The sequence below is a fragment of the Panicum virgatum genome, chromosome 1N (genome assembly GCF_016808335.1).
Source record: "Panicum virgatum strain AP13 chromosome 1N, P.virgatum_v5, whole genome shotgun sequence".
NCBI classification, from domain to species: domain Eukaryota; kingdom Viridiplantae; phylum Streptophyta; class Magnoliopsida; order Poales; family Poaceae; genus Panicum; species Panicum virgatum.
In genome coordinates this window covers 56716608-56838196 of record NC_053145.1, presented here as the reverse complement: position 1 = coordinate 56838196, position 121589 = coordinate 56716608, and the positions used below count along the sequence as shown (strand labels likewise).

General features: G+C 50.4%; 8 protein-coding genes and 1 long non-coding RNA gene across 16 annotated transcripts in view; 5 read left to right on the top strand and 4 right to left on the bottom strand.

The window, feature by feature from the left end:
• The first annotated feature begins 16483 nt into the window (after positions 1 to 16483).
• On the top strand, positions 16484 to 31237 carry LOC120656875 (ABC transporter B family member 2-like). The gene is made up of 10 exons (XM_039935074.1): positions 16484 to 17040; positions 17198 to 17252; positions 17354 to 17529; positions 27157 to 27357; positions 27460 to 27719; positions 27828 to 28754; positions 28841 to 29501; positions 29609 to 29856; positions 29940 to 30352; positions 30438 to 31237. Exons 1-10 carry the CDS (start codon positions 16774 to 16776, stop codon positions 31004 to 31006), a joined length of 3777 nt encoding a protein of 1258 aa, XP_039791008.1. The 5' UTR covers positions 16484 to 16773; the 3' UTR covers positions 31007 to 31237.
• A 4253-nt stretch (positions 31238 to 35490) lies between these two features.
• Positions 35491 to 38776, bottom strand: LOC120656874 (WEB family protein At3g02930, chloroplastic-like). The gene is made up of 3 exons (XM_039935073.1): positions 38303 to 38776; positions 37989 to 38187; positions 35491 to 37891 (listed from the first exon to the last, which is right to left on the bottom strand). The coding sequence occupies exons 1-3, from the start codon at positions 38320 to 38322 to the stop codon at positions 35837 to 35839; spliced, it is 2274 nt and encodes a 757-aa protein (XP_039791007.1). The 5' UTR covers positions 38323 to 38776; the 3' UTR covers positions 35491 to 35836.
• A 3781-nt stretch (positions 38777 to 42557) lies between these two features.
• Positions 42558 to 49670, bottom strand: LOC120656873. Of its 2 annotated transcripts, XR_005668029.1 has the most exons (4): positions 49390 to 49670; positions 43682 to 43839; positions 43290 to 43478; positions 42558 to 43165 (listed from the first exon to the last, which is right to left on the bottom strand). It is a non-coding gene; the product is annotated as an uncharacterized LOC120656873 (long non-coding RNA). The 2 variants fall into 2 exon arrangements; XR_005668028.1 differs by lacking the exon at positions 43682 to 43839 and having other exon boundaries at positions 49390 to 49620.
• A 71-nt stretch (positions 49671 to 49741) lies between these two features.
• Positions 49742 to 51925, top strand: LOC120656872 (SWI/SNF complex component SNF12 homolog). Its single transcript, XM_039935072.1, has 2 exons — positions 49742 to 51350; positions 51439 to 51925. The coding sequence occupies exons 1-2, from the start codon at positions 49825 to 49827 to the stop codon at positions 51515 to 51517; spliced, it is 1605 nt and encodes a 534-aa protein (XP_039791006.1). The 5' UTR covers positions 49742 to 49824; the 3' UTR covers positions 51518 to 51925.
• Positions 51926 to 52949: 1024 nt separating this feature from the next.
• Positions 52950 to 58649, bottom strand: LOC120656871 (ubiquitin carboxyl-terminal hydrolase 21-like). 2 transcript variants are annotated; one of them, XM_039935070.1, is made up of 15 exons: positions 58276 to 58649; positions 57607 to 57687; positions 57442 to 57501; positions 57279 to 57356; positions 57073 to 57171; positions 56545 to 56619; positions 56307 to 56381; positions 56134 to 56208; positions 55919 to 56045; positions 55714 to 55824; positions 55306 to 55478; positions 54897 to 55232; positions 54618 to 54737; positions 54033 to 54540; positions 52950 to 53722 (listed from the first exon to the last, which is right to left on the bottom strand). In XM_039935070.1, the coding sequence occupies exons 1-15, from the start codon at positions 58324 to 58326 to the stop codon at positions 53454 to 53456; spliced, it is 2238 nt and encodes a 745-aa protein (XP_039791004.1). In that variant the 5' UTR covers positions 58327 to 58649; the 3' UTR covers positions 52950 to 53453. The 2 variants fall into 2 exon arrangements, with proteins under 2 accessions (XP_039791004.1, XP_039791005.1); XM_039935071.1 differs by having other exon boundaries at positions 55925 to 56045; positions 58276 to 58648.
• A 7295-nt stretch (positions 58650 to 65944) lies between these two features.
• Positions 65945 to 95938, top strand: LOC120656869 (UDP-N-acetylglucosamine transferase subunit ALG14 homolog). 4 transcript variants are annotated; one of them, XM_039935067.1, is made up of 6 exons: positions 65945 to 66464; positions 67670 to 67806; positions 67939 to 68046; positions 68124 to 68183; positions 68389 to 68561; positions 95783 to 95938. In XM_039935067.1, the coding sequence occupies exons 1-6, from the start codon at positions 66305 to 66307 to the stop codon at positions 95799 to 95801; spliced, it is 657 nt and encodes a 218-aa protein (XP_039791001.1). In that variant the 5' UTR covers positions 65945 to 66304; the 3' UTR covers positions 95802 to 95938. The 4 variants fall into 4 exon arrangements, 3 of the variants coding, with proteins under 3 accessions (XP_039791001.1, XP_039790999.1, XP_039791000.1); XM_039935065.1 differs by having other exon boundaries at positions 65946 to 66464; positions 67897 to 68046; XM_039935066.1 differs by having other exon boundaries at positions 65947 to 66464; positions 67897 to 68046; positions 95798 to 95938.
• An 18-nt stretch (positions 95939 to 95956) lies between these two features.
• On the top strand, positions 95957 to 99112 carry LOC120656870 (chaperone protein DnaJ-like). Of its 2 annotated transcripts, XM_039935069.1 has the most exons (6): positions 95957 to 96260; positions 98107 to 98184; positions 98281 to 98356; positions 98469 to 98542; positions 98637 to 98707; positions 98828 to 99112. In XM_039935069.1, the coding sequence occupies exons 1-6, from the start codon at positions 96228 to 96230 to the stop codon at positions 98859 to 98861; spliced, it is 366 nt and encodes a 121-aa protein (XP_039791003.1). In that variant the 5' UTR covers positions 95957 to 96227; the 3' UTR covers positions 98862 to 99112. The 2 variants fall into 2 exon arrangements, 1 of the variants encoding a protein (XP_039791003.1); XR_005668027.1 differs by having other exon boundaries at positions 96011 to 96260; positions 98469 to 98707.
• A 4641-nt stretch (positions 99113 to 103753) lies between these two features.
• On the bottom strand, positions 103754 to 104878 carry LOC120656867. Its single transcript, XM_039935064.1, has one exon. It carries the CDS (start codon positions 104740 to 104742, stop codon positions 104122 to 104124), a length of 621 nt encoding a protein of 206 aa, XP_039790998.1. The 5' UTR covers positions 104743 to 104878; the 3' UTR covers positions 103754 to 104121.
• A 15240-nt stretch (positions 104879 to 120118) lies between these two features.
• LOC120656866 (protein RGF1 INDUCIBLE TRANSCRIPTION FACTOR 1-like) overlaps positions 120119 to 121589 on the top strand; it is a 1941-nt gene continuing 470 nt past the window's right edge. Inside the window, exons 1-5 of one of the 2 annotated variants that reach the window (XM_039935063.1) lie at positions 120129 to 120272; positions 120343 to 120373; positions 120481 to 120687; positions 121014 to 121229; positions 121324 to 121589. The exon at positions 121324 to 121589 is cut by the window's right edge and continues 470 nt beyond it. In XM_039935063.1, coding sequence (XP_039790997.1) covers positions 120371 to 120373; positions 120481 to 120687; positions 121014 to 121229; positions 121324 to 121589 — 692 coding nt within the window. In that variant the 5' untranslated portion in view covers positions 120129 to 120272; positions 120343 to 120370. Of the gene's footprint in view, positions 120374 to 120480; positions 120688 to 121013; positions 121230 to 121323 lie in introns of both variants that reach the window. The other variant, XM_039935062.1, reaches the window with a different exon arrangement.

Below are 121589 nucleotides of genomic sequence, written 5' to 3'. Positions count from 1 at the left end.
TCCCTGTACAGGAGTCATCGGCCGGCGGCGCATCGATCCGGATGGAAGGTGTGTCTTCTGGCCTTTTGGTTGGAGGTTATAGAGGCAGCTTCGGGTCTTGTGGTAGCCAGGAGAGTGGATCAGGCTTCGAGATCCCGTGGCGGCTTCTGTCGTCGACGGCGGGGTTGGATCCAAGGTCGCCGGAGCTTGGGATGCGTCCCCGGCCGACGGTGTTTCAGCGTTTGCTTCATCTCGTGCTTGAGTACGAGTGTCTTCTGCGGCTCTCTCAAAAGCCTTGCGGTGATGGAGCTTTGACCGACGTGCGGTGGTGGCATCTGCCGTCCGGCGATGGCCGGCGGCAATGAGGTCTGGAGGAATCGATCTGCACAGGGACCAAGGGCTGGCTTGATTTTAATTCGTTCTCTAGGGACCTTTGTGCTATTAGACAATTGTCCTCTGTATCTTTTTGGATGTATCTGTAAGCAGATGAGTATGTGTATGGTTCCTTAACCTTTAATACAGATATGTCTTGATAAAAAAAACCACTGAAAATTTTAATATCAAGGTCGGATCAGACTCCTGTACTCTCCCGCATCGTTGGCATGTTCATCACTTCATATGGCTTGCGTCCGGTATCGTCAGCCATTTCTCGTTGGCAATGGCCCCTCTTACTCCAGCTCAACTCTGCTGTAGACGGGGTAGCCAGCCATTGATGTTGTGACGCACAACTTGTGAGCCCCCCGATGCTGCTTCAGGCTTTCTCGCCCAAGCTTCTGTAGCTCAACCAATGGCTACGTGGTCAAGCGCCAGCCTATACCCTCGAGCGCCTGTTGCCCTGGAAATAGAGAGCAACCGTTATCCCAGAAGTCGGCGATTTGGCCGGAACCCGTCGCCGTCTCATCGCGTTTGGTTGGGAGCAGTTGTCGCGCCATGCATCACGGCGACCGAATGGTCCGGATCATGCAATAGTGGTCTTGTTTAGATGCGTAATTTTTTTATGTAAAATACTGTAGCACTTTTATTTGTATTTAGTAATTATTGTTCTACCATAGATTAACTAGACTCAAAAGATTCGTCTTGCAAATTATAGACAAACTGTGTAATTAGTTATTTTGTTTAATTATATTTAATACTTCATGCATGCGTTCAAAGATTTGATGTGACGAGAAATCTTATAAAATTTTGAAATTTTAAAGACATCTAAACAAGGGCGTAGTCGAAAACCAAACGTCCATCGAGGTAATCCTCTTGGCTGCCGTGACGTGAGGTCGGGCGCCAACCGTCGCAGGTGACCGCGCAGCCGACACTGCTGGAGAAAGGCACATCAGTGCCGGTCACAGTACGGCTTAGTGCCGGTCCATGTGGCCGGCACTAAATGGCCGGCACTAACATGACAGACGTTAGTGCCGGCTACTCTGACCGGCACTAACATGCGTATGTTAGTGCCGGTTCGTAATACCAGCCGGCACTAACGTGCCCGACCCCGCCCGAGTCCTAACAGCAAAGTTAGTGCCGGCTGGTATAACTAGCCGGCACTAAATATTTTTTCTTCTTTATGTTTCTTTTCTTTTCGTTTTTATACGTATGGCTATGCGTATTTCTACCGTATATGACTACATAGTCGTACTCTTTGCATTGCACAGTAATATTAAAACAACATATTACACTAATATTATATATATTTGTCATGTATGGAACACTTAGGAGTTCAAAGGTACATGAGATATTACAAATTATTAAGCACATCAACTATAGTAACGTATCAGCTTCCTCGTCGTCGGATCTTCTTGGGCGACGCTTATACGAAGATCGCCATGAAATTCGCCCTTGGGATTTATGACTTCATCGAGTAGAAATCCGCATATAGCTTCTTGAATTGCCCTAATCCGAGCGATTTCAATGAGTTCTTCTTTCATCCACCAACGCTGTCACATTTTTCGATAAAAAACATGAGAATAAAAAATAATGAATTAAAATAAAGAGCAGATGTGATTGTGCTCACGTACATTGAATGCCTCCACTGTTATTTGCCCTTTTTCACTTGCAAAAGAGTTGATCCACTCGCATACGTAGTATCCACATAAGTTGTTTCCTTGACCCTGTCTCCAACACTATGGACAAATGTGGGTTACGATATAGAATTTTTCTGATGTTTATTGCGAATGACATTAGTAGCTAGAGTATATTCATACCGGAAAATCAGTCACCCAATGAAGAGGCTCGATTTCATCTATGGGTAAGCCTATGTGTTTGTGGAGGTAGCGACTCCATGCAGTATTTATCACCTCGATGATATCTTGGTACTTTGATTTATCTTGCCTTAACGAGTCGTACACCAAGACCTTGTGCTCCTCAATCCGAATACAAAGCAATATCCAATGAAAGCTGTGCATATACATACGCATAACCAATTAATGTTGATTATAATAGTTATTAAATAGTATTATTAATACGAATGGATTGAAAAAAAGGCTAACAAAGAACGACTCATTGATGGTTGTATGGCAAGAGAATGAAGGGACACATGCTATTCTTACGCAACCCCCTATATATAACATTGACTATGTCTCCAGGATTTTGCGCTACCGATTTCTCGTGTATAATATCGGGGTCGAAGAAACCGACGTTATGGAAGTTCTTCTTTCGGCAAATTTGAATTTTTGACCTACGGGACACAAGAAAAACGGGGATCAGTCAACACACAAGGCTAAAATAATGAAACGAGAGACAATACTTACATGCACCATACACTCACGAGGGACTTGTGAAGGGCATCTTGATGGTATAAATCGTAAAGTGCTGAAAACTCGATATATAAATCATCTCCCCCCCCCTCGCCAGAAATGCTCATCTTTAATCCGAGCTGGGAACATCTCTAATTCATTAGCTTTAGATTGCACAGCATACCATTTGTGTAACTCGGCCATTCTCGTTGGTAGGAATGGTAGCAACTCTAGCCATATCAAAGGTTCACCAAGTACAAACTTTTTATTGCCGCGGGCATTTTGTAGGGCCTCCCCAAGCAATTGAGCCCTTGTTAGATCAGTTTGCAATATCATCCCAGCCATGGTCAACGAATCTCGTGATTCATCGGGACATTCTTCACGCGGCAATATCAATGGAGGGATTGATTGTTTGGACTGTTCTCCGAGCTGGGGAATGGTCTTTGTATTAATCCGCCGATTCTTGGGGTTGCTGTAGCACTTTCTGATCTGCCGATCATAATCCGACTCCCTTTCTTTCTCCTTAGTGGGATCTTTAATGAAGTGTTTAATGAAGTGTGCCTTTGCAACCGGATCTACTTCTGGCTTCTTGTTCGCAGCCTCCCTCAGTAGCTTGCGCTTCAGCAAAAAGGTTTGAAACGATTCTTCTTCCTCTTCCTCTTCTGGAGCCTTCTTTTTCTTCTTTCTTTGTTGATTATGAGATGGCTGGATCGAAGGTACCGTGTATGCCTTCTGTCGCTGACTCTGATTCTGTTGTGCGGCTGGTGATGATGCCGGAATTGGCTCGCTTTGTGCGGCTGGTGATGGCGGATCCATGCTGGGTCCCGTGCAGGCGGTGGAGAAGGTGGGCCAACACTAGGATTCCTGTCAGCTGGCGTTGGTGATCTTTGCCTTGAGCACCGAGCGGAATCTGTGTCTGCTTGCACCAATCTTATGTCGCGCTTTGGCCACGCGAAACATGTGTGTACGGCATATTGTAGTTCTGTTTCTTCAAGACTTATAGGGATCGGGAGGTCCATGTCTTCCCAGCGTTCTTCAGTAATTCGGTCAACAAAGACTCTGGCGAATCCTTCAGGAATCGGCTGGCAATGTATTGTCCCGCCCTCTTCTTGGACTTCCGCATAACCCTCAGCACAAACTTTGAGCTTTTTCCCATAAAGAACCAGAAGCTCACATTGGGTCCTAACGGTGATGTCGTCAATGGGGTCCCTCGGCCTGTCGGCACCCAAATTAGGGTGCTCCGTGGAAGCAACACTGCTACGATGCTGAGAAGTAGGGCTGATCTCCACATTGGCAGCTAGTTGGTCCGAGCGTTGCCCAACTGCTGCCTCAAGTGACATTATCCGGTTTTCTAGGCTATGGATCTTCTCTGCCACTACTGCCTTGCTTCTGCATCGGCTTCGGTATGTTTCGAGATCTCCGGAAAAGCCATATTTCCATGGAACTACGCCCACGCCTCGGGTCCGTCCAGTGTGTTCTGCATTCCCAAGAGCATAAGTCAGCTCGTCATTCTCTCTATTGGGCTGGAAGGTTCCTTCTTCGGTACGCCTCATTGCGTCCTTGAGTCTTTGGGCAGCCTCTCTTAGTATGTCGCTAGTCACAAACATTCCAGTGTCGGGGTCTAGTGTGCCTCCATGAGCATAGAAGTAATACCTTGCTCGTTTGGGCCAACTCAAGGTCTGCGGTACGATTCCTTTTACAATTAAATTATTTTCCATCTTTTCCCATTTCGGAATAGCAACCTTATAACCTCCAGGCCCAAGTCTATGGAAGTTTTTCTTTTTGCTAGCATTCACTTTGCCTTGAATCGAGGCTGCCATGCTGTCAGCACTGTGCTTGTAATTCACGAATTAATTCCACCACTCTCGTTGCTTCTTCCAGACTTTATCAAAATCTGGTGTGAGGCCCTTATTGACAAAGTTTGCCACCAATTTTTTCTTGAACGAGCCGAACTGAGTTGCCATCTTCTTAAATGCCCATCCCTTTACTTTGTCAGCTTTGCCTGGGGGAAAGTTGAAGTGCAACAATACCTCTTTCCATAACAAATCTTTCTCTGAATCTGACACGATATCTTCAGGTCGATCAGAGATTTTATTTCTCTTCCAAAGCTTGTACTTTATGGGGACGGATTCCCTAACAAGATATCCCAATTGATTTACAAATGTCGTCTTAATTTGACCAGGGGCTAGTGGCTCGCCGGTTGCTTCGTTGATCTCCGTGATGGTCGTACATCCTACCATCTTCTTCTTGGAGCCACGTTTCCGTTTAGGCTTCGTCGATCCTGATGTCTGAAAGAATCGCAAATTTATCAAGCGGGTTGCTAGCAACTAGTGGACGTCGCGGCAGGTATACGTAACCTGCATAACCCACAAGCAAGGGTTCCAGATCAAAAATTATCATGATATTAGGTAACTTATTGACTGAAACATTCATAAGAATTTTTAGCTGGAGCACGACTGCTTACACAAGGACTGAAATCATCAACAAAGCTAGCAACATAATACAAATAGTTCGCAACTGGGCCGCATGTGTCACAAACAATATCTTGCTCCTAAAATATATATTGAGAAAATGTTTATCCTGATGCCTGAAAGAATCACTAAACTTTTATACCTCGGCTTCCTCGACATTTTCTTCTTCCTCCCCACTAATATCTTGGTCCTCGTCGCCATGATAATGCAAGTTTAAAAATTGGCTGCCATCGTTCTCGTCCTCATCAAACTCTGGAGCTATGTACGCAGTACTATCACGAATGAGGTCGTGCATTAACTCGTCTTGGTTGTCCGTAGGATCCATTTCCACTACCTGAAACAATAAAAAAACAACAAGCCACATACTATATGAGGTTACAAAGCATCTATTAAATCAAAGGTTATCCTGTTTCTTCCTTATGATTCCTATATTCTGTAAATTCAGAAATGGAATGGAACTGGAAAGAGAAATTTGTACCAAGAATTGAACATAAACAGTACTAAATTCACTTTAAGCAAGACTATAATTGGATACGGAAAATTTCCCATATAGAGTTAAAGCAGCCATAGTATATGATGATTTATTGACCTAAAAATGCTTGTTTGATCTGATTAAAAAAATCATTTTCTAGGGATTTGAATAGAAGGCCATGCTGGGAAATATTTCCTCGAGAATTGTAGAGTAGCAAACTGAAATTGTGCTCTGTACCATAGTTTTCGCTATCTAGGATATGAGAGCTCGAAACAAAGATTACCCACTTAGAAAATGTGCAACCGCATTATCCAGGTATTGGATGAAGTAACACCAAGATATCTGAACTACCAAGGAATATGGAGCAATAGATTGATATATTGCTTGATGTTCTAATTCATGTGCTTGGTGAATATGAGGGGAGAAATGCAGGTAATAAAGGGTGGACTTATACAGGAAAAGGGACTAGCTGTAAATTATAAAAAACGAAAGACACATCAGTCACATATTTGGTATTTATGTTCCCAGAAGACAATTAAGCCATAGCAGTCCATATTTTTGTACTAATGTTCCAATGCATAAAAAAGACTACCAAATATGGAATTGTTATCGCCATAAATTAACAGGGTTAATTTATGGGCCGAAAGCAAGATGTGCTTAAAGCAGAAGATCAAGAAGACTTGTAAATCGGCTCCTGCGTGAGCATCTGGGCCACATGGGCCGTGTATCCTTAGATTTAGTTTAAGATTAGAGATAGAGTCCGATTGGGACAAGATTAGTTTAGATTGTTTCCCAAGTCTCCGGACTATAAATATGTATCCTTTGTTATTCGTAAAAGGAGCGTCATCACGACTCGCAAACAACAACTCTCGGCGCATCGCCACCCCTAATCCTAGGGTTTTCATCCAAGTAAGCGTCATGCTGCCCTGATCGCTTCTTGCGATCAGGGCAGTATTGTTCTTGCTTTTACCTTAGTATTACTCGTACTGAAGCGTTTTTGATGGCGAGTAGTACTAGTTATCTTGATGTTCGTAGCATGTCTTTTAGTAGATTCATCATGCTTTCGTTGCTTATCATCTACGAATATCACGTTGTCTCTGTGCAGTCACATTTCAATCTCATGCTAGTTCTTGTCGCATAGAATTAGTCACACAGAGGCAACACCCTGCTTCTTTTATATCTAGTAGATCTGATCTGTTCTGGTTTGCTCTTATCTTAAGAATTTGCGTAATATCTGCTAGGTTAGGCCTTGCAAACGGACTAGATGATCCGGTGGTGTAGTAGATGCTTTATCTTAGCTTTGATAGGGATTGTTCCGGGAATCGGCTCTTGCTAGTTCTTATGCCTCTGTTTTGGGTTACGGTTTAGTTATCTGTTACGTTCATTAGGCCTAGTCACGTGTAGGATGTTCCGATCTAGCAGTGAAGCTTTTACCATCGTGGATTAGATTAGTTAGATTTAATTGAAGCAGCTTTACAGTTATTTGCTTTATTTATCATATCTGGATACAATCAGATCCCATCTGACACCGGGACTCGATCGGCTCTACAAAGCCGATGCAAGAGTCATCCCGGGGAGCCGACCATGGCTCGGACTTACGTTTACACGTGTCTTTGTATGCAGGAAACTGTTCGGAGCACGTCTGCACCCTCCTGATCGGGTATAGGTCAGGTGGCACGCCCGGTTTTCCACAAAACCTCCGGGCGCGTGACGGAATTGCGGGCCGTCGACGAGGGAGCAGTGCCTGCCAGCGCCCCAGCAACCTCCCGGCTCTTCGTGTTGCCCGTCGCTGCTCGCCGGTGGGTTTCGACCGACAACAGGAATGTAACTGATTGTTTCAGCCCAAGTATTGTTTCATTGGAACCTAGAAGAACGGCACTGACAAAATGAAAGCTAGAGCAACCAAATCAAATATACGAATATACTCACTGGAGTTGCAGGAGCTTTTGCAGGAGTAGCGGTAGAAGGTCCACTTGACGATGCCTTAGCAAGACAATAAATCATTGGCAGTTCTTACTAAGGATGTGAAATGAAAAATGTTTAACACTAAGATATTAACGTTTTCCAATAATGCGACAATCGATGAGTCCTCTCCTCATAAAATTCACAGCACTCAATACAAAACTTTTCATCTTTCTGTTTTTCCTATCACATTGAAAGCAACCAATCCTCATTCAGGCAATTAGAGGTTGCATTTTATTTGAAATGCAGTCCATAACTTGAAAAATGTTGCCATCAAATTTCACATATCAGTGGTCAGAAGTTATTGCAGAGTAAATACGGAGAAACTGGAAAAGGCAAAAGATGAAATCCAACTCTGCATATGCTAAATCTGATGTTTCATTTTTGTAGAGTACAAATAATCTGGATCTACAGAATTGAGGGGATCAAATAATGTTCGCTTTCATTGAAACATGACACAATTTACATGGAAATCAAAAAAGAAACGTGTTACCATGTCCAATGTTTAGGTAAATGGGTGCACGTACAATTCTAAAGCACAAATCAGTAAATAAGACAACTGTCTACCTAAGTTGAGAATTTTCCCTTGGTATATGAGCAACTGGTTGTCGGCGGGGTAGACGCTCTGACCCTGAGTCGTCTCGATGATCCGCTTCACCCCAGCAACCTGCACAAGCAGAGCAGATCGAGCAGTGAGTAGGCTGCTGCAGGACTTTAGAGACGAACTCAAGCAACACAAATCAAGCGCCGGGGCATGCTGAATCAACCGCCAGACGCAGGAAACCGCGCCGCATTACAATCTATACTGCAGGATTACACAAACGACACACACCCCACGACGTGGAACCCAAACCTACACAGGGGAGGACGACGAGGCGCAGGGGAGGACCTCGAGGCGGCAGGGGCAGCCGGGCGGCCGGGCTACGCGGAACGGGCCGCGTGCGAGGACGTCGACAAGGTGCGCGGCAGCGGGGGCAGGGACAACGTGGTCGGGGCGGCGGGGGCAGCCGGACTGCGCGAAACGGGCCGCGCGCGAGGACGACGAGGCGCGCGGCGGCGGAGGCAGGGGTGGCGTGGTCGAGGGGTGGTGGGGGCAGCCGGGCGGCCGCGACGGTGGGGGATGACCTCGAGGGGCGGCTGCATGGACCGGGCGGCGAGGACGCCGAGGTGCGCGGCGGCGCGGGCGAGGAAGAAGGCGGCCAGGGAAGAAGGCGGCGGCGCACGCGGGCGGGTTGGGCGACGTCGATCTGAATTTGGCGAAGGGGGTAATTTGTTGGGCGGGGGATGGCTCGGTTAGTGCCGGCTAGCCTTACCATTTGGCACTAACGTGCCCTCATGACGTCAGATTGGCACGTTAGTGCCGGCTAGTAATCCTAGCCGGCACTAACTTTCGCACTTTAGTGCCGGCTAGGTTTACTAGCCGGCACTAACGTGTTCCATCTGGCGCGACCTGAAAAATGGCCACGCCAGTTCCCATTTACACTAAATTTTTAATATTCTTAAATTTATTCATAACAAACTTAATAATTAGAATAATATAACAAAAATTTATATCTTAACTTTTTAAGCTGAACAATAATTATAGTAATTATATCTACACAATAATAATAGCAATTGAAGTAAATTAACAAATATGCTACCATTATCAATTATGTGTAGCTTATAGGGTTTATGGTAGTATGCTTCTATTATTCGTAATAAATCAAAAAAAATTCAGTTTGATCCATGCAAAAATATTCAAAAGTCTTTTCAGTAATAGCCTATACAATGATGTAATCAATTCGCAAATTACTTGATTATTTGTTTGTAATTTAATGTTTCAACACTCCTAGTAATGCAAAATTAGTGAAAGTAAATAATATTTATATCATGCAAAAATATAATATTATCTGAAGATGATATTGTGTCCTAATTGGACGAATAGTATCGAGAATTGAGACAAATACGACGCGGTGCGTTACATTACATCACTTAATGAGAAAATACAATATATAATTTATATAAAAGTACTACTCATCATTATTATCTACTGGAACATTGATAATCTTTCTTTTGACGAAAGTGTCTTGGACGTGATCACGGCGTAAGTAAGGCGTGTCCTCTTTGGATAAGAGGATGCTGGCAACGTCAACTGAGAATGGAGGAAGGTCATCAATCTGGTCATAATCTTCCGAATTGTCCGAAATATTCTCGACTCCAATAACTTTTCTTTTTCCTGGAAGAACTATGTGCCGTTTCGGCTCATTTCCAGCCTTGTCTGCTTGAGACGTCTTATCCGACTTCTTCTTCGGTTTGCTCGACATGTCCTTCACATAGAACACTTGTGTCACATCCTTGGCTAGAACGAATAGTTCATCTTTATATCCAATCTTTTTAAAATCGACTATGGTCATCCCATACCGGTCCTTCGTTACGCCTCCTCCAGCCACCCATTCGCAACGAAACAGCGGGACAACTATGGGTCCATATTCAAGTTCCCATATCTCCTCTATGACACCATAGTAGTTGTTCTTTTCTCCATTACTGTTTACTATACACATACGGACACCACTATTTTGGTTGGTGCTTTTTTTATCTTGAGCTCTCGTGTAAAATGTATACCTATTGATTTCATACACTTGGTATTGCTGGACGGTTATTGATGGTCCCCTGGCCAGCCATTGAAGTTCTTGATCAACTATGTTGTTACCCAATAATTTTCGTCTGAACCAGCCGTCAAAAGTTTTTATATGTTGGCGTGTAATCCAAGCAAAATTCTTCTGTGGATTTTCGGACCGTATAATATTCATGTGCTCATCAATATATGGAGCCACCTTGGATGAATTCTGAAGAACCGTGAAGTTTGCTTGGCTGAATTCACTACAAGAGATGTTCATATTACATTTCTTTCCTAGTGTGCCTTTTCCCTTTAGTCGCCCCTCATGGTGTGACATGGGGAGCCCAATCGGATTGAGATCAGGAAGATAGTCAACGCAAAACTCAATGGCCTCCTCTGTTCCATAGCCCTTAGCAATGCATCCTTCTGGGCGAGAACATTTGCGCACGTACTTCTTCAATACGGCCATGAACCTCTCGAAAGGGAACATATTGTGTAGAAAAAGAGGATTTATATGTTGGCGTGTAATCCAAGCTGGTGTGTCATAATATTGAAGAAGGAAGGTGGGAAGACCATCTCGAAGCTGACAAGACATTCGACAATGTCTTTCTGCAGCTTTATTAGATTTTTTGGATTAATTGCTTTTAGCGAAATTTCATTCATGAACGCACAAAGCTTTACAACTGCCAATCTCACATTTTCTGATAGAACACCCCTCAGTATAACCGGAAGTAATTGTGTCATCAGGACGTGACAGTCATGTGACTTCAAGTTTTGGATTTTCTTCTCTTTCACATTTATTATGCCCTATATATTTGAGGAGTATCCAGACGGGACCTTGATACTGTTCAAGTAATCGAACATACTTTGCTTCTCCTCTTTGCTCAAATTATAGCTGGCAGGTTTTAAATAGTGGCATCCTTTGTCTCTCTTCTCGGATTGCAAGCCTTGTCGTCCAGCTAGCTGCTGCATGTCGCGCCTTGCTTCCAATGTGTCTTTTGACTTACCATACACTCCCAGGAAGCCTAGTAGGTTCACGCAAAGATTCTTCGACATATGCATCACATCAATTGCGTTGCGAACCTGTAAGACTTGCCAATAAGGTAGGTTCCACAATATAGACTTCTTCTTCCACATTGGAACATGTCCCTGGTCATCCTTGGGAACAGGTTGGCTACCGGGACCCTTTCCAAATACTACCTTCACATCCTTGATCATCGAGAACACACGCTTTCCATTACGGAATAGAGGCTTAGGACGAGTTTCGGGCTCTCCTTTGAAATGCTTCCCTTCGGTTCTTAGGGGGGTGATCGGTAGGAAGAAATCGACGATGGCCCATGTATACGCACTTCTTACAGTGTTTCAAATAAATGATATCGGTCTCATCATAACAGTGGGTGCAGGCCATGTATCCCATGTTCGACTATCCCGAAAGTTTTGCAAGTGCAGGCCAATCATTGATGCATACAAAAAAGCAAAGCTCGGAGGTTGAAGGACTCCTGTTTATACTCATCCCACACACGTACACCTTCTTCTTTCCAGAGTAGTAATAGATCATCCATCAAGGGTTGCAGGAACACATCAATGTCGTTGTCAGGTTCTTTTGGCCCTTCTATAACCACCGGCATCATGATGAACTTACGCTTCAGGCACAACCAAGGAGGAAGGTTGAACATACATAGTGTCACAGGCCATGTACTATGAGCGCTGCCAAACTCACCGTACGGATTCATTCCATCCGCACTTAGAGCAAATCTTATATTCCTTGGGTCGTTGTCAAATTGAGGATACTCTCGGTTAAGATTTCTCCACTGGGACCCATCTGCTGGGTGTCTGATCATGTGATCCTCCTTACGGTCTTCTTTGTGCCACCGCATCAACTTAGCATTATCCTTGTTTTTGAAAAAGCGCTTCAGGCGTGGTATTATAGGGAAGTACCACACCAACTTTGCGGGAACTCTCTTCTTTACCGGCTGCCCATCAACATCACTTGGATCATCTCGTCTGATCTTATACCGCAATGCGCTGCAAACAGGACAAGCTTCCAAGTTCTCGTATTCGCCGCGATACAGGATGCAGTCATTAGGACATGCGTGAATCTTCTGCACGTCCAATCCAAGAGGGCAAACCATCTTTTTAGCTTCATATGTTGTTGACGGCAGTTCATTATCCTCAGAAAGCATGTTCTTTACAATCTTTAATAGCTCACCAAATCCCTTATCGGTGACACCATTAGTTGCCTTCCATTTCAGCATCTCCAGCGTGGTACCCAACTTCTTCTGCTCCGGTTTGCAACTAGGGAACAACGGCCTTTTGTGATCCTCCAACATCTTCTCGAACTTTAATGCCTCCTTCACAGTTTCACTATCTTTCTGTGCATCAAGCAACGCCTGACCTAGCTCGTCAGGTGGCTCCTCTTGTGCAACATTTGCTTCACCCTCGTCCATTGGTTCATCTTGAAAGCCACCTCCTTCATGAACCCATGCCCAATCTGGAAGATTGTTATCACCATCGTTATCTTCTTCATTATCTTCCATCATAACTCCAACTTCGTCGTGCTTAGTCCAAATGCTATAGTTACTCATGAAACCATTCAAGGCCAGGTGATTCCATAGAGTATCTCTTTTTCGGAATTCCTTTTTATTTTCGCAAACACTGCATGGACAATACATTAAACCCTTTGGCGACCTATTTGCCATTGCCTCCTTGAGAAAAGAATCTAAACCCTGAATCCACGCCGAGGTGCTCCGGCTTCCGTGCATCCATTGCCGGTCCATCTGTACAAATTAAAAAAAAATCATGCTCATTATCCCTAAAAAGTAAAAACAGGTTACTATGAAGTAATTCAAAAAAAATGTAAATGTGTCATAGGCCACCTATCTAGTAAATTTAAACTAAATAGCAAAATAAATTGGCACAATAACATATACACATGTCACCATGAAATAATTCAAAAAAAGCATTCTAAATGTGTGATAGTCAAACTATATAGTAATCATTCTCTAAAAAGCAACAAAGCAATTCTACCTTGCTCAAATTAATGAACAAATTATTAAATCATGCTCATTTTCCCTCATCCTTAAAATCCTTAAAATTTTGCATAATAACATATACACATGTCCCCGTGAAATAATTAAAAAATTACTCTAAATGTGTCATAGTCAAACTATCTAGAAAACATTCTCTAAAAAGTAACAAATCGATTCTATTTTGCTCAAATTAATGAACAAATCGAAAAATTATGCTCATTTTTCCTCAACCTTAAAATCACTATTTTCTTTATCTAGAAAGCATGAAACAAATAATAAACACCGTGAAAGAAGAGTGGAAGAAGTTACTAACCTTTGATGCACTTGGATAGGTGAAATCCTCACAAATTTGGAGGAAAATGGGCAGCACCTCCCCTCTAACACGCCATGAGAGAGAGGAGGAGCTCGGCCAAATAAAATGGTCGGGCTGGGGAAAAAGGAGCGCCTGGTATATACGGGGCAAGTTAGTGCCGGCTGGTGGTTTTAGCCGGCACTAAGTGTGGACGTTTAGTGCCGGCTAGACCTACTAGCCGGCACTAACTTGCAAATGACCAAGTTAGTGCCGGCTAGAATTCCCAGCCGGCACTAACGTGTCTTTTGACCGTTGTGGCAGCCGTGCTAACCGTTGGGGGATGGCACGTTAGTGCCGGCCAGGGGCGGATACAGGAGGGGGCTAGGGGGGCTCAAGCCCCCCTAAGCTCCCCTAATTACACGTAAAACACTGTAGCAAGACCTCCAAATCACCATTAAATCTTCACACAAATCAACATCTCTATTGTTTCAGCCCCCCTTGCCTCCAATCCTGCATCCGCCACTGGTGCCGGCTGGGGTGTCTAGCCGGCACTAACGTGCCCGCCTTGTACTGTTTATGCACATTAGTGCCGGCTCTTAGTGGACCGGCACTAACGTGCTGGTACCAATATGACATTCTCCAGCAGTGCGACTGTGAAAGAAAGCGACCACGGCATGGGACAGGGATGCTACTGCGAACTCTACTCCGGATCATCTTCGTGACCCGCCACCAAGAATCCGCCTCCCAACCAAACATATATAAATATTACAAAAATCGCTAAGCATGCATCTAGCGCACGGTCTCCTCATCAAATGACTAATAGTATCCGGTTAAGTGGAGCTATAACCGCTTAATAGCTTCTATGATTGCACACGTGCGTAAATAGCTGCACAATATAATACATTCTCATTACTACCCTGTTCGGCAGGCTGGAGCTGGAGTTGTGTGAGAGAAAAACACTGTTGCCTGGCTGGTGACTGGAGGCTGGAGTTGTGTGAGAGGAAAATACTGTAGAGGCTGGAGGCTGTCCACCAGCCGAACGGGGTGAATGATTTATAATCTATAGTAGGCTATTTTAAACGGTTGTTTTCACATAACCTTATCCGGATAGCATGAGGTGGTAATGAGCATGATCCTAATACTCTTTTTATAATCCAACTTAGTTCTTTTTTAGTTTAAAATTGAATACGATGAAAGTCCGATCCTTTTAGAATTCGATCTTTAAATTATCTAAACTAAAAATTAAGATCATTTACCACCTTCTTACGTGGAGAGTGCTTTTGGTACTGCGATTCTTCTCCCTCGCACAGGCGCAAAGCGTGTTTGGAGAAAGTACAGCAAGAGGATCCGCGGCAACCAATCGCGACGCAAGCGAAGCATACCTGGCCGGAAACTGCACCTGCACGGCGCCACGCTCCCATCTTTTTGCAGTAAAGGATGCCGGCCTGTCGACATGAATCGCGCGTCGTGCGTGGCTTCTCTCCGGGGAAGTTGGGCGGCGCGTCGCCGGAGCCAGCGGGTCATCGTCGGCTAGCCCACCTCACCCAGTAACACCTGTCCCAGCGTGCGAGTAGTGACCTGCGTCATCAAGGTGCCTCACCAATCCCGTCCCCCAACTGCAATTTCCTGCCGCATTCAATTCCTCCCTGTCCTTTTCTTCTCCGTGACGTCCTCGACGTCCTCCATGGCCAGGAAACTTTGGTTTTGGTTCCGAGCTTGCTAGTAAATAGTGACATTTTGACTGCTAATTACAGTATCAAACAAAGTCAGTCTATAAAATCAACTTCAGAACTCTCGCGTTAGTGACCCTGAAAAATCTAATGAGGCATCTGACCGCGCGATTATAAGATAGTTACTGTAGCATCACTGTAGCAAATCATTAATTAATTACTATTATTAGATTCGTCACGAAAAGTTACACCTATCTCTAAAAAATTTTACAAATAGACTTCATTTGGTCTTATGCGGAGACTAAAAGAGGTGCGCTAGAATTCTGCGCGTGAACCAAACGAAGCCTTTAGCGACCTCTGCCCTTTGCTCCGCTGTCAAAATCAAACCGGCAGAAGGCCTTTTCCGGCGTTGCCCTGCTTGCGAACACAGTGCGTTGTATGCTACCGGTGTGGTGCTCGTGTGTACAATGCACTGGTATAGATTATTAAAGGCTTTTCGGTTCAGAACGCCCTTGTCTGCCTTCATAAACACTCAAGCTGAGGCTACACGTTTTGCTAATTCTACCCGTAATCTGAAGCTCAAGATGTAGGTTAGACCAACTGTACAGCTACTCCAACTCCAATCGTATAGGGGGATGAAACACGAGCACTTCCACGGGTACAGTAGCACAGTTGTGCACTGCACTGTGCATCCTTCATTGCGTAACTGTACATGTGCTTCCGGCCTTCTAGCTTCTTCAAGCAGGCCAAAATAATGTCAAAATGGTATGGGCTACTTCAGCTCTCAAGTGCCTACCATCCCTGACCAAGCTGAAATACAGACAAATAACTGCATGCGCACAAATTTCTGTCATTTTTGTTCTTACTTGGTTTATATTTAAGAAAAAAAATCAAAGGATGTACTACTCCAGTAAGCTCTCAAAAGTCTTACCTGTGCCCTCTACACTCAACAGAGAGCATCAACCAAAATTCAGACAAATCCACTTCACTTCTGCACCCATTTGTTGCCCTGCCCTGAGAGCAAGGTTAATAGTTCAGCTAGCCGCTGGTTGTAAGGATCTTTGCAGTCTGCCTCTCAGTCTACTCATATAGTAGTTAGCTCTTGTCTCTCTCACAATATTTGTTGGTTCTTATGTCGAAACTGACTACAAACTTGCAGCCTGCTTCTCCTCTATCCTTCACCTCAACATTTAGTTTTCTTACAGCCTGTTATAATATTTATTCACCCCAAGCATTACTATTCCCACAAGGCAGCAGCCAGCAGCCCAGTAGAGCCGTGGCCAGCTGACGCCCTGACCCTACCCGAGTCAAACCTATCGTCTCCTCCGATCGCCATTAACGAGTCGGTTGCTCTGCTCCACCTCCAGGCTGAAATGCTGGCAAGTTCACCGTTCCAGCAGCCTACCGCGGGCGAGCACGGCAGCTAAGCAGGCCAGCACGCACCAAACCAAGCCCCTTTCAAACTCTTTTAAAGCCCCACCAGCGGGCTCAGAGCCCCACCATCACTCCCGGACGCGTGGGCAGCGGCACCGGCACAGTGGGGGACCCCTCCACGCCGCGATCTCCGGCCTGGTCGAGCATGAGCTCGCCGGCGAATGGCGCCGCCCAGGAGGGCGGCGGCGGCGGCGGCGGGAAGAAGGAGGCGGAGGAGGTGGCCAGGGTGCCGTTCCTGAAGTTGTTCTCGTTCGCGGACCAGTGGGACTGCGTGCTGATGGCGGTGGGGTCGCTGGGCGCCTGCGCGCACGGCGCCTCCGTGCCCGTCTTCTTCATCTTCTTCGGCAAGCTCATCAACATCATCGGCATCGCCTACCTCTTCCCCACCACCGTCTCCGGCCGCGTCGCCAAGGTAATCAATTGCTCCTCCAGATGGCGCTGGCACGCGCATCTCCGGCCGTTCTGGAGATCTCAGTCTCAGCTCACACCACCTTGGCGTGCGTGCGCACTAGTTAGCTGGCAACAACGACGTGGGCTGATTTTTTTTTTGTTCTGTTTCGCGTGCACAGTACTCGCTGGACTTCGTCTACCTCGGCATCGTCATACTCTTCTCGTCGTGGACCGGTGCGTGAAACGAGCCACCCCGCTGCTCTGCTCCCATGGCAATGCGAGCACCACCAGGAAAGCAAGCAGCTAAAGATGACATGCGTCGTGTGGCGTTGCAGAGGTGGCGTGCTGGATGCACACCGGCGAGCGGCAGGCGGCGAAGATGCGGCTGGCCTACCTGCGCGCGATGCTGGACCAGGACATCGCCGTCTTCGACACCGAGGCGTCCACCGGCGAGGTCATCAACGCCATCACCAGCGACATCCTCGTCGTCCAGGACGCCATCTCCGAGAAGGTACGTACCAACCCTTGCCCTTACCTGCGCGCGTTGCCATTCTCGCCGCGGCGCGCGCCCCGCGGCCGACCGGCGCGCTCAGCTCAGGCGGGAGGCGGGATGGGGAAAGGACGAGAGGAATTAACGGCGGGGGCAGTCGGGCCCCCGGCGCGCTGATCTGATCGGGGCCGGGCCGGGCCGGCGCGGAGTTACTACGAGGGGGGTTGGTGAGGGGTATTCATGGCGTGCGGGGGGCAGGGCGAAGTACCGCGCCGATTCAGACCTGTTTACATGCGCTGTGTAAAATTTTTGAAAAAGATATTTTTTATATTTGAAATATTAAATATAGACTAATTACAAAATAAATTACAAACTCGTCTGTAAATCGCGAGATGAATTTAATGAGTCTAATTAATCCATCACTAGATGTTGTTTATTATAGCAATGCGTTTTTTATTTCGTCTAGATTTAATTCTTCATGCAGGTGTTGAAATTTTTTTTTGGAATTTTGAACTTTGCAACTAAACAAGAGATTATTAGGAGGAGAAGCGGCGGCTGCTTCTCGAGCTGTTCGAAATTGGGAGTGTTTAGTTAGTGAAAAATTTTGGTTCAAAAGTCACATTGATTGTTTGATCAGATGTTGGGAGGGTTTTTTTGGCACTAATTAAAAAACTAATTTCAGAATTCGCTTGAAAACCGCGAGACGAATTTTTTGAGGCTTTTGACCGTATCATTAGCACATATGGATTACTGTAGCACTTATGTCTAATCACGCACTAATTAGGCTCAAAAGTTCGTCTCATCGTGTACATCCAAACCGTACAATTAGTTTTGTTGTTTAACTATATTTAATATTTTATATATGTGTTCAAAAGGGAAACAAAAAATTTTGGTAACTAAACGGCCCAAGCCCGGTAGGTTTTACTGGCAGTTTAATTTAAATTCGAACCGGTGGTTTTCCTCACCCATGTGCCCGGTAGGTCGAGTGTATTTGTTATCAGAAAACAACAAATTAAAGTCTCTTCTTTTTTTGGAAAAAAAAGAACAAATTCTTCCATGGCTATGTTTTCCATTTTTAAGTAGCAAGTGAGCATTAATGACCGCATCTCATCTCAAGATTGACATAAAGCACAATCAATGGCTATTATCATGATGCACCGTCTGTTTAGATGGATCATCGTATTACGCACCTAGGTCTTGTTTAGTTGCAGGGTGTAAAGTTTTTTAAAGTGAATCTTTTTATATTTGAAGTACTAAATATAGACTAATCATAAAATTAATTACAGAACTCGTCTGTAAATCATGAGATGAATCTAATGAGCCTAATTAATCCGTCATTAGAGGTTGTTTACTGTAGCATTATAGTAATAATTTACGATCTAATTAGGTTCATTAGATTCGTCTCGCGATTTACAGGCAAACTGTGCAATGCATTTTTTATTTTGTCTAGATTTAAGTCTCCATGCAGGTGCTGGAATTTTTTTTTGGAATTTTGAATTATGCAACTAAACAAGAGCCTAGCCTTGTTCCACATTGTTCCCATACCATATATATGGCTCAAGGAGTGAAGGTCCATGTCCATCTATCCCAGCGCAGCTCATGCCGATCATGAACATGTAGACATGTAGTACGCTCTGACAGTACTCCATAACTCTTTTTTCCTTTGCGAAAGAATGGTGGCTGTGGCTGGTAGCTAGTGGTGATTTGTCGTGAGAGAAAAGTACTACTAGTTGGTTGGTGGCTGGTGCTGATTTTGTTATGTGGGGCCGCGTCTATGAACGTCGGCGCAAGAGATCTCAAGTGGCCGGTTAGGAGTTTGTCATCGGCTAAGGCTAGTATTTGGTAGTTTATCTCTTGGATTATATGCATTGTTAGTTGGGGCGCTAGGCATATATATATATATATATATATATATATATATATATATATATATATATATATATATATATATATATATATATAATGAAGAGACTCTGTGAGGCAATCAATGAATTAACGTCCCTCTCCTATCTCAACCAAGTCGTGCGAGCAGTAGGGTTCGACACTGCCCTCCTACATGTCCTATCGTTCATCACATCTGGTATCAGTTGGCTAGGTCCGATTCAATCACGCATTGTCTTTGAGTTGGATCCGAACTACGCTTCCTCCTCATATAATCCCACGCCGCTGCCAGATCCTTCCAAGCTACTTCCTCCAGAACCCTAATCCTCCAGCCGCCGCAAACCCTTAAACCCTCGCCGCCATGTCCGACGACGAGAAGCGGTAGGACGTCTCCGTCCAGTTGACGGAGGCGATCCTCAAGAAGCTTGATTGCCTCGATGTCTTGGATGCTCGCCTGACCGAGCTTGATCGACAGCAACGCCTCCATAGCGCGTCTCTCCAACGCATGGAGCAACGACACAAGCACGCTCCGCCAGATCCCCACCGCGATGGGCCTATGGGACAAGCTCGTTTCCACAAGCTTGACTTTCCCAAGTATGACGGCACCGGCGATCCAATGCCCTTCGTCAACAAGTGCGAGCACTACTTCCGTGGCCAACGCACCATGGAGGAGGAAAAGGTGTGGCTTGCTGCGTTGAACCTACACGACGCGGCACAACAATGGTACGCGCAAGTGGAGAAGGACGAGGGCACGCCCTCGTGGAACCGCTTCAAGGAGCTCCTGGATCTGCGCTTCAGCCCCCCTACGCTCTAACCTGCTGGGCGAGCTCGTCGCATGCCGCCTCATGTCCACGGTGGCCGACTACCAGGATCGCTTCCAGGAGTTGCTCGCGCGCGCCGGCCCACTGCCGGAGAACCAGAAGACACAGCTGTTCCTCGCCGGTCTGGGGGAACCTCTCAGCCTGGACGTCCAGATCCAGGGGCCCTAGTCGCTCGCCATGGCCATGAGCTTGGCCCGTTCCTTTGAGCGTCGCAACACCGCGGCGGCAGCTGCACATCAACCCCAGGCGCCCCTGCCCGCGCCCCCGCGCTCGCGCCCACCACTGCCACAGTCGCCTCTGCTCGCGTTGCCAGCGGCCATCACATCCGCGGCGACACCAACAACGCGGCCGCCAAAGCTCCTGGCGCAGTCGTCGTCCAACGCCACCACAGTGGTGGCCGGTCGCACCGTCCGCCGCCTGACTCTGCCGAAGATCGACGAACGGCGACGCCTCGGCCTCTGCTTCAATTGTGATGAACGGTATGTTCGCGGACACAACCGCTCGTGCAAGAAGCTCTTCCTCCTCGACGTCGACTATGACGACGCTGACGACACTGAGGACACCGAAGATCAGGACAAGGAGTGCGCACCAGGCACCGCGCTGCAGCTGCTGGTCCACGTCGGCTCGGCCACCCTCCGTGCGTTGGTCGACTCCGGAGCGTCGCATAATTTCATCAACTCGGATTCCACCGGCCTCTAGGTGACTCCGCGTGCGCTGCGGGTGATCGTGGCCAACGGTGACAAGGTGCCATGTGCAGGCGTACTTCGTCAAGCGGCGTTCCTCATCGACAACGAGCCCTTCACCGACAACATCTTCGTGCTCCCGCTGGGTGGCTACGACATGGTGCTGGGCACAACGTGGCTCGCCTCCCTGGGCACGCTCAGCATGGACTTTCGCACCCTGTCCATGGCGTTCCGGCGCGATGGTCGTCTAGTCCAGTGGCGCGGCGAGGCCGGACCCCAACGCCCATAGCTGCATGCCTGCACGCCGGAGTCACTCCTCGACGTCCTCCTTGCTGAATTTGACGATGTGTTCGCGGCACCAGTGGGTTTACCCCCAGAGCGCTCCAGGGATCACTGCATCTTGCTCAAACCCGACGCCCTCCCGGTGGCAGTACGTCCCTATCGCTACCCGGTGCTGCAAAAAGATGAACTTGAGTGCCAGTGCCGTGTCATGGAGGAGCAAGGACTCATCCGCCGCAACTCGTCACTGTTTTCCTCTCCGGTCCTCCTCGTCAAGAAGACCGACAACTCATGGCGCTTTTGCGTGGACTACCATGAGCTGAATGCCCAAACAGTGAAAGACAATTTCCCCATCCTGGTGGCGGATGAACTCTTCGACGAACTCTGTGGCGCATGCTTCTTCTCCAAGCTCGACCTCAGTTTCGGCTCTCATCAAGTGCGGATGCACCCGGATGATGTGCATAAGACGGTGTTCCGCACCTGTGAAGGACTCTATGAGTTCTTGGTGATGGCGTTCGGCTTAACGAATGCGCCAGCCACGTTCCAGGCGCTTATGAACGAGATACTCCGGCCCTTCCTCCGCTGCTTTGTTTTGGTTTTCTTCGACGACATCCTTGTCTACAACAACTCGTGGGCGGAACATCTACAACACCTGCGCCTCGTCCTTGACACGATGCACGCACACCGCCGCTTCGTCAAGCGCAGCAAGTGCGTGTTCGGCACTACGTCCGTCGCCTACCTGGGACACGTCGTCTCGGCAGAGGGCGTCGCCGTGGACATCGACAAGGTGCGCGCTATGCAGGACTGGCCGCAACCGCGCTCTACTCGCGCCCTGCGCAGTTTCCTCAGGCTCGTCGGGTACTACTGCAAGTTCATCAAGGACTTCGGTGCGGTGGCAGCGCTCCTCACGCGGCTCCTCCAGAAGAATGCGTTCGCCTGGTCTGCCGAGGCCACTGCGGCGTTCGACGCTCTCAAACGCGCACTCACATCCGCGCCGGTCCTGCAACTTCCGGACTTTGCCAAGCGTTCATCGTGGAATGCGATGCTTCGGGCTCGGGGTTCGGCGCGGTGCTCCATCAGGATGATGGCGCCATCGCGTTCTTCAGCCGCGCCATCGCTCCTCGCCATCAGGCACTAGCGGTTTATGAGCGCGAGATCATCGGGCTGGTGTTCGCCGTCCAACACTGGAGGCCCTATCTATGTGGACGTCCGTTCGTCGTCAAGACGGACCACGCTAGCCTCAAGTTCCTCCTCGACCAGCGACTCGCCACAATTCCACAACACCATTGAGTGAGTAAGCTCTTGGGCTTTGATTTCACTGTGCAGTACAAGCCTAGCCGCACCAACGTCGTCGCCGACGCACTGTCACACCGCGACGCGGACACGACGGTCAACAGCATCTCGGCGCCCTCCTTCGACCTCTTTGCTGAGTTCCGAGCAGCAAACTTGGCCGACCCAGCCTTGGTGGCTCTGACGGAGCAGATCGCGGCCGGTGAGCTACAAGCGCCGTGGAACGTCGTTGACGGCCTGGTCCTCTACAACAAGCGCATTTACGTGCCGCCATCATCCCCGCTCTTGCAAGTGGCTCTGGCGGCTGCGCACGACATCGGCCATAAGGGCGTCCAGCGCACTCTTCAGCGGTTTCGGCGCGACTTCCACACTCCGAATGCCCAGCGCGTCGTGCAGGAGCATGTTCGTGCTTGTCTTGTGTGCCAACGCAACAAGACTGAGCAGCTGCACCCCGCCGGTCTTCTATTGCCTCTGCCGGTTCCATCTACAGTTTGGACAGACGTGTCCGTGGACTTCATGGAGGGATTGCCAAAAGTCGGCGGCAAGTCGGTCATCATGACCGTCGTTGATCGCTTCTCGAAGTCGGCGCATTTCATTCCGCTCGGCCACCCCTACTCTGCTGAGACCGTAGCGCGTGCGTTCTTCGATGACATTGTGCGCCTTCATGGGGTTTCGGCGTCTATCGTCTCGGACCATGACCCGGTGTTCACGTCGGCGTTCTGGCAAGCTTTGTTCAGCACCACGGGCACCAAGCTTCAGATGAGCTCGGCGTTCCACCCTCAGTCCGATGGTCAGTCAGAGGTGGCGAACAAGATCATCGCCATGTATCTACGCTGCCTCACTGGCGATCGCCCCCGTCAGTGGCTTCGGTGGCTTCCATGGGCGGAGTACACCTACAATACCGCCTACAACACGGTTCTGGGTGATACACCATTCAGGGTGGTCTACGGCCATGATCCACCTTTCATGCGATCGTAAGATCCCGGCGAGCTCCGTGTACTGGCGGTGGCTCGGCCCTTGGCTGAACGGGACGAGTTCTTGGCGGATGTTCGCTTGCGCCTCGAGCAAGCGCAGAAGAAGATGAAGTCCCACTACGACAAGCGGCATTGTGACCTCTCCTTCGCTGTGGGTGATTGGGTGTGGTTGCGACTTCGCCATCGCATGGCTTCGGGCATCGTCGACACGACTAAGGGCAAACTGCGTCCCCGCTTCTTCGGGCCGTATCAAGTGGTGGCCGTCATCAACCCGGTCGCTGTTCGCCTTGTTCTTCCACCGAAAGCTCGCATCCACGATGTTGTTCACGTGGGTCTGCTCAAGCCGTTCAAAGGTGATCCGCCGGCGTCGCCTCCAGCTCTGCCTCCGCTTCATCACGGTGCAGTGGTTCTAGTGCCGGAACACGTTCTGCGTGCTCGGCTCTATCGTGGCGCCCGTCAGCTGCTGGTGCAATGGCAAGGTGCACCTCCGTCATCGGCTTCCTGGGAAGATCTTGAGGAGTTCCAGCAGCGCTATCCTACGTTCCAGCTCGAGGACGAGCTGTTGCACGAGGGGAGAGATGTCATGTGGGGCTGCGTCTATGAACGTCGGCGCAAGAGATATCAAGTGGCCGGTTAGGAGTTTGTCATCGGCTAAGGCTAGTATTTGGTAGTTTATCTCCTAGATTATAGGCATTGTTAGTTGGGGCGCTAGGCCTATATATATGTAATGAAGAGACTCTGTGAGGCAATCAATGAATTATCGTTCCTCTCCTATCTCAACCAAGCCGTGCGAGCAGTAGGGTTCGACCCTGCCCTCCTACGTGTCCTATCGTTCATCACAGATTTGGTGTAAGAGAAAAGCACTGCTGACTGGTTGACTAACAAGCTAGCCAGACCGAGTTCTAGCATGGGTTATACTTATCGCTTTCACAAGATTCTTGGTCCACCAAATTGATTTCTAATGTAGTACGGTACGGGCTTGTTTAGGTAAAACTGTTCTATATCGATTGGAGTGGAATGAACTATATATCAGTCTCTCTTGATGCATTTGTTGGATGAGAGGGGACTATCCTCTAGTAACAAGCAAGGCTCGAATTCAAGAAACATTGAGAAGGATAAATATGGACTTTTGGGAAAACAATGAAATATATTTAGTGTTGATGAGTGAGTTTAACACACTGTAGGTATTATAATACAGTTGATAAGGACAAATGAATTGTTTGGCGACAAAATGAAATATCTGTATTATTAGTGATGATGAGATAGTGCAGGAACCAAACTGCACCGTACCACAGAACATTTGACAAGGACAAATACGGATTAAAATAAAATATTAGGGTTGATGTGTGAGCCTAACAAACAAACTGTAGGTATGATAAAACACTTGACAAAGCCAAAATAACATGGTTTGTTTTTACAATGCCAGATATGTATTATTTCGGTGGAAATGAAATTTGGCAGCTTTTTGAAGGTTGAAAATGCATGTTTGCTCGCCCTGCTTTTAAAATCGGTAACGGTTCTCAGCAGTGGCAGTACGGACAGCTTCTAGAACCTCTCGGCGCCGGGGTTCACCAAACTGTCGGTAACCGGTCCGGTTTGACCGGTTCCAAACCGGCCTAAATTTAAAATTTAAATTTAAATTCAAAAAAATGAAAAATTCCTAAAAATACTTCAAGGTGCGACGAATCTAATTGTGTCAAATTTTCTCAAAATTTCGTTCACTTTGTATAGTTTGCGGGGATTGAAGTTAAATAAAAAACGTGCATACAAAAGTATACAAATACAATATAAAAGTAGTACAAAAGAGGGTTGGAGGGTTCATTTAGACTAAAATATGTTATACAAACATTTATTTAGTATACTTTGCGGGCATTTGAATTTAAACAAAAAATAAAAAAAATTGAATTTGACCGGTTACCAGTCAACCGATCGGTAAACCGGTCAAACCGGCCGGTATACCGGTACGAACCGGTTGAACTGCGCTATTTGAATTCAAATTTGAATTTGACCGGTTTCTACCGGTAATCGGTCAAACCGGTCCGATAAACCGGAATCGGAGTCCGGCAGTTACCGGAAACCGGTCGGATAATAAAACCCTGCTGGGCGCATGTCAAGGGTGGGGGCCTAGGCTCCTAGCAAGTCAGTCACACTTAATTTTTCACACGTGGAATCTGCCCCTACTGGTTACACTCACGACCAGAGGGGGGCCTTTTTTACGCGACCAGCAGCCCATAAATTCGGCGTACCCGGCCTGCCACCGTCAGATCTTGGTCGTACGACTTATTGGCAATGGGCCCTACTCGAGCGGTTAGTTTCTTTGCCGCACAGCTAAACTTTAATCCTATCGCATTAAAAAAGAATTTTACTGTTTAAAAATATGAAAAAAAATCTAATTATAAATTGTTGCGCAGATGGAGCTAACCCGCAAGATGAATCTAATGAATTATTTATCCTTATTATATTCATCTCGCAAATTAGCTCCAAGATTCTGCAATTAATTTTGTAATTAGATTTTATTTAATACTTGTAATAGTAAGATTCTCATTCAATATGATAATTAGGGCTAAATTCAGTAGAAATGAACACCCACCTCCGATTTACAGATGGGAGCCCCTACATTAGAAACCACTATGTGAACAGTAGTGCAATTCATGACACTAGCAGTCCATACCGTATAGTTTGTACACAAAATCAGTGCGCTGCACAAACTTCAGATAACCTTGTAGGCGTCACACCGCACACGTGCCCGGCCCTTCATTAGACTGACGCGCACTGTCCCATCCTAGCCGGTTAGGTGTCGATGTTCACGCATGTCACTCGCGATCCTCTTGGTTACTTGGTTCGATCTTGCGTGCCTCCCAGCGTTCACGCCCAAACCATGGCCTAGATGAAGCCTCGTATGATTCTTCAGCTCCCAACCTCTTCAATTCGCAAACCTTTCGTACTTTGACTGACACCTTTAACCTACATATCAATAATTCTGATTGACCGCACGTATCATTATGATATGGGTGTGAAATTCTAAACACACACGAATGGGGACACAAATTCTGAAATTTCTCCCTCTGATCTCGCTACTAGCTGCATCGTCAGTAATGGGCCGCCGCCCGATGTGGTTGGCGATCGCCAATCCGGGGCTTATTTCCCAAATGGCCGGGGGGGCAGCCTCGCTTTACCTGCCGGCAGGGGTCACGCTGCTCTCCGTCCAGATCTGTGCGGCTGCGTTCCTTGCTCGGGTACGCCCGCTCAAGTCAGCTGAGCAACTGAGTATAACTGGTGACAGCGATCGAGGTCTCCGTGTCTCCATGGGGGTTGGTTGCTCCAAATCGTAAAAGCTCTTCTGGTTCGTGCCAACTTTTTCATGCTTGGTAGATTTTTTTTTTTTTGAGATTTATTCATGCTTGGTACTACTCCAACAAAGGCAACCAACTGGTACGGCAATGGTTCATAACTTTCGAGTTGAAACTTGGAAATTGTTACAGCTGTTGCTGCTTCCTCAACAGGGCTCCATTTTGGCCCATAGTTAACTTCGATCCGGCCCACGTAACTTCAGCCCACTATTTCGGCTAGTCAGTCAAAGAACAAACGATTGCAGAGCACCGCCGCCACAGGATTCACGTCGGCGGCGCGAAACGCCGACGAGCTCACGCAACACGCATGGCGGTACCTGAGCTCACAAACTAACGGAAGGTGGCATGGCGCCTCCGCGGCTCGCTGCAGGTGGGCAACTTCATGCACTACATCAGCCGGTTCGTGGCCGGCTTCGCCATCGGCTTCTCGCAGGTGTGGCAGATCAGCCTCGTCACGCTCGCCATCGTCCCGCTCATCGCCATCGCCGGCGGCACCTACGCCTACGTCACCATCGGCCTCATGGCCCGCGTCCGCAAGTCCTACGTCAAGGCCGGCGAGATCGCCGAGGAGGTCGACCGCCTCCGATCGAATTCTCTCTTCATTTGCAACCGATTATATACGAACGCGCGCGCGTGCTGACGCCGCCGTGGGTTCGCGCGCGCGCCCTCGCAGGTGATCAGCAACGTGCGGACGGTGCAGGCGTTCGTCGGCGAGGAGAAGGCGGTGAGGTCCTACCGGGAGGCGCTGCTGACGACGTACAAGTACGGCAAGAGGGGCGGCCTCGCCAAGGGCCTCGGCCTCGGCTCCATGCACTCGGTGCTCTTCCTCTCCTGGGCGCTGCTCATCTGGTTCACCAGCATCGTCGTCCACAAGCGGATCTCCAATGGCGGCGAGTCCTTCACCACCATGCTCAACGTCGTCATCGCCGGCCTGTGAGTGCACAAATCTTATATCCATGTCCGTCATGGCGCCATGCCGGTCGACGTCGGCAAGCAATTCATTGAATTGGGAACTCGAATGCGCGTGCGAATGAATGGCAGGTCGCTCGGCCAGGCGGCGCCGAACATATCGACGTTCCTGCGGGCGAGGACGGCGGCGTACCCCATCTTCCAGATGATCGAGAGGAGCACCGTGAACAAGTCGAGCTCCAAGACCGGCCGCACGCTGCCGGCGGTCGACGGGCACATCCAGTTCCGCAACGTGCACTTCAGCTACCCGTCCCGGCCGGACGTCGTCATCCTCAACAGGTTCAGCCTGGACTTCCCGGCCGGCAAGATCGTCGCCCTCGTCGGCGGGAGCGGGTCCGGCAAGAGCACCGTGGTCTCGCTCATCGAGCGCTTCTACGAGCCACTGTCCGGCTCGATCCTGCTCGACGGGCACGACATCAGGGAGCTCGACGTCAAGTGGCTGCGACGGCAGGTCGGGCTGGTGAACCAGGAGCCGGCCCTGTTCGCGACGAGCATCCGGGAGAACATACTATACGGCAAGGAGGACGCCACCATGGACGAGATCGACCACGCGGCGAAGCTGTCGGAGGCCATAACGTTCATCAACCACCTCCCCGACCGGTACGAGACGCAGGTCGGCGAGCGCGGGATCCAGCTCTCCGGCGGGCAGAAGCAGCGCATCGCCATCTCGAGAGCGATTCTGAAGAACCCGTCGATACTGCTCCTCGACGAGGCGACCAGCGCGCTGGACGCCGAGTCCGAGAAGAGCGTCCAGGAGGCGCTGGACCGCGTCATGGTCGGCCGCACCACCGTGGTGATCGCGCACCGCCTGTCCACCATCCGGAACGCCGACACGATCGCCGTCGTGGACGGTGGCCGGATCGTCGAGACTGGCACGCACGAGCAGCTCATGGCGAACCCGCGCGGCGCGTACTCCTCGCTGATCCAGCTGCAGGAGGCTGCCCAGCTTCAGCAGAAGCCGTCTTTCTCTGACAGCGCAAGCATCACCAGGCCCGTAAGGTATCACTCCACTCGATCATCAAATGGTGAACACTGTTGTCCGGGAGTCAACATGATCTGATGAACTAAAACTTGTTTGCTTGTAGTTTGAAGTATTCAAGGGAGTTGTCCGGGAGGACGAGCATGGGTGCCAGCTTCCGTTCCGACAAGGACTCCATCAGCCGGTACGGCGCCGCCGAGGCGCACGAGGAAGCGCGCAAGGGGAAGCCCGTGTCCATGAGGAAGCTCTACTCCATGGTGCGGCCGGATTGGTTCTTCGGCGTGTCGGGCACCCTCAGCGCCTTCGCGGCGGGCTCCCAGATGCCGCTCTTCGCGCTGGGCGTCACGCAGGCGCTGGTGTCCTATTACATGGGGTGGGAGACCACCAAGCAGGAGGTCCGCAAGATCTCCGTGCTCTTCTGCTGCGGCGCCGTGCTGACGCTGGTGTTCCACGTCGTCGAGCACCTCAGCTTCGGCATCATGGGCGAGCGGCTCACGCTGCGGGTCCGGGAGAGGATGTTCTCGGCGATCCTGCGGAACGAGATCGGGTGGTTCGACGACACCAGCAACACCAGCGCCATGCTGTCGTCGCGGCTCGAGGCGGACGCCACGCTCGTGCGCACCATCGTCGTCGACCGCTCCACCATCCTGCTGCAGAACGTCGGCATGATCGTGACCTCGCTCATCATCGCCTTCATACTCAACTGGAGGATCACGCTGGTCGTGCTCGCAACCTACCCCCTCATGGTCAGCGGTCACATCAGTGAGGTGAACTAACACAGTAACACACTGTCTTCTCAGTAGCAAATTGACGAGTCGATCATTGATTTCTCCTCAAATTCACGATCTCCTGTGCTTCTTTTGTTCTGAAACAGAAAATGTTCATGAAAGGTTACGGCGGCAACCTCGGCAAGTCGTATCTGAAGGCCAACATGCTCGCCGCGGAGGCAGTGAGCAACATCCGGACGGTGGCAGCCTTCTGCTCGGAGGAGAAGGTGATAAAGCTCTACGCGGACGAGCTGAAGGAGCCATCGAAGAGGTCCTTCCGGCGAGGCCAGGGCGCCGGTCTGTTCTATGGAGTTTCTCAGTTCTTCCTCTTCTCTTCATACGCACTGGCGTTATGGTAACTGCCACTTCTTACGCAGACTGAATTCAATCTTTTTTACTTTTTAGTTGAAAAGTAAAATAAAATGTTACGAATTTCAGGTATGGTTCGCATCTGATGAGCAAGGAGCTGGCCACCTTCAAGTCCGTGATGAAGTCCTTCATGGTGCTCATAGTGACGGCGCTGGCCATGGGGGAGACGCTGGCGATGGCGCCGGACATCATCAAAGGCAACCAGATGGTGTCCTCGGTGTTCGATATCCTGGACCGCAAGACCGACGTCCAGATCGACGCAGGCGAGGACATCAAGAGGGTGGAGGGGCTAATCGAGCTGCGCGGCGTCGAGTTCCGGTACCCGTCGAGGTCCGACGTGACCGTGTTCAAGGGCCTCGACCTCCTGATGAAGGCCGGCAGGAGCATGGCGCTCGTCGGAATGAGCGGCTCCGGCAAGAGCACCGTGCTGTCGCTCATCCTCCGGTTCTACGACCCAGTCGCCGGAAGAATCTTGATCGACGGTACCTCTTGCTCAAAGACAATAGCTCCATTTTTTTCCAGAAAAATTCTTCTGCTAAGGCCACTGTACGTTGATCCAATTTGCAGGGAAGGACATCAGGAAGCTTAAGCTGAAGTCGCTGAGGAAGCACATCGGCCTGGTCCAGCAAGAGCCGGCGCTGTTCGCGACGACGATCTACGAGAACATCCTGTACGGCAAGGACGGGGCGACGGAGGCCGAGGTGATCGAGGCGGCGACGCTGGCGAACGCGCACTCGTTCATCAGCTCGCTGCCGGAGGGGTACCAGACCAAGGTCGGGGAGCGCGGCGTGCAGCTGTCCGGCGGGCAGAAGCAGCGCATCGCGATCGCGCGCGCCATCGTCAAGGACCCGGCCATCCTGCTCCTGGACGAGGCGACGAGCGCGCTGGACGTGGAGTCGGAGCGCGTCGTGCAGCAGGCGCTGGACCGGGTGATGAAGAACCGGACCACCGTGATGGTGGCGCACCGGCTGTCGACGATCAAGAACGCCGACGTCATCTCGGTGCTGCAGGACGGCAAGATCATCGAGCAGGGGGCACACCAGCAGCTGATCGAGAACAGGAACGGCGCCTACCACAAGCTCGTCAGCTTGCAGCAGCAGCAGCAGGAGGCGGTGCAGAGGCAGCAGAGCTCATGAGAAATTTGAATAAAATCGTGCGCCCGTGCTGTATCTTGACGTGGCTGTGTTTCTTGGTCTGCTGTAAGAGATTTGTGCTGGTGATCTTTTATCTGAAAACGAGTGTTCAGAATTACAGGATAAAGTATTGTCGATTTGTTATTCCTTTGTACTAGATTTGTATCTGACTCCATGATACACATGTACATATCCTTGCAATGTTATTCTGCCTCATGGATGCTTGATGCCTCATGTACATATGCTTGATGCTTGATGGACATAATACACATGCAAAAAAAAAAAAATAGACAATGTAGGGCATCATTTTCTTCCATGAGCGTGCCCGAACATAAAGCCCACCAAAACAAGAATACAGCTTCTTGCATACCGACACTTCGATTAGGTCTCGTAATACTTTGGTCTCATAATATACATTAGACTAATGAATGCACATTTTTTTTAACATTATGGTATCCAGGAAAGCATTAATTTAAGAAATGCAATTAAATTATAATATTGTGCAGGTGTCCCAAGCATTAATTCAACCATCGAAGTAGTACTCCTCTGCTCAGGTGCCAATTCATGTTGCAACCCCGACATGGCTTGGCATATCCTGCCTCCATTGCATTGCAGGTTGCAACCCTCGCTCAGAAACCACATAGAACACGTCAGGTCAGGTGTCAGGTGCGAGTGCGACGAAGACCGATCCTACGCAGCAGCCCTGACCCTGAGAGCCTGTCGCGCAAAACAGGAAGCGAGCCGCTCGTGACATGGGTGGATGGAATTCCAAAATCCAACCGGAAGCGCCCCCTTGTCCAGTTGGGGCGAAGAAAAAGAAATCCGCAGAGGACGGATGGGCCTCATGCCAGCATGTCATGGTCCAATACTGCATGGTCCACCCACGCCCGTTGCAGAGGTTGCTCTGTTTTGCTTGCTGCCGTACTGATGAGAATTGAGTGAGATGGTGAAGACCTTTGTCTTTGAACGATGAAATGGAGTTTCTCCCTGTGATGTGTGCTCAGCGCTGTCTCGTTTAGATCTGAAAAAAAACGTGGGACTTTGACGGATGTCGTGTAAGAACTGCAGATCATCATCCATCGAGGAATCCTCCTATTTCGAGCACATGACATTTGTGGCCTGCAACTATGGTTGGCCCCGGAGCACCGAAGAACTGCCTACCTGCGTGTACACGAAACGACTGAGCATGCGCGGGAGGTATCCCGTATCAGCATTTTCGTTGTGACACACCCAACCAACATGATAGCTGTGGCCTGTGGACCGAAGATCGTAACCAGCCGGCAGCATGAGCATACGCAAAGCGGTGGTTTAGGCCATCCCAGCACTGAAACACTCAACAACAGTCTGCCTTTCTTTGACAACTCGCCTTCTAAACCTCATCTTGGATGGCCTTTTACCAAGCACTTACTCCCTCTATCCTAAAATGTAGGTCATTCTAGGATTTTTTTTCCAACAAATTATGAAGATGGAGAGAAGACTCTCTTACCTCTAATTATTAAGCATTGAGAATCTATTTGAGTAATTAAATATATATTAATTAATGTACCATGCTCTTTCCATTCCACCTTCCCCACATGCACCTCCCCTATATGGAGGCATGCACGTCTTTCTATTAGAAAAAACCTAAAAACAATATACAATTAAGATGATTTAATTCACTCTCGACCTAAAATGTTTTACATTTGAGTACAAAGTTTGAACTCTAGAATGCCCTACATTTCAGTACGGGAGGAGTAGGCCACTAATCTAAGGACACGCTCAAGCTCCCAAGGCAAAAACACTTCGAGCTTTGGAGCCTGCCTCTAGGGAATCAGTATTTGTATTTGTACTAGGTGAGAGAAGAAAATGAGATTTGGCTCAGTTACCTAATAAAATGAAAATTCGACTAACCTATGACCATGTTGAATTACAAATAAAAAGAAACAGACTCATAAATTCAAAAATTCAAACAAAAAAACTAGGTAGTGGGGTACAAGGGTGGAGGGAAAGGGATCCGCTGCAGTTCGGCAGCCTGCAGTTGGGCCACTGACAGGTGGGCCTGCATGTGTGGGGCCCACGTGTCAGGGACACCACTGCAGGGCACTCAACTGCAGCGGATCTCGTTCCATGGTGGAGTACACATCCACAACTCCCACCTTGAGCTTTGAGATGAGAGTTTTCCCTTTTAAAACGTTATAAACTACAAATGTGTCGAATAAGACCTTAAGAAAATAAAATGTAAAAATAAAAAAAAACTGGCTAGACTACAAGGATGAGCTCCAGTTCAAGCCATCAAGGATTCAAGGGTTGATGTCAAGGTCTGGTCCACGATTTGACGTTGACGTGTCGGCTAGCTCCTGTCGAGTGAACTTTTTAGCTTCGTCACGAATAGCCCATCAGCACCTCCACCCTGTTTCAGCCCACGGAGGCCGAACAGAGTGCTTGAGCCCGTCAAAAATAGTAGTCGATCTCCACAAGAAGAACCAGTGGGCTGCTGCTTTAACGGGCCCCAAATCTTTATTTTGGAGCGGCCCACAAACTGTGGCACGTCCGCTACACATGGCCTGCACAGCCGAGAACCCGTTTCTGCAACAGAGAAACCCAATGGATAACCGCCGCCCACCGCGGCGCACGGCGGCCGCGCCTCGGCCTCGCCGTCCGCCGCGGAGACGGCAAGGAATCGCGGCGCGGATGTCTCCCCCGGTCAGGTGCCCCACGATCCCCACGCGGGTCGCCAAGTTTCTGCGCAGAACCACCATGCTGGTGGGCCGGGGCCGCATTCTCCTGCAGCGAGCGCCGTGCGGGGATTCCGTCGGAACGTGGAGCTGCCGTCCGTCCGGCGGCGCGCGCTCACCTGCTGCACCTGCACGGCCGGCCGCCCGCGCCGCACCTCGCGTCGGTGGCCGAGCCGAGCTGTCTCCGGGGGCCAGGCGGCCACTTGCCGCTTCCTTGCGGGGACGGCGATTCCGCTCCCAGGTCACGGCATGTGCGAGGAGGGTCCTCGCGTATCCTTCTGATCGAGCAGATGAGTATTGGAGCGGCCGCTTGGCCTGGCGAATTCTTTACTCCCTCACGTGCGTACGCGATGGCCATTCTTGGCTTCACGGCCTTGTCGTCCGTCGTTGCCACTTGCCAGGAGTACCTGTCCCTGTCCAGTGCTGATTCGCTGTCGCAGTTAGCGTCGGAGGAGTGATGTTCATGTACCTTTGCTAGCTACTATCACTGCACATTCAGCTGGAAGAACGTGATGGCCTGGCCTGGATTTCCTGGTAAGACCCAAAAGCATGTAACCCTATTTCTCGAGGCATTTTTAACAGTGACACAGATCTGCAATTTCTGGGGCCAATGCAGTGTTCTTGCCTCCCTGGCATTGACTACAGTCTCCAGGGGTGATCGAGTCTCTTTAGGGAGAGCGATCATGTCGCAACACACGTCGTGGGTAATGGGGACGACCAGGACGAGGATCAGATTGTTTTCTGAAGATGCGGGCCCTCCAAGAACCCTGATCCGAGACATACCACGCATGAGCGTTCAGAGCTGTCAGAGACCCACATGTTCGTGTTCCCACTGAAAATAAAACCCCACCCCGCACATGTTCCCACACTCTCGGCCGTGTTGCTCGCCCCCTGCATGTGCCAATCGCTATCTAGTTGGGCATGGCGACATTCAGACAGAGTTCTAATTTTCGAAGAAAATATATTCAGAGTTCTTGAGGCCAGATCAACTGGAATGAGTTCTTATTTTCGAAAAAAAAATGTATTCAGAGTCAGAGTTCTTGAGGCCCAGACCAACTGGAATTGAGAGGCCCAGAGACAGGAGTAAAACGGCGTGTGAATTTCATTGCATGATACTACTCAAGAGTCAAGACATGTGAGGCCCTTGACTGGCATTTATGCATATGCAGTGGATGCGGGATTGCCGGTTGTACTGACCTTCCATTCAGGAGGTCGGAGAGAGACGCGGGCGTAAGAGCAAGTTTAACAAGGTTTGTCTATAAGACCGTCCACCGTGGAGAGAGCAAATGAAGGAGTAAATGTACTGTTTGTCACTGTAGACGCACTGTAGACAGTAAATATGTGAGGGGGCGTGGGAAACGAGGAGGAGCAAATTTGCTCTTGCCGTTGTTGATAGCCTAAGCCAAGCCAAATCAGCTAGAGACTAGTCTAGAGCCTAACGTATACAATGACTAGTCTGTTCACTGTTTCTAACATCTATTTTTCTATTTATTATATACCCATGAGTCGGTTGTTAATTACTATTTTGCTGGTTTGGGAAGAGGGAGGACTGGTTGGTGGCGGGACCCAGCAGTACGATGGAGTCTTGGAGCACGTGTACAGCCCGGCGCCGAATGCAGCATGCAGCGACAAGCTCACCGTTCTCTCAACCACCTCGGCAAACATGACGAGGTGTCCGGCGATACGCACATTATTGTGCTTGCTCTAATAACTACAAGCTCAAGTACATTGGCGTCCACTATGCACAGACCTTCATACTGGACTCGGTCATCAGGAACAGCAACTCCATCTTGGTTCTGCTTCAGAAACTTTACACTCACAAATACTGTGAAGTATGCTGGAGAACAAATGAATGAAACCTCACATCCCTTTACATTAACATTACCCCAGAAGACCAAGAAATACATGAACTAGAGTATGAATGCTTCTCAAACATACACAATATGAGGAATTAGACAGAAAAAGGGAAGCAAATACAGCACCCTTCTGTTCTCTTCTGAGACTTCTTATACTATTATCTTTACTTCCAACTCTGCAGGACCAAAGTGAAAGTGAAGCTAGAGAAATAGTCATCCATAGCGTACATCGATATTTTTTCTTTGAGATGGCTCAGTTTGTTCTAATGCTGGCTTTTCTTCTTCAACAAACCACCAATTTTTTTCATCAAAGGCTTTTTGGGTTGCTGCTGCTTGATTGCCAGCTTCGTGTTGCTGTTTATCCTGGTATCTGTGGACAACCTGTGGCAGTCAGAGGCAGCATCTCCCCTGTTGGACTCCAGATCAAGTTCTGATTCACCATCTTTCTCCTTCTCGGTAGACAAGTCATAGTCGGTGACCTTGCTGTTCTCCCACATCTTAGCAACTACCACCACAGGATCATCTTCCTTGGTATTTGCCTTTTCATTCTCATCTTTCGGACCTGTGCCATTTAGCACTCTACCTTTTGCATTGCCAAGCATGGAAGATATCTCCTTGAGTTTCTCGGAGGCGGTTGATTCTTTGACCTGTAGCTCATCATTCTCCTGTTTTATGTTCTGCAGCTCATTCTCTTTGTCCAATAGCTTCTCTTTCCATCCCAGTGCTTCAGCTTTTGCTTCATCCTTGGCTCTGTTAGCTTCCTCCACCTGAGCTTCCAGCTCCTTCAGCCTCTCCTCCAATTCAGCATTTCTGTTCTCCCAGCCTCTCGCCGTTTCTGTTGCCTTATCCATCTCAACTCTCATTGCACTGATTTCTTCTTCAGACTTTTTGATGGAGCTCACAAAGCTGGCCTCCTTGGATTGCCAATCTTCAGATGTGTTCTTTGCTTCTGCTTCCATTCGCTCCACCGTTTTCTTCAAGCAGACTCTCTCGTAGTTTGCTTCATCAAGCATAACCTCGTAGTTCTCCCGGGTGTTCTTGAGATTCATGTTGAGCTCCTCTATCTGTGCTTTGGCATGCTCAATCTCTTCTTGTTTGTTGAGGTACCTTTCCCGTGCCTCTCTCGCTTCACCAGACATTTCATGCAATGCTGAAGCTAGATCTTCCATAGCCTTCTTAACTTTCTCATATTCATCTTTGCTAGCTTCTAGTTCCTGAGCCAGCTTCTCCTTCTCTTCACATATTGACTCAATTTGTGAACTTGCATTGTTCTCATTGTTGACAGCATCCATCTTCTCCTCTTCAAGTGCTTGGAGCTTCGACTGGAGCTCATTGATCTCTTCCCTCAATTCAATTGCTTCTTTCTCTGCAACATCAAGACGCTCATTTGACGCAATAATATCTTCATTCTGCCTAGCTACCTCATCTTCTAAGGCTTGCAGCTTGTTCTGAAGGTCAGAAAGTTCAGATTCTTTCTCAGCGAGCAAGGTGCTTGCTGCATCTAATTCTTTCATCACTGAATTCAAGGAATTGACCTTCAACATGTAAGACTGGTTGGCTGCCTCCAATTTAATTTCCAGTATTTCAGCCTTTTCTTTCCATTCATCAGCCAGCTCCTCTGCCTCGGTTGTGGCCTTTGTAGCATTGGCGACATCAACTCTAAGGTCTTCGATCACATCTCCTAATTCAGCTACCTTCTCTTCAGCATCCTTTGCTTTCTGGAGCTCAATCTTCAGTGCGGAGACCTCTGCCTCGAGCCTCATGATTCGCTCAGCACCTTCTTTCTCTTTGCTCTCCAGCTCAGTGTCAAGCAAATCTTTCAGGCGAGCAACCTCTGCATTGAGGAGCTCCACCTTGTGAGCATTCACTTCACTAAGCCGGGCCGCATCATCCACCTGGTTGAGCGCCAAGTTCTTGGCGTCGATCGCATCAGCCAGCTCATACCTCGCCTTCTCGAGCTGCCCCACGGTCGACCGCAGCGCAGCCGCATCAGACTCCTGCTGGCTCCGCATGCTCTCCAGCTTCCTCTGCAGCTCCTCCTCCTTCTGCATCGACTCGATGCTCGTCTGCTCCAGCTCGACTGCCCGAAACATCTCGGTCTCGGAGGCCTCCTCCGCCTTCTTCCGCGCGGCAAGCGCGACCATCAGGTTGGCATTGGCCTCGTCGGCCAGCCGTTTGGCGTCTTCTAGTTCCTCGAGGACCTTGCCTTTCTCCTTCTCCTTCTCCACCAGCTGCTCCTTGGCCTTCGCGAGCTCCTCCTGGACCGCGGCGAGCTGCGCCTGCAGCTCATGGGACAGCTTCACGGCGCTGCTTTGCTTCTGCAGCCATTCGAACGGAAATCACTCACAAGTCACAATCCAATACCTCAAAAGCATACCAAGATCACACGACACTGGAGAATCCAAGAACACGTACCTCGGCCGGGGGCGTGCTGAGCCGGTCGAAGACCTTGGGCGTGCGTCGGTCGCCCGACGGCGGCTTGTCCGCCGACCTGGGGGACCTGTCCGCTGTGCGCGGCGCTTGCGGCGGGGTGCCATTTGCCGGCTTGCTCGCCCTGCCTCCCTTGGGCGTCGGCGGCGTGACCTTGCCGCTCTTGCCTTCGGCCGCCGCAGATCTGCGTCCAAAGAGTCGAAATTTCTGCTCAGATCAAGAATCGAACAACGCAACCTACAAGGATCTGCAGCCAAAACAAAGAATTCTCTCGTGGAACCAGAGAGATCGATGCTTACTTCGGCCTGGCTCCCAGCATTTGCTACGGCTGCCTTGGCCGCTCTCTGTGACTCCAAACGGGATGGTGGGCAGCGTCGGCGCAAGGTTGGGAGGGAAGAAGCAGTCGGTGCGTCGGTGTTGGTCGCTGTGAGCAACAGCAGAGCACAGGGCGGCCGTGGTGGTAGGTAGGGGGAAGGGGAATAGAATCTGATCACCAGCATTGGCGTCATGAACAGCTAAGCCGGGGTACCCGCTAAGCCGGGTGTTTTATGGGGTGATTTCGTGCACGGATCTCACATACTATTTGGCTGGAGAGAGAGAGAGAGAGAGTGATTGAGGGGTGAAGTGTAAAAGCCAGGAGAAAAGGCAGGGCTTGGAGCCAGTTGAAGCCCTAAACTAATACCAGCACCAGTGCTTTATCAGAGAGAGAGAGAATAAGATCACACTGTGCGGCATGGTTAACGAGCACGCTTTGCTTGAGCTCGCAGCTGTTGCCCCCTCTAACTACCGCTGGCCGAGCGAGCAGACAGAGGGTGACCGCGGAAAAAGACACCACCTGCTGCTTGCTTCTTTTCCACTCTTTCTTTCTCCATCCCCTTGCTCGCTTTTACAGAGTTGTACGCCGGTGTCTCTTGTGAATTGGGAATAGCGGCAAGTGAAAAAGGCCAAAAGGGCCAGGTGATTTGATTTCACAAGAAAACCCCCAGCCTTTTGCCGTCCACTTCCAGGGCTGCCTGGTAACCATTTTTAGCTCCTGCTGCATCAAGGTTTCAGACTTCGGAGAACTGAACTTTTTTTTTGTCCCCTTAAAACCGATTCAAGTTTCAGGGCAACCATTTGTGATTCATCAGTATTTTTCCCCGTTGTGTTGTGAAGGAAGCCAGGCTTCAGCAGCAAGACCGCAGAAGCTTCCACGGCAGAGCGGAGCAGGTACTGTATTCGTTTTGAGTACTGTATTTAAGCATCGAACATGGCCGCATAAAACACTGTCGTTTTCATCTGGGCAACGTGCTCCGGCCATAACATGCGCCGGTGCCGTCCACCTCTGTCCCCCCGGGAACCAGCTCTGCACGCCGGACGAGCCCGGCATTCGTGGCTAATCCTGATTACTAGCACATTATTGCATTACTATAATCCATCGAATCATCCCAGAAACTGCATTAACTAGTTGCCACTTGCCCACGAGGACTCGGAGCCAGCCAGCCAGGAGGAGGGGGCAAGAGCTGGAGAAGAACGTGCCCGGGATGTAGAAGCGTAGGCCCGTATGGTATGGTATCGTGGTGAAAGCCCGAGGAGGGAGGAGGGTACGGTACCGGGGGCAGGGATGCTGTCCAGGCGACCAGATAAACCCCAAATGGTCAAGAGAAGACATGCGAGTCAAATGTCAATGTTGTCCTGGCGCGAGGTGAGTGTGTCGTCCTGGAGCCACGTTAACTACTCTTTGGGTTTGCTATTGGCGCCGACAGGAGTAGAATGTGGCCAGCGTGCACGCACTGGAGCACAGCAGCCCCGGAGGAGAAAAATAATGCCCCTACGAAAGAGCCGATACTGCTGCTCCATTATGGGGGTGTTTTTTATAGGACGGTACTCAATTATCTAATGAGTAGAAGGAAAAGGCTCGATAATCTTTTCAATGCCTGAATGGTACAGTACTGACAGATATCCGTGTTTTTACTGTACGTATAGCGTATGTGGTTCAGAAAGGGGCCGTTTAGTTGCCAAAATATTTTGGTCAAAAAATTTTCCCTCTCATTTTGGACACATACATGAAGTATTAAATGTAAGTAAACAACAAAACTAATTGCACAGTTTGGATGTGCACGACGAGACGAATCTTTTGAGCCTAATTAGTGCATAAATAACTATAAGTGCTACAGTAACTCACATGTGTAATGTGTTAATGATACGGTCAAAGATCTCAAAAGATTCGTCTTGCGGTTTCCAGGTGAGTTCTGAAATTAGTTTTTTAATTAGTGTCCGAAAAACCCTCTAGACATCTGGTCAAACAGTCGATTTGACATCCAAAAAATTTCATTTTGAAAACTAAATGGCCCCTAACAACTCTCTTTCTTGCCTCTGTTTTTTTTAAAAAAAGGTTTTCCAGTACTAATTTATTGATTTGACTGGACACGATTCAGGGCTTCTCAGCTCCTTTTGTCTTCTCAGGAAAAATGGAAATGTTTGATTTGATGTCAAACACTCAAACTGGCCTCCTGGTTGCATTGCTATGCCTGGATTCTGGAATCAGCAAACTAATCTGTTGGGGTGAAATTCCCCGTCGGTAGCAAAGAAAGCATGAGACCGAAACATGCCCTGCCATTTTTATATGCAAAAAGGAACCTTTTCTGAAGTCGACACTACATAAGGTATGTCCATAATTTCTCCTGCGATATTTTTTACAAAAAAAGATTTTTTTCTACAAATAGAACAATTAACTTCATTCCTTAGCTTTGAGTCATTCTAAATTGGTTGAATCTATCATATAATGAATTTTGCCTCTTGATTTCTCCTCATACTCCGTAGAGGATAGAGCTTGCTTTTGGGGCTCAACTTTTGTAGGGCAATCATTGACGTCATGACAAATAATTATGGAAACCGTCAAACAAAATATGTAAATTCTCAAAGTACTTCACTAAAGGTTATTATTTGATCTAGCAATCCACCAAAAATTGAGTTAATACTCAATTTGTGACACAAAACAGGTAAAATTCAGTTCATTATATATGGTGGTGGATTCAGCTAGCTGGATATAACTAGATACGGAAACAAAACAAGCCAAATTTGAACGATAAAGTCAAGTGAAAAAGGTAAATTATTCAAAGCAACAAAGTAGATTCCTTTAAAATATCCCCCGACGCACAATAGAAACCCAGCTGCCGTTTCACTATCGTAGACGGTCGCTGAGCTGAACGGACTCCTTTCCTCGTGGCCTCTATCGATGCGCTGCTGGTGGCTGCCGGCAGATGAGACGTCAATGTACGCGCAAATTCCTCTCACCGACGCAGAAAAAAATACGCCTCGAAAAGACGGCGGCACTACACTACAAAAGAGTCACCTTACTGCACCTAAAAAAAATACAGTTTAAAAAAAATACGTGCCTATCAATTCGCTAAGCACAAATGAGACCCTACAAAACTCTTTAAATCAACCAAAAATCAAATAAAAAGCATGCGGAGAAACCCAAGTGCGGGAACAAATTCACACACGCGCCAGTACAAACCTGCTGCTAGTCGCAGCGCTAAAATTCAGGACACGCATCTGCTCAAAAGAAAAAAGTTAGGGGCACTGATTACTGCGGCGGGCCCTACTGTACTGGGACATACGTACTGTACTACAATATTCCTCTCCGGATCAACATGATCCACGCCAACGCCATGAGCGACCGAGATCATCCATCGGCCTCGATCTCTTGTGCCCTCGTAAAGAAAAGAAAAAAAGCCCAGATCTCCCGTATCCGCGACCCAAACAGCCCCCGCCACCGGCGGGATCCTTTTGGTGGTTTTCTCCCGGCGCATGAACTGGATCTCATTTGGCAGGAGGAAGTTTCCAAGCCACGCACGGCCAGAGCCCAGCAGCCCATGGCGAATTATTTGGAGGCTGCCGCTACAGGCCGGACACGATCGGTGCCGGTGCCGGTGCCACTGACCGGTCGATCAAACGGCGCGACCCTCTCACTCCCAGTGGGCAGTCCCCACGCCGGTGGGCGGTGGTCACTGCTCTGTGCTCGCTCGTATGGAGTACATACAGGACGGAGCCAATCAAAGCACTACGTGAGACGCATCTCTTGGGCTTCTTGCTAAGATCATTCAATCCTTCCTTCAAAAAAAAAATTCTTAAATCCTTCATCACCAGTTGTAGCAGGTTTTCGGTAGGGCGCTGCCATGAGAACCAGGACGAACTGGGCCCGATACTTGAGCAAGTAGCCGCGCGCCCGCCCATGGCATGCGTGATGGTGCTCGTCAGGGGATTGAGCTCGCGTGATACATCTTCCGGTACTCCTCCCACCTGTGAACCCCCAGCTTCGCCTTGTTTAGGCTGACAGGGTCAGCCTCATCGTGCCGTCGCCATTTGGATGCCTCACCAGTCACCACCCACCCATTCACTCTTCCGAACACTTGTTCAGTTACTAGTTACTACCACCACCATTAAGCTACATTAGCTTTGAGCATAGGGCCCTCGGGAGTTGGAAGATATGGCAGTTTCAGAGATACCATACAAATGTCGACAACGTGACATGGTGCTCCAAGTCTGGAACTTCCAAATCAAAAGCCAAAATGAAAAGCCCGGAACTCAATTGTGAACTGTCAATGTGCTATACAATGTTCCTGATATCCCGTATCCTTGCCGACAGTAATGTATTTACAGGAACAGGAGCATCGCGTCACGCAAGCAAGAGATTAGTGATACTCAGAAGAATGAAGTTTTTCTCTTCCTGAATATTCACTCTCCTGTGCATCAGTTCAGAAAATAAAATGGAAGACTGACCCATCCCAGTTAAGTTCAACAGCAGATAGCCTAATAAGCCCATGCATCATCACCTTCGTTCTATCCATTAATCAATGTTTGCGTCCTCTTCATGACTTCCCAGCTTCCAACCTTGTGTATGTACAATACCTTCAGCTGTTTGCATATATGCATTCGCAGACAGAATGCTTGTAATTTGTTGCCCTGAATGTCAACTGATAGAGGGCCAGAGGGGAGAGTAGGTTGACTGAAGTGAGGCCAGAAACCCTGTCCAAGGAGCCTGGCCAGGAAGATGCTGTGACGAATAGTGGAGGTATCACAAACCACAGTGATGTGCTTGTGCGCCCCCTAGTAATAGCCACATTGATGTGCCTGCTGTTGCCCAGAAACCCTACGGCTCCCAGTGGATTCAAGCAAACCTATTATTGATGCGACGATACATATCGATCAGTAAAAGTTCGTTGCAGTTTCAAGGTGTTTGGAATGGAAAACCGAAATGATTTGTCATAGCATCGGCACAGCCACTGCGAATCATATTCTTACTTGTATGATGTTGGAACCAGAAAGAGCAGACATGCTACTATGCCCACCATTGATATGATCACTGCATTTGCCTCCCTCCCCTGAAAGCTATCTATGATTGAAATCTCAACAGCAGAAAGCTCTGGTATTCTCACAATTGCACTTGAGCAATGCAGGGTGACTGAACAGCAATTGCAGTTGGAGACACTCCTGCAACCAAGTTGAAAGGCGCTTGTCAGTTCAATAATCAAAGCATAAAAAAATCAGGGACAAGTGGGATCCGCTGATCGATACTGAACGGTAACTGATAATCCTTATGTATGATCAACAAGACTGAAACAAGGACTGCAAAGAAAAGCATGATAAAAGAATCGTATATTTTTCAAGCAAAGAAGTAAAAGAATTGTATTTACCAGTGTATAAGATTAAGAAATTGATGTGTGACTATATCTACTTCTCCTCATTATAAAATGGGCCTGTGCCAGCAGGATTTAAGTGCTCCGTGCAACTGATATTTAGGGCTCCATATGGCATCCGGGGTGTCAAGTAAGAGCAGTGTTATCCAAGTTGCCTGAAATCAACAAATCAGATCCAATTGAAAGGTCTGCATTCGTGATTCAGGACAACTAGCAACACAAAGTGCATTCATGAACATAAATCAAATCTGTCGGTACCCTGCAACTGGGGTACCCACTCCTACTGTGCCAAGACTCGCGTAGTTATCCGTAACTACGTCCTAAGGAGCTGAGCAGCCGGACCCCTGGGGTCCGACTCCATCTCACCGGACCAACGGTCCCGGACCCGCTTCCCGCTCGGGGACGGGTCCGGTGTCACCACGTGTCCTAGAGGTGGAAATACTCAGTACCTGTGGCCGCGGACCCGGACCCCCGCAGGTGGGTCCGGGACCTCCACGTGCCATCCGGACCCCCGCAGGTGGGTCCGGGACCTCCACGTGCCATCCGGACCCCCGCAGGTGGGTCCGGGACCTCCACGTGCCATCCGGACTCCCGCAGATGGGTCCTGGACCTCCACGTGCCTATCCGGACCCCCGTGAGCTCTCGGCTCAGCTAGCTGCTCGGGAGGGGTCCGGAGCCGCCACGTGTCACGCGGGCGCGGGCGTAAGCCTTCCGCTGGAAGCTCCCTCACCCACCCGCATTAAGTGCGAGTGGTTGAGGTGGGCTCTGCTGCCTCTGGGCACGGGGCAGCTTTTGCCAGTCCACACTATGGATCGCCAATTACCGACGCGGCTCGTCATTTACCAAGACAAGCATTAAAGACTCAGCGCCGTGCGCATGCGCGACGAGTCATGATGACCAGCTACTGACTGGAGCAACAGTGCACACCTGCTACAGTGGACTGAGTCAGTAGTTCGGCGCTTCATCATGACCTCGACGCGCGGCTGCAGAGGCTAGACTATACTCTGACAGGACAGCTCAAGACCATCCCTGGTCAGAAGCTACGCACGGAAGCCGACGACAAGATCTCCGGATCTGAGGCATTGAAGGCCAAAGTGTAGTTTATAATACATCGCCGGGTCCACATGTCGGGGCCCCGCTCAGTGTACGTGCTCCCCTTGGACATATAAAAGGGAGAGCACACCCGCTAGAACACAATCTCGAGACAATCTCGAGACGGATCCTCAGACTCTCTCAAGACTCAAGCTCTCGCACCTTCTCACTCTCGTGGGAAGGCAATACAACACACAGTGGACGTAGGGTATTACGCTCCGGCGGCCCGAACCACTCTAAATCCTGCTGTGTTCCTCGTGTTCTTGAGTGAGATCGATCTAAGACTAGCTACCCCCTGAGTACACACCCTCTGGGTTAGGGCGGGTGCCTTCCGCCACCCGGCCGTGGTTTGCAGCACCACGACATTTGGCGCGCCAGGTAGGGGGCTTCTAGCTGGTCGCAGTTCGTCTCTTGCCCATCTCCATGGCTCGGGTAATGTCGTGGTGCTGCAAACCACGGCCGGGTGGCGGAAGGCACCCGCTCTAGCCCAGAGGGTGTGTACTCAGGGGGTAGCTAGTCTTAGATCGATCTCACTCAAGAACACGAGGAACACAGCAGGATTTAGAGTGGTTCGGGCCGCCGGAGCGTAATACCCTACGTCCACTGTGTGTTGTATTGCCTTCCCACGAGAGTGAGAAGGTGCGAGAGCTTGAGTCTTGAGAGAGTCTGAGGATCCGTCTCGAGATTGTCTCGAGATTCAAGCTCTCGCACCTTCTCACTCTCGTGGGAAGGCAATACAATACACAGTGGACGTAGGGTATTACGCTCCGGCGGCCCGAACCACTCTAAATCCTGCTGTGTTCCCCGTGTTCTTGAGTTAGATCGATCTAAGACTAGCTACCCCCTGAGTACACACCCTCTGGGCTAGGGCGGGTGCCTTCCGCCACCCGGCCGTGGTTTGCAGCACCACGACATTTGGCGCGCCAGGTAGGGGGCTTCTAGCTGGTCGCAGTTCGTCTCTTGCCCATCTCCATGGCTCGGGTGGTTGAGCACTCCCACCACCACGACGACGGGGAGATGACGGAGGGTGTGGCGTCATCCGCGCCACACACCTCTCGCCTTCCTGCGTCAGGGGCAGCCGTGCCCGTGGAGCAGCCACCGTCGGCAGCGGCGCGCGCTGCACGTCGGCAAGAGTCAGGGCGCCCGTCAAGGGCCCCCTCACAAGCTGCGAGCGGCGGAGCGACAAATCCCAGCTCGCAGCATACCTCACTCATGAGAGGAAGCCCGCTCCGGCGGAAGGCCGACTCCGGTCGCACCAAGCCCGCTCCGGCGAAAAGCCCACTCCGGTCGCACTAAGCCGACTCTGGTGGCTCTCTCCGGCGGAAAGCCGACTCCGGTCGCACCCCCGACTCTACATCTCTGTAAGTCCTACCCTTAGAGGCCCAGCAAGGAATAAAATATTTTCTTTTGTAACTAGGTAGTACTTCCGTGTGGTCCAGTCCGGTGAGCCTCCCCCGTGGAGGGGTCCGGACCTTTGCGAACCAGGTTCAGGGAAGCGTATTCACCCTCCGGGGAGGTCCGGAGCCGTGTAGCCGCTTAGCCTGGTTCCGTACCCTAAGCCTGCATGCTCTACCTCCTTAGGGTGAGTACCGTAGTACCTAAGACTGGGGGCCCGGAGGTCCGGACAGCTCCGGCCTCATAAACCCGTGTTCTGGCTTACATCGCACATCTCATGTACATCTAGTTATAAAGGAAAAGTTTATTCTCAGTTCGCCTCTAAGGATGTTACATTCCAATTTCGATCTACGCATTCTGTTTGCGCTAACCCCCACGTGGCTTCTTACTCTTGTGCGGTGATTGTGGTCCGAATTGAGTTGGCTAGTTAGTGACTTAGCTCGAGACCCCTCATGGAAGAGAGGGGTTCGGACCCCTGGGAACCTGCAGGTTCAGGGAAGCGCACTCATTCTCCGGGGAGGTCCGGAGCCGTGTAGCCGCTTAGCCTGGTTCCGTACCCTAAGCCTGCACGCACCACCTCCTGAGAATGAGTGCCGTAGTACCTAGGACTGGGAACCTGGAGGTCCGGACTTTCTCTTAACCTAAAGGCCGGCCCTTGAGCTCCGTTCACTGAACCTAGCTGTCCATCTCAAAGGATTACAGCCAACATGATTTTGGACCCGTGGGCACGCTACTAAGCATCTACCTTGAGTCATGTGCAGGTGCAAACGTGATGATGCAGCAGGTGACCCAAAGGATGGACGATGCAGGGCAAGACCCTTGCGGCGCGCACCGCTGGGCGCCAGAAGCAGCCAAGTTGCTCACAGTAGTGGCCCCACCTGCGGGTTCGTTGCCTCTCCCGAGGCGGGCACGGGGGCCACTGTCGGTACCCTGCAACTGGGGTACACACTCCTACTGTGCCAAGACTTGCGTAGTTATCCGTAACTACGCCCTAAGGAGCTGAGCAGCCGGACCCCTGGGGTCCGACTCCATCTCACCGGACCAACGGTCCCGGACCCGCTTCCCGCTCGGGGACGGGTCCGGTGTCACCACGTGTCCTAGAGGTGGAAATACTCAGTACCTGTGGCCGCGGACCCGGACCCCCACAGGTGGGTCCGGGACCTCCACGTGCCATCCGGACTCCCGCAGATGGGTCCTGGACCTCCACGTGCCTATCCGGACCCCCGTGAGCTCTCGGCTCAGCTAGCTGCTCGGGAGGGGTCCGGAGCCGCCACGTGTCACGCGGGCGCGGGCGCAAGCCTTCCGCTGGAAGCTCCCTCACCCACCCGCATTAAGTGCGAGTGGTTGAGGTGGGCTCTGCTGCCTCTGGGCACGGGGCAGCTTTTGTCAGTCCACACTATGGATCGCCAATTACCGACGCGGCTCGTCATTTACCAAGACAAGCAAGCATTAAAGACTCAGCGCCGTGCGCATGCGCGACGAGTCATGATGACCAGCTACTGACTGGAGCAACAGTGCACACCGCTACAGTGGACTGAGTCAGTAGTTCGGCGCTTCATCATGACCTCGACGCGCGGCTGCAGAGGCTAGACTCTACTCTGACATGACAGCTCAAGACCATCCCTGGTCAGAAGCTACGCACGGAAGCCGACGACAAGATCTCCGGATCTGAGGCATTGAAGGCCAAAGTGTAGTTTATAATACATCGCCGGGTCCACATGTCGGGGCCCCGCTCAGTGTACGTGCTCCCCTTGGACATATAAAAGGGAGAGCACACCCGCTAGAACACAATCTCGAGACAATCTCGAGACGGATCCTCAGACTCTCTCAAGACTCAAGCTCTCGCACCTTTCTCACTCTCGTGGGAAGGCAATACAACACACAGTGGACGTAGGGTATTACGCTCCGGCGGCCCGAACCACTCTAAATCCTACTGTGTTCCTCGTGTTCTTGAGTGAGATCGATCTAAGATTAGCTACCCCCTGAGTACACACCCTCTGGGCTAGGGCGGGTGCCTTCCGCCACCCGGCCGTGGTTTGCAGCACCACGACAAAATCCTAAAGAAAATGTTCAAATAAATAGGCAGAACAACATTAAGAAGGCACCTTGTGTTTGGTCACAGAAGCTGCTAGGATCTAATCATCCAACTGTTTCTGTCATACATAAAATTCCATGTAACCAATTAACTTCAACATCTAAATATGATATATAACTAAATGTTCTTGGAAATTCAACGCAAAATTGAACCCTAATATGTGCCCACGCCTATCCTCACTATAACAACATGAGCTAAATAATCGGCACCCAGTGCTCCTGCCTAGTTTTCCAAAAAAAAGCAGGATTGGCAGAGACTATATTGAGAGCTTATACTCCCTCCGTTCACTTTTGATAGCTATATTTCATCTTGACACAATGACCAAGGAAAATAACTTTACTTATCATATAATAAATACAACACGGACTTTTTTGTTGGTCCTCCAATGCTTTAACTGGAAACTCCTCGTTACTAGTGCTATTTATTACCACAGCCCATGACATTAGCAAATATAGCTATCATTTGTGAACATTTGAGTTTTTAAAATATAGCTATAAAAAATGAATAGAGGGAGTAATATCCAACAAGAGGTTATATCTTCATAATTTTAGTGCGTTCTTCGTTGGGATTTTCATATAATTGCAAAGCAGCTTGGACCAAAAGTAAAACAAACTGTCTAAGATCTGTGAACAGGTGTAACCATGTAAGAACTAATAGACAGAGCCATCAGGGTACAAATGACTCCATCCAGTCACATGTGTCATTTCGAACAGCTACACAGTCCACGACAAATTGTGAAGCAATCACAGTCTATCTTGTACTAATAATGGTTTTCACCCCACTCAGTATGGCTTTTGCGTACTTGACAATGAGTTGCAAACAATTGAACTGTGGCCTATGAGCCTATTGCCTTGGATTAGGGCGGGTGGGTTGCAGATCCATGGCCATGGGTCTGGATAACCAAAGGGAGACGCCCTGGACTTCACAGGTGACTCCACGGCCGCAGTAGCACTACCGCAGCACCCGCACGTGTCCTCGAGGTCTGGCACCTCATCAAGTGAAGCAGGTTCACAAGCTGTAGGTTGGAAATCCATGTCGCCCGCACACTTATTAATGGAGTAACGTGGACAGTGAGAAGAAGCACGATCGAGAAATCAAGGGTGAAAGAGAACCCAATTCGTACCAAAACGAAGTAAATAACTTGGGTTTTAGCTGTGCAGTGCACGCCCTGGTTGGTACGGCGGTCGCTGACTCGCTGATGCTCGTCGCCGTCGTTCCAAGAGGAGAGGAGTCAAGGAATTGGAAGGGAAAAGGACCTCGAATGGGAAGGCGAACAAATCTTAGGGATGTGGTTGTGAATATGACATCGACCAGGACTTACTTCATAATACTGCACTTTAACTAGGGGGTTTTCTAAACATTTGCAAAGGTGGATGCTCCTGCACAGATCCTGTCCGTCCAGTACCGATCCGACGGCTGTGGTTCGCTCATGGCATGTCATCGCCTAAAATGTGCTGTAACACTGGATATGCAAGGGTCTCCAAACCCTAGCTCCCTCAATCCCCCACCGGCCCACCCCGACCGAGATCCGATCTCGCTTGCCGCCGCCGCCGCCACCATGGCCTCCGGCGGCAACCCCAACTCGAGCGGCGCCCCGCCTCAGCCCCGCCCGCCGCATCCCCAGCAGCAGCAGCCGCCGGGTGGCTCCCCGGCGACGCCCATGACCCACCTCCGCCCACCCTCCCTCGCCGGCTCCCCGTTCCAGGGCGTCTTCCACACGCCGCCCCACAACCCTGCCTTCCAGATCCACATGGGCGCCTCCTCGCCCCAGACTCCGCTCATGGCGGCCGCCGCTGCCGTCGCGGCGCAATCGGCCAAGCGTCCCCCGCAGAAGCCCCTCGTGCGGCCCCCGGCTCCCGGGTCTACCTCGGCCGCCGCGGCGGCTTCGGCAGCTGCCGCGTACAAGGCTGCGGCGGCGGCGGCGGCCGTGGCGAACTCCGGAGGCGTCGACCTTACCCCTGCCGCGCGACGAAATAAGAAACGCAAGCTCCCGGAGAAGCAGCTCCCAGACCGCGTCGCCGCGCTGTTCCCGGAGTCCGCGCTCTACACGCAGCTGCTCGAGTTCGAGGCTCGCGTGGACGCTGCGCTGGCGCGGAAGAAGGTGGACATCCAGGAGGCGCTCAAGACGCCGCCCTCGCTCCAGCGTACGCTCCGCATCTACGTCTTCAACACCTTCGCCAACCAGGGCCCACGCACCATCCCGCCGCCAAAGAACGCCGATCCGCCCACCTGGTCGCTCAAGATCATTGGCCGCGTGCTTGAGGATGGCGCCGAGCTGGACCCTGCCAGCGTGGTGCCCAAGCACAACCCGGTGTACCCGAAGTTCTCCCAGTTCTTCAAGAGGGTGACCATTGCGCTGGACCCACAGCTGTACCCTGAAAATCCATTGATCATTTGGGAAAATGCTCGTTCTGCCGCCCATCAGGAAGGGTTCGAGGTGAAGAGGAAAGGGGATAAGGAGTTCGTTGCGAACATCCGCCTGGAGATGAACTACAACCCTGAGAAGTTTAAGCTGTCACAGCCGCTGATGGAGGTGCTTGGGGTTGAGGTGGACACTCGCGCGCGGGTGATTGCTGCCCTGTGGCAGTACATCAAGGCGAAGAAGCTTCAGAATCCAAACGACCCTTCCTTCTTCATGTGCGACCCTCAATTGAAGAAGGTGTTTGGGGAGGATAAGCTTAAGTTTGCAATGCTGTCGCAGAAGATATCGCAGCATCTGACTGCTCCACCGCCCATCAACTTGGAGCACAAGATTAAGCTATCAGGCAATGGAGCTTCTGGAAGTGCTTGCTATGATGTGCTGGTGGATGTGCCCTTCCCACTACAGAAGGAGATGATGGCATTCCTCGCCAACACTGAGAAGCACAAGGACATTGAGGCCTGTGATGATGTGATATCTGCCTCGATCAAGAAGATCCATGAGCATCGCAGGAGGAGGGCTTTCTTCCTGGGTTTCAGTCAGTCTCCGGTGGAGTTCATTAACGCCCTGATAGCTTCTCAGAGCAAAGATTTGAAGCTGGTTGCCGGCGAAGCGAATAGGAACATTGATAAGGAAAGACGTGCAGACTTCTACAACCAACCATGGTAAGCTCTAGTTACAATTCACCTTTTTTTTCTTGAACATCATGTATCCATGTGCTGATAACTTGATTTTGGTTCTGCAATGAAATAGGGTTGAGGATGCCGTTATAAGATACCTGAACCGCAAGCCAGCTAATGAGGGCCCAGGCGGTGGTGCTGGTGGTTCTTGAGGATAGGATTTCCTCTAGTGCCCTTTTGGTGTAGAAACAAATTATCTTTCTTGTATTAGTAGTAAAATCCAGCGGTGTTAGCGAGGAGATTCGTTCAGTGTTGTGAAAGGATGTTTGGGGTAGTCACTGTATGTTGTGTTCTATATTGCCAACTATTGTGGAAGTATAAAGCCAAGCGAACAACTGGAGCCGATGATGTTGTGAGGACCCATGTTGCCAATTCTTTTTGTCTTGGTCGTGATCTTATCTGGAGAATTAAGATGTTGAATTGGGTAAAAAGAGATATCATGTGAGCTTCTCACCCATGTTGCTTTGTTTGCATAAACATGAATGTGTATGTTGGTTGGCTTGCGCCATTTTGTACGTTTTGTGCCGCTGGAAATGTACAAAGTGTAGGTTTCACTTTCATTCCGGTATTAATCCACTTTGCATGCCCTGTCCCACTTCTGTTTCTTTCTTGGACACACTCTTCTGTGAACAGTCAGGTGATACTAGCCTGAAGAACTCCACCACTCTAAGTCCAAACAAACTTGGTAATGTCAACATGACAAGGCCAGCTCTCCAAAATAAGGAAAATAAGGTGAATTTGATTTCATGACTTCATAGGCGTACCAGCAGCGCTTGCTAAGATCCTTCATCACCAGCTGTAGGGTTTTCGCTGGTGCACTGCCATGCGAGCCGAGACGAACTGGGGCCGATACTTGAGCAGTTGAGCAAGTAGCCGCGCATGGTGTCCGTGATTGAACTCGCGATGCATCCCCCGTTATACTCCTCCCACCTGTGAGCTCGCAGCATCGCCGTGTTCAGGGTCAGGCGCTACACGCGACCACGCGGTTGAACAGCACCCTGAACTTGCCAGGTCCCCCATCGTGGCAAGTGCCACCCGCTATCTTGGATGTATTGTAGAGGCCGAAGCGTCTCCTCCGGCGCCGTACAGCGTTTTTCCTGAAAGTTTGGCAGACACAACATATGATGATTTACGAAAGGCAGATTGTTCCCGCTTTTGCTACGGAATCGTGGATGCACGGGAGCCTAAACTCTCAAAGCCGTTGGAGACCGGGGGGGGGGGGGGGACTGGTTTACAATTGAACAAATCGGTGTAAGCCCGCCGTTCTTCCTTCAAGATGTTTATGCTGTTCTGCCATGCCATCGACAACCCTGCATGAATGCTCGCCCCGTATCCCAGCACCCAGCTGGACCTAGATGGTCCTTTTCACTCCAGAATCTCTTACACTATTATCCGGGATAATAGTGTAACCATTGTATGTTGCATACAATGGTTGTTAGATGCCATACTATTTTTCCCCATAGTACAAAAAATCAAGTTGGAACCCACAGGAAAAATACAAGAGCAGTAATAACAACAGTAGACGATAAGATTAGTTAAGAAACATCACTGTCGGCTATCAAAATTGTTGCTTGATATGTTACAGGATTGAACAAGACTTCAGATAGAACTCGGTTTAATTTCTTTTCCCGGGTTATGTTCCATAAAAGATAAGCCCTGTTCTGTCCAAGTACTGCTACATACTAAACAAAATGGGCAGCTGGTACAGGTGCAAATCCTATAGAGCATAGGTGTGCGATGACACATCACGAAAAGCAAAAATATAAGATAGATTAACTAACTCTTAAGCTCTTCTGTACCCTGCAATCAATCTAGCCGGCCATAAAGCCTATGACAGCCAAATTAAATTAGGGAGCAGGGATGCAAGTGGGCTACCCCGCAAACCCATATACAGGCTAAATTTTCACGGGTTATTATGGCAACCCACTTAATTAAGCTTATATGTGGGTTTCGCGGGCTGCCGCTTGAATACCTATTAGGGAGCAACAGAGGGCAGCATAGATACAGGTATACAGCAAAAGAGTAGCAAAAGAAAACAAAAAGGCTATACAGCAATACAAGATTTGTGGCACCCAAACTTGAAAATACCTAGCATTGAATAACCATCTTTCTTTTCTTTTTGTTCAGAGGGTCACTTGCGGGGCATCTGCGACTACGAGGCTCCTGATTTGCATTTTGCTGTGTGAGCATGCAGTCCATGAGGCCTTTTCTTCTTGAGGATGGCATGGTACTCATCAAACGCCTTGCATTCTGATCAATGCAAGGACCCTTCACAGCTTTAGATGCGGATGCAGCCTTAGTTTTATTCGCCTTAGTTAGAAATTTCTTATCTGGAAGCAAAGGAGTCTCTTCGTCATCTGTAAATGAGATAAGCAGAAACATGAGCCTTTAGAATGTAATGAGCAATGTTTTAGAACACGTAGGGCAATCAGCAGCATTGAAAAACAAGTAGTATTCAAGATAACTTGTACAACGCTGCAAATCTGATTTCTAGAGTTGAAGGGTGAAGTGATTAGAATGACATTGTCTAGTAGTCCATTAATAAATGAATCATAATGTAACAAGACAATAAATTGAGGTTGGAATTTTATTAAGGAAAATAAGATAGATGGTATGCAAAAATATACAAGAACTTCATAATAGCTATAGATAAAAATGCATCCTTACCGTAGTCCTCGAACTCAAACACACCAACCTCATTATGAGAAAACAATAGCTTGGAGCGCAGAGGAGTAGAGGGCATATCCAGATTGGTAGTTTCTACGCTATGGGGACATCTAATGGCATCAACTTGGGGAGATGGTCTTGATGGACTGATTTCATCTCTTGTGTTGTTGATGTTGGAAGCACTATGTGAACTTCTCTTAAATGGCTCCTCAGGACAGAATGATGCTTTGTATTGACTGGTTTCATCCTTCTCTGACTCCTCTAACTGTCTGGCTTCATTTTTCTGTAACTTGTCACCAGAATTACTGCTACTACCTCCTCCAGAAGTTGAACAGTTTGCATCAATATTTTCCAAAACTGACACAGGAGATGCACCGCGAGTATTCTCAGCATGTAGGGCATCCTTGCTCTCTAGCAAACTACAGAACCATGGAAATTTGCCCTGCCTAACATAGAAGAGAATATATGCTTCCTGCTTTAATGCAGTTTCATCAGTAATAGAATCAACCTGCAAAATGAATGGCATGTTACAATGGATAAAAGGTTCATGTCATCAAAGCAGTGTCAACTGAATTGTGGACATACATGGGAGTCATTCATCAAGTACCAAGTGCTTGGTGAAGAACGAATACTGCACACATAATGGCCATAGTTGGGTAACCCAGAATGCTCAACAACGCCATAAAGATCGTATTTCAACTCCCCCTGCATTTGAAGGTATAATAAGGCATTAAATTTACGCAAAGTTATTGATTCTGTTTGAACAGAGGGGCTTGGATCCAAATCCTTAATCTAGAACTTCCTAGAACAGCTTCTGTCTTCTAAACAGGTAGTCAGGCACTTACAAGAGAAAGAAAAACTTACTGCAGTGTCTGGGTTACTGTGGAACCGCTTCAAATCAACCTCCAGAGGGTATGACACATGTTTGTCGATCTTTTCGACAGAGTTGTCAAGGGTGGTAAAACGCTTCAGATGAAATGCAATAACATCTGGTGCTCTATGAAGTGTAAGCTGCTTGTTCTTACAAACTTGAGCATTGCATCCTTCACAGGTGAGCTTGTCTTCAGAGTCCCCAATCTGCTCTACCTTGGTAAAAGATTCCAAAGCATCTTCCAGGTGATCAACCTGATCGATCTCCAAGCTTAGATCCAAGAAGGGCTCAAATGTCTCCGAGATGTGCTCACACTCGCAGCAAGACAACTAGATACAAAAATTAGCATTAGCTGTGACGCAAGTGCCAAGAGAACAAATAGATGATTAACTACTAAATTACCTGGCTTTTCAGTTGGCCTCCAAAAATCTCCTTGACTATACTTTCTTCATCAAAGGATGAGCCCTTGCCCTTCGACATGGGATCAAGGGTACACTTATGCAAGTTATCAAGCAAGCAACGTAGGAATTCATGTGCATCCTCTTGCTGTCCTGGTCTAAAATCAGAAGATAACTCTGGAAAATATTGTTAAGGAAACACACATCACTTAACTTCACACTAAAGGACTATAGCAAGCTAGCAACAGTTCAAAAGTATCACTAGCTCAGCATATTATTTAAATGAAAAGTAAGGTAAGCTGAATGCTGAAAGGAAGCATAAGGATGTGAATTAATGAAAAACATATATACAAACAGCAGCTGTAATGGGGGGAATCAAACAGACAGGCAAAAGTTCAAGAGGAAAGGATACTTCTTAAATTATCTCTGAACTTCACTGGCATTATAACAGATCCAGACCTTCGAATTGAATCATCGACATGTTCTTTAAGGGCACAGAAAGAACAGAAGCCATCTTTATTATCTGCAGGTTGCCAACAGTCTTAATCATGCAAACTAAAATGAAATAGACCATCTGAAAAAAAATTGAACAATAATAAATGAATGTATGAAATTACCCATACATGAACATGGAGTGGAATGATCAGTTGAGCGAAGCTTGAGAAAAAGCGGCACAGTGTGAGTGATGCACTGAAGAGTTGCATTTAAGAAGCATGTGTTTCCCATATTGCTAAGACCTGCTCCCTGTACATGGGAAAATTTTGTAACATAATGAAAAACAGTAAGTCCTTAAGGATTTTGATTGTGTATAGAACTTAGTGCACGAGTTTACCACAGATTGGGATTGCCTTCTGAAAGAAAAGGACGAAGGAAACAGCTTATCTTCAGCATAACCAACTTCAACAATCTAACGAACAAAGCCCATCAATACAAATGACTTGATGTAAGGAAGGGACCAAACAAAAACTTGGACATACAATGTGGCTAAGACCATAACAGTCTTACATTGGAGTTGCACTGGTCGCCGTTGAGGGGAAACAGTTTCTGATTATCTTTGTCATCCCATAAATCCAATCCATCCTGCAGCAGCACCGAAAAATAATATTAGAAACTTTGGAGGCATAAGCCAAATAACTTGTGCATGTGTAATTGTGTATGCAGGCATATGCACACTGACACACAAAGACATCAATACATGCCCATTAAGGGCCTGAGTAGCAGTACATATGAGGAGGGGGCTTACAATTGAATGGGGCTGCTCTGTGCTAAAAGGTTCTGGCTGCTCACTTCTTTCTCCATGTGGCACATCAAATTCATCCTAAGTTGATAACCAAAGAGGCAAAAATTAGGGATCTTCTGACTTCTAGGCACAGAATTCATATATTATTTTTTGCAAAAAATGTACAACGACAATAAAGATTTTTTTTGTCATAAACAAATTGAAGGGGATCTAGAAATGATTCAAGCATATGGATTGCTAAAGACATGTCATATATGGAATTGTGATTGTAGATCAGCTACCTGTAATATGAATTGTACCCAGCCAGTTTAAATTTTATGCAAAATTAAACAAAGTTCTACATCACTATCCCACTATTAATATCTCAAGAAAACATGATTTAGCATAACAGGCAAGCTTAGTTTTGCTTCATACTATGCAATTCCAAAAATCTGGTGTCAAAGAGGATTGTGCACAACTTTTATGTTACTAGAGAGAGAGAGAGAGAGACAGGTGGGTGAAGCCAAAACTGGAAAGGCGAACACTTCATACCACTTCCATTTCCATGGCATCTTCTACCAAACAGGCTTCCTTATTGATTTGATGTGGTGAACGCGACTTTCCGTCCCCATCTACAGTACCAGATATGCCCTGAAACAACACATCCATGAACCCGTAAGAGGTATTAATAAAGAAGAGCCAAACAAATCCACCAGAGACATCAAGTTACTAAGTATGAGCTGGGTGAAAGGACACACCTCAGGTTCAGGGTGCTCGCTTCCAAGAGAAGAAGATGTGATCAGGACATGATCATCCACCATTGAGTTCAGGCCACTCTATATCAGATAATAGGCGTCGCAAACTGATTACAAGCTATATAACATACCAAAAGATCACACAAATCTCGAGTTAGAAGCTCACATTGGGGTCATTTTCATTGGCAGCAGGAGCACAAATGCTTTCCCACGAATTTGAGTAGCTCTGTATGTAAGCACAAGCAGGAACACATAGAGACAGATTATGAACTTGAGCATAATAATACATTGACACTACAAATTTGGATAGGAGCATGAGTTAGGAGCTTACAACAGAGCGAATTGACTGGCACATGGAGAAGAATGGTTGACGCTGCTCAGTATTCCCATCCCCATTTTCAGCACTAATCCCCTGTGAGAAGGGACCCTCACGGTTAGATCCATGTTTTCATCATGATAGAAAACGTACAGAGCACTAGTACTTTCTATGATAGCATGCCAGTTAAGTGCAAGTAGAGGAAAATAAAAGGTTAGGATAAAGGCGTATCGGAACTATCACCATTTAATTTCGTTTGAACATGGTAGACCGTTGCATTGAAAGTTCATAACGATTGGAGCAAAGGAAAGGATCACTACATTACAGGTGGTAATAGCGATCGCTGCTGTAACCAGTGACAACAGGGGCGCCGCCGCGTCGGTCCCGAAATAACCAAATCGTGATGCCCACCCGCACGAACTCCTCGTGCCCAAAATTAACGAGACTCGAGCAGAAACAACCGCAATAACCCAGGCGAAAAATGGCCTAGAACGCCAAAACCCTGACGCAAGCACCACCCAGCAAGTCAGCCGCCCCCGCAGAAACCACTCCCGGAGTAGGTAATCCTGAGACTCCAAGTCCCCAACCCCAAGCGTACCTCGCAAGCTGCTGCTTCCGGCAGGACCTATAAACTTCGTAACCCCAGACCGACCCATCACCCAATCAAAAGGCAGCGAGTCTCACCGGAGCAGAGTCGAGCGGGCTCTGCCCGGCGGCGCCGTCCTGCTCCGCCATGGGGATGAAGAGGGACGCGGCCGCCGAATAGGGTTCCGCGCCGGCGGGGTAGGTGAGCCGGCCGGTGGGTGCTGGCGGGCGGGAGACCTGAGTGAGATTCGAGGGAGAGGGAAGGTTGGTTAGGTTGGGAGCGAGACTAATCTCGGGCGGAGGCGAGGCAAAATGGAAGGGGAATTTGTTGGTTTGGGCGGTGGCGAAGGCGAGGGAAATTTTTTGGGGAAAATTTCGGGTTTGAAACGGAGGCGGGCGCGGCGCGTTTCAGGTCACCCGACGCTGCGGCGAGCGGAGCGCTGAGGTGGGTGGAACGGAATGGAAAAGGAAAGGGGGGAAACGGACGAGGGCGGGCGGCTAGGAAGAAGAGCAAATGGGTTTCGCGTTTCCCGCTCGCAGCGCGTGGGGTCGTGGCTTGCGGGCGCGGGATTTTTTCTCGCCACGCCGCGCGTTGCCCGCGTCGCGCCGACTTGTGGGTCAAAGTCAGACCTACTGCCCCCAGTGCCAGTGGTGTGTGGACCCGCCAAGCGTTTCGTTGTTTACTGAGGGGTTGTTTGGTTCAGGGATTTTTTTTTAAGTTTCTGGAACTTTTTAGTATTTAAAAATATTAAATAAATATTAATTATAAAACTAACTGCAGAACCCTGAGGCTAAACTGCGAGACAAATTTAATGAGATATCTTAATCTATGATTAGCGAATGATTACTGTAGCATCACTGTAGCAAATTATGAATTAATTAGGCTCATTAGATTCGTCTCGCGAAAAAGCACTCAGCTGTCAAAAAACATTTATAAACAGATTTTATTTAATACTATAAAATAGTAAGATTCCTTTTGATGTGAAAGGGACTTTTGAAAAAAAGTCCTGGAGCCAAACAAGGCCTGAATCCATCCCCTATAGATGATGCAGCCCGAGCCCGTCAGCCCGGCCCAAGGCCCGTTATTTTGGCCCGGCCCAAGCACGGCCCAGCCCGGTGACCTACGGGCCCGGGCTGGCACGGCCCGGAGGTGCAGGCCGTGCCTGGGCTGCACACCAGGCACGTGGGCCGGCACGGGCACGTCACGGTCCCAATTGTCGGCCCGGTAGCGGCCCGGTGCATCCTGCCGGCCCAGCCCACGAACCCCCCTGCCCCATATAAAATGTCAAACTCCACCCTCCAACCCTAATCATAAAATTCCCAACCCCGCCGCCGCTCACGCCTCACCTCAGATCCAGCCCGCCTTCTCTGCTCCTCCCTTTTCCTCGTCGCTCTTCCACGAACGGCACCAGCGTTGCCGCCACCGCCTGGTCCCTAGGGAGCGCCTCCTCCTCCTCGGCCCTCGTGGGGGCCACGGCAGGCGAGCTCGGACTCAATCGGCGAGACGCGCCCCGGCGAGAGGATCCTGCGCGGGTTGATGAGGCTAGGGAGCTTGGACGACGGCGAGCTGTGGCCTGCGGAACGATGGCGCTAGGGGCTGTGACCAGTGAGCAACGCGGCGCGCGGGGAGCTGTGGGGCGGCTTGTAACGACCCGAAAAATTCACCAAATAAATCACACGCTAAACATTTTTTTTAAAACTCTTTTCATCGTTGAGCTCAGTTATCTCTAAATACAATACCTTCCCAGGATCTTTCGCCGTTCCAACATCTGATTCCTTTCGTCGTGTCCATCTTTTCTTTTTCGCCGACCGTACCCCGCTCTCTCTCTTTCCTCACCGTCGTCCCATTCCGTGCCACTCGGCGGCCTGTCGCACATGCGCGACCACCGACCGCGATTATCGCCGGCCGCACGCGCCGATGCCTCCCCTGGCCCGCGCACCCGGCCGCGCACGCCTCCCTTGGCCCGCGCACCCCGCCATCGCCGCCGGCACGCACTCACTCCCCCGCTCCCTCTTCCCTTTTTCATTTTCCCCATTTTACTTTCCTTTTCCCATTTCTATTTTTTCTCTCTCTTTTCCCTTTTCCTCTTTCCTTTTCTTTTCTTTTCTCCATTTTCTTTTCCTCTTTTCCCTTTTTCTTTTCTCTCTTCCCCCTTCTCCTTCCTTCCTTCTCTACTCCTTGGCCGCACGCGCCCGCCACTGGCCGCCTTCCTCCTCCACACGCGCCCGCCTCGGCCCCGACCTCGCTCTCTCGCGAGCGTCCAAGCCACGCGCCCGCCCCAGCCCCTGTGCCCGCGCACGCCCTCCCTGGCTGAGCACCACGCCGCGCCTAGCCACCCTGGGCTGTGCCCACACGCGCGCACGAACGCGCTCGCCGCGCCCAGTGCACGAGCCGCGGCACCGCACCACGCCATGCCGCCTGCCCCGCGCGCACACCCGACCGCCCGTGCGCCTGCCCTGCTCGCCTGCCCCGCGCGCCTCACGCGCACGCGCATGCGCGCCCACGCACGCTCACCAAGCCTCACGCCGCGCCGCCCGCCGCTGGCACCTCGCCCCGGTCCCGCACGCCGCGCCACCCGGCCTTGGCGCTGCTCCCACGTGCGGCGACCCGCTTCGCCGCCGGCCGTCCCAGAGCCTGCACGGAGGAGTCGCATCACCCCTGCCCCGCCCTCGCCGGCCGCGCCTCCGCGTCCCGACACGAACAAGCGGCCGGAGCGCCATTACTCCGCCCCGAACCGCTCGCCGGCCCCCGCCGGCCACCACCCACCCCGCGTCGCTCCACCGACCTAGCGCGCCTATAAAAGACCCCCCAGCGCCGTCCCTCCGCTCCACGACTGCCCTCCCGACCTCCCAGCACCACCACCCACCATCGCCGCCGCCCCCGAGCACCGGCCGCCGCGGAGCTCCCCTCCCCGCCAAGCCAAGGTGGGCATCGGTACCCCCGAGGCTCTCTCTTCCTTTTCCCCCTTCCCTTGCCCGCCGCCGTGACTCCGAGTCACCGGCCCAAAGCCACCGCCGCCCGCTGCCGCACCCCGTCGCGGCCAGGCCGACCCGGGCCGCCTCTGGCCAAGCCGCGGCCGGGAATCGAACCCTCCCTCCTCCCTCTCTCTTTTCCCTCACCCCAGAGCCGCCGCCATCGCCCGGGCCGCCGGAATCGGCCGCCGCCGGCGGGCGCCGCCCCTCCCCTGTTTCCCAGCGCAAGGGGAGGAAGAGGATAGGGCAAATATGCCCATACCCCCCTGCCCTTTGTAGTTTTTATTTAAAAACCCCTCCACTCCCTTTAACCCTTTTGCTAATTAAGCCCTACCCTTTACAATAATTACAAAGAGAACCCCACCATATAAACTTAATTATAAATAAACCCCTACATCTTTTCAGTATGTCCTGGATATCTCTAGAAATTACAATCAGGCCCTTACACGCCCAGAAATAATTGCAAAGAGGCCCCTGGACTCTGAATTAACCCCTAAACCTTTATATAACCTATCATTTCATGCGCCAAACGACCTCGGATCTACCTAAAACTTTACCATGCCTCCCATAACATAGTTTTGGCCATGCCATTAGGAAACCACCCAAAAATATCACTCCAAACTCCATATCTTAATTATTTCCGATTTGAGCTCAACGATAAAACTTTTATTTCTTTTTCTTGATTGTGTGTTTGTTTGTTTGCGTCGTAGACCACGGTGTGAACGCAGGAGAGCCCGTGGACGAGCAGTACTGCGACCAAGCGAACGAGGATCAATTCTGTGACCCCGAGCCCGAAGGACAGCACCTCGACCAAGACCTCCCCGAAGACTTCGAAGACGGCAAGTTCAATCCCATCCTTTGATGCATGCTTTTGTCCTAGTTTTTATAAACACAACCTATTGGCCTGTTTTATAAAATTGCATGTGTTTTGCTTGCTGAAAACACAGTTGGATAGCCACCCCTTGATTTGTTATAATCATTCCTTGACCACCTAGATTAATGTCTGAATGTGTTGTTTGGACGTTAATCACTGCTAGAACGCTACGCTTAGGACCTTAAATTCAATACAATTTGTTTTATAAAGGAAAATGTGTGAGTGTGTGGGAAGGGATAAAAATGGAATTTTCGAAAAGATAAGTCTAGACGGGATGGATGGCATTTCTGTGTGATTTGCCGTTTGGTGTGCTTGTGCCTGTGTGGCAGAGCAAGGAAGGGAGATATCCATCTTGTCACCCCTAAGGACTGAGTTGGTGTTACATCTCACCTAACTCCACTTTCGTGCAAATCACTCGACCGTTGTATGGGCAACGGCTCAGCATAAACCCCACTAGTTAGTCTGATAGCCATCAGGAGAGCTGAGAGCAACGGGTGACCAAGGAGAAGGGATATGTTCTGTGTGACTTAGGCCCCGGTTAAACCTCAGAGATAGGTCAATGGCCCCTTGGTGGATCCCGTGGTGGCTAGTCAGGTCTCGCTAAGGTGGGTAAAGGCTTTGTTGGGATCTGCACCGACACTAAGGTGATCGTGTTGTGGTACCCCACTTGTGGGTAAAGTTGCACACCTCTGCAGAGTTAAAACCTATTCGAATAGTCCATGCCCACGGTACTGGGCGAGTTACAGTGTGGTCTCACAACTAGTGTTTCATCTGGGAATGGATGGGTTGGCGTGAGTTGTTTTGGAAATGTGTCCGGCAGTTGTGCCGTGTGCTACGACAGATGAGGAGTCCGGTAGCAGCTTAAAACTTGCATCCTGTGTGGATCAACCCTTTGTGATACTCAGTACAAGAAAACTGGTTTTGGAAAATGCTTTCTTTCAAATGAACTCCTGCATAAAATATTGCTTTCCGCAAAACAAACCTTAGCCTTATCCTCGAAGTACCCTGTGCATTATATTCTGTTTATACCCCCTCCGTGGGTGTGGTTGGACTTGCTGAGTACGTTTGTACTCACACCATTCTTTATTTTTATAGTAGAAGACCCAGACTTTGTACCTGACGACGTTGAGTAGGGGTACCGTTCTACACCCAGTCTTGCTTGTGGATTAAGGTCACCCGCAGGAGATACTGCATGGCGCAAGACTCTGATGACCTTCTTTTTATATTTAATATTGTTGCGTGTGTGTGGATTGTAATCCTCGCGATAGTGTCACTTCTCTGCTCACTATCGCGTAGAGTTGTACGGTAATGAACCATCTGATGTAATAAATGTGTCATCAGCCTCCTGGGACTGATGTTTGTAACACATTTAAGTCTTCTCTTAAGAGGGGACGCTTCAGGTGGTATCAGAGCCATAGGTTGGCCGTAGGACGTGACCCTAGGAGCGAGACCCCTTTTTCCAAACCTTTCCCATTAGGTCCAACCCTGTTTAACCTCACAGACCGTTTTTATGCAAAATGGATTCACTTTGTTTTTAAGATGGCTGAGGAAGGATGGACCCAGGGCGATTGCCAAGCTGCACCTGGCTTCCCCAGCCTCTTGATCAATGCCCTGGAAAGCCTTGGCGTTACGGAACGCCCAAGGTACTACAACGGAGAGTACGAGCACCATGGTACCCTCCGCTGCAGGGTGATCCTGGTCATCGCCAGGAGTGATCGCTACCCCGACCTCCAGCCGTGGCGAGTGACCGTTACGGGGTTTAGGCACCAAGACACCTATCCCTTGGTCGTCAGAAAGACGCTTCGTTACCTGTGCCGGATTTTTGAATGACACCTCGCCTCCACACCAATGAGATTCTTTCTGCCAGCCATCAGGACCCCCGTTTGGGAAGTACACATGAGGAGTCTGGAACGGCGTCGCCATGAAAAGGACCCTCTGTACCAAGTGGCTACCTACCTAGCCTCTTTGGATCAGCTCTTTGACGAGCAAGCCAACATTCTGAGGGAGCAGACCCATCGAGCCGAGCAAGCAGAGCTCGCGGTGAGACTGCAACAGATACGAGCAGCCCAAGCCGAGGCAAGAGCCGCAGCCGCGGTCAGCAGTGAAGTAGTTGCTCAGGAAAGCCTCAGGCAAGCCCGAGACCGGCGTATGCAAGAATGGACCAGAAGTGAAACCCCGGTCCCGGCAATTGGAGAAGACCAAGTTCTACTCGGGACACCCGTCATAGGATGGGGACCACTCGTGATAACTCCACAAAGCCCCACCAGAGAACCCTGAGAGGTCTACTGCCGCCGATGAAGGAGAAGCTGCTACGCAACCCCTAGAGAACGGGAACCTAGAGGACGGCGAGTTGTCTGTTCCCCTGGAAGCACGTTCCGCCCAGAAGAAGGCTCGCCCCTTGAGTAGAATAGCCGACGCCATCCTAGTGTTGTACCCTTCCAGCCCCACTGGTTTAAGTTGTACCCCAAGTATGAACTCGTAACCGTACGTGTAGTACGCGTTTTAGTCTTACCTCGTGTTGTTCCCTCCCTTGTTTTAATGAAGTTGTGTGTGCTTGTTGTTTGCTATGTTTGTGTGCTTATTGACAGAAAGTAGACTCTGCCTTTTCAAAAATACGATTTAAACAACTTAAACATCACATAATCTAAATCCCATTCTCACCAAAACCCTACCCAATCTACAGATGGCTTCCCGAAGCGTTACGAGGGCCTCCCGCATTCGGAACCCTGCAGTCGCTGATACGGGAATGCAGCCTAATGGACAGAACCCTCCCCAGAATGAACAAGAAGTGAGCCAGAACCGAGGAGAAAATCAGGGAGAAGTGCCACTGCCACCACCACCACCCCTCGGAGACCTGGCACAGATAATCCACAATCAGACATTCATCCTAGAGACACTGGCCAATGCCCTTGTCAACAAGCAGCCTCGAGAACAAACCACGAATGACAAGCTAACAGCCTTTCTGAGAGCCAAGCCGCCCACCTTTGCTGGATCTAGCACCCCCTTGGATGCAGACGACTGTCTTCGTGTGATTCAGAGAAAGCTCGAGCCGTTCGAATGCCAGGATCGGGACAAGGTTCTTCTAGCAGCCCACCAACTCACCGGGTCTGCCTTAGTCTGGTGGGAGAATTACTGCGCTGCTGCCAAAGATGCTTCCACCATCACTAGGAAGGAATTCGTGAAGGAGTTCCGCGGCAGTGGAGACACCAGGAACGGCGCCGGAGCTAGGGGAGCAAAGAGCGGAGCGGAGGAAGAAGAAAAGAATGTAGCTGTGAGGAATGGAGAGCTCCCGTGACCGCGCAATCTCCTTCCCACTTCCGGTGACTCCATCTCGATCTCCCTATACTATTGTATCCACCCTTCTTTTTTTTCCCATCCACACCTCACAAATGGTGGTATAGTTATCTCGTAGTTTTAGTTCAGATTAGTTTTTTTCATCCACCCACGGCTTCATCAGTATATAAAAAGATCCATCTCTGAAAATACACCGCGATCACAGCCGTAGGTTAATAATAATCTACTAACAGTTGAATGAAAATATCCAACGGTTCATTGCCCCTATCATCTTGTCCACTTCTGTTGAAATTTTTTGATATTTAACACTGAATTTACATGCCTCTCGACTTTTAACATCCAATTCACAAACCTGTCGAAATTTAGTCATCCGCGCGCGATTTCTTTTGGATTCGAGAGATTTGATTCTCTTTTCTCAATTTCTCCGATTTTCATTTACAGCCCCCTAAGACTGTCCACAGCGAGAAGAGCAAATGAAGGAGCAAATGTACTGTTTGGCACTGTAGATGTACTGTTTGGCACTGTAGACAGAGGGGGCATGGAAATCGAGAAGGAGATGCTCCTGAGTTTGCTCGGCCCGTCGTGGACGGCCTAATAAAACGACAATGCTCCCTCACCTATCCTTTTCCACCGATTGGATCCAATCGCTCCTCTCTTCCTTGCTCGCTCTCGCTCCTCTCGCTCCTCTCTCGGTCGTCAAGAGCGCCGCCGCCGCTACCGGCCGCCCTCCCCTCCGCCTCTGCCCACCGAGCCGGCGCCTCCTCCACATCGCCTTCGTGGCACCCGCCGGGCGTTCCCTTTCCCTAACCGCAGCCGGCCCACGCCGCCGGCCGGACCAACCCAACGCCCGAAGCCTTCCCTGGCTCTCTCTCAGCCGGCTCGCCGCCTGCACCTGCGAGCTGCTGTCCATCTCCACCGTCCCGCAGCCGCAGGGATCTACCCCCATATCGGCAGCGCGGATCTTTGTTCCCACGCTCTGCTGCTTCGATGCACATGGGTGTCGACGCCCTGCCGGCAGCCTGCTACGCCCTTCCGGTACTCGTCTCTTTGCTCACCATCCGCTTATTCTACGTGATATGGCGCAGCGGCCAACCATCGTCGAGGCCGCGCGCCGGCGGATTGCGTTGTCTCATCGTCCTCGGCTCCGGTGAGTATGCTGCCCGTCAAACATTTGTTGGATACGGTTATCTGGTAAATGAAACAACACTTACAGGCGAAAGAGCATGCGGGAGTTCCAAGAGACAACAATGCTGAATAATTTGTTGGTAGCTGCAAGTTCATACGCGAACTGTTTTCCTTTAAGATAATGAAAGCACAGCTCCTGGCTTCAGTATATGGGAATGTCCCACTGACTTAATCATGATCGAATATCACGATCTTGATCATAGGACATTATTGTTTCGTCCAGAAACGCTATAGCTCCCAGTAAATCATGCCATCGGTGCCGCGGCAGTTCTCACAGTCACAGCGAGCTTAGAATGGACATCTGTCCTGGCAAAGTAATTCTTATTGCAAAAAAATGGTCAATAAAACCACATTTATTACTTTGTAGGAGTACCAGGGCATAATTTATACAAACTTGGTCTAGGATTAACCTCAGGTTCTATTATCCATTGCATTGTGCAAAGTTTTTTTTTTACTCGAACATGTAGGAGGTCTGCATATCTTTGCGTTAGAGAGAATGATCTATGTTCAAAGTTGATACTAAAGATGATTGTCAACTAAGATAGCTTATATATGATGTTTATTACAACTCTAGGAATAATCAGGATCTAAGCTTATATATGATGTTTATTACAACTCTAGGAATAATCATGCTCCTTGTGCAACTCTGATGACCCTGGACTTAGGAGTCCCCCTTTTGTAGCCTCTGCTGAACATTTTTAAGCTCCAGCAAATTCTAAGTAGGCTGCATTCTTTTTAGTAATCTATTTGCACTTTGGTTGGCTTCCGTCAGTTTTTCTGTTCAGGTACAAATGAAATCATAGTGGCCACTTTGCTAGTATCGCAATAATCTTTTCCTAGTCGCATATTCATTCTTTCCTTATTTAGCATCTTATTATTTTCTGATTTCCAATTACAAAGCAGTCTTATATCTCTTAGTATTTATGCTAATCTTTATCAGCTCTTTTTTTTCATATGGAAATTGTTCAGTTTTGACACATTGGATGACTATCAAATTGCACATCACTAGCATTATTACTATTTGACTGGATTCTTGTGCACATTCTTGCAAGGACATTTGGTAGCTTTTCATCAAAAAAGAAAAACGTGTTGCTTCTTTGAGCAATCAAGTGAAGTTGTAAGAGATATATGCATGACATGTATTTTGTTTTGTGGTTTGAGTTTTAGGGGGGCATACAGCAGAAATGATGAATATTGTAACAACGCTTCAGAAGGATAGGTTCACACCAAGATTCTATGTAGCTGCACTTACTGACAACATGAGCCTTCAGAAGGCACAGGTCTATGAAGAATCGCTGATTGAGGTGGAGGTCACTTATCATGTTGCCTTGTACCAAACATATGCTGGTAACTGTTATCTGGAATATGATTATTCATAGTTATTTCCTTTTCAGAGTGGTGGAAATAAGACTGTCGAGAATGCCCATTTTCTGCAGATATATCGTAGTCGTGAAGTAGGCCAATCTTATATCACCTCCATCGCGACGACATTGCTAGCCACATTGCATGCTATGTGGCTAGTAATAAGAATCAGACCACAAGTGGTGTGTACCCTGTTCAAATTATGACAACTATTTGCAACATGAACTCAGAATACTTAACTTTTGGAATACCCCTGCAGATATTTTGCAATGGTCCAGGGACATGCTTTCCTCTATGTGTCTCGGCTTTCTTTCTGAAGGTAGTACTCACACCTTTTAGCTTTATATACTCACAGCTCGCTTATTACTTCTGCCTTTATTTTTCTTAGCCTTATAGAGAATTACCTTGGAGGTTCATATTGGCATCGATCTGATGACAACTGCTAATTTCTTCATCCCAAATTTCAAGTCAGATGCTGTACGTTCCAGTATTCTAACTAGTTTTCGATCACTGTCTTTCTGTAGGTGCTTGGTATGGGATGGTCCTCTATTTTCTACATTGAAAGTATTGCAAGAGTGAAGAAGCTTTCGATGAGCGGTTTACTGCTGTACAAGCTACGGATTGCTGACCAGTTTTTCGTGCAGTGGCCCCAGCTGCATCAAAAGTACCCTCGAGCATGCTACGCTGGCCGTTTGATGTGAGATTCAAACCATATCCGACATTTGGGTGCTGCGTTTTTTCAACTTGAAAGTCTGATGATGCTGACTTAGAAAAGAAATGCTTTACAGACATTGATACTTCATACATGGGGCATGTTACTTTAAGATAATGTTTGTGGGTGAAAAGTGAATCAAAGTAGGTTCATAGAAGTTACCTCTTCCATACTGTCCTCAATTGTGCCTGCCCCCCGTTTGACGATTCTAATATAATATACAACATGAATTCAGCATTCTTTGATGTATTCCGTTGCTAAGTGGTATCTTCGCCTAATCGCTTAGGTGCTGTTTGTTTCCTGAGATTTTTTTTAGTTTCTGTCACATCGAAGAGAATCTTATCATTTAGAGGTATCAAATAAAATCTGTTTATAAAACCTTTTTGATAGATGAGTGCTAATTAGCAAGACGAATTTAATGAGCCTAATTAATCCATGATTTGCTACAGTGATACTACAGTAACTATCTACTAATCATGGATTAATATACCTCATTAGATTCGTCTCGCAGTGTAGTCCTAGAGTTCTGAAGTTAGTTTTGTAATTAAACTTTATTTAATACTTATAAATATCAAAATTCTCTTTGATGTGACATTGTCATGGTGCTGCAAACCACAGCCGGGTGGCGGAAGGCACCCGCCCTAGCCCAGAGGGTGTGTACTCGGGGGTTAGCTAGTCTTAGATCAATCTTCCTCAAGAACTCGATGAACACAGCAAGATTTAGAGTGGTTCGGGCCGCCGGAGCGTAATACCCTACGTCCACTGTGTGTTGTATTGCTTTCCCACGAGAGTGAGAAGGTGCGAGAGTTTCAGCCTATCTGGATTGTGGAGATCGTCCTGTGCACAGCGGGCACCTCCCTTTTATATCTCAAGGGGGCGCGTACACGGCTGTTGGATCCCCGACAGGTGGGTCCAACGATGCGATATAAAATAACGGGGTGTTCATACATTATGGCGTTGCAGGCGAAGGAGATCTCTCTCTTGGATTCGCTCGCCTGCTCCCGGAGCCCTCCGTCCATCATGTCTTGGCGCTGTCTTGTCGAGACGGAGCCCGACGCAGCTAGTAGCATCGCCTGTTACGTAGCTGAGCGGCTGTGTAGGGAGCGGCGTAGGTGGCATGATGGAAAAGTGCCGAGCCGTCGTATCCATTTAACGCGGCAGACGGGCTCTGCGCGGGCGCGGCTCAGGCGGCTCCACTGTGCTCCTTGGTAATACGCGGCGTGCAGCGGGGCCTGACAAAAGGCTGTATTGTGTACCGCGGCGGCAGAGCACGCCTTGTCCATCGCATTAAATGCGGTAGGTGGGCGAGTCTTCCTGCGGAAGACTCGCGCACAACCCCACGTCTCCGGGACACGTGGCGGCTCCGGACCCCTACACGGTGAGGGGCGTCCGGACGGGCGCAGGAGGTCCCGGACCCCTCTGGGGGTCCGAGGCCTCGGCGGTCAGCTCGGAGCTTCCCTTTTGTGTAGACACGTGGCGTCACCGGACCCATCCTCAGGCGGGGAACGGTCCGGGGCCATTGGCCTGGTGAGGGAAAAACCTGGCCTGTGGGGCCTGGCTACTCCATCTTTCCCGCGCAGCTACGGGTAACTACGCGGGTCCTGCCTTGCTGCAGTAAGAGTGGGTATCCCTGTTACAGGGTACCGACAGTGGCCCCCGGGCCCACCTTGGGAGAGGTACGAACCCACATGTGGGGCCACTTCAGCGATTTGGCTCTGTATAGCTTGAAGCTCCTTTCCGCAGGGGTCTTGACCGGCTTTGACCGCCCATTGGGTTGGTTGCTGCTTCATCACGTCGCAACGGATTACTGACTATGGGCCCCACGATCAATGGTTCACCTAGTCACACGCGCGACGTTCGGCATTGCTGCGGCCGGAGTAAACGGGTCATTTACCACCGGCGCAGCTCCCGAAAAGCTCGGCCACGCCTGCGATTAATGCGCGCACGTCAGCTCGGCTTTCGCCTTGCTTCACGCGCGCAGGCGACGGTTCGGATCCCGCCTTCTCGCACCCTCGTTGATTACCCCCCCTCCCTGACATGTGGGCCTGGGGCCCCCCCACGTCATGGACTGGGCGGCCAACTCCGGGTGCGGGCGTCGCTTGAGTTCCGGCGACGGTTCCGGGGCGCGCCGGTTGAGTCAGGCTTTATAACGGGGCATACCGCATTCCACGGTTGCTTTCCCGCATTCGTCTTCTTCCTCCAGCCTTTGCGCCCCTTTGCCTCCGAGCTTTCCTCGCCCTTCTCTCCCCCTTACACAGGCTCCTTCCTCACCCACCAAGAGATGGCATCCCTTGTTCATCCCCGTCGCTTCCAGACCGAGGGAGAGCTGAACACAGTGCGCCCCCTGCTTGGGTGGAGTGCTCAGGAGACCGGCTGGGGGGTGCGAGCAGGCTCGGTTCCCCTTGGCAACCTCCGCGGCGGGGAGTTCGTGCTATTCACCTCGCATGTCTCCGCCGGCGTGGGACTGCCGATTTCTTCATTCTTGCTGCTGCTGCTGGAAGACTTCGGCCTCCAACTTCAGCATCTGACGCCGCACTCCCTCCTCCTGACGTCCATCTTCGTGCACCTATGTGAGATGTTCGTAGGAGTTCGGCCCTGCGTCATCCTCTTCCGCTACTTCTTCATTCTGGTGAGGTCCGGAAGGAGCAGGGACGAAGTGGGAGGGTACTACTTCCAGATAAGGAGCGACCTGCCGACTCCTTACATTCCCGGCCTTGCTGGCGGAAGGTGGGAGGAGTGGCGCAGGGATTGGGTGATCGCCACCACAGAAGCCAACGAGCGCCTTGCCCTGCCGATCGCGGGGCCCGCCTCCGACAAAGCATCCTGGAGGGCCAAGCCGTCGCTGCAGCCGGAGTTCGACTCCGTGCTGGACAAGATCAGGTCGCTGGCGGAGAGCGGCCTCACGTCATGGCACGTGCTCGGCGACTTCGTGAAGCGGCGGATCGCCCCCTGAAGCAGCGGCCACGACCGGCGTGGAGCTTCACCGGCCTCAACGATTGCAGCAGGACCCACCGCGGGGAGGGAAGCGACCTGACCCAGGAGGCCTTGGAGGTCCTGGTGCGGAACGTGACGGGAGACACCTTCATCCCGGAGAACCTGATCCTCCCGCAGGGCATAGTCCCCCTCTGCGAGGACTCCGCGAGGGTGGCGGTGCTGGCAACCCTGCCGACTCTGGACGACGGGGGACTGGCCCCACGCCAGACCGGGGGCGACGCGAACCGTGGGCTCCGGATCCCTGGCACGTCCGGGGATCAGGCTACGCTGGGCGCTGCGGGGTCCGGCGTCACTACGAAGGGGAAACAGGCCGCGGCTAGCAGCGCGGCCGCGGCCGGTTCTAGCCGGGCTCAGAGCAGCTCCGGTGCGTCGTCGGGGGACGCAGGCCGGCGGAGGCTACTCCGGGGCGACGGGACCCTGGTCTCGGAGCCCGCCGCGAAGCGCCAGAGGTCTTCTGAGGGCGCAGGCCAAGGTAGCTCCCGGGCTGCCGGCCCCCACGGGCCCTCTGGCGCAACTGGACCACCACCATCGCCGCCGAGGAACTCATCGCGCCGGCAGCAGGAGCAGCAGCAGCAGGAGCAGCCGCAAGAGCAGCGGCAGCAGGCACGCGGACGGCAGCAGCAACAACAGGTGCGACCCCGGGTTGCGCCCATGCCGCAGCCGCAGGAACAGCAGCAACGGGTGCAGGCCCGGGTTGCGCCTGCATCGCAGCTGCACGGGCAACAACAGCAACAGCAACAGCAGCAGCCACAAGAGAAGAGGCCCGGGCTCCGGGGACGCTGGGTAACCGGTACTGCTGGGTTAGTGTCATCCTGCTCTCCTTGCCTGCGCCGGTGTTCTGTTTGTTTGTTTTTGTTGATGGCTTTTCTGCTTTGCTACCAGGGCTTCCCGCCCCAGCGGTTCTTCTACCACCGTTGGCACATCAGCAGGTGCCCGGGCGGCGGCGATCTCGGTATCGACAGCGACGGTGGCAGCAGGTGCGGGACCCTCAGGTTCGGCGTCCTGCTGCTTACTCCGTGGCACATGATGCGATGCTGACTGTCATGCCATTTCCAGACTCTGCAGTGCTCAGTGCAGCAGCGGCGGCGGCGGTGGCGCCGGTGCTGGGTGCAGCCGCACCCGACACGGTGGTGGAGGTGCCAGTGCAAGGCGCAGCCGCTCCTGACGCATCGGTGGAGGGGGCACCCGATGCGGCCGCGTCCGCTACGGCGGCAGCGGGAGTGCCGGAGTTAGGCTCGGCCGCGCCCGACTCGGCGGCAGCGGGGGCACCGGAGCTGGGCCCCCGCCGTGTCCGACTCGGCGGCAGCGGGGGCGCCAGAGCTGGGTCCGGCCGCGCCCGACTCGGCAGCAGCAGCGGGGGCGCCGGAGCTGGGTCCGGCCGCGCCCGACTCGGCAGCAGCAGGGCACCGGAGCTGGGCTCGGCCGCTCCCGACTCGGCGGCATCGGGGGCGCCGGAGCTGAGCTCGGCCGCTCCCGACTCGGCAGCAGCGGGGGCGCCGGAGCTGAGCTCGGCCGCTCCCGACTCGGCAGCAGCGGGGGCGCCGGAGCTGGGCTCGGCCGCTCCCGACTCGGCAGCAGCGGGGGCGCCGGAGCTGGGTCCGGCCGCGCCCGACTCGGCGGCGGCGGAGGCGCCGGAGACAAGTGCCGCAGCGGAAGCCCCTACCTCCAGCTCCGGTCCTGTTGCGGAGGAAAAGTTGGAGGTGGTGTTTGGCAGACGGCTCCTGCAGCTCCAATCCCCGGAGGAGGATGCGACTCCGCTTCCTCAGGTGCTGTTGCGAGTTCGGCGGTCGATCGAGGAGGCAACCTCCTCTGCCGAGGCGGCCTTCCGGCGGGAGTGGTCTGCACTGGAGAGCGAGCGCCAGCGTCTCTCCGACTGGCACACCCGCCTAGAAGCGCACACGAAGGCAGAAGCCTCCCGCGCTGCGGAAGCTCGGTCGAAGCTCAAGTCGGACCAAGAGGCCTACCGAGCCAGCCTTAAGAAGGTGTTTGACCGAGAGCTCGCAGTGTCGAACCGGGAGAAATCCTTGGCGCAGCGGGAGCAGGACTTCACCCTGGAGGTTGTTGGCTTCGCTGCTCAGCGGTCCGACCTCGAGGCTCACCTCGCAGTTCAACAGTCCGAGCTGGAGAGTCGCAGCGAGGACCTCGAGTTCCGGAGGCTGGAGCTCGACGTCTTCTCTGCGACTCTGCAGGGATGGCGCGAGCAACTGCAGGAGAGAGCCAGCCAGCTGGCTGCCGACGAGGCGGATCTGGAGGAGGGCCGGAAGTCCCTCGCCAAGCGGGAGGCCCACGCCACCGGCATAGAGAAGGAGCTCGGGCGCCAGCGAGAGTCGCTCAAGAAGCTGAAGGGATATGCGGAGCAGAAGGAGGCCAAGCTGGAGGAGCGGTCCCGCGAGCTCGAGGAGAGATCCCACGAGCTCGAGGAGAGGTCCCGCGAGGTGGAGGCGGCCAAGGCGGCCTTGGACACCCGGGTGCAGGAGGCTGTCCGGGAGGCGGTCCAGAAGCAGCAGGAAGACCAGCGCGCTGGAGCCCAGCGGATCGCTGACTGGGCGGCCGAAGTGAGCCTCGCACTGGTGCCATTTGGAATGAGCCCGATCCAGGTGGCGGAGCCGCCAGCTTCGATAGCTGACACCCTCCCAGTGTTGAGCTCTGCTTCGGATAGGCTCCAGCGCCTGGGGCCGGTCCTTACTGGACAGCTCGAAACCGAGGGTCGCGAGCTGATCCGGATGGTGGCGGAGCACATCCTGACCTGCCTCCGGAGCCACGACCCGGCCATCTCGCTGGCGCCCGTGGTCGATGGCCCTGTAGCAGAGACGGAGGCCGCCGCTCGGGACAGCGTGCGGGAGGTCGTTGACTTCGTCGCCGCCTACTTCAAGCGAGAGCCTGCGGACCCTTAGGCTGGGGATTGTATCTTTTTTCCTTTGCATTACGTAACAAACATTGTATTAGTTGAAAGTTTTTGAAATAGAAGAAACTTCAACTTAGCTGTTTGTCGGTTGTTGATTTGCGGTATGCGGCACCCTGGCGCCCTGGCCCCCTGGCGGATAGGTTCAGTTGTTTGGACCTGTCTGCCACGTGAGCCGCAGAAGATACTCCGGACCTCCTTGGGCATGGGTGTCACATAGTTTGTAAGACGAGCAAGCGTCTTGTTCCCTGCGTAGCATACAGAACTACAGAGAGAAGAATCAAATTTGCTTATATGGTAGCAATGATACTGCAACTTAGCTGTTTGGCGCATGCAGAATCCATTCATGGTGTCTGGGACAAGGTGGATGCTCGGGCCCCCTGGGAGATAGACTCAGTTGTTTTGAGTCTGTCTACCATTGAAACCGGACCTTGGTCTGCATGAAGGCTTTGAAGCGGATGCCAGGACCCCCTGGTAGGTAGGCTCAATGGTTTGAGGCTGGCTACCACCCTAGAGGCGGCTTAACCTGTGTACCACTTCAAATTCACAGCTTAGTAGCAGGCCCGCGGGACTCATCCCTGACCAGTGCCAGGCTGGTACAGGGTCCGGGGCTCAAGATGCGCAGGTCCAGGTTGGTCAGTGCTTGTTACAGAGTGGTGGAGTGCGTAGGCTTAGGGTCGGAACCAGGCTAAAGCGCTACGCAGGGCTCCGGACCATTCCAGGAGACAGCACGATCTTTCCGGACCTGGCTTCACCGTCCCAGACCCTTCGCAGCAGTGGGTGAGGTCACTTTGCTGTGCTCGATCCTTTGAGATATAGTGCTGGACATGCCGTGTTGGACTTAGGAAGCCAGCCCTTGAGTTGGGACGAGGTCCGGGCCCCTAATTACCCGGCTCCAGGTACTAGAGCACTCGTTACAGGGTGGTGGAGAGTGCAGGCTTTTGGGTACGGAACCAGCTAAGCGGCTACACTGGGCTCCGAACCGCCCCAGGAAACAAGTACCCGCTCCCCAGAGTAGGTCTCTAGGGGTCCGGACCCATCTCCAGCAGCAAGAGGGTCCGGACCTGTACGGTAGTCCAGCAGCTCAATGCGGATCTTAGTTGCAGCAACAAGAGTGGAGGTCCCGCGGGGGTTAGAAAAAGGCGAAAATTCCGAAAATCGAAGCGCGTAATTTAGCTTTGACACAAGATAGAACTAGGAGAAATTCTTTCCTTTGCAATCTCGATGTACATGGCTTGCACGATGGATGTCAGAGGCCGGGTTTACGAGGTCGGACCTCTACCGCTCTGAGCCGCGCGTTAGCCGACGGTGCGATGGATACCAGAGGTCGGGTTTACGAGGGTGGCCCTCGACCGCTCTGGGCCGCACGCTGACTCTATCTTATTACAAAGGAAAAGTTATTTCCCTGCTCTGCCTAGGTGTAAAACTTACGCAGATGCTCTATGTTCCACGGGTTGGGCAGCGGCACTCCGTCTTCTGTGGCGAGGCGAACGCATCCGGGCCGGCATACCTCCGTAACCTTGAAAGGCCCCTCCCAGCTGGGGGAGAGTTTGTGGAGCCCCGCTCGGTTTAGGATCCGCCTGAGGACGAGGTCGCCAGCCCGGAGCTCCCTACTGTGCACGAACCGTTGATGATAGCGCCGGAGCGCCTGGTTGTAACGTGCATTTCGGATTGCTGCTCGCCACCTTCGCTCGTCAACGAAGTCCACGTCATCGCACCGCAGCTGCTCCTGCATGGATTCGTCAAAGGCCTGGACCCGTGGGGAGCCCAGGTGAATTTCTGGGGGAAGGCATGCTTCGGCCCCGTAGACCAGGAAGAATGGAGTCTCCCCGGTAGCTCGGCTGGGTGTGGTCCGGTTGCCCCATAGTACACTCGGAAGCTCGTCAACCCATTTGGCTCCATGCTTTTTCAAGCAGTTGTAGGTGCGGGTCTTGAGTCCCCTGAGGATCTCTGCATTCGCTCTCTCAACCTGTCCATTGCTGCGGGGATGTGCCACGGACGCAAAGCATAGCTGGATGCCGATGTCCTCACAGTACTCTTGGAAGAGTCTGCTTTTGAATTGGGTCCCGTTGTCCGCGATGATGCGGTTTGGGACGCCAAATCTGCACACAATGGACCTGAGGAATGCGACTGCAGATTTCTTAGTAATATTCACCACAGGAGTAACTTCCGGCCACTTGGTGAACTTGTCGATGGCGACATAGAGGAACCGGTACCCGCCGCCAGCCCGGGGGAAAGGCCCCAGGATATCCACACCCCACACAGCGAATGGCCATGAGGGTGGAATCATCTGCAGGGCTTGAGCTGGGGTGTGTATTTGCTTTGCATGGAACTGGCATGCTTTGCAGGACCTTACCAGCTCAGCCGCATCCTGGAGTGCTGTTGGCCAGTAGAAGCCATGCCGAAAGGCCTTGCCAACAAGCGTGCGAGAGGAGGAATGACTTCCGCACTCGCCTCCATGGATCTCCGCGAGCAGTTCGCGGCCCTCTCCCTGGGAAATGCATCGCATGAGGATTCCGTTGGCGCCACGGCGGTAGAGATCCCCTTCTACCACCGCGTAGCGTTTAGCCAATCGGACTATTCGCTCAGCGGACACTTCGTCATCAGGGAGGATGTTATCCTTCAGGTAGCCCCGGATCTCGGAGATCCATGCATCGGGAGCTCCCAAAGCAGGTAGGAGTGGCTCCGTGAGGACACCAGGTTCCTCATCAGAACACACAGCCCCGGTTGGGCACCATAGGTGGAATGCTGCCGGGACCGCTAGCTTCGAGGTGCCAGCTTGATCCCCCTCACCCGGCTCGGCAGGCTGGGCGGTAGGTTTCAGCAGCCGTCTTTCAAAGACACCCTCGGGCACAGATGCCCAGGTAGATGCTCTCGCAGAGAGATCATCTGCTGCTGAGTTGTGCTCGCGGGGAACGTGTTGCAGTTCCAAGGCGTCGAAGTCCTTCTCGAGCTTCCTCACGTGAATGAGGTATGCCGCGAGCTGGGGATTGTTGCAGTTGCAATCCCCTCGGACCTGCTTGATGATCAGCTGGGAGTCCCCCTTCACCAGAAGCTGCCGGACCCCCAATGAGAGGGCTTGCGTCAGGCCGAAGATCAGAGCCTCGTATTCCGCCATGTTGTTAGTGGCCTTGAACTCAAGGTGCACCATGTACTTCAGCTGATCTCTGTTTGGGTCGATGAGGACCACACCAGTCCCGGACCACCTCTCGCGGGCGGACCCATCAAAGAAGAGTGTCCAGTGAGGCTCGGTGAAGACTGGTGTCCTGATTTCCGGCTCCGGGGGTCCAGCATTTATGACCGGACCCCCAGGGTTGCTTGGGGAAGGAGTCCACTCCGCTATGAAATCAGCCAGGATCTGGCTCTTGACCGCGTGGCGTGGCTGGAAGTCCAGTTGGAATTCTGCCAGCTCTGCTGCCCACTTGGCGATATTGCCTGTGGCGTTGGAGTTGTGTAGGATCGCTCTTAATGGGTAAGAGGTCACTACAACAACTCGGTGTGCTTGAAAGTAGTGGCGCAGTTTCCTGGACGCAATAAGTATTGCATAGATAAGCTTATGCGTCTCAAGATACCTGGTGTAAGCATCTAGGCCCTCAAGGTATGTTTCGGTGATTAATGACAACCATTATTGTGACTAATGAGTTTGTGCAGCTTAATAGATCGTTATCGCTCATTTGGTCATATGTCAAAAGAGACCCCTCAATTTCATTATTCAAAAAGGCGATCTCGGTATTCAACTCAATTTTATGTCAAGGCTAAGGATCTTTCTAGTCCTAAGTGTCACAAGGTTGAGAAGGACACTTAGGTTAGTATAGGTTTTATAGTTTTGTAGTGATCACACTATTAAGAGGGGTTAAAGCTTAGTAACTTGAGCATGGACATGGTCATTTGAAAATGGATGCACACTATGGTCACTCAGGTTTCTAGAAGTTCAAATAAGTGGTTCTCAAACTATATCTCAAAGAATATTTGGATTTCATTCAAGACTCAAATCAGAAAAGACAAAATCAGAAAAAGTCTATACACCGGTTTAACCGACGCTCTCAATTTTCCATACGTCGGTTAAACGAAGTCAGCAGAGTCTAGACAAATTCAATACACCAGTTAAACCGACGTGTTTGAATTTAACGTCGGTGCATTAGTCCAGAGTTGGTTTTTCCAGGGAAATTCAAGTTCTATTCACCGGATTAACCGACGCTGTTTGAATCAAGACGTCGGTGCAATTGACCAGTGAGATGGTTTTTCAGGGGAATTTAAAAGTTGTCCTCACCGGTTAAACCGACGATAGGTTTGAGTTAACGTCGGTGCAGTTGTCCAGAGACTTGGTTTTTCAGTTGATCAGTGGACAACTACACTCACCGGTTAAACCGATGATACGTCGGTTAATCTGCCCCAGTTGTAACGGCTAGTTTTCAGAAGAGGCAGTTTACATTCACCGGTTAAACCGACGATGACTATTGGAGGGACGTCGGATTAACCGGCGCTACGCAGTTTTCTGGCAGCTTTTCTCCAACGGCTCTATTTGTGTGAGCTGCATATATATACCCCTCCAATGGGTCATTTCGCCCACTCTTGACACCAGGCAACATCCAAACACTCATACCATAGTCAAGAGCCACCTTGAGCTTCATCATTCACATACTTGTGCATTCAATCAATCAAGAAGCAAGATTAAGGACTTGAGTAGAGAGAAGCTAGTGTGCATCCGTTCTTGGTGATCGGTTCTTGCTCAAGTGAAGGCCTTAGCTTGTTACTCTTGGTGATTGGCATCACCTAGGCGATCTTGGTGATCGGGGTGTTTCTCGCGGAGCTTGCCAAGGATTGTGGGAGCCCGGAGAAGAAGATTGTACGTGGCTTGAGCTCCACCACGCCGGGATGGTGAACGGAGACTCTTAGTGAGCGCCCAAGTCTCGGTGACATGGGAGGTGACAAGACTCTTAATGAGTGTCACAACGTAGACTAGGGGTGTGTGCCAACACATCGACACCACGGGAAAAAATCCGGTCGTCTCTTGTCCACTCTCTTTATTCAAGCATTTTTCTTTCATGCAATTTACTCATAAGCTTGACTTAGAGATCATAACTTAGCTCTACCTTGCTAGGCTTTACTTTGTTTTTCTCTCTCTTAGCTTGTGTAGGTAGCTTAGTTATCCGGTTGGTGAATTGGTGCCCTACTAGTATTGCATAGGTTAAGGTTGCTTTACCTTGCTTTAGAAATTGAAAAAGGCCCAATTCACCCCCCCTCTTGGTCCATCGATCCTTACAATTGGTATCAGAGCCTCGTTGCTCATTTGGATCATTAGGCTTCACCGCCTAGAGCTATGGCCAAGATGGGTGGTTCGCCGCCTCACTTCGAGGGCAAGAACTTTGCTTATTGGAAAGTTCGCATGGCCGCATACCTTGATGCGATTGCCCCCGAAGTGTGGTTGGCCACTAAGACCGGGTTCACCGGAACTCCCACCACCGAACAATTAAAATGGAATGCCAAGGCTAGAAATGCAATTTTCGAGGCCATAAGTGAGGAAGTCTTTGCTAGAGTTAATGGCATGGACTTAGCAAGTGATATTTGGAAGGAACTCATTGAAATTCATGAAGGCTCCACTAAAGTTCGTGAGCAAAAATATCACTTGTTTAGAGCTAAGTATGATTCCTTTAAAATGCTAGCTCATGAAAATTGCAATGATATGTACTCTCGCTTGAATGTCATTGTCAAGGACATTAATGGTCTTGAAGTTTCCAAAATTGACAGTGGCTCCATCAACCGCAAGATTCTCATGCTCCTTCCGAAGCCCAAGTACAACATTATCAATGCTATGCTTCAAAAGGAGAATCTTGATACAATGGAAGTGGGAGAGCTTGTGGGCGAAATTCGCGCTCATGAAATGAGTATCCTTGGTATGACCGAAGAGCCAACAACAAGCAAATCAATTGCTCTCAAAACCAAGGCCAACAAGCACCGCAAGCTCAAGATGGTCAAGCAAGAATCTAGCTCAAGCAATGAAGAAGAAGATCACCATGAAAGCTCATCCGATAATGAAGATGGGGAACTTGCTCTCATGATGAGAAAGTTCACACGCTTGAGCGATAAGATAAACAAGAAGGGTTACAACTTTGACCCCAAAAGAAGGATGTTCCGGTATAAGGAAGATGTCAAGTACAAAACTTGCTATAATTGTGGAGAAAAAGGACACATCTCTCCCGATTGCCCCAAGCCGGACAAAAGAAAGAAGGACAACAAAGGCAAACATCGCCATGATTCAAGTGATGAAGAAGACATCGTCACCATCGCCCTCACCAATGAAGAACCACCACTACCTCCGCCTCCTATGTGCCTAATGGCAAAAGGTAACACCAAGGTATGTGTGGTGGATAGTGAAGATGATAGTGATGAAGAGCTTGATCCTTATGAATTCACTAACCTCATTAATGAGTATACATCCGTCATCAAGAGGGAAAAGGGCAAAGTCAAATTTCTTGAGAGCACTCATGCCAAGTTAGAGCTTGCCCACTCCGACTTGCTTGGCAAGTACAATGACTTGCTCAAAAAGCACAATGAGTCACTTGTACTTGCTAAGCAAGTTGAAGAGAGCCACAAAAAGCTTAAACTAGAGCATAGGGAGTTGGCTCACAAATATCAAGAACTTGAATTTGCCTATGAAGCAATTGACCCAAGTCTTGAGAACTTTGCTCATGAAACTATTGAAAAGGTCAATGCTTCTACCTCATGTGATGACCTACTCATTAATGCAAATGCCACTAATATTGTGTCCAAGCTTGCTCCTTCTAGGGAAAAGGAGTTGATGGATCAAGTAGCTAGCCTCAAGAGTAGTGTGGAGAAGCTCTCAAGAGGAGAATACATCCACAAGGAAATTCTCTTCAACAATGCACGTGACTATGGCAAGAGAGGTCTTGGTTCATTTCCGGAGCCAAATCAAGGCACTACTCCTTCTCCGGAGATCAAGATAAGCTTCATCAAGGAAGTTGGTTCATATTGCCAACATTGCCAAGTCACCGGGCACCACACTAGGGAGTGCACCTTACTATCACATCCTCTTCCCACTTTACCTAAGAATTACTCATCAATGTTTCAAAATAACCATTTTCTCTTGAGTAAAGTGAAGGGCAAAGTGAAGGCCAAATTTATTGGCAAAATTGCTAAGGAGTCAAAGAAGAAGCTCCCCAAGCAACTTTGGGTCCCAAAAGCTCTTGTCACACATGTGCAAGGCCCAAAGCTTGTTTGGGTTCCTAAAACTCAAAAGTGAATTCTCATGTGTGTAGGTGAACTACAAAGCCGGTGGAAAACATTGGGTACTAGATAGCGGTTGCTCTCAACATATGACCGGCAATGATAGCATGTTCACCTCCCTTGAAGATCCCGGCGATCATGAACATGTCACCTATGGTGATAACTCAAGGGGAAAAGTTTTAGGTTTGGGTAGAATAGCTATCTCTAAAGATTTATCAATTTCTAATGTCTTGTTTGTAGAAGCACTTAGTTTTAATCTTATTTCTATTGCTCAATTGTGTGATCTTGGACTAACGTGTACCTTTGACAAGAATGGTGTTGTAGTAACTCTTGAAGAAGACAAGTCAATGGTATTCACAGGGTTTAGGCATGGCAACATCTATTTAGTGGACTTCTCTTCAAAGCAAACAAGCACCATGACATGCCTCTTCACCAAGTCTTCTCTTGGGTGGCTTTGGCATAGAAGAATTGTTCATATTGGCATGAGCAACCTCAAGAAAGCCCACAAGAGAGGGATGTCACGTTTGACAAGAACAAGCTATGTAAAGCATGTCAAGCCGGGAAGCAAGTTGCAACACATCATCCCATCAAGACGATGTTGTCTACCTCCAAGCCGCTCGAGCTACTTCACATGGATCTCTTTGGTCCAACTACATACAAGACTTTTGCAAGAAGAGCTCAAAGGGAGTACAACTCCCCAATTGTGAAGATCCGTAGTGACAACGGCACCGAGTTTAAAAATATGAAGATTGAAGAATGGTGCGATGAAGAGGGCATCAAGCATGAGTTTTCCGCCACCTACACACCTCAACAAAATGGAGTGGTGGAAAGAAAGAACAAGACACTCATCACCCTAGCAAGAGCAATGTTGGATGATTATGGCACGTCCGAGAAGTTTTGGGCGGAAGCAATCAACACGGCGTGTCATGCATCCAACCGAGTATATCCTCACCGACTCCTCAAGAAAACTCCATATGAGCTCATCACCGGGAAGAAACCAAATATATCATACTTTCGAGTCTTTGGTTGCAAATGCTTCATCTACAATTAGAAAAGGCTCGGTAAGTTTGAAAGTAGATGTGATGAAGGTTTCTTTCTTGGTTATGCATCAAACTCCAAAGCATATAGAGTATTCAATCAAACCTCCGGGTTAGTTGAAGAAACATGTGATGTGGAGTTTGATGAATCTAATGGCTCCCAAGAGGAGGTTGTTGGCTATGAAAATGTAGGTGATGAGGAGATTGATGAAGCTTTGAAGAAGATGTCCATTGGGGATATCAAGCCGGAAGAGGTGCATGAAGGCAATGATCAAGGGGGAGGACCTTCCTCATCTACACCAAGCACCTCCACGGCGCCCCAAATGGATGAAGATTAAGAAAAAGATGATACACAACCTCAAGAAGATGTGCCAACGCCAACACCCCGAGTTCAAGAGCAAGAAGAGCAAAGTGTTCCACCACAAGCACAAGTCACACATGATCCACCCCAACAAGCATCCACGCAAGTACCGCTAGTGAAGCATGGTCGCATCTCCAAGGATCATCCAATTGGTCAAATCATTGGTAGTCCATCAAAGGGAGTAAGAACTCGCTCTAAACATGCTTCATTTTGCGAATATCACTCGTTTGTTTCTTGTATTGAACTCACTAGCATAGAGGAAGCGCTTGAGGACTCGGATTGGGTGATGGCCATGCAAGATGAGTTGAACAACTTCACCCACAATGAAGTTTGGGTCCTCGAGGCTCCTCCGAAAGACAAGAACATCATCGGCACCAAGTGGGTCTTTCGAAACAAGCAAGATGAACATGGGGTGGTGATACGCAACAAAGCAAGACTTGTGGCAAAAGGGTTCTCTCAAGTCGAAGGTTTGGATTTTTGTGAAACTTTTGCTCCGGTCGCAAGACTTGAAGCTATCCGTATCCTTCTTGCTTACTCTTCACATCATAACATTAAGTTGTATCAAATGGATGTGAAAAGTGCATTCTTAAATGGCGTTATTAACGAACTTGTTTATGTTGAGCAACCTCCCGGGTTTGAAGATCAGAGGAATCCTAACCATGTTTATAGGTTGCACAAGGCACTCTATGGGCTCAAACAAGCTCCAAGGGCTTGGTATGAGAGGCTTCGTGACTTCCTAATCATGCAAGGCTTCAAGATTGGGAGGGTGGACACCACGTTGTTCACAAAAGTCGTCAACGGGGATCTTTTCATTTGTCAAATTTATGTTGACGATATTATCTTTGGCTCAACTAATGATTTACTAAGCCATGAGTTTGCTACCATGATGTCTAGAGAATTCGAGATGTCCATGATTGGCGAATTGACATTCTTCCTTGGTTTTCAAGTCAAACAAATGAAGGAAGGAACATTCATCCATCAAGAAAAGTATACTAAAGATATCTTGAAGAAGTTCAAGATGGATGAGTGCAAGCCAATCAAGACACCCATGGCAACCAATGGGCATCTCGACTTGGATGTGGACGGTAAACCGGTTGATCAATCCCTCTATCGTTCTATGATAGGGTCTTTGCTTTACCTTACCGCATCTAGGCCCGATATAATGTTTAGTGTGTGCTTGTGTGCCCGCTTTCAAGCTAACCCAAAGGAGTCACACCTTTCGGCTGTGAATAGGATCCTTCGGTATCTCAAGCACACTCCTAGCATAGGCTTGTGGTACCCCAAAGGCGCTAGTTTAGATCTCTTGGGATACTCGGATTCGGATTTTGCCGGAAGCCGTGTGGATCGCAAGAGTACCTCCGGGGGTTGCCACTTGCTTGGGCGTTCTCTAGTTTCTTGGTCGAGTAAGAAGCAAAATTCCGTGGCTTTGTCCACCGCGGAAGCGGAATATATAGCGGCCGGTGCATGTTGTGCCCAAATCCTATATATGAAGCAAACTCTTTTGGACTTTGGTGTGAAACTAGATAGGATCCCACTCCTTTGTGACAATGAAAGTGCCGTAAAAATTGCCAAGAATCCGGTTCAACACTCTCGCACAAAGCACATTGATATTCGCCATCACTTTTTGCGTGATCACGAAGCCAAGGGGGACATTTCCCTTCAAGGTGTGAGATCCGAGGAGCAATTGGCGGATATATTCACAAAACCTTTAGACGAGAGTACCTTTGTTAGACTAAGGAATGAGCTTAATGTGTTAGATGCGGCAAATGTCATGTAAGTTGCCATGTCATATAGAAAAATGCATACATATAGGACACTTGTCTAACCATGGTAAGATAGTGATGAGCAAGGGTTTAGCTAGAGGTGGTGGTCCACTTGTTTTCCTCTAGGCTTGTAGAAAGGCTCATCATGAAGAAGCTTCCCGTGGGTTCAAACTTGACAAGTAGATCTTAATTTCTTGTTATGCATTTCTTGTCATATAGATGTGCACTTCATGTTTACTTTACTTTCGCATGTGGTTGTAGCTTGCATTATCATTGCATGCGTAAAGGTCACAAAGGAGATCACTTGATGAAAATGAGACTTGTTTTCATATACAAGATCTTAATTCATGAAAAGTGAAAAGAGCAAAGTGTTAGGTGCGTCATTGCCTAGTGAGCAATGTCATGATGAGTTTGAAGTTTTCTATCTTCAATATTCCTATGACATGGCTCATACATTTTATTTGGCGCTTTGTCTCTCTTGCTGCTTTTCCTTGTGTTTGAAAAGAAATTTATTTAAGCAAGTGTGCTATCCTATTTATTTTGAGGGGTAAAGTCGCCTATGCAAGTCCATTAACTTGAGTTTATTTGAATCTTATAAGTTTATTGGACTTAGCATAGAAGAGTGAGCTGAGTGTGGGGTTTTTGGCTTCACCGGTTAAACCGACGTTCAAAGGATCTATACCCATCGGATTAACCGGCGTTACTAAAGTTTGTCTCAGCTCAGTCAAGTTTCAGGCGTTCAACCGGCGTATACAAAAGTCAGAGCATCGGATCAACCGGTGATAGTAAATGCAAATCAGACCTAGCAATCAACCGGTGTTTTGATCAATCAACCGACGAGTACACTTTTGGCATCATCGGTTCAACCGGCGTTCAAAAACAGATCTGCAGAAGTCTCGGGTGAACTACACCGACGCAATCAACCGGCGTTCAAACCCTACGCGTCGGATCAACCGGTGTTAAAGAAAATCGCGGGCCCACCTGTCATATATGTGTCTTGCTCGCGGACAACTTCCTCTCTGTTTCGCCCGACTCCAGCCGCCGCCGACCTCGTTCTCGCGCCGCCTCTCGCCTCCGCGCCGCCACCACTCGCCGCCGCTCGCCTGCACGTCGAGCCGCCGCCGCCGCGCCCTCGCGCTCGCCCAGCGCCGCCCGTGCGCGCCTGCGCCACCCGCGCAAACGCTCTGCGCCGCCGCCTGCGCGCGTAGCCGCCGCCGCCGCACCACGCCCTCACCGACGCACGCGCCTCCATCGCCAAGCGCCACTGTACTCCACGCCTTCACGCCATCCACGCCGCAGCCGCAGCCTCCACGTCTCCAAGCATCCACGCCGTTCACGCCGCAGCCACAGCCCATCAGTGCTCGCCAAGTGCTCGTCATATTGCCTGTTCGAGATGGGTCGCGAGAAGAGGAAGGGTAAGGAAGTTGTGGTCGAGAAGCCCGCTCGCAAGCGGACTCGTGCAGAGAAGGAGGCCGAGAGGGCCGAGATGGTGGCCAAGGCCGCCGAGGAGCAGGCATCAGGCCGCGCTCGTCCGTTCCAGATCAGGGAGGACCCCAGAGGCAGAGGCAGAGGCAGAGGCAGGGGCATGGGTAGAGTCAGAGGTGCCAGGGCCACCAGAGCCGCGACGGCAGCAGCAGCAGAGTCAGATCAGTCAGATACAGCTGCAGATTCAGATTCAGAGGCAGAGCAGTCCGAGGAGTCTCAGGGGCAGAGCACACAGGAGTCACCGACTCTACGACGGTCTGGCCGCACTCGGCAGACATCCCCAGCAGCAGAGACTTCACCAGCAACCGAGCGTCGCACTGGACCGAGGACGCGAGGAGGTCACCAGCCACAGGAGCCTCGCAGGTCCACAGCTGCAGCAGCAGCAGCTCGTAGAGCCGAGGCCCTAGAGGCCGAGCGCGCAGTGTTCCGTATGGACACTGTTGTGCGTCTGGAGCCAGGTGTGCTGCTCCAGAACTTGACCAAGGCCAATGCGGCGAAGGTCAAGAGGCTCAGGTGGAGTGTTCAGGAGGAGGACTGGTTCCCCGTGACCCGTGACAGCCGAGTCGACCGTAGGTTCTGGACGCTTCTTCAGGCCAGTTTCTACGAGACCTACCAGAGGCGGGGTCACAGGATCTTTCCGCACAGAGTGCTTGACTGGGTGTCCCTGAGGACAGCCGCAGGGGGAGCAGATGTCAGAGAGCACTTCGCTCACTTCAGGGGCCTGCCCAGGTTACTCCAGATTGAGCAGAACAGATATATTGAGGACTGGGTCAGAGTCTTCTATGCCACGGCCTGGATTGCTCCCGAGCGTCGAGCAGTACACTTTGTTTATGGAGGCCAGGTCTTTGGTTTGTCGAGAGCGACGATAGCAGGGATTCTCGGAGTTGACTTAGTTGACGTCTCCCTGCACGAGATGGTTTACGGAGATGCAGATCCACCGCGCAGAGCGATGATTGGCGGGATTGCACCTTCTCATGAGGCGATCTCTCAGTGTTTCCGCCAGCCGTTCCCTGCCTCCTACGCCAGAGTTCCCAGTCTGTTGACCCCAGAGGCATACGCAGTACACATGGCACTCCGGAGGACTTTGCTACCAAGGAGTGGCTACCCAGAGGGGTTTACAGGACTGCAGCAGCTCCTGCTTCTACACATCCTCACTCACGAGCCGTTTGACATAGTTGACTTTATTCTGGCTGAGATAGAGGATGTGATCACAGACGGGATGGGTGTGGTGCGACAGTTTCCCTTTGCACACTGGATCAGCTATATATGTTCTATGATTGTGCCAGCAGAGTCACCCATCAGCGCTCCCTACCGTCACGACGAGGCTCCCCGGTTCCCAGTTTACCGACCGACAGCTCCACAGGACCGGAGGAGGGGCAGACAGGCAGAGAGAGCTGCCATGGCACAGTTGTCACCAGAGGCACAGGCCCGTGTGGCACAGGAGGACGAGGCACTGCTTGCCGCCGAGGCACAGCTTCCCGGAGGAGAGGATGAGATACACTGGTCTGAGCTTGAGTCAGACTCCTCCGAGGACGTAGAGTACTTCCCTGCAGCAGCCCCAGCTAGTCACGACCACGAGGCAGGGGGGTCTAGAGAGCCAGCTCCAGAGTCACCAGCACCTGCTACAGTCTCTGAGTCCCAGGTGTCTCAGCCGTCCGAGCTCACCGCACTTCTACAGCAGCTCGTGACTCAGCAGAGAGAGGACAGGCTTGCACAGGAGGAGGCCAGGAGAGCTCACGAGGCTCAGCTGGCTGCTATACAGAGAGAGGCCGCCCGAGAGAGGGCTGCGACCGAGGAGCGTTTTGTCGGGCTTATCGACAGAGTTTCACAGAGGACAGACGCTCAGTTTCAGCAGATGCAGCAGGGGATGATGGCGATGTTCGGGATGATCTCACAGCTTTACTCTCACACCGGACTCGCCCCGCAGCAGCCAGGACAGCCAGGCCTTCAGGGTGTTGGAGCACCTCAGCTTGCCGTCACACCAGCTCCTCCTCCTCCAGCGCCTACTGCAGCCCCAGCTACTACAGCGACACCGGAGACCACGTTCTCGATGTCAGCACTCTTTGGGTCTGCCGGTCGTCCGCTCTTTTCACCACTGCCGGCGACCACACTCTTTCAGGATTCACCGTCAGCGGTTCAGTCGGTCGCCCTCCCTTCCTCACTTCAGGCAGCACCTTCAGGGGGAGGAGCAGTAGAGGAGTCCCTGCTTCCACAGTCGACGCAGCCGGCAGCCTCAGCAGTCACCTCTTCAGATATTGATACTTCTTCTGCTGACCCGGTTACGACTTCTACGGATCCTCTACCAGGCAGTGCCAGCACGAGAGCCTCCACGACAGTTACTCCCCCAGTGAGCTCAGACCCAGACCAGCAGCTTCCGTCTGTCACCGAGGGTGAGAGTTCTCCGTCCGACGATGACGACCCGGACCGCTTTGTCGCCGTACCACGACAGCACGACCCGTAGCTCGCCTTTTGGTGCTTTGATGCCAAAGGGGGAGAGGTGTTAGGGGGAGCACCAGAGTTAGGGGGAGGGTAGAGCTAGAGAGAGCTCGTAGTTATCAGGACTTTGATTCTTTGTATCACATTTGGTGTTAGTTCATGGATATGTACATTTGTCGCTTGAGTATGCCGTGCTTTGAGACATATCTATGAATTTCGTTTGAGCCGTTGAGCTCTTTGGTCCTTCTTTTCGAGTTCGCTTGTGTTTATCTTGCTTTATCTTTCTCGCTCTCTCGTTATTTATGATTATGTTGTCATCAATCACCAAAAAGGGGGAGATTGTAAGCATCTAGGCCCTCAAGGTATGTTTCGGTGATTAATGACAACCATTATTGTGACTAATGAGTTTGTGCAGCTTAATAGATCGTTATCGCTCATTTGGTCATATGTCAAAAGAGACCCCTCAATTTCATTATTCAAAAAGGCGATCTCGATATTCAACTCAATTTTATGTCAAGGCTAAGGATCTTTCTAGTCCTAAGTGTCACAAGGTTGAGAAGGACACTTAGGTTAGTATAGGTTTTATAGTTTTGTAGTGATCGCACTATTAAGAGGGGTTAAAGCTTAGTAACTTGAGCATGGACATGGTCATTTGAAAATGGATGCACACTATGGTCACTCAGGTTTCTAGAAGTTCAAATAAGTGGTTCTCAAACTATATCTCAAAGAATATTTGGATTTCATTCAAGACTCAAATCAGAAAAGACAAAATCAGAAAAAGTCTATACACCGGTTTAACCGACGCTCTCAATTTTCCATACGTCGGTTAAACGAAGTCAGCAGAGTCTAGACAAATTCAATACACCGGTTAAACCGACGTGTTTGAATTTAACGTCGGTGCATTAGTCCAGAGTTGGTTTTTCCAGGGAAATTCAAGTTCTATTCACCGGATTAACCGACGCTGTTTGAATCAAGACGTCGGTGCAATTGACCAGTGAGATGGTTTTTCAGGGGAATTTAAAAGTTGTCCTCACCGGTTAAACCGACGATAGGTTTGAGTTAACGTCGGTGCAGTTGTCCAGAGACTTGGTTTTTCAGTTGATCAGTGGACAACTACACTCACCGGTTAAACCGATGATACGTCGGTTAATCTGCCCCAGTTGTAACGGCTAGTTTTCAGAAGAGGCAGTTTACATTCACCGGTTAAACCGACGATGACTATTGGAGGGACGTCGGATTAACCGGCGCTACGCAGTTTTCTGGCAGCTTTTCTCCAACGGCTCTATTTGTGTGAGCTGCATATATATACCCCTCCAATGGGTCATTTCGCCCACTCTTGACACCAGGCAACATCCAAACACTCATACCATAGTCAAGAGCCACCTTGAGCTTCATCATTCACATACTTGTGCATTCAATCAATCAAGAAGCAAGATTAAGGACTTGAGTAGAGAGAAGCTAGTGTGCATCCGTTCTTGGTGATCGGTTCTTGCTCAAGTGAAGGCCTTAGCTTGTTACTCTTGGTGATTGGCATCACCTAGGCGATCTTGGTGATCGGGGTGTTTCTCGCGGAGCTTGCCAAGGATTGTGGGAGCCCGGAGAAGAAGATTGTACGTGGCTTGAGCTCCACCACGCCGGGATGGTGAACGGAGACTCTTAGTGAGCGCCCAAGTCTCGGTGACATGGGAGGTGACAAGACTCTTAATGAGTGTCACAACGTAGACTAGGGGTGTGTGCCAACACATCGACACCACGGGAAAAAATCCGGTCGTCTCTTGTCCACTCTCTTTATTCAAGCATTTTTCTTTCATGCAATTTACTCATGAGCTTGACTTAGAGATCATAACTTAGCTCTACCTTGCTAGGCTTTACTTTGTTTTTCTCTCTCTTAGCTTGTGTAGGTAGCTTAGTTATCCGGTTGGTGAATTGGTGCCCTACTAGTATTGCATAGGTTAAGGTTGCTTTACCTTGCTTTAGAAATTGAAAAAGGCCCAATTCACCCCCCCTCTTGGTCCATCGATCCTTACACCTGGCCTTTGCCTCGTGGAGGACTTCACTGACGTAGTAGACTGGCTTTTGGACGGTCCGGACCCTAGTTCCTGGGTCCGGCTCGCCCTTGTCCATCACATCTGTCCCTTGGGCCCCCAGTGGTTCTGGGTTCCCACTGGAATGAGGCTCCTCCGGATCTGCCTGTGCAGGGCCCGGACCTTCAAGCTGGGGTGAGGCTGACGGGCCCCCGTGTCCGGGGTCCGGCTCACCACCCTTGGCCAAGGAGTCCTTGGTGCTCCCCTGGGGAGTTTGCTCCATCCTTTCGGCGACCAGCACCATGCTGACCGCCTCCGCAGATGCAGCAAGATACAGAAACAACGGCTCACTGGGTTCTGGAGCCACCAGTACTGGCAGCGAGGTGAGGCGCTGCTTCAGCTCCTGGAAGGCTTGTTCAGCCTCTTCGGTCCATGAAAATGGACCGGACCTCCTCAACAGCTTGAAGAAGGAAAGGGCCCTCTCAGCCAGCCTCGATATGAAGCGGCTAAGAGCAGCGAGAGATCCAGTAAGCTTCTGGACGTCCTTGATACGGCCAGGAGGCCTCATTGCTTCGATCGCCTTGATCTTGGCTGGGTTTGCCTCAATGCCTCGATGTGAGACCAGGAAACCTAGCAGCTTCCCTGCTGAGACGCCGAAGATGCACTTCTCTGGGTTCAGCTTGGTGCGGGTGGCGCGAAGACGGTCGAATACGAGGGACAGGTCCTCCACTAGTGTTGACCCTACCTTAGTCTTGACCACAATGTCATCGACATAAACCTCAACAATATTTCTAATTAGATTACCGAAGGTTTTGTTCATAGCTCGTACAAACGTGGGTAAGGCATTCCTTAGACCATACGGCATGACAATGTAGCAATAAAGCCCATCTACTGTTACAAAGGCAGTATGCTTCCTATCCTCTCTAGACATCTGAATCTGGTGGAAACCAGAGTATGCATCTAGGAAAGACAAAAGTTCACACCCGGAGGTGGAGTCCACGATCTGATCGATACGCGGAAGAGGATAGGGGTCTCTTGGACATGCCTTGTTGAGGCTGGTGTAGTCGATGCACATCCGGAGCTTCCCGTTGGCCTTTGGGACGACGACCGGATTGGCCAACCACTCGGGATGGTGGACCTCCTTGATGAAGCCGGCGTGTAGGAGCTTGTGGACTTCTTCGCGGATGAAGTTCTGCCGCTCCATGGACTGCTTCCGAGGCTTCTGGCGCACCGGCGTGGCGTCAGGGTAGATCCTCAGATTGTGCTCGATCACTTCCCTGGGGATCCCGGGCATCTGTGACGGTTCCCAGGCGAACACGTCGACATTTGCCCGGAGGAAAGCGATGAGCGCGTCTTCCTATTTCTCCTCCAGGTTTCCCGCGATGCGGGTGGTCCTGGTGGAGTCTGTTCCAATCTGTACCGACTTCACGAGAACTTGGTCCGGGTCAGATGGTTGGACCTTGGGAGCCTTTGCAGGCGCCCTGGGTTGCGAGGTGGACGGATCCTCCTCGGAGCGTGCAGCCTCTGCCGCCAGAGTATGCAGTCTCTCAACTGCAGCGACGGCAGCGGTGCGGTCACCCTGCACGGTGAGGACTCCGGCAGGGGAAGGCATCTTCAGGATCAAATACCCGTAGTGGGCAATGGCCATGAAGCGGTAGAGTGCCGGTCGGCCAATGATGGCGTTGAACGGGAGGTTCACCTCCGCAACATCGAACATGACGCTCTCTGTGCGGAAGTTCTCCTCGGTCCCGAACGTGACCGGCAATGTGATGCTCCCCAGGGGGAACACCGGGTGTGGGCCCACTCCGGAGAATGGGCGAGAGGGAGTCAGCTTGGACTCTGGGATCTGCAGCTGCTTAAATGCTGCATAACTGATGACGTTGAGACCAGCTCCACCGTCAATCAGCACGTGGTAGAGCCTCACGTTGGATACGACAGGAGCGGTGACTAAAGGTAGCACACCAGCTCCGGCCATATTCTCCGGGCAGTCGGATGGCCCGAAAGAGATGGTGGTGTTCATCCACCTCTGGTGCGGCGCCGCCCTCGGGACCCCCGGCTTCACCGAAAGGACCTCCCGGCGAAGGGTTTTCACGTCCCGCCGGGAGACAAGCTCCCAGCTCCCGCCATACATTACGTACAGCTTCTTGCGGCGGTCGCCGTTGTCGGAATCGGAGTCGTCGTTGTGATAGATGCCCTTTAGCTCTCGGGCGGGGGATTGGTACCCCAGCTCCTTCTCCCCGGCCGCGGCCCCACTGTCAGAGGCCTTCTCCTTGCCGGCCCGCTGGCGAGGAGGGGGTGAGCCATCCTTAGAGGACTGCTCACGCCGCCCACTGACCCGTTTCGCGAGCTTTTGGATCTCGCGGCAGTCAGCGGCGCTGTGGCGAGCGGTGGGATGCATTGGGCATGAACCTCCGCTTCCACCTTGCGGGCGAGGGCGTTTGCCGTGGGTATTCTGGCCCCCAGCCGCTGCAGCCGCAGCCGGCGCCGCTGCTGGCGCTGCTGCTGCAACGACTGGTCCGCCGGAATGCGGCTCCCCGCGACCCCGGTTCTTCTTCTTCTTCTTGCCACCGCCCTGAGCGGTAGCACTGGGGCCACCAGCTTTGGTGTCTCCATCTTGGGGGGCTGAGTGCCATGCACGGCCCTCAGCGGCCCTGGCACACTTGTCTGCCAGGGAGAAAAGCGTAGTGACGCTTTCCACCTCGTGCGTCGCCAGCTTCTCGAGCATCTTCTCATCACGCACCCCCTGACGGAAAGCAGTAATAATAGATGCATCTGAGATACGAGGAATGGTACCCCGTACCTTGGTGAAGCGCGAGATGAAAGCCCGAAGCGTTTCCCCGGGTTTTTGCCTCACGGCGTGAAGGTGTGCCTCCACACCATGCTGCTGGTAGACGCTGGCGAAGTTCGCTGTGAACCTCGCACACAGCTCTTCCCAGGACTGGATCGTCCCGGGTGTGAGATTCATGAGCCAGGTCCGGGCTGGCCCAGACAAGGCTACATGAAAGTAGCTTGCCATGACGGCGCCGTTGCCACCAGCCGCTGTGATGGCGGTAACGTACACCTGCAGGAATTCCGACGGGTTAGTAGTACCGTCGTAATTTTCCGGCAGGTGGGGGCGGAACTTGGGTGGCCACGCCACGGCGCGGAGGCGCTCCGCAAGCGCAGCACAGCCCACCCCGGCCACCGGTGCGCCCGACTGAATCCGGGCGTTCACCGGAGGCCTGGGTGCCGCCGCGTCCAGATCAGCATTGAGGTTGCGTCCCTCAAAGTTGAGGCGGCGCTCTCGCGCCCTCTCGACAGCGATGCGGGCATCCTCCCCCGCGCGCCGGTGGTTGAGCTCCGCCCGCAAGTCTTCTGTTCGTGCACCCCTCACGGTAGGGGAGCGCACAGATGCCGATGCACCGCCCTGACGCTGGTGGTAAGGTACCACCGCGTTGCCAGGCGGAGGTCGTTGCCCAGTCTTTGCAGAACTGGGGGAGGCCTGAGCCAGATGGAGGAGACGATCGACGTCGTCCCGCCACTGCCTCAGGGCGTCTGGCGAGGCTGCCTCAGCCGGGGGGTTGCGAAGCAACTCCCTAGCCGCTGCCAGCGCTCCGCCGCTCGCAGCCTGTGAGGGGACCCTTGACGGGCGCCCTGACTCTTGCCGGCGGGCGGCGCGCGCCACCGCCAACGGTGCCTGCTCCACAGGCACAGTTGCCCCTGGAGCAGGAACGCGAGAGGCATGTGGCGTGGAGGACGCCACCCCCTCCGTCATCTCCACGTCGTCTACGCGAACCATGGGGACGAAGAAGATGATGGAATGCGACCAGCTGTTTTCCCCTACCTGGCGCGCCAAATGTCGTGGTGCTGCAAACCACAGCCGGGTGGCGGAAGGCACCCGCCCTAGCCCAGAGGGTGTGTACTCGGGGGTTAGCTAGTCTTAGATCAATCTTCCTCAAGAACTCGATGAACACAGCAAGATTTAGAGTGGTTCGGGCCGCCGGAGCGTAATACCCTACGTCCACTGTGTGTTGTATTGCTTTCCCACGAGAGTGAGAAGGTGCGAGAGTTTCAGCCTATCTGGATTGTGGAGATCGTCCTGTGCACAGCGGGCACCTCCCTTTTATATCTCAAGGGGGCGCGTACACGGCTGTTGGATTCCCGACAGGTGGGTCCAACGATGCGATATAAAATAACAGGGTGTTCATACATTATGGCGTTGCAGGCGAAGGAGATCTCTCTCTTGGATTCGCTCGCCTGCTCCCGGAGCCCTCCGTCCATCATGTCTTGGTGCTGTCTTGTCGAGACGGAGCCCGACGCAGCTAGTAGCATCGCCTGTTACGTAGCTGAGCGGCTGTGTAGGGAGCGGCGTAGGTGGCATGATGGAAAAGTGCCGAGCCGTCGTATCCATTTAACGCGGCAGACGGGCTCTGCGCGGGCGCGGCTCAGGCGGCTCCACTGTGCTCCTTGGTAATACGCGGCGTGCAGCGGGGCCTGACAAAAGGCTGTCTTGTGTACCGCGGCGGCAGAGCACGCCTTGTCCATCGCATTAAATACGGTAGGTGGGCGAGTCTTCCTGCGGAAGACTCGCGCACAACCCCACGTCTCCGGGACACGCGGCGGCTCCGGACCCCTACACGGTGAGGGGCGTCCGGACGGGCGCAGGAGGTCCCGGACCCCTCTGGGGGTCCGAGGCCTCGGCGGTCAGCTCGGAGCTTCCCTTTTGTGTAGACACGTGGCGTCACCGGACCCATCCTCAGGCGGGGAACGGTCCGGGGCCATTGGCCTGGTGAGGGAAAAACCTGGCCTGTGGGGCCTGGCTACTCCATCTTTCCCGCGCAGCTACGGGTAACTACGCGGGTCCTGCCTTGCTGCAGTAAGAGTGAGTATCCCTATTACAGTGTACCGACAGACATGATCTAAAGTTTAGTACGTGGAACCAAACAACACCTTATTTTGTCCAAACCGTTTTTTGAGCAGTGCATTCCAAACCAGGTGAGAACTGAGAAGGAACAGAAAGGTGAAGTTGTCTGCATCAGATACAGTCTCGGCCCAACAAGGAAGGCTAGTTTTTGCACATTTTTCTCTCAGCCGGCCCAGTAAGCAAGTGGTCACGGCTTCACCACGGCGCGGAGCCCTCGGTGACACGAAAGGACAGGTGTGCGGGTCAGATCCACGTCATCACCTTCCCTGCTATCCCATATCCATCACGCAAAATAGGAATAAACAGAAGAAAACGGAAAAGGTGGGGGAAGTCGTCAAGAGCTCCGATCCCACAGGCCACAGCTACCCATCGACGATCGACTCCGGTCTCCGGTTACTCCCAAATCTGCCGAGACGAGCCCGGGAATCTCAACGCGCGAGCGGATGAAGGGAACCCTGCGGCGCGAAGCGAGCTCGAGGTGATGATGAGTTGTTACGGTTTATGGACGGAGCAAGCAAGGAGCCTCTCCACAAGGTAACCACCACACGCGATTCCTCTTCAATCCCCCCGGTTGTTTCCAGAGATCGGGTGCCCTAGGCCATTCAGCTTCGATTCGTGGACGTTCCGCTTCAGTTCGACCACGCGGGCGACACCGGATTTGGAAGTTCTGGGTTGAGAGCTGCTTCCTACTTTTGGCCTGAAAAGGCCGATGGAGTCTGCGCAGTTTTTTTGATTGGTTTATTTTCGACATGCTTTTAGCGTGTGCGTGAGTGTCACAACTCACAAATAGTTTTGGGCGCACTGTGGTATTGCTTTGCTGCGGTCTCTCTAGTGGAGTGCGCAGGGCTGTATGGTTCCTTTCGAAGTGGCCAGAATTAGGCTTAGTCAGCTCAACCGTAGCGAATGGCTTGTTTATCCTGCTGAATTGTAGGTCGCATTCCGGTTTGCGGCTGCAGCACAAGTACTTCCATTTCAACTTTCTTCACAATATCTGCAGTTGCTTTTAATTTAGTGCTGATCAGAGATGCAGCAGCCAAATGATCCCTATTCAGAGGTAGTTTGATCGTGACTCGTGAACCAGAAATGGCTGTCATAGACTCATAGTATTGACTACCATGAGAACTCTGTTAGGATGCTGGTCTGGCCTTGTATCTGCTATATGAACTGAATGTTGTTTTTATTTCTGAATTGTGTATAGTTCCTAATTGTTACAAGCTTGACTTGTCATTCTGGGTTCGTGTGGTTCCCTTTCCTAATCTTTCTAGCAGGCAAGGAAATACTTCATAGTGGAGGAGAGCCCATTTGGTTCTTTTTGTAGGGTGTATTTGGTTCATACAAAGCAAGAAGGTCCTCGGCCTTGCACAAATTATTCAAGCTTCCATGCTTGATGGAACATGTCCTGTTCAGTAATGCTCACTTGTTGAAATAATACTTCCGTTTCGCTCCTGGCAGTGTTCACCTTTGTGAACCGATGCTCAGGCTTTTAAACAGCATGATTTCATTATGTGGCGGGACTCTGCTTGATTTTGTTTGCATTGATTCCCTGCAAGGCTAAATTTGGGACAGAAGTTGAACTCGTTATCTTTTAAATGGGTTCTTGGCACAAAGTCTTACTTGATGTTTACTTTGCGCAAATCAATTTGACTGCCATAATAGGGCCTCCTATCTTCAGTCACACCTGTTGTAACTTGTGAGTTGTTGCTTTCAGAAAGTGAACATATATTTGTGTGGTTCGTACTTGGTCGTTCCTTGTAAAGTGTGACACTTCGACTGAATTCTTTTTCTAGCAAATGCGATCTACTATGCAAATTTAACTCGATGTTGATATATGTTTTAATGGTTTGCTGGTTCTCAATATGGTGTGGAAGTCAAGAAGCTCAAGACCTGTCTCATTCTAAACCCGTGCTAGTTACCTTTGATCTTGTTGTACCATTATATAGTCAGCCAGTCACTATTTTTCTTGGTACTGCACTCCTAGGCTTAGTTGATTTGTTTTATTATGGCCCTGTTTGTTTCCGATTATAATCAGCTTATCGGTGGAAATAAGCGATAATCCCACCAAACGCCTCGCTTATTTTCGCTTCTGTGGTAATCCGCTTCAGAGATTTGAACTACGAGAAGCGAGTTCTCTCAGCCATGCTTAGATTATAAGCTAAGCGAAAACAAACAGGGCATGTGTGTTTGTTAGCTTTTTTTGATATTTTGTAACAGTTTTACTTATCCTGCTACTGCAATTTCACCTGTATAGTGGACCTAATGCCATTCATATTCTGAGAAATGTCCATTGCAATGTGACTTAAATGGTTCTCACACAGTTATAGTAATTCATCTGTTCATTCATTCTGTCTTATCCATTCCATGAACTTCATTGTGATTGCAGGACTACTACAAAGTTCTGGAGGTTGACTATGATGCATCTGATGACACGATCAAATTGAGTTATAGAAGATTAGCTTTGGTAAGATGCTGTTCGACCTCTGTTCTTCAGGCAAATATCAAGTGTCATCCGTGCAAAGACGGTTTATAGATTAACTCATTCCAACCCATACTGCAGATGTGGCATCCAGATAAGCATAAGGGAGATAGCGATGTCACAGCTAAATTTCAGGAGATTAATGAAGCATACAAGGGTATTCTTCCTGTCCATAGTACTTAGACACTTAGCATTTACAATCCTTCACTGATTGTGAACCATTCACAAACTTCACTGATTTATATCTTTTGACGTTCTTGTTTTTTCAGTTTTAAGTGATCCAGCTAAGCGATTAGAATATGACCTTTCCGGCTGTTATGAGATCAATCAATATACTTTGCGTGTAAGATTTTCTTGTTCTTTAGCCAGACAGCAGTCACTTCAAATTATCATTTTTGCACTTCAGCTTATAGTCTCTGTCCTCTCTTGTATTTCAGGAGTATCTTACAAGATTTAAGGGCATGATACTTACCTGCAATGGCCTTGGCATAGATCACAACTCAAAATGGTAAAGACAACTAGTTTCTTTTGATATTATGTTATGTTTTCTACTATTGATTATCTTTGGAGCCACATGTTTGGAGATTCTTAAAGCTGTATAATGATGTTAAATATTTATCATTTCCAGGGCTCGACACTTGAGGGAATTGAAGCCCCATTGATCAACAGGTACAGATGTACCATCACTGATGCTCATCAGATTTATTGTACTTTGTTAAATACGCTGTCTAGTGTCACATACAGTGGTACTTTAGTACTTTACCCCTTTCTGCCGAAAGAGATCCATGTATACTATTTCCAGGTCTCTTATTGGTGACTGACTGGTCGTGGATACAGAATTAAATTTTTTCCCCCAATATAAGCGGAGCCCAAAAGAAACTAAATACCGGAATGGACTATTTTAGCCTCGCAACACTTCGTGTTTGTAAGGTACATTGTTCTCTTATTTAAACCGTGACAAAATCGTGGATTTTGATGTTAAAAGAGTGACACAAGAAGGGAGAATTGCTCAGTACGCTGCATGGAGTTTGTTGTAGGTAGCTAGGAAGGTGCCCTATGTTTAACCCAAATGGAAGTTAAGACGGTAAAAGTTAAAATCAGCTGGCATTATCGAAACCTTCTGACTTACGAGCCGACATCGCTACCGGCAGTTTTTGGTTGGACAAGATATGCATCATTACTGCAAATCACTCGCCTCTTTTCAGATCAGCGCGTCCTTTTTGTTATCTCTGTGTGATACGAAATCAGCAAGTGGCTCGCTTCTGAGTTTTGACTCAATGCACTCTAATCCCCAAGTGCCGGCACTTGACCTGTAAAGTGCGTCGAAGCTAGTTATGCCATATCAGCTTTCGTCTCAATGATGATCGCGCACAGGAGAGACCTTCAAATCGCAAGGAATCATGAATAGCCTCACTGTTTCATGTAGGGCAATGGTTAGTGTGACGTTTGGTACCCGGTAGGTCAGTCACGAATCACGATCTACATACAGTGCTGCAACTGCCTTGTGCTACAAGTGAGAGGGTGTGTTTAGTTGGTGAAATTTTTTAGATTTTGGTACTGTAGCACATTTCATTGTTATTTGAAAATTTGTCCAATCATAGACTAATTAAACTTAAAAGATTCATCTCGTGCTAATTAGTTAGACTGTGTAATTAATAAATTTTTAACATTATTTAATACTTCATGTATGTATTCAAAGATTCAATGTGACGGATACTATATGAAATTTTTTGGGAACTAAACAGAGCCTAATTGCCCCATGCGGAAACGGGAACTGAACATCAACGTGCAATGCTGAAAGCCTGAAACCTCCTGGGTCTGATCCTGTCATTTTATTCTGCGGGCACTGTTACTGAAAATCCATTCCTTATTTTCTTTCAGATGCAGTAATTCATTCCGTAGGCGTGCATTGTATTCTGCTCGTCTCTGAATTCACTGCGATCTCAATTTGACCTGTAAGAGCATAGCTAATAATAAAGCTAAGTGTTTGGTTATAAGCCAAGGAACAAGAGTCAAACTATACAATAATTAGACTTTTACTTGTTTTCAAATATTTTATTATTATTATATAGTTTCATTCTCTTTTCTATTGTCCTCATATAGATTTTTATTGGAACCCTTTATTACCTATGCATTCGTGCCAACTTAGTGCTTCACTAGAAGCTAAGCTATTTTTTCTCTTTTTTTTCCTCTCTTTCATATCATCAAAATTGCTGATTAGCTTGACTGTAAGATGATTATTATACCTGCTCTAAAGCGAGTGGAAGCTGCCTGTGCCATCTCAGCTTTTGTCAGGTGCGACAATCAATCCGCAGCACCGTAGCCTCACTGTTCCATGAAGACTAGCCCTGGGCCACGGATTTGATTCCAGATCTCCAAGTTGGCAAGCAACCGTACCCGCGTCCACGGCCCACGGCTTTCGTCGGGCCTCTCGGAATGGAGTGGAGGCGTACGGCCGATGGTGATCGGACGGCGCGCCGTGGGCTCGTCCCGTACGACAGGTTTGGCCCTGTTTAGTTCCCTTCAAAATTCCAAAATTTTACAAGATTCTCCATCACATCAAATGTTTTAACGCATGCATGAAGTATTAAATATAGCTAAATAAAATAACTAATTACACAGTTAGATTGTAATTTGCGAGACGAATTTTTTGAGCCTAGTTAACCCATGGCGGGATAATAATTATTAAATACAAACGAAAGTGCTACAGTATTTTACACCTAAATCTTAAACAAGGCCTTGATGAGCAAGGCAACATCATGCTGGTGTCAGACGGGGGCCGTCCGCCCGTCCCCTAGTCCCTACTGTCCCCCTCCGCGCCGTCCCGTTCCTCCGTTTCCGGCCGCTCGGGTGGGCGCGTGCCTGGCTGCCTGCGTGGTGACCGCTGCGGCGTGGTATCGCGGCGGACAAAAGCTGCGCCGCTCCACTCCGCCCTCGGCCATCCAGGACCAGCCAGGCGGCTGTCAGGCTTCTTTCAGCGGCCACAACATGTTACTCGGGGCAGCGGGTGGCGTGCTCCTTTCTTGGCTTCCCACCCATCGTCGCGCTGCTGACGGATCAGGTTGATGCTTCAGGGGGTGTTTAGTTTTCAAAAAAAAATTTACAGTACCCATCATATCAAATCTTCGGACACATGCATAGAGCATTAAATGCAATTAAAAAAAATAACTAATTATATAGATTAACTAATTCTTACGAGATAAATCTTTTAAATCTAATTAGTCCATAATTGAACATTATTTGTCAAATAACAACGAATTGTTCTACAGTACCAAAATCCAAACTTTTTCATCAACTAAACACACTCTTATGTTTCGGGGACGAGGTTCTGTTCGGGCCACGCCAGACGTTAACCTCGCCGGACTGTTGTTCATCAGTGAGACCATGTTTAGTTTTCAAAAAATTTCAATATTTCCCGTCACATCAAATTTTTGGACACATACATGGAGCACTAAATGTAGTTTAAAAATAACTAATTATATAGTTTAGCTGTAAATGATGAGATGAATATTTTGAGTCTAATTAGTCTATAATTAGACCCTAATTATCAAATAAAAATGAAAATGCTACGGTAGCCGAACCCAAAAAATTTTGCGACCTAAACACACCCTGCAGTGAAGCATCAAACATCTGCCCCGTGTTTTCTCTTCAGTCTTCCTCCCCCAGCTGAAATGGCGGGAAGGAAAGCGGCCGGACTGCCGGACGTGCCGTGCAGGCGTACAGCTGCCCCCGCTCGGGGACGAGAAGGAAGCTGTTGGGGTGATGATGGCCGGCCTCGCCCTGGCGCTTCGCTCGCGTGAGTATCCACCTCGGTGCCGTGCCGACCCGACGCGGCAGATCATGATATTCGTCTCGGGGAACGGCGCGTCTGCCGGCGCGCTCCCGTCCCGTCGCGGATCCGCCCCAGGCCGGAGATGACGGGACGAGGACGGGGCGCCTACCGCGCCGCGGCCCCCCGCATCCGGACGACCCGAGCCTCGGACAGTTGGACTCTTGCACCTGCGTTCCCGATTGCCCAGCTTCACCGCGCACCTGCATTTCGCTTCCGCGGCGGATCTGGGCGGGGGGGCCGGCCATGCTTGAGTCGCAAGTTAGCGCTTGATCGTTGATGGACAGGCCGAGATCCCCGCTGGCGCCGCGGCAGCGAGCTCCTGTCCGCGTCTCGCGAAGAATTCGACGGGACGAGACCCGGTGGGCAAAGGAGGGGTGTTTAGTTAGTGAAAATTTTTGGTTTAAAAGTCATATTGATTATTTGACTAGATGTTGGGAGGATTTTTTGGCATTAATTAAAAAATTAATTTCAGAATTCGCTTGGAAACTGCGAGACGAATATTTTGAGGCATTTGACCGCATCATTAGCACATGTGGGTTACTGTAGTATTTATGGCTAATCACGCACTAATTAGGCTCAAAAGATTTGTCTCATCGTGTACATCCAAACTGTGCAATTAGTTTTGTTATTTAACTATATTTAATACTTCATGTATGTGTTCAAAGGAGAGGCAAAAAAATTTGGGAACTAAACGGCCCTTGATTACGGCACCGGTGCGAACAGTGGCCGCGTCCTTGAAAGGAATTTCCAACAGGGAAATGAGGCAGCGTTTAGTTCCCAAATTTGTTTGCACAGTTTCTGTCAAATCAAGTTTTCGAACACATGCATGGAGTATTAAATATAATTGAAAAAATAACTAATTACAAAGTTTAATTGATTCATACGAGATGAATCTAATGATGTTAATTAATTCATTATTGAATATTATTTGTCAAATAACAACGAAACGTACTACAGTACCCAAATCAAAACTTTTTCAGCAACTACACACCCCTTTAACCGGTATGGAGCGAGCGTGCGGTGCAGTAGGATAGCTAGAAGAGAGGAGAAAACCATGAGCCAGTAGACTGTAGACAGTGGTGACTGTTCATCGCAGCTCGCTGCTGCGTGACTTCAGGCCTGCGCCTGCTGAGCGGGCCGGAGGGAGACGCAGCGGCGGCCGGCGGGAGACAGGGCACGCAGGCGGCGCGCTAGTACTCGTGGAAGCAAGCAGAGCGGGCACAGGCGCAGCCGCGCAGAGGCTCTGTCGTTTAAAAAAAAAAAAAGAGTAGGCGAGGCTGCCTGCCATCTCGCGGTTTTGCCCCTTCTCCATTGCAACTTGTACGCTTTGATGATGCTCAACTCCGAAATGGTTGATCTGTCAGCCGAGCGTGCGCTTCTGCAATTTTTTTTCTTTTGAACACTGCGCATCTGTAATTACTACTCGCACTGCGTTGCCTGAATATCACCTGCCAACAGGCCGACGAAATCCCAATGGCCTTAGATGCATGAAGTTTTGGATGTAAAACACTAGTATTTTTGTTTGTATTTGGTAATTATTGTCTCGACATGGAGTAATTAGGTTCAAAAGATTCGATTCGTAAATTATAGACAAATTGTGTAATTAATTATTTTATTTAGTTACATTTAATATTTCATGCATTCGTTCAAATATTCGATGTTATAGAAATCTTATAAACTTTTGAAATTTTGAAGGCATCTAGCTAGTTGAGACTACGAGTATTGCATGGGGGTGTAAATGTGCACAACAAAAGACACATCAAATTGGAGAGCTTAAAATATCCAATTTGGTGTTTTACACAGTGGGGGTGCAAGCACACTGCAAAAGGTGAAGGGGAGCCATGAGGATATCACCCACTAGCATATGCACACATGAACATCCCGCCCAGATCGCAGGCTTTCGCGATCCCGTCTAACTTAATCATGGAATTAGCGGCACGCCACCACAAAAGGAGAAAAAGGAGATCGAACGCTCCTCTAATCCACCGCCTTATACAGTTAAATTAATAATTAACCATCCCCGGCCACATGGCCCCCACCCGCGATCGCTTTTCCGGCCATCTCCAGGATGGGGTGGTGTACCTTGGCGCTCACGCCCGCCCGGCCACGCTCGCCGACGACCTCCGGTGCCGGAACGCCTTGAGCGGGCTCGGGAAGTGCCACCCCCACCGCGACCGCGCCCGCCCCGCCGCCGCCGCGGTCCTGGCCTCCACGGCCGTCGCGGACACGGAGCTCGAGCGCGGCAGGCCCAGCCCCTCCTCCTCGTCCTCCCCCAGCCCCGCGTCCCCGTCCCGCGCCGCGGGCTTCCAGAACGGCGGCCACCCCCAGACGCGCGCCTTCCGCTTTCCGCCCCCTGAGGCGGGCCCCGCCCCGGAGGGGGGGCCCACGGCGGCGGCGAACGCGGCGGAGGAGCCCGCGGCCACGGACCGCGAGCGCGCGATCCGGTGCTCCCGCTCGATGAGGCTGTGCACGCGGCCCACCGCGTCGCCGGACGCCGAGGACGAGGAGGACGGGGAGGCGCCCGACGCGGCGCAGGGGCAGGGCCGCACGTGCGCGCAGTTGGGGCACAGGCGGAGGAGCCGGTCGCGGAGGCAGTACGGGCACACCCCGCCGCCGGATCTCGCGGCCGGGTGCTTCCGGCACCGCCACTCGTCGCCTCCTCCACCGCCGCCGCCGGCTGCCACGGCCACCGCTCCCTTCTCCGCCTTCATCTCGATTCGGTGGGGCTCTCCCTCTCCCTTCCCAGGCTTGTCGCTCCTTCCTCTTCTTCTCTGCTCACTTTGCTCTCTCTGCGCGCGTGTGAGGGGACGGGCGTTACGGGCTCGCGGCGTCGCTGTTGAAAAAGAACGAAGCGAACGGCACGGAGTCTACAGGCCTGGTTTGGTTCGGTCCCGTGTTACTTTGATCGCTAATTACAGTATCAAATAAAATTAATTTACAAAACCAACTTCAAAACTCCCGCGCTAGTGACCCTGAAGAATCTAATAAGATTTTTGACCGTGCGATTAGAAGATGGTTACTATAGCATTATTGTAGCAAATCATCGATTAATTATCGTCATTAAATTCGTCGCGAAAAATTACACTCATCTCTAAAAAAATATTACAAATAGATTTTATTTAATACTCCATATATATCAGATTTATTTTTTTCTAGAAAACATGCGCGTTAGGATTCTTGCAAAACCAAACAAGACCATAATAAGAGGCTAACGGCGTGTGGTTTCGTGGCGCGTGTAATAAGGGCATGGACTGCCAATGGCATAGCTGGCAGTGGTTGCCCTGGATCTTCTGCGGCTGAGCCGCAACTGCGTAAACCGTCCTGGAATTGTTCGAAATTTTGTTCACTCCAATCAGTTATTTTGTTAACTCATTTTACCTTCTTTCCTTGCGTACTTACATCCTCCCTCCCAATTTAAGAACACATCTTTGTGTTTCAAAATTTATTCCAAAATGACCTTTATGCATAGACCTAATCATTGTACAAGTAGTGTAGCAATAGCTAGAATCTTGGAACATGGCAGAGGTAGATAAAGGAATGCACAATTAGATCTTTTATTTCATTTCCTCTTTCAACGGATGAATCTGGTATATTAATAAAACGATGAGGCTCTCGATTATTGTCGTCTAATGATTAACCGATACACAGTTTCCCATATTTGTTTTGTGTATCAGACTTTGTACATTTAGAACGGCTGCTAAGTTGTTCCCTCCTATTCTAAACATGCAGTTATCATTTATAAGTTAGGACAGGCAGGATGCTCCCTCCGTATCGGTATTAGATGTCGTTCTGGCCGCCGACGCCCACAGCACAAGGCAAGTCGTTCTAGCCGATCGGTGGAAGGTTTGGACGGCAATGCCCCTGCGTAATTGCACCGCGCGAGAGCGCTTTGTTTCCCTCCCCCGTCGCACGCGTGGAGTTACTCCGCATTAACGCCGCACGCTCGCCTTCCTTCCTTCCTCGCCTCACCTTCCCTTCCTTCCTCGCCTCGCCCGTTGCCTCTGCACACCATGGACTCCGACTCACCGCTCGACGTGGGCTCCGACTCGCCGCGAGCCGCTCACCACACCAGTCACTGTAGCGGTCGCCACAGATGGACGCCGCGGAGGAGGTCGCGCCTGGCTCCGTGCAGATGGATGCTACGGAGGAGCTCGCGCCGGACTCCATGGACACGGCAAAGTCGTCGTCGCTCGTCCCGAACTCTTTCATGCCGAAGTCAGAGTTCGTCCCGGACTCATTGGCGACGGAGTTGCCGGAGCTCGCGGCGGACTCCATGGACGCGGCAAAGTCGTCGTCGCTCATCCCGGACTCCTTCACGCCGGAGTCAGAGCTCGTCCCGGACTCACTGCCGCTGGGCGCTTTTGTTTGCGCTCGCTGTCATCTCGTCCATGAGGACCGCCAAGCGTGGGATCGTGCACACTCGTGTTGGTGGCCATGTTCTCGCTGCGGTCTCGTGCACATGGAATACATGCTGCTCGCCATGTTTTACGGCTTCAAGTAGTTCGACTGTCAGGTTTTCATTCCCGATCTGGATAACGTCGTGATGCATGGCGACAATGTCAAAATTGATCCACTCGTGCTCAAGATGCTCGACGTGAAGCAACAACGTGAGCTCGCTGCCGGGAAGGATGACGACACAGCAACGATAAGATAACAAGCACCAACGTTCTAAATGTGTTCATGTTGCAACATGGTAAAAAAAATTATAGAAACCTTCCAATATCTAACTATTTTTTTTTCTTTCCACAATGCAGCAAGTGTAGTCTCAGCTTCATCTAGCAAGGATGGTGGGCGCAGGATAGAAGTTGGCAGGCGGCCTTGTCTTTCTAATGTCTCCATTTTCATGTGAGGGATCTTGAAGTTGTTGTTGCCTTTCTTCTACATTGCTTCGATTAAAACAGTTCGTAGTGTCCGTCAACGAATTGCAAAAATGGGCGCGGCGACGGCAAAACCTGCGCGGCCGGCAATGAACGCCGAAAAAATGGGCGCCACGACGCCAAACCAGCTCGCCCAAGCGAACTGTAAAAATAACACAGCGTGAGGAATCGAATCGGCGGCCTCTGACTTCCAGTGCCATGGGACGCGCTGCGCTAGCCAATGGACCGAGACGACGCTGTTGCTTACAATGCATCGCTACCTTATTTATTTGACGCAAACATAAAAAATTATTCCTAATTAATTATTTCTTGATATGCTAAATGCTGTCCTATACAACATCTAATACCGATACGGAGGGAGTACGTGTAACAACTCTCACCGGATAGAAGCAGCAAAGCAAGTGTGGAACAACGAACAAACACTACGCACAGCAGATAAGTCCGCAGAGGATCCGGCGCGGGGTTGAAAGATAAGGCTGCCGCCGCACGTGCGGGGCGGGAATGAGCCGTGTGGGGGTCAGCAACATGGGTCCCGCATGTCTGTCTTCGACGCCGTGACCGAGACGCCTGCCCTGCTCGCTTTTCTCCATTTCTCTCTTTTTTTTATGCTTATATCAGCTGCCCGTGTGGAATGCGAGCGGCAGACGTGCAGAGCAGCTGCATGCTGGTTTCCTCGTGCCGTGCGTGCTTGCTTCCAAACACACGTTTGTACGCGAGCCGCGCGGTGCGCCCCGATGTCAAACGGGTGTACCGCACGTGTGCTTGACAATCCCCGGCCGGCACGATCCGTGCGATGTCTGTCTCGTTTGCCACGTTTTCACTTTTCTTTTTTGAATGAAATTTCCATGTTTTTTTCTTTTCTCCATGTTGTCTGACTGTCTGAGCTTAGCCCTTGGTCCAAATTCTTGCTTGAGGAAATTTGCGTCCGTGTTTGGTTAAGGCCGAAAAAAATTCGCTAATTTTTTTTATACTTTTGACCACTAATTTAGAGTATCAAATAAAATATAATTATAAAACTACCTCAACAACCCCGTGCAAATCGCGAGACGAATCTAACGAGTCTTTTGGCCGCGTGATTAAAGAATGATTACTGTAGCATTACTGTAGTAATTATCAATTAATTACTGTCATTAGATTCGTCTCGAAAAATTACATCCCTAAAAGTTTTTACAAATAGATTACATTTATTAATCCACGGGGAAGTTCGTTTTTTTGAGAAATCTTAGATTCGAAGGCTAACCAAACGCGCCAACTCGACATCTACCCGTAGCCTGGCGATCGGTAGTGGTACTCCGTACTCCCCCGCTCCCAGGGGCCAGGTCAGAACTCTGATGGCGTCAAGCTATGATAGCACCAGTGCTTCTCTCGGCGGCCGCGGGCGGCCCGCATGCGTGCACGGGTTCACGCGCGTCCCGTGCAAAGCCGTGCGCGTCCGTAACGAGGAGTGCACGTTTCTACATTTTTCGCAGGATATTTTTCGCGCTGTGTCCGGACAAACGGCACGCTAAACGAACATCCGGAGCCGTAAACGACAGTGACAAGTGCCAAATCAGACAGCCAAGAACAGATTCCGTGGCGCGTAGTATCAGTTCCTCCAGCCGAGCCAAAACCACGTACTACAGGATACGGCCGGCAGCCGGTCCTGTAGAGTCACGCGAATTTTTTTCAGGGAGTCTGCAGGAAATATCGTTGTCGATTGAACCATCAACGTGCTCGTCATGATTGGGATGCTTGCCTCCGAAACCATCCAATTGTTCAGAGGGAGACCAGCGTCAAACCTCCCACCACGTATCAGTCATCAAAATGCTTATATAGTCGGAACAACCCCTCTACTACATTTTTTTCGTTCATCCAAACAGCCCCAAAAAAGTAAATAAAAATAAAATTAGCGTCCCACGTCAATCGAACCCGGCTGCATTGCCCAAAAAACGAAAGGAAGAAAACGCTGGCGCGCTATGGGCTTAGCCACTAACTAACAGCAAAGCTATTATCAAAAACAAAGCACAGCAGCAGGGTGTCCAGGCAACACGTACGCCTCCCGTCGGGGTGTCCAGAAGCTGGTGCGCGGCGGCACACGGGCGGGAGCGGTACGGGGCCCGTCGTCCACGTCCCGGTAGGTGCCGCCGGCGCCGCGCGGCACATGGGGTTGGATCGGGAGACGGCGCAACCGCAACCGCCCAGCCCAGGCGCGCCGCGCGCGCTGGCGGTCGGCGTCGAGCGGAGAGTATCCCCGCGGACGGCGACGGGGATCTATTATTAGTCTAGTCCAGTCTAGTCTAATCCCGGCTCCCGCTCGACGTCTAATACTTCAGCGGTGGTCCTTGTCCTCCCCGTCACGTTGCGCAATCGAGCTCGAGTGGGCGGACTAGGTAGGTTACCCGCTTAGCTAACTGACTCCAACGGACAATTAGGTGGAGTAGGTTCTTGCATGCGACATTGTTTAAGGTGACTAGATCATGTGGACCTTCTCGGTACCTTGCCGGTGTCAGCTTATGGCCTTTGCGGAGCTAAGCATGGCGTGGACTACAGTCTTGCTAGCTACGAAGCACAATAACACGGACACCCTAAAATTCGGAGCGGTATAGCTGAGGCCACGGCGTTGCTCTGGGGAGGAACAACCTAGAATAATGTCCAGTTGGTGGCGCGTCACTGACACAACCTTTCGTCTCCGCGGTCTCCGTCAGGGAAGAAAAGTTAATTACCGAAAGCTCTTGAACAGTGATCGTTTGCAGGCTTGCAGCTGAACATGCCTGCTCCAAAACCGCGCCTGTTACGTGAACTGGCTCGTGGGTCAGGATGACTGTGCCAATGCCAAGGAGGCGATCGGAACACCAGCTCGGCTCCAAACATTCCATTCCGTCTGCCGCTGCGCGGCAAGCAGATCCAGACAGTAAACCCGCAGCTTGGAATTTCGTACTGGACCCCGGATACGGAAGGTTGTCGCGCCGTATCCACAGCTCCAACCTCCAAGAGCAGCTTGGACGCCGGATGATGGATGGATGTACGAGCAACAGTGCTACAGTATAGATGTGCGATTGCATATATGACTTGCCAGTTTCGCGATAATTAAGGTACACGATGGAACAGTCGTGGAATCAAGCTTGTCAAAAAGACAAAAACAGGTGCGGTAGCGCGACTAGCTGTGGACGCGTAGGAAAATATGCCCAGGGTCGATAGGGAAAAATTCTCTGTTTGGAGCAGGATTATTTTAGATAGGGGACCATATTCTTTTTGAAATTCTTCTTTTTTTAAAAAAAAAAAACGGGGACCAGATCACCAGATATGCGAAAATTTGCTGTTTCGAGCAAGGGCTGACTTTTGGGCCATGGACCATGTACTTACCGGCCCAGAAAGTTGTGCGCTTCTACATCAAGCCTTTTGGGCCATGGACCATGTAACTCATCGATGCCAGCCAGCTTCCTGCTGCTGCTGCTCACTGCGCACAGCTCTGCAACAAAAAAAAAAACTCGGACCGGGCGGGGGAAAGACCGCCCCCGCGGCATTTCTATTAAGAAGAGGCCAGTTTGACTCCGGCCGAGAACCCCCCCCCCCCCCAACCCCGGCTCTTTCCGGTCTTGGGCCTGGCGGCACCGTCTCACCGGGCCGGACCACCGCCCCCTAGCGTCGGACCAGCCCCCAGGTGGCACCGCACGGCTAGGTCGGAGTACACGGCCCGAGTGTCGGACCAACCAGCCCAAGGACCTCGGGAGCAAAGCGAGAGGGTTTTTTTTGACCCCCAGGCCGAGAAATCCATCCCCGACGGGGCTCGAACCCTCGACCTGGGGGGGTGCCATCGGGAGCCTTAGCCGACTGGGCTAGCAACCGTTGGCCAGCTCTGCAACAACAAAAGGATGGCATATTAGACGGAGCAACAAGCAGCTTTTTTTCAGTTAAGTTGGATCCAGCATGAATAAGTTAATGTGCAGCTAAAATGTTGTAACTAGTTGTATTGTAACTATCCACCTAACTAATCGTAGCGATCTAGCTAATGTATTAGCTGAGAGGATTCACACGGGAGCAGCAATACGTAGCTAGGGATTCCCTCTTAATGTATCAGTGCTCAATGCGTATTCAGGGTAGTAGTGCAGCAGAACTGAACATGAATAGACAGATGATTAAGAGCATTGAGTGATAGTGGAAAACACTAGGTATACTAGTATAATGTGAATCTGTGATAGATTGCTAATTAATGATTTAATTGTATTTAGAAACAAAGGAAAGGACCAACAAGGGTGTGGAGAAGGCCTTGGAGGCATAGAGGACCATCGAGGACGTCTGGATCAATATGGAGGTCCAAACCGATTCGACTTAGTTTCAGTTTCGGACTTCAGGAACAGCTCGCACTAAAACGGACGTCTAGGTCGCATACGGAGTCGGATTTGGGCGCACTTGGTATGGATGAAAAGATAATTTCAAGACGCTTCCAATGGCACAGGTCGCATGCGGAGTCGGATTTGGGTGCACTTGGTATGGATGGAAAGATAATTTCAAGACGCTTCCAATAACACTGGTCTCAGGCCCGAATTTATCCGGAGTCGACGGGAATCGTCCGAGGAAGTTGATGTCTAGTTTTTGTTCTGGCGCTGTGACGCCGTCTTTTGGTCTTTGGGTTTTGTATCGTGTTGGAGCCCATTAGAGACGCTGGTATGACTGTTGCCATCATGGTCCTCCGCCATTGCATACGAGGCTTTCGAGGCTCTTGTCAACTTGTTTAGGGGCGATAGCTGTTCTTTCGGTTTGATGTAGCTAAACCTCATCGACGACACCAAGTTACCGGCATGAATTTCCTTTTACTGTGAATGATCGGAGTACATGGCTTGGCCGCTCGGGGCACCGCAAGCCGACACGTCTCTGCACGTCCATGCATGGGATGATGGGCGTGCCTGATCCACGCGCGGGCCTGTCCCCTCACGATCTCGCCGTGATCCAACTTCCCGTACCGCAAGCCGAACTCTACTGGTTCGGCGACTGACATGACATGTCATGTTCTATCGCATATCTGACCTTGCAAACGCAGAGACAGGCGCGGCAGGTGGCATCGGGATTGGGGAGTCGTCGGGTCCCAAGGCCGCAGCCGCATGCATGTGCGCTCGCCATTCCGCTCGCCGAAGGCGCCTTTTTTATTTTTGCATTTTTCAAAAAAAATTTTACAGAAATATATTTTTGGATTCAGGTTTTACAAATCTATACCCTGCCGCCCGGCAGGTGGGCGGTAGGGACCTATATGTAAATAAAAATAAAATTTTTTTGCGCTGAGGTCCTTGGAGGGAGCCTGCCGCCCCCCTGCCGGACGGCAGGCCCCCTGCCGCCAACTGGTGGGGCGGCAGAGGGCCTGCCGCCCGGCAGGGGGCGGCAGGCTCCCTCCTCAAATATAAAACTCCAACCCTTCCCTCTGCGACCTCATTTTCTGCCCACGAGATCCAGAGAGGGGAGAGAGAGAGGAGGGCTGAGGGAGGTAAAAAAACCGGCGAAGCCCTGCAGGATTTTTGATCCGAACCGCAGGTAACCAATATTTCTCAACTTTGTCATTCCAGATTTTTTATATATTTAATTTTATGATTAGTATTTTTTATTGTTGTAAGCACTTAGGGTTCGGATTAGTGGTTATAATTGAAGGCATAATATATTTGTAGATATTAGATTAATTAAAATGAAGTCTTTGCACTTCCAGATATGTCGAGCAAAGTGACATTTCAAGTTCATTACGGTGACTTCTATAGAATTACTCATGATTCCTATGGAGTAAATCTATCAGCATTGGAAAGAAGACAGTGCAGTCTAGACAAACCCCTAGAGAGGAGTTTTGAGTCCATACGTAAATGTCTTCACAAGATGTTCAATGTGAATTCAAAGACCCATTTGCTTACGGTTCATACCTTGACTTCCTGGGAAGCTAATGGGGATTTCTGGGAGTTGATGTATATAAATAGTACGGAAGAATGGCAACATTACATGCACGCAGCTCTTGAAAGTGGGTGGCCTCTCGCAATGGTAATTCAGAATCACCAGAAGACCGGTGATTTAGGTGAAGGGTCAACACACACAACATCTGACTGCAATGAAGAGATGGAAGAGGATAAAGAAGAAGAGAACGTGCAAGCTCCAGAACCAGAACCAGAACCACAAGGTTTAGCAGATGAAGGCGAGCAGATACCTGGAATTATGGAGGATATGGAGAAAGAAGACCAAGATGCACAAATAATAGAGCAATGTGGGGACTCATCGGACGATGAGGACGATGAGCGCTTCCCAGTGCTAGGTGAATGGCGTAAAGAGGGTTTTGGTAATCCAGTGGTACAAGATATTAGATGTCCGGAGTTTGAATACAGAGTGAGTGAGGTCATACAAGGGGCAAAGTATCGTACCATTGAGGATGTGAAGGATGCTGTGAAGCTCTGGGCTGTATCTCTGAGGAAGGAATTCAGAGTACTGAAGTCTAGCAGCAAAGAATACGAGGTGAGGTGTGCAGATAGAGACTGTACATGGCGAGTGCATGCATACAAGGGAAAGTTCAAGACACACTGGGAATGTTCAATTGTTACACCACATACTTGTAGAATGACAGGTGTAGTGGGACATCATCGTAATATCACATCAACTTTCGTGGCTAAGAAGATGTATGGGGTGATTCTTGACAAAATGGATTATGAGCCTGCATTGATAATTAGGGACATCGAACAAAATTTCCAGTATGTGATCAGCTATGCAAAGGCTTGGCGGGCTAAACAAAAAGTATTTGAGATGAGGTTTGGCACTTATGAAGCATCATATGACAACCTACCTTGTATGCTTGAAGCAATTGTGCAAAGAAATCCTGGAAGTGCTTTTGATACATACAGTTTACCGTGCTTGTCAGGGGGGCCAAGAATTCTGCTGCGAGCTTTCTTCTGCATTGGAGCATGTGTGAGGGCATTCATTTACTGCCTTCCTGTTCTGTGTATTGACGGTACTTTCCTGACAGGGAAATATAAGGGAACAATATTGACGGCAATCGGAATTGATTGCAACAAGCAGATAGTTCCCATCGGCTTTGCCTTTGTTGAGAATGAGAACACAGAAAGCTGGTACTGGTTTCTTGAACGTCTGAAGATTCACGTTGTTGCTGGAAGGCCTAATGTTTGCCTTATCAGTGATAGGCATGCAGGTCTACTTGCAGCTATAAGACAGCTCCAAGAAGGTAGTCAATTTTCACCTCCTATATGGCCAGATGTTGTCAATAGGTGGTGTGTGAGGCATATGGCTGCTAACTTTTATGAGCGGTTCAAGAATAAGGATCTGATGAATTTGTTCAAGCGATTGTGCACTCAGAATCAATAGAGGAAGTTTGATGCTTTGTGGGTTATAATTGATGACATGAGTGCTGAATTGCTTAAGAGCCAGGCCTCATCATCCAGCAGGAGACATTCTACAGATTCATTAGTTGGACATGCTAAGCCATTTTCACAGTGGATTGATGGTGCACCTAAAGAGAAGTTGTCACTTCTGTATGACACGGATGGGAGACGTTATGGGATCGAGACGACCAACCATGCTGAATGTTACAATATGGTAATGCGTCGTGTTCATGGATTTCCTCTTGTTGGCATTGTTGAGTTCATCATGTATGGATGCATAAGGTATTTTCGGGAGCGATACACATCAGCCGCTCCCTTACTTAATGATCCAGGAGTGCATTTTTGCAGAAGGGTCAATGAGTACATGGAGAAAAAAGTTGAAAAGGCTCGATTTCACTCAGTCATATCGATGGGCACAAAGGAGCAAAGATTTGAGGTATCATGCAGGGACAGGACCGGACAGGGTGTCCGCAGACAAAGGGTAATTCAAGAAGTTTTGATAACCATTGACGGGAGGGTGTTCTGCCGATGTCAGAAGCCAAAGGTGCATCACTTACCATGCTCCCATGTCATCGCGGCTTGTTCTGTATCTGGGTTAGATGCTGCGTCATATGTTTCTCAATATTTCACAAAAGAAGCCGCAGCACAGACTTGGTGTCATGAGATATACGGCATTGGTAGTCTAGGCCCATTCACTCAAAAAAATCTGCATCCAATTCTCATCCCTGATGCAGCTACGAAGCGGGGCATAGGCCGAAGGCAGACACGTCGTATCCGGAACGGAATGGACGAGGCCGAGGCTGGAAAGAAGAAAAAACATTGCAACTTGTGTGGAGCGGACGGTCACACTTACAAGAAGTGCCCACAGCTATCAGTACACAATGCTGCTGCCGAGGCTGGACCTTCCGGGAATCCGACGGATGGATCGGCTCCACCTACAAGAATTCGCTGCATCTAGTTGTGCATTTATTTGTGTGTACGAAATTAAGTATATTGTGTATGTACTATGTCTAAGTGTCTTGTTTAACTAGTTGGCAGTGCGTATTTCTATAGAATTTGGTTGTAATGAACGTAACCTTTAATGTAATATCTTATGTGGTATCTTATTTAACGTTATATTTATATATCGTTCATTGTATCAAATTGGCTAGCCCCAAATGCTTGGACACATAATGTGACACATAGAAGATAGCTAAATGAGTACACATCCATGATACTGAAGAATCCAAATTATTTCAGTACAATTTGCTTCACAATCTAGACCGATGAACAATATATGTTACACATTATTTCATGAAATCATCTAGGTAGTCACGCACAGGGGGAGGAACATCATCTCTTGGAGGCCATGGTTTGGGGGCATGAAATCATCTAAGTCGTGATCCCAGTTAACAGAACTTGGTGCTGGAGGTGGTGCAGTTTGACTTGACGAACCTCTTGACTTTCCCTTTCTCTCTTTTATGGTTCTACTTTCATGTACAGGGGGAGGAACATCAGGTGTTCGAGGCCACGATTTGGGGGGCATAAAGTCATCCATATCGTCATCCCAGTTTACACAACTAGGTGCTCGAGGTGGTGCAGCACGACTTGACGAACCTCCGGTCAAGTGTTCTTGCGGAGGCCGAGAACTATGACCCGAAGATCTTTTCCACCTCCTTCGTCTAGTTTGCGGCATAACTCCACCGAAGATACATACCAATTTTTTGAAATTTGGTATCGATTTGTTAATCAACTCCGTGTCCTCGGGGTAATCCTAGCATATAATTACACAATAATTTTACTATTTCGTAAATATGGATTACAAATAACGGACGTGATTAGAACTGAATAAGAGTTACCTTAATGTGCATCTCATACACCTCTGGCCGCATCCATATCTTACAAGTAGTTTGTAAGAATCCAATAACATGTTGATGATTCGCTAGTTCACATACCCTCATGTATATCTTCCTACGTTCTAGCAGGTATTCCTTTAAATCTTGCATTGTAATACCTCGAAACAATGTCAAATATTTAAACTCAACTAATTTGGACAACACCATCTCTATCGTACCATCCGCTAATGGATCCAACTTCTTACTGATTACAAGACGTGTCATGATCTCAAGAAATATACTGGATTTTTCTTCGGTCCATGAAAATCCAACAGAATTGGAGGCAGACATTGCCTTATGCTGCAATAACAGTAAGGTACTGTCATACTAAGTTTACTATTCTATATTTCACTATCCAAAATCTAAATCTATTCTAATTCATGATTATTTTAGAAACAAGTCCATAATAGTTGAGAAACATTGGTTACCTGCGGTTTGGATCAAAAATCCTGCAGGGCTTCGCCGGTTTTTTTACCTCCCTCACCCCTCCTCTCTCCCTCTCCCCTCTCTGGATCTCGTGGGCAGAAAATGAGGTCGCAGAGGGAAGGGTTGGAGTTTTATATTTGAGGAGGGAGCCTGCCGCCCCCCTGCCGGGCGGCAGGCCCCCTGCCGCCCCACCAGTTGGCGGCAGGGGGCCTGCCGCCCGGCAGGGGGGCGGCAGGCTCCCTCCAAGGACTTCAGCGCAAAAAAAATTTATTTTTATTTACATATAAGTCCCTACCGCCCACCTGCCGGGCGGTAGGGGTATAGATTTGTAAAACCTGAATCCAAAAATATATTTCTGTAAATTTTTTTTAAAAAAATGCAAAAATAAAAAAGGCGCCTCGCCGAAGGGGGGCGATCAGGGGAAGCTGCCCGGGCCGGGACGCTTGCAGTTGCAAGGAAGTGATGCGTTGCGGGCACAGTGACAAGCGATGAACAGAGCCGTGGTGGGCTGCTGGGTGTCGACTGTTGAGTAGGAGTAGACGATTCTGTTCTCAGGTATCTTCAGAATGACAAACAAGATGACAGCAGGATGGCAAGGAAATGAATGGCCCAAGGAAGTAGAGTACCACCAAGAGAAGCAAAGGTCCTCCGTCTCTAGCGCCACAAACACGTTCCACAAGACCACAACCTACTTTACGAAACCCAAAAGGGGCTAAGCTATAGCTGAAAAAGGATCGCGAGGTACAGGTAATGTATACCCACTCAGAGGCCAAAGGCCAAAGGCAGCATCAGCAACAAACCCAGCCGCGAACGTGTCAAGCGCCGGCAGAAGCAGAACCAATGATTCAGAATGGCCATTCCCCAATCAATCATGCTCGCGCCTGCCGTGACCTCGGCGGCCGCTTTATCTCCGCGTGAGGCCCAGCCGTCCACAGCAGCCAAGGCGGCACTAAAGAATTTGCTCAAGGGCTCCAGGCTCGATCTTTCTGAAGGCTATCGCGTTCATAGCTCACACAATGTGACACCGGTGCTAGTAAACTACAGTACCGCTGACCAAGTTGCAGGATGCGAACAATCTGAGATGCTTTAAACAACGCCGCGATCTCTTTTTTTTTCTTGTCGCCCGTGCGCGACCGGTTCCGCGTTGCCCGGCAGCCGCCAGGGAAAGCAGCCGCACTCAACGCCTGAAAAATCTTTAGCTTCCAATATTGTATTGCAGAAGAGATCAGTTAGCCGAACTGATGGTGCTGCGCTGTGTGAAAACGGCAAGGCTGAAGGGTCGCCATGCCATGTTTGAATGTTTCTTTTAATAACCTGACGAAGGAGGGGGCGGGACGCCGGGACCTGCAGGTTGCAATGGCGGTGTCCCAACACGATTGCGCAAACTGACGCGACTCCGTGTGTCCGAGACCCCAGAAGAGCCCCGAGAGCCCATGGATTCTCCAGGGATAGGTGCCTCCAGAGAAAGGGTACATTACATTGGACGCAGGACTGATGGGAATACCGCACCTTTCTCGTCTCTAGATGATTGCGGAATGACTAGCGCCGGAGGAATCCGGAGCTGCTGCCGCAAAAGCCACAAGTGTGCATGTTCGGCCAGCAGATTCCGCGAGGTGTCTCCAGAACCGGAGATGCCATGCCAATGCGGCACCTACCCCTAGGGGTGGTAAAGGGCCCAACATTTTGAACTAGAAAATATAAGGATCGGGCCCTAAAAAGGCCGGGCTCTAAACATATGTATTTTTGAACTAAAAATTTTAAAGGCTTTATTGGGCTGTGAAGAGGCCATTAGGGCCATGGCCCATTACCACCCCTACCTACCCCCCACCGGAATCAGATCGCGGCAGTTCCGGTGTTCCTGCACGCACAGGTTCAGACGTTCAGTGGGCGTAGCTACAAGACAAGCTGGGCTTTCAGAAATGGGACTGCATTATTCAGCAACCGCATCACTAGATCTCGAACCGCTTCGTCAAGACCTGTGGACCCAGATGATCGGAGCCGTAAGCCTGATAGCGCGGGATTTCTTGATGCCAAATTAAGGCGCGCTGATTACAGAACATGCGCCGTGATAGAACAAGCAACGGCGGCATCTTGACTACTACTATGTTTAAGGCGTCGTGGCGACCGGGGCGAAACAAACTAACAAAGCTTCATGTCAACGCTTGCTTGCTCGTTTCCGCAGCCGGGCGGGACCCGCCGTCTCATGATCTCATCAGTAATCGCCATCTGTTTGTGCACTGGCGACTGATCCCGTCCGCTAATTGGCCGGTGAATGCAGAATTCTCGTTCGTCGCTGTCGCCCAGGACAGACGCCCGGCTGGTTTACAGGTTACTTCTATTGTAGCGCGATGACGCGACGTAAAACCGCTGGTGATCTGACTTTTTGGTGTAACTTGTCATCCATGGATCCGTCAGTCACAGGAAACGACTGCACACGCTCATGGAAAATGCGCCCCCGCAGACGTGTAACCGGACCTCGCCGGATCGGCGGACGCACCGACCACGGAATCGCCATCGGGACGTTACAGGAGTGGGTGGCCGAACCGCCACCAGACAGCGTACCACGGCCAGGGAAGAAAAATACCCTGTCCCGTCACTTGCCTGATCGGGTGAGGTGCGTGCTCGCAGGGCAAACGGAATCGCACAGGGTGGTGGCGGCGGGAGTGCTCGCTCGGCACGACAGGTCCGGATCACGAGCCGCGCACGCACGATTCACGGCCGGGGCACGAGCCCGCCCACTAGCCAAAAGGGAGATCCCGCCCCTCCTTCCAGAACGTGTGGCATCTCGTACCAGAAAAGGTGCCCTAGTTTACATGGCAGGGTGAGGTGTGGACGGACCGGACGCACGCGCGGCTAAGGATGCATCCGATCCTCCTTTTGATCCGCTACTAGCTGGTGGAGGGGGAGGGGGAGGGGGAGGGGTCTAATGGCCGCACATTACCGCGGTAATGCCGTGTTAGTGGCAACTTTTCCTGGGGGCCTTTTGTTTTGTGCTTGGCCGCCTTTTTCACTTTTGTGCGGGGAAAAAACGTGGGGTTACTGTTCTCTCACCGTTTATCGTGAGGAGGAGCTGGGGCGTATGCGTGCGACGGGGATGGAATCTCCTAGACGGGAAATGGCGTGTGGCTTGGGATGGCGGAATTCAACGTGGAGCACTATGGACAGAGTGGGATGTGTGAGGAACGGAAATAAAGTGGAAAAGAGTGTGACTAGGAAATAAACTATGGTGATATTTTGTATTCGTCTGTAATTAAATAAGAGGCGATATTTTGGTTCCCGTCTGTATTGGTCTCGGATCGGGCGCCCGGTTTAAGTTTTGGGTCCGAGAAAAAAAAACAACTACCACGTTGCTGTCAATCAGATGAGCACAAGCGCATCACATCCCAGTTGAAACCAACCAGCTGCTGCCGTGTAGACCTACACGACAAAAGACAAGGGCGGTACGAGACGACTTGAACTGTTGCTGCACAGGATTTTTAATCCGGCCATATGCAACACATGCCGTGCCGGGTTCGGGGGCAGCCCGGACCCGCGACGAGGCGATAAGAACGGCCCAGAGCCCACCGTCAAGCGCTACTGCGCTAGCGAGTCACCCCGCCTGCTATACTACTAGTTTACTTGCCGGCTGCTCTCCAAAACCTTTCGTCTTTTCCCCTGTCTCTGCCTACAAAGGCTCCCCACTCGCGGCCCCGGCAGAGTGCTTCCCCGCGAAGGCTGCTCCTCCGGTCCTCCCTCTCCCTTCCGCCCCGCATTCGGCCGCCTCGGTTCGCCGGCGGCGAGATGGCCATCGATCACGCGACCCCTCTCGGGCTGAAGAGCAGAGGCGCAATGGTAATTGACCGGCTGGTTGTTGTTGTTCAGCTGCTCTGTTTCCTGGTTCTTGATTGGTTTCAATGGCGATGTTGGATTGAATGTGTGCTCATGGCGCGCGACCGCAGGGCGGCGGCGGCGAGTGCGACGACGGCGCGGAGAACCAGCGGTGGCCGCCGTGGCTGAAGCCGCTGCTGTCCACGAGCTTCTTCGTCCAATGCAGGATCCACGCGGACGCGCACAAGAGCGAGTGCAACATGTACTGCCTCGACTGCATGAACGGCGCGCTCTGCTCCCTCTGCCTCGCGCACCACCGCGACCACCACGCCATCCAGGTAAGCTGACCGCTCTGAATGCATTTCTTGTCGTCGTCGTCGTCGAGATTGGAGCAGCCGGCGCCGGGCCCTTTCTCTCCGGATTCGGAGGAAACGGCAGCTCCGGCGCCCCTGCCTGCTTCCACCCAATGGCTGCTGCCTCGTTCTCTCCCCTCCACTTATGATTATTGCTGTCAGTTTTACCAATCCAAAATTGACGCGTCGGGGGAAAAAAGATCCAAAGATCAGAGAGTAGCTTCCTTTCTTGAACTGGTTGCAAATGCGCCCCTTCCATCTGCGGCTTCTTGCTGACGGCGGCGCATGCTCTGTTTTTATTTCTGGAGCAGATTCGGAGGTCGTCGTACCACGACGTGATCCGGGTGTCGGAGATACAGAAGGTGCTGGACATCGCCGGCGTGCAGACGTACATCATCAACAGCGCGCGCGTGGTGTTCCTCAACGAGCGGCCGCAGCCCCGCCCCGGGAAGGGCGTCACCAACACCTGCGAGGTCTGCGAGCGCAGCCTCCTCGACTGCTTCCGCTTCTGCTCCCTCGGATGCAAGGTCCGCGTCGCGCTCCCACAGACTCTCTCGCATTGCGCGTTCCTAGGCGGCTCGCGCCTAACCTGGCATCACCTTTCGATTTTTTACCGCGCAGATTGTCGGAACGTCCCGCGGCTACCGCCCCAGGAAGAAGTACGCCGGCGCCGGCGCCGGCGCCGGCAACAAGAACAGGAAGAGGGCGGCGCTCAAGGACGTGCGATGCGACTCGGAGGACTCGTGCACGGGCAGCAGCGGCGGCAGCAGCGTCGTGCAGAGCTTCTCGCCGTCCACCCCGCCGCCGACCGCCGCCAGCTGCCGCCCCTGGAACAAGCGCCGCAAGGGCGTCCCGCACCGGTCCCCCTTCGGCAGCCTCATCGTCGA

Bases quoted from the DNA above. Each gene is read 5' to 3' on its own strand.
- LOC120656875 (XM_039935074.1), top strand. From the start codon at position 16,774: ATGAGCTCGCCGGCGAATGGCGCCGCCCAGGAGGGCGGCGGCGGCGGC. The intron at 17,253-17,353 runs GTGCGTGAAACG...GTGGCGTTGCAG, and splicing joins ACTCTTCTCGTCGTGGACCG to AGGTGGCGTGCTGGATGCAC. The intron at 30,353-30,437 runs GTACCTCTTGCT...TCCAATTTGCAG, and splicing joins CGGAAGAATCTTGATCGACG to GGAAGGACATCAGGAAGCTT.
- LOC120656869 (XM_039935065.1), top strand. From the start codon at position 66,305: ATGCACATGGGTGTCGACGCCCTGCCGGCAGCCTGCTACGCCCTTCCG. The intron at 68,047-68,123 runs GTGTGTACCCTG...ATACCCCTGCAG, and splicing joins TAAGAATCAGACCACAAGTG to ATATTTTGCAATGGTCCAGG. The intron at 68,184-68,388 runs GTAGTACTCACA...GTCTTTCTGTAG, and splicing joins TCTCGGCTTTCTTTCTGAAG to GTGCTTGGTATGGGATGGTC.
- LOC120656872 (XM_039935072.1), top strand. From the start codon at position 49,825: ATGGCCTCCGGCGGCAACCCCAACTCGAGCGGCGCCCCGCCTCAGCCC. The intron at 51,351-51,438 runs GTAAGCTCTAGT...GCAATGAAATAG, and splicing joins GACTTCTACAACCAACCATG to GGTTGAGGATGCCGTTATAA.
- LOC120656871 (XM_039935070.1), bottom strand. From the start codon at position 58,326: ATGGCGGAGCAGGACGGCGCCGCCGGGCAGAGCCCGCTCGACTCTGCT. The intron at 57,688-58,275 runs GTGAGACTCGCT...CCCTTCTCACAG, and splicing joins GCCCGCTCGACTCTGCTCCG to GGGATTAGTGCTGAAAATGG. The intron at 56,620-57,072 runs GTATGAAGTGTT...TTATCAACTTAG, and splicing joins ATGCCATGGAAATGGAAGTG to GATGAATTTGATGTGCCACA.
- LOC120656867 (XM_039935064.1), bottom strand. From the start codon at position 104,742: ATGAAGGCGGAGAAGGGAGCGGTGGCCGTGGCAGCCGGCGGCGGCGGT.
- LOC120656874 (XM_039935073.1), bottom strand. From the start codon at position 38,322: ATGCTGGGAGCCAGGCCGAA. The intron at 38,188-38,302 runs GTAAGCATCGAT...CTTTGGACGCAG, and splicing joins ATGCTGGGAGCCAGGCCGAA to ATCTGCGGCGGCCGAAGGCA. The intron at 37,892-37,988 runs GTACGTGTTCTT...GAATGGCTGCAG, and splicing joins TCAGCACGCCCCCGGCCGAG to AAGCAAAGCAGCGCCGTGAA.
- LOC120656870 (XM_039935069.1), top strand. From the start codon at position 96,228: ATGGACGGAGCAAGCAAGGAGCCTCTCCACAAG. The intron at 96,261-98,106 runs GTAACCACCACA...TTGTGATTGCAG, and splicing joins GCAAGGAGCCTCTCCACAAG to GACTACTACAAAGTTCTGGA. The intron at 98,708-98,827 runs GTAAAGACAACT...TATCATTTCCAG, and splicing joins ATAGATCACAACTCAAAATG to GGCTCGACACTTGAGGGAAT.